Here is a 141,797-nt window from a genome sequence, read left to right as displayed (position 1 = left end):
GTAAATCCTTTTCTCTTAGTCCGTAGAGGATGCTGGGCACCCGTCCCAGTGTGTACTGTGTCTGCTGTTATTAAATGGCCCTTAACTCCAGAACATTTATGTGGAGACAACTTTCCTGACTTGACCATCTTCCTTGGACGTTTTCCCCCTGTGTGACTGCTCCCCACCTCGAAAGGGTTGCATCCGTGGTCCCTAGGATCCAGTCCTGGATCCCGAACCATCGCCCCTCTAGGAGGTGAGAACTGTGCAGCCACCAATGGAGTGAGATTCTGGTCTTGGAAGACAGGATTATCCTCCGGTGCATGTGTAAGTGGGATCCGGACCACTTGTCCAACAGGTCCCACTGGAACACTCTGGCATGGAACCTGCCAAACTGAATGGCCTCGTAGGCCAAAACCATTTTCCCCAGCAACCGAATGCATTGATGGATTAACACTCTTGCTGGTTTCAGAATTTGTTTGACCAGACTCTGGATCTCCATAGCCTTTCCACTGGAGGAAAACCTCTTCTGTGTCCAGTATCACTCCCAAAAACAACAACCGCGTCATTGGGACCAACTGCGATTTTGGCAAGTTTAGGAGCCAACCATGTTGTTGAAGAACTGTCAGGGAGAGTGCAATGTTTTGCACCAACTGGTCCCTGGATCTCGCCTTTATCAGGAGAACATCCAAGTACGGGATAATTGTGACTCCTTGCTTGCGAAGGAGAACCATCATTTCCGCCATCACCCTGGTGAAAATCCTCGGAGCCGTGGACAGACCAAATGGCAACGTCTGAAATTAGTAATGACAATCCTGAATTGCAAACCTCAGGTAGCTTGATGCAGTGGCTAAATGGGAACATGTAAGTAGGCATCCTTTAAGTTTACCAAAACCATGAAATCTCCTTCCTCCGGACTGGAGATCACTACCGTGAGAGATTCCATCTTGAAATTGAATTTCTTTAGGTAGAAATTGAGGGATTTCAGATTTCAGATTGGTCTGACTGAGCCGTCCGGCTACGGGACCACGAAGCGGCTTGAATAAAAACCTTCTCCCTGCTGACTAAGGCTGATTTGAACAATCGGTGAGGGGGAACGTCTTGAAACCCCAGTTTGTACCCTTGGGACACTATTTATAAAACCCACGAGTCCAGGTCCGAATGAATCCAGAACTGACTGAAGAGTTTTAGACGTGCCCCCACTGGTGCGGGCTCCTGCAAGAAAGCCCTAGCGTCATGCAGTGGATTTGGCAGAAGCAGAGGACAATCTCTGCTCCTGCAATCTTGAAGAGGCTACAGACCTCTTCCCTCTTCTCCTTCCTCTACCTGCAAAGAAAGGGGAATCTTAACTTCTTGCATATCTATTGGGCCGAAATGACTGCATCAGATAATGATGCGTCTTTATCCGTTGAGAGGGAACATAGTGCAAGAAGGTTGACTTACCTGCGGGAGCTGCCGAGATCAAATTAACTAGGCCGTCGCCAAACAAGGCTTCACCTTCATAGGGAAGAGACTCCCTTTCTTCTTGGAGTCAGTATCAGCATTTCCTTGGTGAATCCAGATATACAGGGAATGGGGGGAAGGGGATGTGTTCTGCACCAGCTATTAAATTCTAAATATTTGTATGAAGAGGCCCCAATAAATGTCCATCAGTTATATTAAATATTAATTGTAGGACGTTCGGGGGTGCTACCAGAGACAAGTAATGTTATGCAGGAAAGGAGAAGAGAAAAGAATGTCTCTTTTGCTGGCGCACAAATGATGATTTAAAAATTAACTTTTAATAAATTCGTTAAAATTGTCTAAACACGAAATAAAGTACAATAAGTTTGTATAATGTAATTACCATATATAATAAATGGAAATACATTTATTAATATCAAGGTTCGCTACCTGTGTTGTGTCTTTATTATTGATCCAAATTGACTATATCAATTAGTCTGATACTGAATTACTGGACACTATGTAATATTAGTTGAATGTATATTAGTAATTCACTTGACAAATGTCAGAACCTGGCAATAGTTCTACATATCATACACTTACAGCACTCTTTCCACAATATTTTCCCTTTATTCCAGATCAAATGGTATAATCCCCCACAGTAATTATTCCTGTTGTAGTATAGTACAGTATGGTTGCTGGGGACGTCTTTAATGAAAAGAGAGGGAACATCTAATGTGTCTCCTTATGGGTAAAATACTTGCAAGCTAAGTGCTATGAATAGCATCAGCATGTAGATAAATGCTGAGTGTTAGGTGAGTAATGCAGATAAATAGGGATATCTAATAATTCTATAGAATAGTGGGTGAATTATTAGATATCCCTATTTATCTGCACCTCTAAGCACACTATTTGACTGTCCACACCCTGCTGTGCCTATTACCCATCTCCTCCACCACCCTCAACACTGACCCACACATCATTCACCCACAAAGATACAATAAAGGTAGTTTGGATAAATTAGCTAAATGAAATGGATTTAACCAATTTATCTAAATGACCATTTTTGGATGTTTTCCAGTGTTTGGGAGCAAATGGTCAATTGTCATTTGCTGCCACATATTAGCATAATTTTGTTTCAACTAGAAAAAAAAATTGGACAGATAATCTAAGTGTGGATCCAGTTTAATGCTGATTTCAGAGCCAACTATAGACTTGATTGAGGTACTGTGTCCCCGGTACCAAATACCAATTAAAATAATATTGTGAGGTGTGAGGTGTTCAAAAAAGACTGAAAATGAGTGGAAATTATGGTTATTGAGGTTAATAATACTATGGGATCAAAATGACCCCCAAATTCTATGATTTAAGCTGTTTTTTAGGGTTTTTTGAAAAAAACACCCGAATCCAAAACACACCCGAATCCGACAAAAAAATTTCGGTGAGGTTTTGCCAAAACGCGTCCGAACCCAAAACACGGCCGCGGAACCGAACCCAAAACCAAAACCCGAAAAATTTCCGGTGCACATCACTACTTAATTAGAACTTCGGTCAATGTGAATTAATTATTGGACTCAACCATGGTTATCCTTAAAACCCAGGGGTCTATTTAAGATCGATCTTAATCGATGTTGGGCTTCCAGGTTGAAAAAAACACACATTTACTAACATTTTAAAATTTATATAAAAAATCATCTGTTCGTAAATGCAGTGCACATGGTTTTGCCCAACTGCTAACAAAATTCCTGCTGCGATCAACTTGGAATTACCCCCATCGATTGATGTTTTCACACTGCTCGTTCCAACCCCAAAAACTATGAAGAGGATGGGGGCATGTGCCTACATTTTCTCTGGGTGCCCCGCAGAAAATGCGAATGCCTCTGCCTGTCAATCAATAGAGGGCGTACCTTCGCAGGTATATCGCGATCATGAGCCATGTCTCCCATTTTTGTCATTATAGGTGCTCTGTGAGCTGCTGACCATGCCCCAGCCCCTCTGTCTCCCGTGAATAGACATTGGGGCTTATTCAGACCAGATCGCTTCAATTTATTTTCACCCAGCGGGCAATCAGGTCTGCACTGCACATGCGTATGCGCCACAATGCGTAGGTGCACAAGAAGATTGACAAGAAGAGGGTGTTTGTGTGGGTGGCAACTGAATGTTTCTAGGGAGTGTCCGGAAAAACACTGGAGGGACCCGGCGTTTTGTGGGAGGATTTGTGACGTCACCTCAATGGCTGAGTAAGTGCTGAGCTGTGCAGCTCTTGTGCACATGTGATCACACACCTGCACAGCAAATTTTCCCTTCCGCTGTAGGCGGCAACCACCTGATCACAGGGATGCAAAAAACACACCCTAGCGATCAGGTCTGAATTACCCACAATGTGCATATTTGCAGAGCAACAAGCTACAGGGAGCCTTCCACCCCCCCCCCTTCCCCATGACTATGGGACACTGGGGGGGGGGGTTATTTGGGTTAGCTGGACATTCCCAAAAAAAGTGACTGTCCTGCAAAAATTGGGTTAGTTGGGAAGTATGTGCAAATACATTTATTGTTTTGCATGCAGGGTAAATACTGGCTTCTTTGACATTTAGCCACAAATGCTGCACAGTTGAATTACAGTATTACACTGCAATTAACAGTTATGCTAGGACATTCCTTCTCCCAAAATCTACCTCTCTCTGCATGTTACATCTGTCCCACAGTGGCGTGCGGTGAGGTCAGTGGCTAGTGAGGCACTACAGCCATAATGTCCGCCGAATCCTGCCGATGACCCTTAGCCAATGCCCGCTACTGCCTCTGAGCCGATACCCACTGCCACCGCCAATGGCTTACAAACTCTCCCACAATCAACTGACCCAGCCCTCCACCACTAATTTCTATCTCAGTCCGATGCCGCCAATGCCCGCTGCCTGCCTGCTCATTGTTCTTGTGATATATTATAAATTTTTAAAGAAAAAAAATGAGTGTTTGGGACTGGGAAGGGTGAGGGAGGAGGACATGAATGCAATTTTGTTGTCCAGGGCTTCCATTAACTTAAAGGAGAAGGGTCTGAATGGGTTAAAAAAAATGTGTGAGGTCCCCCCTCCTTAGTATAACCAGCCTCTTTGAGCCGGTCCTGGTTATTTAAATACTGGGGGAAAAATTGGACAGAGGTTCCCCGTATTTAGACAACCAGCACCGGGCTCTTAGACGGGTCCTGGTTCCAAAAATACGTGGGACAAAATATGTAGGGGTCCCCCATATTTTTAAAACCAGCACCGGGCTCCACTAGCCAGAGAGATAATGCCACAGCCAGGGGACACTTTTATGTAGGTCCCTGCGGCCCTGGCATTACCCCTCCAACTAGTCACCCCTGGCCGGGGTTCCCTGGAGGAGTGGGGATCCCTTAAATCAAGAGGTTCCTCCCCTCGAGGCACCCAAGGGCCAGGGGTGAAGCCCGAGGCTGTCCCCAGCACCCCTGGGTGGTGGGTGCCGGGCTGATAGCCATATGTGTAAAAAAAGAATATTGTTTTTTTGTTGTGGAACTACAAGGCCCAGCAAGCCTCCCCCACTTGCTGGTACTTGGAGAACCTCAAGTACCAGCAGGCGGGGAAATAACGGGCTCGCTGGTACCTGTAGTTCTACAACAACAAAAAATACCCAAATAAAAACACAAACACACACACCGTGACAGTAAAATTATTGAGACAGGCTGTAGCATGTGGATGCATGTAACCCTATAAAAGTGATGGATTGGGTGACTATTACAATACCCACTGTTGCTGTCTGAAAAATGATGGATATATAGATTGCTCTGCCGAGATATGTTTTTTTTCTAAAATGCACCACAGGTATGGATGGATAGTATACTTGACGACACAGAGGTAGGTAGAGCAGTGGCCTACTGTACCGTACTGCTATATATTATATTATTTATTATTATTATCCTTTATTTATATGGCGCCACAAGGGTTCCGCAGCACCAAATTACAGAGTACATAAACAAATAATCAAACAGGAAAACAGCAACTTACAGTTGATGACAATATAGGACAAGTACAGGGTAAATAAACATAGCTACATCAGCAGATGACACTGGAATAAGTATCAGGTGGCAGAAGACTGCTGGATTTGGTGCAGCTGAAGATTATTAAAGTAAGAAAAGAGTAAGCACATGAGGGAAGAGGGCCCTGCTCATGAGTGCTTACATTTTAAAGGGGAGGGGTAGACAGACAGGGGTGAGACAGATGGGGTACATAGAGAGCGTGGAACAGAGGTTTAGGATGAGATTTGGCTGGGTTTGGTGAAGAAGTGGGTCTTGAGAGCCCATTTGAAGTTTTGTAGAGAGGTGGAGAGTCTGAGGGGGAGAGGTAGGGAATTCCAGAGAAGTGGTGCAGCACGTGAAAAATCTTGGAGGTAGGAGTGGGAGGAAGTAATCCGTAGGCAGGAGAGTCGGCGTGCATTAGCAGAGCGAAGAGGACGGGTGGGAGTGTAAAGCGAGATAAGATCAGAGATGTAGATGGGAGGAGTGGGTGAGGGTTTTGTAAGCAAGTGTGAGAAGCTTGAAATGGATTCTGAAAGGGAAGGGGAGCCAGTGAAGGACTAGTAAGAGAGGAGAGGTGGACGTAGTGCATTTGGTGAGGAAAATGAGCCGGGCAGCAGCATTGAGGATAGATTGGAGTGGAGAGAGGTATTTGTCAGGAATGCCAGTCAGGAGGAGATTACAGTAGTCCAGTCTGGAGATGACCAGTGAGTGGATAAGAGTCTTAGTAGCATCCTGGGTCAGAAAGGGTCTGATCCTGGAAATATTTTTTAGATGAAAACGGCAGGTTTGTGAGAGGTGCTGAATGTGTGGTTTGAAGGAGAGGGAGGAGTCAAGGATTACTCCAAGACAGCGCACTTGGGGGGTAGAGGAGATAGTAGTGCCATCAATAGATAATGAGATTGTAGTAGGTGAGGTTATGCGGGAGGGAGGGAAGATGATCAGCTCGGTCTTAGACATGTTAAGTTTAAGAAAGCGCTGGGACATCCAGGAAGAGATAGCAGAGAGACAGTTGGAGATACGAGTGAGGAGAGTAGGGGAGAGGTCTGCAGAGGAAAGATAGATTTGAGTGTCATCAGCATAGAGATGATATTGGAAACCAAAAGAACTAATGAGCTTACCTAGTGAGGACGTATAGAGAGAGAAGAGGACCAAGGACAGAACCTTGGGGTACCCCTACAGTTAGTGGAAGTGAGGGGGAGGTGGAGTCATGAGAGGAGACAGAGAATGAACGGTCAGAAAGGTAGGACGACAACCAAGAGAGGGCAGTGTTACGCAGACCAATGGAGTGAAGGATTTGCAGTAGGAGAGGATGGTCCACAGTGTCAAAAGCAGCAGAGAGATCAAGTAGAATAAGTAGAGAGTAGTGTCCCTTAGATTTAGCAGCATGGAGGTCATTGCATACTTTTGTAAGGGCAGTTTCAGTGGAGTGGAGAGGACGGAAGCCAGACTGGAATGGGTCAAGCAGTGAGTGTGAGGAAAGAAAGGAAGTAAGGCGGTTGTAGACAATACGCTCAAGGAGTTTGGAGGCAAAAGGGAGAAGAGAGATGGGTCGGTAGTTGGAGAGAGTGTTTGGATCAAGGGTAGGTTTTTTTAAGAATAGGAGAGATGAGAGCGTGCTTGAAGGCAGAGGGGACAGTGCCTGATGAGAGGGAGAGATTGAGAAGGTGGGAAAGATGGGAACAAGCAGAAGAAGAGATGTGGCAGAGGAGGCGGGAGGGGATAGGGTCAAGTGGGGAGGTGGTGAGGGGACAGGAACGAATGAGGGCCATGACTTCCTCTCCAGATGCATGGGAGAAAGATGACAGAGTTGGTGCGAGGGATGGGGAGGGTTGGTAAGGGATGGGAGAAGGCTGGTTACTGATAGTCTGGTGTGATGTGATGTCCTGACGTATGAAGTCAATTTTGGATGTGAAGTAAGTGGCAAAGTCAAGAGCAGAGAGTGAGGAAGGGAGACGAGGTGGAGGTGGGCAGAGGAGTGAGTTGAGAGTGGCAAAGAGGCGCCGGGGGTTGGAAGACTGGGAGGAGATGAGGTTCTTGAAGTATGACTGTTTAGCAAGAGAAAGGGCAGCACTGAAGGATGAGAGCATAAGTTTGAAATGGAGGAAGTCTGCCTTAGAGCGTGATTTCCTCCAGTGTCGCTCAGCAGTACGTGAGCATTTTTGCAGATATCTGGTGCATTTGGTGTGCCAGGGTTGAGGTGTTAATTTGCGAGGGTGAACAGTGGTTGGTGGAGCAACAGAGTCAAGAGCAGAAGTAAGGGAAGCATTGTATGTGGAAGTGGCTTGTTCAGGGCATGAGAGAGAGAGAGAGAATAGGAGAGAGAAGTGAGTCAAACAGGGAGGAAAGGAATGTGGTGTCAATAGCTTCAATGTTACGCTTAGTGATGGTAGCCTTAGGAGGTGGAGATGGGGAAGTCGAGAGAGATAGGTTGAAGGAGAGCAGGTGGTGGTCAGAGAGGGGAAATGGGGAGTTGGAAAAATCAGAAATATCACAGCGGTGAGTGAAGACCAGATCCAGTGAGCTCCCATTCACATGGGAGGGTGAGGAGGTCCACTGGGAGAGACCAAGTGAAGAGGTGAGGTTAAGGAGTTTAGAGGCAGGGGATTGTGTGGGGATGTCAATAGGGATGTTGAAATCGCCTAGGATAATGGTGGGAATGTCAGAAGAGAGGAAGTGAGGAAGCAAGGAAGCAAAGTTGTCGATGAATTTGGAAGCAGTGCCAGGGGGGCGGTAAATGACAGCTACTCTAAGATGGACTGGTTGGAAGAGGCATATGGCGTGGACCTCAAATGTAGAGAATATAAGGGATGGTTCTGGTGGTATGAGTTGGTAGGAGTAACTAGAAGGTAAAAGGACCCCAACACAACCCCCATGGCGACCCCCAGGTCGGGGTGTGTGTGTGAATGTAAGGCCTCCAGCAGAGAGAGCAGCAGCAGAAGTAGTGTCAGAGGGCGTAATCCAAGTTTCAGTAATGGCTAGTAGGTGTAGGGAGTTGGAAATGAAAAGGTCATGAGTGGGGACCAGTTTGTTATAAACAGATCTGGCATTCCAGAGGGCACAGGATAGGGGGTATGAGTTTGTGGGAGAGATGTGAATTAGATTTTCAGGGTTGCTGTAGCGATGAGGTGGGATTAACTTTGAGGGCAGGGATGATGAGAGAGTAGTGATGGTACGGGTGCCTGAGCTAGGAGGGGAAACTGCAGGAGGTGGGCAGGGAGGGAGGTCAGTGTGATGTGGATGGGGGTGTGGGGAGGTGACAGGGAAGGGAGAGAGGGAGCAGGGCTGAGTTGTGGGGTAGCAGGACCATGGGGCAGAGGTGAATGAAAGTGGGGTAACAGGAAAGGTGGGGGAAGGAAACAGAGGGATGGAGGGGAGACAGAGGAGGGGAGAGAGGAGGAGGTGGAGGAGACTAGGGGGGAAGGCTAAAGATACATTATTAGGTAGACACTGAGTGATGTGGGGAGTATAAGAAAACCTTGACATAGTGTTAAGTAGGTAAATAGGTTGTCAAAGTCAGAAAAATATCACGATGCACACTGCCATATTTGCACCTCATATGTGTCCCTGCTGCGCATGCGTGCGCTCTCCCGTGCGTGCGCATACTCGCTGTTGCGGGCACCCGCAGGCGCACGGTGTGCGCATTTACGGTAGAGATTGTATGCGTCTAGCGGGCGACTCGTTCATAACATATTTTAACTATATAATGTATTTTGTAGATTATGGTCCCTTTGATAGATTCTGAAAGTTTGGTTAATGTAGCATGTTCATGGACAGAGAAATCCCTCTTTGTTTGATACGAAGGGTCAGACAGGAGTAATACAGTGGTGTTTAGTATCCATCGGAAGAGTATTTAATTAGCAATATTCCGGTGTTGGTTTGAAACAGATTAATCGCTCGTGCGAATAGTTATGGACATAAGAAGTTTATGTCCATTTACTATTATTTGCACTTACTTATCCATGCGGCGGGAAACCTAGTTTCCCACCCACCTGAGCAGTTGGAAATCGTCACAGCCCACCTGTATGAATCAACCTATGACCTTTTGTTATAATGCGAAGAGGAATTCCTGTGTCCAATGAACAATGAGATTGTAGGGACCATTGAATTGTATTGTGTGTGGGGCATAAATAGACAAGCCGATCACATCCAGCTCACTCTTCAACGGTTCTCATTGCTGATAATCGGGAGCTGGATGTCCAGAGGCGCATGCGATCGTTCCCCTTTGTGCGTAAGTTTTCTCCGCAATCATATTGTCTTTCTTGTTATTGTGAGCCATATCTCTCTCTCTCTCTCTTCTCCTCTTTCTCTCGTATTCTCTTAAACGTAATAGTATTGTATTGTATTTCCTGTGTAGTTACCTGGTTAGTTAGTCTGTGTTATATTGTAGTGTATGACTTGTACTGTATTATTCTTTTTGCAAGTATAAACATTCATATAAGGCGTTAGACCCTAAGCCCGGTAGTTGTGTATTTATTATAGTGTTAAGTATTCACAGAGCGTCGGTGACGCTCAAACAGCTTTTAAGTTAATAAGGTTACACTGTGTTGCATCTACACCCTATCTCTACACTAAGGTTTTACTGCATATTACATTGTTTATGGTTTAGAGATAAAGGTTTAACATTGTGAGCGTCTGCGCCGCTGGTGATCTCCTCGTGGTCCCGAGCGTCCGCTACGCTATAGCGAACCATTACGTTAGTCAGCAGCCAATAGCGTGCCTGCCTGTGATCTCTTGGCCGTGAGCGAACGTGACGCTTGAGCGTCTCGACCTCGGCTAAGCGATTGCTACGCAACGTGCGTACCCTTACGGTACTCCATACGTCAATAGCGTACAGTGTTCTTAGGCCTCTTAAAGGGTTTTAAATAAGATAAATATTTAGCTTTATCAATTGGCGGCTCGTCCGTCCTTCACATATCTCTGCTAGGTAATTTCAGCAGACATTATCCAGCAGCAAAGGGCAGGAGGTCATATTCCTCGTAGTGCTGTTTGGATAAGCGTCTGCTTAGCTTAGTAAAGGGTGCTGAAGGAATCCGGAACCGGAGGTAAGAACAAAACGCTAGTGTCTTTTAAAACTGTTTATTTCTGTCTTGCGTACGCACGCACATATCTGCATTTCTTTTTCATTCGTGTATTTTCATATCACTCTCCTGTTTGCCATTTTATAATTGATAAAACGTGCTAAGAGAGATTTGTCGCTATTTCATAGTTAAAGTGTAAAAGTAATATATAAAGGGATAAAGTGTAAAGCCCACACGCAACTCTACCTAAGGTATAAGGAGAGATTGGTGTGTTGCGCGGTAGACGATCGAGGATCATCTACATTGATAAATGTGTTAGTTGTGTTACGGTGGATATTTGCTTTGCGTACACGTGTCTCTAACAAAGGGTGAGACTCGCGTACGCAACTCAAAGGCCGACGCACGCAGCGTAAATTACGCAACGGAGCGTCCGGGTACGCCCACGTAACTCAAATCACACGGTAGTATTATCGTAACAGGCGAAAAGGTGGCAACGCGATAAATAGCGCAAGTTTATTTTAGTGTCCGAAATTTAGACTAACAGATCCTTCTCCAAATTCACAACACATCTGGTTTAAAGAAAATTTCTGCGCAGAAATAGAAATAGAAACAAAAGTATATATGTGGTGAGTGAGTGTTTTGTATATATAAGTTTATACAATTTCCAGGTTGAACCACAAGAAGTCGAGTTCTCGCAGAGGTACATGCATGTAAGTGTCGTACATGGTGGCGAGGGAGGCATCCTTTGTTAAATATAAAATTTGAGCAGTAGAGTATAGTAGACCAGGAGGTCATACTACAGACCAGGAGGTCCAGGTACAGCAGACTAAGAAGTCTGCCATAAATAAGAGAAAAGGGCACAACCCAGGGGGTTGGTGCAAAACCCATATAGGCCAATAAAGCTCTGGCTGAAGGAATTCGCAGCCGAAATTTTCGATTCCACTGGTCGCTCAGTACATAAGATTAGTTGCTTATGTGCTGAACGATTGTACCGCACGTAATTGTGTGCATGAGTTAGTCTGACCAGTACCATTTGTGTACGAACCCGGTCATAAAACTATTTGTACATTCTGACGTGATTTGTGTAATTTTTTATTTTCTGAAGGGAAGTTCGCTGGTCACTCAGGAATTGTCCAACAACCAATAGTTACTGGAAAGAGTAAGTGTTCTGCGGATATCCCTCGCATGTTCCAGTAAATAGAGGTTCATAGGGGCCCTGGGTCGAGTACGCCAGCGCTAAGGCAGTGTGTAGGTCGTATTGGTCGGCGTGGGCGAGTGAGTGGGGTACTCGGTAAACCGCCACCGTCAGCCTATCGTGAACATTTTGGTTTTTGTAAGGGTTCGCTGAAGACCCTGATTGAAGGTCAGAGGTGGTGAAAGCAACGCCTGCAAGTTATGGGGGCCAATTGTTCAGGAAAGGGGCGATCAACCTCGGTTCGGGTTGATTCAGTAAACCGACCAGTCGGGTCGGCAAGGTACGTAATGTGTGAAAAATATGGTTCACACACAGAGGTTTTATGTGATGAATGGGAGAGAATGACAGTGCATGACGGGGAGAAATTCCCAAGAGTAGGTAGCTTTAGCCCAGAAGTGTTGCAAAATTTAAGGAGGAGGCTATGTCTCATTAAATCAACAAAGAGACGAATCCAACATTATGATTATTTGCAGTTATGGCAACAGGAGGGTGAAATACAGAGAGGATTGGCTCTGGCGGCGGGATCTAATCCTATCAAGAAATTGGTAGCCACGGCCCCGCCGCCACCATACATATCAGGAGAGAAATTGGTTGCGGAGAATGACGCATTAGGGTGTAACAAACAAAGACTTAGCAACTGTGTAAATGTTAATAAGTTAACAAATGCAAGTATTAACCCGTGCAAGTTGTACCCTGTTTTGAACTTTCCCCAGGAGTGTGATCAAGAGGACGAATCGGCAACAAAATCGGCGCTCTCTCTAGCAGCCACCATAGCAGAGACAACAGTAGGCACGGCTCCACCCACGAGATTAGTAACAAAAGCCCCTAGCGGAGGGATAGGTGAGGTCGTATCTACAGGTAAGTACGGCACCATACACTATGCTGAAACCATTTCACCACAGGCTGTAGAACCTACACAGAATGATGTTAGTAGACTGTTAGGGTAATAGCAGTGCCAAATGGGAAAACTGACACGACAGGAATAACACCTGTTAGGAACATTGCCATGTACAGCCCATTTTCCCGAATGGAATTAAGAACCATAGTGTCAGAATTCCCTGACCCTAGGAAAGACTTAGTTGCTAGCCAGAAATACATCAGAGACCTAGGAAACACTTTAGAGCCCAATAACAAAGACTGGCAGATATTGCTGAGGGCATGTTTACCCTCCAATGTCGACGCAGCTCAATTTTTAGCTGACTGTGGATTGGATCAGGATGTACCTCTTACAGATGTGTACAACAAAGATAACGTAAAAAGAATAAGTTTACAGTTAAAGGAGTATTTTCCAGCGATAGTTAAATGGAACAAGATTTTCTCCATTAAACAGAAAGAGTCAGAAACTGCTGCAGAATATTTTCACAGGGCATTACTAGAAATGGCAAAATACACAGGTATAGAGGACATTAAAACAAACATAAACCATCGAGAAGTAGCAGTATCTGTACTAATGGATGGTTTAAAAGAGACATTAAAGACAAGGGTACAGACCACGCAACCATGTTGGCGAGGTCTGTCGGTGGCTACTTTGAGAGAGGCTGCTATTGATCACGACCGGAATATCACCCGACACAAGGTGATAAGTTAATGGCCGTAAGTATACAGGCCGTGACCACAAGGCAGCCTTTGTATAAATCACCAAACCCTGTGGGTAAGTCAAATGTGGTAACTTGTTTTTCTTGTCATAGACAGGGACACATGGCACGAGACTGTAGAGTGAAAAATTCACAAAACTCATATCAACCCCCTAGACAACGACACGACACACGACATTGGGAGCAGGGTCCGCAGAAACGGAGTTATGAGCCACATGCAGGGGAAACAAAAAGATACCCCCCGAACAGAGACTGGCAAGCCTCTGGCAGTTCCCATTTAACCCCTTCACAAGTAGTTGCTGCCAGCGGGATTCAGGGAGGTCACCATACCCAATAGGGGTGTGGCCATACCTGTAATCTGCAGCCAGTAAAATTGATTGCAAGTCTTGGGAGTGAACCCGAAATTGCAATAAATGTAGCTGGTAAATCATTAAACTTTCTTGTAGATACGGGGGCGGCCAAATCAGTGATAAATTCGACAGTGGGCATGAGAACCACTGGTAAGACAATTCCAGCCATGGGAGTAACGGGAGTAGTCCAGCACTACCCTGTTAGCAAACCAGCCGAGATTACAGTAGGGCCTTTACATACCAAGCATTCCTTTTTGCTGGCTGCATCGGCACCGACTAATCTCCTGGGAAGAGACTTATTGTGTAAAATGGGGTGCGTCATTTATTGTACTCCTGAAGGTGTATTCTTGGACATACCTGAGAATCACGCTCAGGAAGTGCAAGACATGTTAGACTCCCCATCAAAATTAATGTCACATACCATTATGACAAATAGGACTCCATCCCAAGTAGAAGAAATGACATCCCAGATACCAGAGTCACTGTGGACTAAAGACGGACAAGACACTGGATTGATGGCAAACGTAGCTCCAGTAGTTGTGCAAGTAAAAGATGGTAGGATAGCTCCAAAAATCCCACAGTACCCTCTGAAGCCAGAGGTGGAGTTAGGAGTTTACCCAGTAATAGAGCGCTTGCTACAACAGGGCATACTGGTAAGAACATCCAGCACTGCCAATAGTCCCATCTTCCCTGTTAAAAAGAGTGGGGGGAGGGGTTACAGGCTAGTGCAGGATCTAAGGGGGATTAACAAAATAGTTGAGAGTCAGTTCCCCGTAGTGCCAAATCCAGCTGTCATCCTTATGCAAATCCCTCCCACTGCGAAATTTTTCACTGTTATTGACCTCTGCTCCGCTTTCTTTTCGGTACCTCTGCACCCTGACAGCCAATATTTGTTTGCATTTACATACAGAGGAGTCCAATACACATGGACTCGATTACCACCAGGTTATATAGACAGTCCAAGTATATTTTCCCAGGCTTTGCATGATTGTTTACAGTCTTTCCAACCAGAGAGTGGATCAGTATTAATACAGTACGTGGATGATCTACTACTGTGTTCTGATTCATTGGAAGCATCCCTGAAGGATACGAAACAGCTCCTGTTTCATCTTTCAGACACTGGACACAAGGTTTCCAAAGACAAGTTGCAATTATGCCAAACTAAGGTAAAATATTTGGGACACTGTCTAACACAAGGACTGAGACACCTGACCGCTGATAGAATTCAAGCAATTAGAGACATGACTCTGCCACAAACCCAGCAACAGATCAGAACGTTTTTAGGAATGTGTGGGTATTGCCGTAACTGGATCCCAGGATTTTCCATTCTAGCATTACCTTTGCAGGAGATGGTTTCCTCAAACAAGCCTGATCGGATTTCGCACACAGACGAGTCCGAGATGGCATTTGAGAGACTTAAACAGTGCCTAACGCAGGCACCAGCATTAGGTATGCCAGACTATGGGAAACCCTTTGAGCTGTACGGAACAGAAAGTGCTGGTTGCGCGGCAGGCGTCCTAACCCAAAAACACGGTGATGCCAGCAGGCCAGTAGCATACTATAGCGCTCAACTAGATACGGTAGCGCGATCCCTCCCCACATGCTTGCGAAGCGTTGCTGCGATAGCATTGCTAGTAACGAAAAGCGAAGATGTAGTGCTAGGTCACAACCTCACAATTCATACACCACATGCAGTGTCAGCCTTGCTAAATTCTGCCCAAACCAGACACGTCTCATCAGCGCGGTTTACAAGATGGGAATTGGCACTAATGGCCCCCGTAAACATCACCATAAGGAGATGCAGTGCATTAAATCCTGCAACATATCTCCCAGGTGTGCCTGGACAGGCACAAAGGGTGGAGGATGAGAGTGGTGGGGAAGGAGGATTTAATACAAAGGATGACACACATGATTGTATGGAATATTTAACCCAAAATTTTACCGCAAGGCCTGACATCAGTGACAACCCACTGGAAGATGTAGATCTAACTTTCTACACGGACGGTAGTTGTCACAGACAGTCAGACTCGGGAGACTTGTGTACTGGATACGCAGTCGTAGATGACCAAGGCACCATAGAAGCGGAACCGCTAGGCCCACCTCACTCAGCCCAGGTTGCTGAACTGGTCGCCCTAACCAGAGCATGTGAATTGGCTAAGGGCAAATCAGCCAATATCTACACCGACTCTAGATACGCATTCGGGGTAGTCCATGATTTCGGAGCCCTATGGCGCCTCAGAAATTTCATGACGGCAGCTGGTACACCGGTAGCGCATGCAGCTCACATCAAAAGGCTTCTAACAGCGATACAGGAACCCGACAGAGTGGCTGTTATCAAGTGTAAAGCACACACATATAGCCAGGACCCAGTATCACTTGGTAACAGCCGAGCAGACGAAGCTGCTAAGTTAGCAGCTGGTACCCCCAGACAGACAGACACCACACAACTGATGGTATTTAATACCATCAACACACAGAAGCTGTGTGAAATGCAAAATTTGTGTTCCACACAGGAAAAGGCAGTCTGGAAGGCAAAGGGATATGGCCAGGAGTCCTCAGGACTCTGGACGGATGGACAAGGTAAACCAGTGGCCCCCAGAGCATATCTCCCATGTTTAGCTGAGGCAGCTCACGGGCTGACTCATCTGGGCAAGGAAGGAATGTGCAAGTTGGTAAGAGCATATTGGTGCGCCCCAGGATTTTCATCTCATGCAAGTAAGAGAGCAATGTCATGCCTTACATGCTTGAGAAAGAATATCGGAAAGGCAATACCAACAGAACCATCTCATATCCCACCTACAGGCGGTCCTTTTCAGGTAATACAGATTGACTTTATTCAATTACCCCCTTGTCGAAATTTGAAATATGTACTTGTTTGTATAGATGTGTTCTCAAATTGGGTCGAAGCATTTCCTGCGGCCACAAATACCGCTATGTTCACTGCTAAGAAAATTGTGCAGGAATTTGTATGTAGATATGGTATCCCTAGAATAATTGAAAGTGATAGGGGTACCCATTTTACAGGTGATGTCTTTCAAGGAATGTGTAAGTTGATGGGAATTGATAGCAAGCTGCACACTCCATACCGTCCACAGGCGAGTGCGAAGGTGGAAAGAGTGAACAGCACTATTATAAAATAAACTGAGCAAAGTCATGGCAGAAACAGGATTGACATGGCCAGAAGCTTTACCCATTGTACTATACAGCATCAGAACCACTCCCAGGTCCCCTCTTAATCTGTCTCCCTTTGAAATCTTGTTTGGCCGACAACCGCATGTTATGATTAACCCTCAGGATGATTTGAAGTGTAACAATGAAGTGACTGTAAAGTACCTGGTTAATATGAGTAAACAGCTAAGGAATCAAAATGACAATCTGAAGCTAGTGATTCCTGATTTACCAGATAGTAATTGTCATGACATTGGACCTGGGGATTATGTAATGATACGGAATTTTCTACGCTCAGGTTGCCTTATTGACAGATGGGAAGGACCATACCAAGTCTTATTGACTAGCACTACAGCATTGAAAGTTGCCGAGAGAGAGACTTGGGTTCATTCGTCCCATTGTAAGAAGGTTGCTGATCCAGAGAGGTCCCGTGATAAGGAACAGACGGTAGAGGAAGTTGTATCACTGGAGTGTCTGTTCCAGGAGGACTGAGGCGGCACCTGAGCATCGAGAATCACAAGATCAAAAGCAGTTGTCGATTCCCTGTTCCCTTTTATTGTTTTCCTCCACTTCCCATCCCCTCTCCCTCAAATTATTTTTCCCCCTTCTCATTCTTCTTCGTTTCCTCCTATAAGATGGACTTGCCCCAAGAGACTGTGATCCGGATTTTCCTGTTAACCATGATGTTGACCAGAGCAGTCTGTTCCGGCGAGAGTACCATGGAGGTCGAGAGAGGTTCTGGAATGGGTTCTGATGGCAGAGATGGAGGCGTAGTTTCCCAAGAACAACATAATCAACAAGCAAAGGCGAGTATCAGAAAACGATCCGATAGCATTGACCATAGAAGGAATTGTGAAGGATTGTTAGCTGAAGAAAACTGTATCTGTAGGCTCTGTGACAATGTAGTTGAGGATGGGTGCATCAAGAAATGCCAATCCAGTTTTAATATCCACATGGACCGGCATCCCTTGAGTGACTATCACTCCTTAGTGGGTAGTGTGTTAAATCAAACAGATTGTTGGGTATGCTCTCAAGTACCTCAAGGTCATAGCAAATCAGGACTAGTACCATTTCCTTTAACGATAGGGGAGGTACTTGAGCTAAGTGGTGGGAGGCCGGTGGACAGGAGGTTTAATATCTCCAGTCCTCCTAGTTTGAAGCTCCACCAATATCATGTGGATAGATCCCTAATATGTTTTAACATGTCCAATCCCCGAAAGCCGGGAAATTGGGAAGTGTCATGGAGTAACCAAACCATGACCTTTTCATATAGAGCAGATAGAATGCCGACAGATACAGAGCTTATACGCCACATAGCCAGTAGAGGAAAATCTTTCCGATATAGGTATACCCTAGGAAATAGGATTACGAGAGTTGGAGAGGTATCACCAGGATACTGTGCACATATCGTACAAGCTGATACGTGTACTAGACAGATGGGAGAATTAGGGTTAGGAGATTTAACATGGAAGATGTGTAATATGGTTATGTCCTACTCCGTCCCATATGTTCTCCCCGATGATGCATATTTCATATGCGGGAGGAAGGCGTATAAGTGGCTTGCCCCAAACTCTGAAGGATTGTGTTATATTGGAAAAGTACTGCCTGAAGTAATGACTGTATCACATGCCAAAATGAAAGATATTCACCGTGTTGCCCAAGCTCCTTATACTCATACTCATTACGAGCACGTAGTTAAACGGCACCTGATAGAAAGAACAGAGCATCCGGCCTCTGACATGATCCATGAATCCACCGGGATTCAGTTTCTAATCGCGTTAGATATCACTCGCACCGCTAGAGGAGTGCTGAACTATAGATACATCTCTGCGCTTGCAAATTTGTTAGACAATATCACAGAAATGTATGATGACACGTTTAGGTATACTGGAAGAGAACTTCAAGCTTATAAAACAGAACTAGTTCAGCATAGAATGGTTCTTAATTATCTCACAGCAGTAACAGGTAGATATTGTGTCACACTGGCAACGCAGTACGGCGTGAAATGCTGCACATATATAACGAATAGTACCGAGGACCCGGTCGAGGTCATAGACCAAAAGATGGACGATATTCTCCAATTGAAGTGGGAATTTCGCAGGAGACACAATCTCACCCTTGCTGCTGTGAGTAATGAGCTGACTAGTTGGGTGTCATGGTTGAACCCGCGAAATTGGTTCTCTGGTTTAGGAGAATGGGCTCAAGGAGTCATAATGGATGTTGGGAAGTTTCTTCTATGTATCTTAGGTGTTGTCATAACGATTGGCTTGATATTTAGATGCGGTCAGGCTTTAATGAAGTGCAAACGTAGTACCAGGGTAATGAGTCTAAGGAGTGAGGAAATTGTAATTCCAATGGATTTGATTTATGACCCAACTGTAGAAACAATGATGTGATGAAAATGCGATTTCTACGGTCCGTTTCTTTCACCTGTTTTTTTCCGGTTTCTCCAAGGTAACAAGACCGACGTTTGACGAGGAATTTGATGATCCTGTATACAGACAACGGATGGATTAAAGAAGAAGTTTTGACAACCTTATACACAGAGATTTGATGAACTATGCCATAGACCCCCAGTTTCCCTAGAAATTTTAAAATTACGCTAGCCCAACACTTTTGTAAGTCTATGGACATTGACAAAGCTTTTTGCCCACACGCCTTTTGGCAAAAGCACAAAGAAGACTGCATTCAACAGACACCGAACAAGACTTCAACCGACAAATGTTCATTAACCTGACATAGAATACCACTGCATTTTACCATAAGTGTTCTTTATCTTCATCTCTACAACCTTCAGGTAATTACACACATAGTCGATAGGGAATACAGGCACAGATATCAGCAATCACATATTCCCCCATTCATGTATCATCAACTAAAATGTGCTCCCCATTTTGTTACAACCACAGCCGAAGAGAGCTCGGTAAAGTTTGACAGCCTATCCACAGACCCGTACCACGGGATAAGAAGGAATTCCAATGTATACTTCGCAATACCTCGAAGCTTGATTTAAAACACGTACGGCACGATGATACATGACCCCCAAACACGGATTCATACACACATGCTTCTGCTATCTCACTAGGTCATACCCTTTTCCTACCTTCTCCTCTCCTCCCCTACCCAACCATGGAAATGTATTTACACTTGACATATATTTTTCTCTTTTTGAAATGTTTTAGGAAGTGGCAGTTATTGTTGACTGCCAAAGGGTGGACTGTCAAAGTCAGAAAAATATCACGAGGCACACTGCCATATTTGCACCTCATATGTGTCCCTGCTGCGCATGCGTGCGCTCTCCCGTGCGTGCGCATACTCGCTGTTGCGGGCACCCGCAGGCGCACGGTGTGCGCATTTACGGTAGAGATTGTATGCGTCTAGCGGGCGACTCGTTCATAACATATTTTAACTATATAATGTATTTTGTAGATTATGGTCCCTTTGATAGATTCTGAAAGTTTGGTTAATGTAGCATGTTCATGGACAGAGAAATCCCTCTTTGTTTGATACGAAGGGTCAGACAGGAGTAATACAGTGGTGTTTAGTATCCATCGGAAGAGTATTTAATTAGCAATATTCCGGTGTTGGTTTGAAACAGATTAATCGCTCGTGCGAATAGTTATGGACATAAGAAGTTTATGTCCATTTACTATTATTTGCACTTACTTATCCATGCGGCGGGAAACCTAGTTTCCCACCCACCTGAGCAGTTGGAAATCGTCACAGCCCACCTGTATGAATCAACCTATGACCTTTTGTTATAATGCGAAGAGGAATTCCTGTGTCCAATGAACAATGAGATTGTAGGGACCATTGAATTGTATTGTGTGTGGGGCATAAATAGACAAGCCGATCACATCCAGCTCACTCTTCAACGGTTCTCATTGCTGATAATCGGGAGCTGGATGTCCAGAGGCGCATGCGATCGTTCCCCTTTGTGCGTAAGTTTTCTCCGCAATCATATTGTCTTTCTTGTTATTGTGAGCCATATCTCTCTCTCTCTCTCTTCTCCTCTTTCTCTCGTATTCTCTTAAACGTAATAGTATTGTATTGTATTTCCTGTGTAGTTACCTGGTTAGTTAGTCTGTGTTATATTGTAGTGTATGACTTGTACTGTATTATTCTTTTTGCAAGTATAAACATTCATATAAGGCGTTAGACCCTAAGCCCGGTAGTTGTGTATTTATTATAGTGTTAAGTATTCACAGAGCGTCGGTGACGCTCAAACAGCTTTTAAGTTAATAAGGTTACACTGTGTTGCATCTACACCCTATCTCTACACTAAGGTTTTACTGCATATTACATTGTTTATGGTTTAGAGATAAAGGTTTAACATTGTGAGCGTCTGCGCCGCTGGTGATCTCCTCGTGGTCCCGAGCGTCCGCTACGCTATAGCGAACCATTACGTTAGTCAGCAGCCAATAGCGTGCCTGCCTGTGATCTCTTGGCCGTGAGCGAACGTGACGCTTTAGAGTCTCGACCTCGGCTAAGCGATTGCTACGCAACGTGCGTACCCTTACGGTACTCCATACGTCAATAGCGTACAGTGTTCTTAGGCCTCTTAAAGGGTTTTAAATAAGATAAATATTTAGCTTTATCAAGGTTGAGGGAAAGTGGAAGTAGGAGAGGAGACTGTAAGGCAATCCGAGCAGAAGAATTGCAGAAATGCAGGTGAGAAAAGCAGTGTAGGCTCAAGGGGTGTAGATTTAGTATGAAATGAGTCAAAAGCGTAGATAAAGTGGGTGCAGAAAAGTATTTGGAGTGTAAGAAATGAAAGGATTGTGAGAGGTTTAAGAAGCAATGGTAATTATGTTAGATGTTTTAAGTGTTTGCAGGTAAAATTGCATTGGTGCAGCTGTGCTTAAAAAACAAAATTACAATAATACAGATACAGGCATTTGTAGGTGAAATGGATGGTTTATGAAATGTCCAAGTAAGGTAGTTCTGTGCTATGTAATCAGATGCAACAATCAGGAGGTGAGTGATCTGAGGAGTAAGTGACTCACATTTGTTATTAGTTCTTCAGTTTTCTTTGTTTTGTTAGATTGGTGTGTTTCTGTTTTCCTTCTTTTTCACTTCGATTGAACGCTGATTGAACACTGCTGTTATGTGTCAATTTTATCACGCTTTGATAAAAATGCACGCTTAGATCAATAAATGCACAGCCAAATGGCTTTGCACAGCCTACACCATTGGACTTAAGTAGAAGACTATTACAAGTGAAACCAATAATTGAAATCTGTAACCACACCCCACCCCCTCAAATGCCAGGCAATAAATTACCTTAAAAACAACAACCAGGCATTCCACAAAGATTAAACTGAGTCTATATCATTCAAAACTTTAAAAAAGTACTTCAAAATCACATACTATGCAATAATGTTTCAATTTGCATTACCCAGCAGAATTAGCTTTGCATATATAGATATAGTGCAGCAGAATATATTGGTGGTTGTAGTCAATTGTAATTACCTGTAGGTGACAAGAAGAGAAGAAACGTCAATTCACAATCGATATCAGCTGAAGATAAATTAATGCTGATTGAACACTGCTGTTATGTGTCAATTTTATCACGCTTTGATAAAAATGCACGCTTAGATCAATAAATGCACAGCCAAACGGCTTTGCACAGCCTACACCATTGGACTTAAGTAGAAGACTATTACAAGTGAAACCAATAATTGAAATCTGTAACCACACCCCACCCCCTCAAATGCCAGGCAATAAATTACCGTAAAAACAACAACCAGGCATTCCACAAAGATTAAACTGGGTCTATATCATTCAAAACTTTAAAAAAGTACTTCAAAATCACATACTATGCAATAATGTTTCAATTTGCATAACCCAGCAGAATTAGCTTTGCATATATAGATATAGTGCAGCATAATATATTGGTGGTTGTAGTCAATTGTAATCACCTGTAGGTGACAAGAAGAGAAGAAACGTCAATTCACAATCAATATCAGCTGAAGATAAATTAACGCTGATTGAACGCTGCTATGTGTCAATTTTATCACGCTTTGATAAAAATGCACGCTTAGATCAATAAATGCACAGCCAAACGGCTTTGCACAGCCTACACCATTGGACTTAAGTAGAAGACTATTACAAGTGAAACCAATAATTGAAATCTGTAACCACACCCCACCCCCTCAAATGCCAGGCAATAAATTACCTTAAAAACAACAACCAGGCATTCCACAAAGATTAAACTGGGTCTATATCATTCAAAACTTTAAAAAAGTACTTCAAAATCACATACTATGCAATAATGTTTCAATTTGCATTACCCAGCAGAATTAGCTTTGCATATATAGATATAGTGCAGCAGAATATATTGGTGGTTGTAGTCAATTGTAATTACTCAGCAGAATTAGCTTTGCATATATAGATATAGTGCAGCAGAATATATTGGTGGTTGTAGTCAATTGTAATTACCCAGCAGAATTAGCTTTGCAAATATAGATATAGTGCAGCAGAATATATTGGTGGTTGTAGTCAGTTGTAATTACCCAGCAGAATTAGCTTTGCATATATATAGTGCAGCAGAATATATTGGTGGTTGTAGTCAATTGTAATTACCCAGCAGCAGCTCTACTGCACTCAACATCACCAGTGCTCACAATATATATAATGCTATATACTATGCCATAGTGGTGCTTACTATATAACACCTCCTACTGCGTTCCCCCTGGCAATGAGCATGACACCCAGAGAGTGAAACCCCTGGCAATGAGCATGACACCCAGCACGTGAAACTCTTGGCATTGAGCAGTTTTTGTAAAAGTAATTAGAAGCTTTACTGTAGGGCATAGTGTATCACAGATATTGTGGTGAGTGACATAATATGTTCCAAAGGGCATTAATGTGTGGGGCTTAACATGGTGGAAATTACTGTACTTTTTTCCCTGTGGTGGCCGAGGTCTGTTGGTGCAGGGTCAAGAACTGGGGTGTAAGGTAGTCTTTGCCTGCAAGGCTACGCCCATTTTATGGAGACCATACCCATTTTTGCGAGGTCACGCCCCCCCATCCCGTCCGGAGCGCTCACGCAAATATAGTTTTTTTTATATATATATATATGGGGGAGGGGCACAATTTTTAATGCCAATGGTGGCGGGGGGCACGCATTTGAAGCCAAATTGTTTAGAAACACCCCTGCAAGAAAATATCTGCAAATCCAATGTTACCATAAGTGTGGCATATACCTGTGCTTGCTCGCGGGGTGAGAACATCTCCCTAATTGAATTCAGCGATATGAATAGAGGATGTGCAGCAGCCACAGAAAGGGTTAATCTCTGCAGCTTGTCACTAAATTACATTGTTGCAATTTTAGCTGGGAGCTGCAATAATTACTCTAATACATAACACAGCCAACACTTCTATATTCACACAATATACTGCATGGTGAATATAGAAGTGGTGCTTACTAAACAGCACCTCCTACTGCATTCCACATCACCGCTGGTCACACTCATATCAGGCCCATAATGCTGTATACTATGCCATAGTGGTGCTTACTATATAACACCAGGTGCTGTGCAGTGGTCAAAACACACTAACTGGTCCCATGCTGTTGTTGAACTAAAGGCCTATACACACGATGAGATTCGGTCTATGCTAATAGGTTTAAAAAGGTTACATAAAAGCTACTTTATGTATTTATTCCTTAAAGTTTTTAAGTTGTATTTTACAACCATACAATGATATGATATATAATGTATCGTATAATCATTACATAATGTTGATGGCATTGAATTGTCTCTGCCTTGACTAGTGGCAGCAGCTTCAGCACTAGGTGGAAGTGGATCTTGATCTTTCCCTATTTTACCCTCCACCTTTTTGTTCTCCATTTTTTAATGTGTGGAATTATATGCCAGTAATATATCTGGAATTAGACGGTGGTAATGTCTGGAATTAGATACCACTAGATAGATACCAGATATCACTGCATACCCTCCAACATTTTACACACAAAAATCGGTACAAATTAGAAAAAGGGGCGTGGTCACGGGTAAAGGGGGCGTGGCCACGCCCCTTTTCCTATACTTTCAATGGAAGTTTGGAGAGCCAAAAATAGGTACAGACCATGAAAAAAAGGTACAGTTGGAGGGTATGTCACTGTGACTGGAATGATGACATATGCACAGTGACAGGACACTACCACAGCACCCTACAGCAGCCATATGCGGCACAAGACACTGGAGTATTAGTAATGTACTGTAGTATACTGAGCACCACAAGACAATGAGCAGTGATACGGAGCACTGATGAGATTACTAGAACTGACACTGAGCAGCCAGATGCAGCACTGGACTATGAGCACCACAATGCAGCACAAAACAATGAGCAGTGATACTGAGCACTGATGAGGATACTAGAACTGACACTGAGCAGCAAGATGCAGCACTGGACTATTAGTAATGTACTCTAGTATACTGAGCACCACAATGCAGCACAAGACAATGAGCAGTGATACTGAGCACTGATGAGGATACTACTGAGAACTGACACTGAGCAGGAGAGACACACTACAATTTCATCTTGCGCCTCTTTTTTTATTTATCTTTGCATCATGTGCTGTTTGGGGCTATTTTTTTAAGTGCCATCCTGTCTGACACTGCAGTGCCACTCCTAGATGGGCCAGGTGTTTGTGCTGCCCACTTGGGTCGCTTAGCTTAGTCATCCAGGGACCTTGGTGCAAATTTTAGGACTAAAAATAATATTGGGAGGTGTGAGGTGTTCAGAATAGACTGGAAAGGAGTAGAAATTATGGTTATTGAGCTTAATACTATAGGATCAAAATTACCCCCAAATTCTATGATTTTAGCTGTTTGAGGTTTTAAAAAAAAATCACCCGAATCCAAAACCCGAAAGGGTGGTTTTGCCAAAACGCGTCCGTATCTAAAACACAACTGCGGATCCGAAACCAAAACCAAAACATGAAACACGAAAAATGCCCGCTGCACATCTCTAGTTAGGGGAGAAGCATGTAGCCTTGTAGACTATGCACAGCTATATCTAGAAAAATATACGATCTAATCTTTAACCAACCAATGCAAGAAAGTATTTAATGTGAAAATACGAAACACTAGACTAATTGGAGGTGCGCCCTAAAGCAAATTACAATGTTAGGATTAGGGGGTTCGGAAAGACCTCTAGTGTATACTAGAGATGAGCGGGTTCGGTTTCTCTGAATCCGAACCCGCCAGAACTTCATGTTTTTTTTCACGGGTCCGAGCGACTCGGATCTTCCCGCCTTGCTCGGTTAACCCGAGCGCGCCCGAACGTCATCATGACGCTGTCGGATTCTCGCGAGGCTCGGATTCTATCGCGAGACTCGGATTCTATATAAGGAGCCGCGCGTCGCCGCCATTTTCACACGTGCATTGAGATTGATAGGGAGAGGACGTGGCTGGCGTCCTCTCCGTTTAGAATTAGAATAGATTAGAGAGACACTTGATTTACTAATTTTGGGGAGCATTAGGAGTACTCAGTAGTGTACAGTGCAGAGTTTTGCTGATAGTGACCAGTGACCACCACTTTTATTTATAATCCGTTCTCTGCCTGAAAAAAGCGATACACAGCACACAGTGACTCAGTCACATACCATATCTGTGTGCACTGCTCAGGCTCAGGCCAGTGTGCTGCATCATCTATTATCTATATATAATATTATATATATCTGTCTGACTGCTCAGCTCACACAGCTTATAATTGTGGGGGAGACTGGGGAGCACTACTGCAGTGCCAGTTATAGGTTATAGCAGGAGCCAGGAGTACATAATATATTATATAGTGAGTGACCACCAGACACACAGTGCAGTTTATTTAATATATCCGTTCTCTGCCTGAAAAAAGCGATACACACAGTGACTCAGTCAGTCACATACCATATCTGTGTGCACTGCTCAGGCTCAGGCCAGTGTGCTGCATCATCTATATATATATTATATATCTGTCTGACTGCTCAGCTCACACAGCTTATAATTGTGGGGGAGACTGGCGAGCACTACTGCAGTGCCAGTTATAGGTTATAGCAGGAGCCAGGAGTACATAATATTATATTAAAATTAAACAGTGCACACTTTTGCTGCAGGAGTGCCACTGCCAGTGTGACTAGTGACCAGTGACCTGACCACCAGTATATAATATTAGTAGTATACTATCTCTTTATCAACCAGTCTATATTAGCAGCAGACACAGTACAGTGCGGTAGTTCACGGCTGTGGCTACCTCTGTGTCGGCACTCGGCAGCCCGTCCATAATTGTATATACCACCTAACCGTGGTTTTTTTTTCTTTCTTTATACATACATACTAGTTACGAGTATACTATCTCTTTATTAACCAGTCTATATATTAGCAGCAGACACAGTACAGTGCGGTAGTTCACGGCTGTGGCTACCTCTGTGTCGGCACTCGGCAGCCCGTCCATAATTGTATATACCACCTAACCGTGGTTTTTTTTTTCTTTCTTTATACATACATACTAGTTACGAGTATACTATCTCTTTATCAACCAGTCTATATTAGCAGCAGACACAGTACAGTGCGGTAGTTCACGGCTGTGGCTACCTCTGTGTCGGCACTCGGCAGCCCGTCCATAATTGTATATACCACCTAACCGTGGTTTTTTTTTCTTTCTTTATACATACATACTAGTTACGAGTATACTATCTCTTTATCAACCAGTCTATATATTAGCAGCAGACACAGTACAGTGCGGTAGTTCACGGCTGTGGCTACCTCTGTGTCGGCACTCGGCAGCCCGTCCATAATTGTATATACCACCTAACCGTGGTTTTTTTTTCTTTCTTTATACATACATACTAGTTACGAGTATACTATCTCTTTATCAACCAGTCTATATATTAGCAGCAGACACAGTACAGTGCGGTAGTTCACGGCTGTGGCTACCTCTGTGTCGGCACTCGGCAGCCCGTCCATAATTGTATATACCACCTAACCGTGGTTTTTTTTTTTTCTTTATACATACATACTAGTTACGAGTATACTATCTCTTTATCAACCAGTCTATATATTAGCAGCAGACACAGTACAGTGCGGTAGTTCACGGCTGTGGCTACCTCTGTGTCGGCACTCGGCAGCCCGTCCATAATTGTATACTAGTATCCAATCCATCCATCTCCATTGTTTACCTGAGGTGCCTTTTAGTTGTGCCTATTAAAATATGGAGAACAAAAATGCCACTCCTAGATGGGCCCGGTGTTTGTGTCGGCCACTAGGGTCGCTAATCTTACTCACACAGCTACCTCATTGCGCCTCTTTTTTTCTTTGCGTCATGTGCTGTTTGGGGAGGGTTTTTTGGAAGGGACATCCTGCGTGACACTGCAGTGCCACTCCTAGATGGGCCCGGTGTTTGTGTCGGCCACTAGGGTCGCTTATCTTACTCACACAGCGACCTCGGTGCAAATTTTAGGACTAAAAATAATATTGTGAGGTGTGAGGTATTCAGAATAGACTGAAAATGAGTGTAAATTATGGTTTTTGAGGTTAATAATACTTTGGGATCAAAATGACCCCCAAATTCTATGATTTAAGCTGTTTTTTAGTGTTTTTTGAAAAAAACACCCGAATCCAAAACACACCCGAATCCGACAAAAAAAATTCGGTGAGGTTTTGCCAAAACGCGGTCGAACCCAAAACACGGCCGCGGAACCGAACCCAAAACCAAAACACAAAACCCGAAAAATTTCAGGCGCTCATCTCTAGTGTATACACTACTATATACATTTTAAGATAGGAAGGTACAAATTACATATTCACATTGCATCTATGGGCTGGATTCAAATGTCCCTTTCCTCCCTCAATCGTGCCCGTCAGCAGCTATTCTAATGTTGCTGCCAACGGGTGCGACATGTTTATTTCAGCTCGCTACCCCCAGGGGAAACAAGCTGAAATGTGTGCAAAGAGACCCATTTGGGCAACCAAACGGTGTCTTTTCACGATCGCGCCCATTACTTTATTCAGGTTTAGGTGCTTTGTGCACCTAAACCAGAGTGTAATGGGCGCAATAATTGAGGGCATTTGAATTTCCCTTATATGTGTGTGTGTGATATACACACAGACACACATACTGTATTTCTTTATATAATGGACACCTCAGTTTCTATTCATTCATGTCCTGCCCCCTACTCTGTCAGACCCCTTCCCCTCTACTTTTCTGACCCCAAACGCCACTCATTCTTGTTGAGTGCTGGTGGGCCCATTCAGAATTTTGCTATGGGGCCCACAAAGGTCTAGTTACGCCACTGGGCAGGGTTATAGAGGAGGCGGTGCAAGGCATCCTGGGAACAGTCAAAGCTTTAGCCTGTTGGTGCCTTGGATCAACATCCAACTCTACACCCCGATGTTAGTGTAGTGCCTTTTGGGGTTAAGGTTTTACAGAAAGTTAAAGGTTTTTTTAATTTAGTAAAATATGCCCCATTTTAAAGATAGGGCATTTAAATTTGTTGCACCTGTGCAGTACATAGCAGCCTGCAGGGCATGTACAGTGGCTTCATTTGGGTGCACATACATTGCCGGCTCCTGGTCGCAAACTGAAATTATTGTGTGTAAGTGGAATTAGCGGTGTTTATGTCATACAGGGGGGTGGGGGAGGTTTGTGGTTGGCGGGGGGCACGCTGTGCGATTATTATCCTGCATCTATACATACATGCGCTAACACCTGGACATACACTGATGTACCCACACCTAATATCCATACATACACGCCCTGACACCTGGACATACACCAACATTCCCACACCTGCATCTATACATACACATGCTGACACCTGGACATACACCAACATACAAGCACCTGCATCTATATATACACGCGCTGACAAATGGACATACACCGACGTACCCACACTTGCATCTATACATACATGCACTGACATCTGGACATACAAGCACCTGCATCTATACATACACGCGCTGACACCTGAACCTACACTGACGTTCCCACACCTGCATCTATACATACACATTCTGACACCTGGACATACACAGACGTACCCACACCTGCATCTATACATACACGCGTTGACACCTGGACGTACACTGACGTACACACACCTACATCTATATATGCATGGATGCAAATGTGGGTACGTCTGTATACGTCCAGTTGTTAGCATGTGTATGTATAGATGTTAGGTGTGGGTACATCAGTGTATGTCCAGGTGTCAGCACATGTATGTATAGATTCACATGTGGGTACGTTGGTGTACGTTTAGGGGTCAGCGTGTTTATGTATAGATGTTGGTGTGTGTATGTCAGTGTACGTACAGATATAGGTGTGTGTATGTATGTATGTATGTATGTATGTATGTATGTATATGTATAGAGGAAGGTGTGATACATACATATAACACATACATGATAGATACATACATATATCACACACACGATAGATAGATAGATAGATAGATAGATAGATAGATAGATAGAACACATACATAGAAGATAGATACATACATACATGATAGATACATATATACACACACATACGATAGATAGATAGATAGATAGATAGATAGATATCACAAACATATATGATTCATACATATATCACACACACATACATGATACATACATGAGAAAGACCTGGGATGGTGATGAGGCCCGGGCCCCCTGCTGATGTTGCGTTGAGGAAGGCAGTGTTCCAGGGCGGATGCCAGTCGGGGAGAGCGCCGCGCAGCCCGGGAAAAATACTGCTGAGGAGCTACATCTGGAAGAGCCCCAGGGAGGGAGAGTGTCACATGCCCCATCCTGCGCGGCACACTCTGCAGGCCTGCACATGGGAAGGGAGGTCTCTGGCCACACATACTCACCCTGCTGCTGTCCTCATCAGCGCTCTCCAGCGGGGAGCGGGGCCAGGATGAACCTCAACCTGTGAGAACTATCTTCATGATCAAGAGATCTCATATGCAAGATAAGTATGTGTTGGGAAAGGGCTGGGGAGGGCGGCTGCTCGGGCACACCCTCGTCAAGTTAAGGAGATTTAACTGAGGAAGCACAAGGGAACTCTCGTCTGAGGACAACAACTGCAGGGAGACCACATCTTTTCAGATGAACATGGGAGGGCGGAAGGCTGCCTAATACTGAAGCACCCTCAGACATTAAACCATATGCAACAACTATTGCAAGCATTCCTGGGGGAAGGTCTGCAGCAGACGGATTTGCATTCAGTGATGTCATCCAAGCAGTGGGCCAAAGTTGGCTGGAACCCTCATCTGTATATGAAAAGAGAAAAGGGGCATGCGGGGCATGGCGGTCTTTTGCGGCGCTTGGATAACCCCAAGTTTGCATTAAACACCCCCACCCTCCTTCGGTGTGGGGCTCATGTTGGCCATGCCCAAGCCCCTGAAGCATTCAAGCTGATTTCTTGCAGCAGCTGGGCACTGTAACAGCTTCAGAGCTGCTCTACAAGACAAGTAAAGGGGTGTGGGCCCTGCAGCACCACCGGTAGTTTGCATACACACATATATAGGACAGCATCTCTTATATGCCCCAGGGTCAATAAAATAGTATCCTTGTCTAGGCTATCCATCCCCTCAGATAAGGCATTTGTCCATGCCGCTACAGCACTACACACCCAGGTCGACGCAATTGCCGGTCTGAGTAAGGTACCTGAATGTGTATAAATGGACTTCAGGGTAATCTCCTGTTTGCGGTCAGCACACTCTTTGAGGGTAGCCGTATCCTGGGACGGGAGGGCTACCTTCTTGGATAAGCGTGTTAATGCTTTGTCCACCCTAGGGGAGGATTCCCATCGTAACCTATCCGTTGATGGGAAAGGATACGCCATAAGAATCCTTTTGGAAATCTGCAGTCTTTTATCTGGAGATTTCCAAGCTTTTTTACATAACTCGTTCAGCTCGTGTGAGGGGGGAAAGGTTACCTCAGGCTTCTTTCCCTTGTACATATGTACCCTCTTGTCAGCGACAGGGGGTTACTCTGTGATGTGCAAAACATCTTTTATTGCCATAATCATAAATCGAATGGATTTTGCCAATTTTGGCTGTAACTTTGCATCATCGTAATCGACACTGGAGTCAGAATCCGTGTCGGTATCTGTGTCAACAAACTGGGATAGTGGGCGCTTATGAGACCCTGACAGTCCCTGCAACATAGGATCAGGCATGGGTTGAGACCCTGACTGTCCCAAAGCTTCTGCCTTGTATAATCTTTTGTGCAATGAGTTTACACTAGCATTTAAAACATTCCACATATCCATCCAATCAGCTGTCGGCGGAGACACCACATTCATTTGCTCCCGCTCCTCTCTAATATAGCCTTCTTCCTCAGACATGTCGACACACGTGTACCGACACACCACACACACAGGGAATGCTTTTTCTGAAGACAGTTTCCCCACAAGGCCCTTTGGAGAGACAGAGAGGGAGTATGCCAGCACACACCCCAGCGCTATATAACCCAGGAATAAAACAGTAACTTAATGTTTGCCCAGTAGTGCTGCTGTATGTAATTTGCGAATTATGTGCCCCCCCCCCTCTTTTCAACCCTCTTGTCTAACGTGGTATAAGCAGGGTAGAGTCCGGGGAGCTTCCTCTCAGCGGTGCTGTGGAGAAAAAATGGCGCTGGTGAGTGCTGAGGGAGAAGCCCCGCCCCCTTGGAGGCGGGCTTTTGTCCCGCTTAAACTGTAAAATTGGTGGGGGCTCATACATATATACAGTGCCCAGCTGTATATATGTTATATTTTTGCGAAAGAGGTTTATATTGCTGCCCAGGGCGCCCCCCCTGCGCCCTGCACCCTTACAGTGACCGGAGTATGTGAGGTGTATGGGAGCAAAGGCACACAGCTGCAGTGCTGTGCGTTACCTCAGTGAAGATCATGAAGTCTTCTGCCGCCTCTGAAGTCTTCTTTTCTTCTCATACTCACCCGGCTTCTATCTTCCGGCTCTGCGAGGGGGACGGAGGCGCGGCTCTGGGACGGACGGCGAGGGTGAGATCCTGCGTACCAATCCCTCTGGAGCTAATGGTGTCCAGTAGCCTAAGAAGCAGGACCTTGCAACTCAGAGAGTAGGGCTGCTTCTCTCCCCTCAGTCCCTCGATGAGGGAGTCTGTTGCCAGCAGCGCTCCCTGAAAATTAAAAACCTAACAAAATACTTTCTGTCAGAAAGCTCAGGAGAGCTCCTGAAAAGCACCCAGTCTCCACTGGGCACAGTATCAAACTGAGGTCTGGAGGAGGGGCATAGAGGGAGGAGCCAGTGCACACCCAGAACTAAAGTCTTTCTTAAAGTGCCCATGTCTCCTGCGGAGCCCGTCTATCCCCATGGTCCTTACGGAGTCCCCATCATCCTCTAGGACATTAGAGAAAATAGGATTTTAATACCTACTGGTAAATCCTTTTCTCTTAGTCCGTAGAGGATGCTGGGCACCCGTCCCAGTGCGTACTGTGTCTGCAGTTATTAAATGGCCCTTAACTCCAGAACATTTATGTGGAGACAACTTTCCTGACTTGACCATCTTCCTTGGATGTTTTCCCCCTGTGTGACTGCTCCCCAGCCTCGGAGGGTTGCATCCGTGGTCCCTAGGATCCCGTCCTGGATCCCAAACCATCACCCCTCTAGGTGGTGAGAACTGTGCAGCCACCAATGGAGTGAGATTCTGGTCTTGGAAGACAGGATTATCCTCCGGTGCATGTGTAGGTGGGATCCGGACCACTTGTCCAACAGGTCCCACTGGAACACTCTGGCATGGAGCCTGCCAAACTGAATGGCCTCGTAGGCCGCAACCATCTTCCCCAGCAACCGAATGCATTGATGGATTAACACTCTTGCTGGTTTCAGAATTTGTTTGACCAGACTCTGGATCTCCAGAGCCATTCCACTAGAAGAAAACCTCTTCTGTGTCCAGTATCACTCCCAAAAACAACAACCGCGTCATTAGGACCAACTGCGATTTTGGCAAGTTTAGGAGCCAACCATGTTGTTAAAGAACTGTCAGGGAGAGTAGATGTTTTGCACCAACTGGTACCTGGATCTCGCCTTTATCAGGAGATCATCCAAGTACGGGTAATTGTGACTCCTTGCTTGCGAAGGAGAACCATCATTTCCGCCATCACCCTGGTGAAAATCCTCGGAGCCGTGGACAGACCAAACGGCAACGTCTGAAATTGGTAATGACAATCCTGAATTGCAAACCTCAGGTAGCTTGATGCAGTGGCTAAATGGGAACATGTAAGTAGGCATCCTTTATGTCTACCAAAACCATGAAATCTCCTTTATCCCCCGGACTGGAGATCACTACCCTGAGAGATTCCATCTTGAAATTGAATTTCTTAAGGTAGAAATTAAGGGATTTCAGATTTAAGATTGGTCTGACTGAGCCGTCCGGCTTCGGGACCACGAAGAGGCTTGAATAAAAACCTTCTCCCTGCTGACTAAGGCTGATTTGAACAATCGGTGAGGGGGAACTTCTTGAAACCCCAGTTTGTACCCTTGGGACACTATTTGTAAAACCCACGAGTCCAGGTCCGAATGAATCCAGAACTGACTGAAGAGTTTTAGACGTGCCCCCCAGTGGCGGAACTAGCGAGCAGTGGGCCCATGTGCGACAAAATGGCTTGGGCCCCCCCCCCATCCCATCCCATCCAAGTCCACCCCCTCACCCCTGGAGAGGATCTGGTGAGGGGGGCCTGCTCAGGGAAGTGGATACCTAGCAACAGTGCCGTAACTAGACATTTTAGCAGTGTGTGCAAGAAACGGCATTGGAGCCCCACCCCTGCATGCAAAACAGGGGCAGTGCGCGCCGTAGGCGCGCGCAAAAAAACATAGTGGCGTGGCTTCGTGGTTAAGCGGTGTGGCCACAAAATAATACCAATTCATAACACGGTGCACAGTAGTCTCCATTATTCAAATTACGCCGCACAGTAGCACCACTACACCAGGTAGAGACCCTTTTACACCTTACGGCGGACAGATTCCTCTTTTTACACATTACAGCAGACAGCGTCCTCTTTTTACACATTACAGCAGACAGCGTCCCCTTTTTACACATTACGGCAGACAGCATCCCCCTATTTTACACAACGGCAGACAGCGTGCCCTTGTTACACATAGCGGCAGACAGCGTACATTTTTTTCACATAACGGCAGACAGCCTGCCCTTGTTAAACATAGCGGCAGACAGCGTACACTTTTTACACATAACGGCAGACAGCCTGCCCTTGTTAAACATAGCGGCAGACAGCGTACACTTTTTTCACATAACAGCAGTCAGCCTGCCCTTGTTACACATAATGGCAGACATCGTACACTTTTTACACATTACAGCAGACAGCTTGCCCTTGTTACACATTACAGCAGACAGCTTGCCCTTGTTACACATTATGGCAGACAGCGTGCCCTTGTTACACATTACGGCAGACAGCATCCCCCTTGTTACACATTACGGCAGGCAGATTCCCCCTTGTTACACATTGCGGCAAGCAGATTCCCCCTTTTTACACATTGCGGCAAGCAGATTCCCCCTTTTTACACATTGCGGCAAGCAGATTCCCCCTTTTTACACATTGCGGCAGGCAGATTCCCCCTTTTTACACACTGCGGCAGGCAGTCCCCCTTTTTACACATAGCTGTAGGCAGATTCCCCCTTTTTACACATAGCGGCAGGCAGATTCCCCCTTTTTACACATTGCGGCAGGCAGTCCCCCTTTTTACACATAGCTGCAGGCAGATTCCCCCTTTTAACACATAGCTGCAGGCAGATTCCCCCCTTTTACACATAGCTGCAGGCAGATTCCCCCTTTTTACACATAGCGGCAGGCAGATTCCCCCTTTTTACACATAGCGGCAGGCAGATTCCCCCTTTTTACACATAGCGGCAGGCAGTCCCAACAAAGAAAGAAAGAGAAGAAAGAAAGAAAGAAAGAAAGAAAGAAAGAAAGAAAGAAAGAAAGAAAGAAAGAAAGAAAGAAAGAAAGAAAGAAAGAAGAATTATACTTACCCTCTCCGCTGGCTCAAGCTCCTCGTGCAGCTTGACGATTCCCGGGCAGTAGAGAAGGAGGAGGAGGGAGGTGGAGGAGGGAGCCGCAGCAGCGCTGTGTTATTGGTGGAGGCGCTGCTGCTGCTGCCCCTCTGCTTCACTATAGGCTGTTCTCGGAAGACAGCCTATAGTGAAGCAGAGGGGCAGCAGCAGCAGCGCCTCCACCAGTAACAAAGCACTGCTGCGGCTCCTTCCTTCACCTCCCTCCTCCTACTCCTCCCCCCCGTGCCGCTGCTCCTCTCATCTCCAAGCGACCCTCCTCCCTCTTCGTGTGTTACAGAGGCGGCAGCGTGTCTGGTGCTGCGGCTGCTGCCCGTAGTGCCCTGGCCTGATCTGTTCGTTACGACGGGCGGGCGGCGGGAGTCGCAGGACGCAGACCCGACGGGAGCGCTGGTGTGCGGCTGCGGCATGATACAATGAGTCATTGTGACTCATTGTAATGCCGGCGGCTGTGGGCCCTTGAGTGCGGCGGGGCCCCAGTGCAATGCACTGCCTGCCCTGCCAGTAGTTCCGCCCCTGGTGCCCCCCACTGGTGTGGGCTCCTGCAAGAGAGCCCCAGCGTCATGCAGTGGATTTGGCAGAAGCAGAGGACTCTGCTCCTGCGATCTTGAAGAGGCTTCTTGGAGTCAGCATCAGCATTCCCTTGGTGAATCCACAATGCCCTCCTATCCGAGACTGCCATGAAATTGGCCCGTGAGCACTTGTGCCCGGTGTAGGATTTTTAAATATGTGTAGTTTACTGTATGCAAGGGTTTAAAACCTTTTAGGAACTGAGATCTAAGGTGTATTACATGTAGTTTAAAAAAAACAAAAAAGGTTTATTTTATGGCAGTAGTTTCCAAACTGGGGTTCTTGCACTGGTAGCATAGTTTGGTGGTCCAGGACCAATTAAAATTATTTATACTTTATTAAATTGCCAAAACCATTCCCTCACAACATAACTGAACCTGAGGATGACATGCTATAAACACAATTTACTTAATTTTATATTTTTTTCTGAATTTCTCAATAAAAAAAACTTTGGCCTAGGGGTGCCGTGAAACAAATTTTGATACTATTTATTTATATAGTGCTCTTTCTCCAACAGGACTCAAGGCGCTTGAGATATGGCTTCTGGAACTGAACACAGGATTCTAAATGTGGCTGTACCAAGGACCTATACAGTGGCATTACTGTATTACTTTTTTCTGCTACTGGTTCTTTACCTATGCAAACAAGCATCTGACTTGCCTTTCCTATTGCTTTGTTACATTGCTCACCTGAAATAGTAATACTTAGATAGCTTTCCTCTTGCCATTATAATGCCCTTAATATTATAGTTAGCCTTTGTATTTTTGAGACGTGTATGATTTTGCATTTTTTGGCATTAAATGTTGCCATGTTCTTGACCATTCCTCTAGTCCAGGGGCGGAACTGCCAGAGACAACGGAGTCAGTTGCCGCCGGGCTCCAGCCCTAAAGGGGCTTCCTCCATTGCCCTCTGGCTGTTACGTGCCCTTCCTATTAAATAGACAAAGGCGCTACCAGCAGGGTCTCGCAGTTTGTACATTCCATGCCGTAACACCCTTCTTTCCACCTTTTTCAAGACCCAGCCCAGCAGCCTCGCCACTGCCACCACCGCTAGCTGCAGCACTGCCAGCGGTGGGGTGCCCCTGCTTCTTCTCACACCACAGATAGCTGGGCAGCACTGCAACTGCCTGCCTGATTGCTCCGCCCCCTTCCGGCTCCCAAGCACCTCTGCTGCCCAGTGATCCAGGAGCCTGCTGCTAGGAAGAAGTGGCCGAGCTTCAGCAAGCGAGTCTGGACACTGGCGGAGGAAGCCATGATAACCAGATAATGGGGAGTGGAGAGCCAGTTCCAAGGTAATACTTTATACAGCTGGTTGAGATCCTGGTCGGTGGATATGGATTCCAAGAAAACCCTGGAGGTGCTTCCTTTCAAGGGAGACACTCTCTTTGGAGAAGACCTCAATAAGATTGTAGCTGATCTGGCTACTGCTAAAACAGCTTGCCTACCTAGTATGACTCCTACCACGCAGAAGGCTAAAAGTACTTTCCCTTGGCCCTTTCATCCTCAAGGTAAAGCGTACCCAAGGTCAGGCATACCCAAAGCAAGCTCATGCTTCCAGACCTGCCAAGCCCAGACTGAAGCAAGCCTGGGCTGCCCATCAGCCTGCTTCCAAAACGGACAAGCCTGCCGCATGACGGTGCAGGCCTCCCTCTGGGGGATCCCAGGGTGGGGGGCCCGACTTCTAGGTTTGGCATAATTCTAAGCTAGAGAATTCTGTTTGGAGCTCACCTTGTACTTTGTGAAGAAATAATCAGCATTGTGGCTGAGCAGATACATGTAGTGTGTGGCTGCAAACTGCATGGATCTGCTGCGTTGTAATGCTGATACTTTTTTTTTCAAAGTACCAATAGCTTCATATAATGTTCACAATTTTTATGCAGGATCAAATAGCTCAATAGGTAGGGTGTTTGATTAGAATTCAACAGGTTATAGGTTTGAATCCTGGGTATGGTAGTTTGAGATGTGTTATTTAATAAAGTATGTTGTTCTGACTGCCGGCATCCTATCACCTGGGATATCATACTAAATAAATGGAGTTGATCAATTTTTTTTATTTTTTTTTTAAACTAGGGACAATTTCCAGATACTTTTCTTTATAACTGAGATTGCCCCCTGGAACTTCACATCAGTTGACAACTATGCATGAGTGGGCAGTGCTTGCTCTGGATCTGCCCACCCATTTATGTGCCGTCATAAAAGAAAGCACAACTGACAGTTATCCTGGGCGTACACTACACAATTATCTGTCAGGCTATCTATCCAGTCTGGATGGATGGAATGAAAATCTGGTAATGTATCGGAGCAAATGTCAATTAACCATTTGCTCCCAAACACTAGAAAAGTGGTCAAAAATGGTCATTACACAAATTGGTTAAACCCAAAATTTAACCAATTTGTTTAGGGGACCATTTTTGTCCATTTTCTAGTGTTTGAGAGTAAATCGTTGATGGTCATTTGCTCACATAGATAACCGGATTTCTATTCCAACCAGCCAGTGTTGGAGATATGGTCTGCCAGATTACATAATGCATACCAGAGCCATAACTAGACTTTTTGGTGCCCTGTGACAGATAATTATATGCGCCCCCCCCTCCCCATTTTTGCAATATGGACAAAAGGCGCATGCCTTGTGGGGAAGGGACATAACAAGATTGGTCTCAGAGAAAGCACATGAGATATGAAGATATATCTAGTATACTTGACACTCAATGGTTTGTGGTATTGCCGGGGTGCCCTCCTTAAATGCATATACAGTCACACATGGCGTGTTTGTGCAAATGGCATATCAGCAGTCAGCACTAACTGGTGACATGCCATTTGTACAAGTAAGCCATGTGTGACTAATATATAAACATACTTTATTAAATAACACCTCAAACTATCATACCCAGGATTCAAACCTATAACCTTTTGAATTCTAATCAAATACCCTACCCATTGAGCTACTTGATCCTGCATCTATTCTAACCTCCAAAAACAGATTGAGTTGCATTTTCCAGCGTGTTTTGTTTGCGCCTTTGCAAATGTCTTACATCGACAAACTTATTTAGTACTATTTTGCAAATAGGGTTACATTGTCGCAACATTGTGTTCCCTAATTGCTTGATTTTTTTAAATGCAACAATTGATAAAGACACCTGATAATTGCTCTGTGGAGTCTTATTTTGTGTCTACTTCTTATCTACATTTAATTCCCTACCTCTAATCAAGGCATTTTTAAATGCTGGGGGCTGCCAGGACGTGAGGCCTACCTAGACTTTAGATCTGAATTTGAATGTACTTGTGAACTAACTTAATTTCCTACTTCTAAATTCATTCCTAAATTCACTACTTACATTAATCCTGTAGTTGGGCATTTTGAGCCTTCAATTGTGGGCATTGTTTTGTGTCCAGACCAGCAGCTGGTGGTGTGCATTTGCTGGAAAGGCATCGAAGACCTCCGATATGCTGCATCTCCTGATGTGTGTCTCCCTCAAGTGGCTGTCAGCAAATGCATGCTAGACACCCCATTCCAAGCTGATTGTGACATCACGGAACATGCATCATAGAACAGGCATGCTAGAATATGGGTCTTCAACCTGCGACCCTCCAGCTGCTGTGGAACTACATATACCAGCATGCCCTGCCTCAGTTTTAGCATACCTTAATAGCAAAACTGTGGCAGGGCATGCTGGGATGTGTAGTTTCACAGCAGCTGGAGGGCCACAGGATGAAGACCCATGTGCTAGAGCCAAGCCGCAGGTATATTGAATGCTAGCAAGCTGAATGTTTAAATCATTTTTGTTCCGCAGCATTCCAATGCGGAAGATTCCATGGAACCAGAGATTATTCCATTGAGAAGGACATGCTGCCTGGATGACTACACTGTGCAAATTAAATCACGGAGCCAGTTGGTTTGTGGGTGGCTCTGGTGACTGGGTGGTTGGGTGGGTGGTGTGTCGGAGGTGGAGCACATGCAAATGATTGTGTATCATCCAGCTAGTGAGAGAGAAAACTCATGCAGGAGTGTGCCTGCTTGTCAGTGGGTTATGCACCTTGCCAGACGTCAAATCTACATAGAGCAGCTGGAGGGGACAAGAGCAGGTTTGCAAAATATAGATAGAAGAGCATATATGCTGGCACATTCTCCATGATTGTGTCAGCTTATGTTTTGGTGCACTGCACTTTCCTCCACTAAGTTTTAGCCATTTTTGTTAAGCTCAAGTGTAGTTGCTTCTCGGCCTTTTGGCTGTGATCTTGTATCGTGGTTGAAGGGTCTGCTGGAGGGAGGGATTGTTTTCTTCATTGGCGAAAGACCAAAGATATTCCAGGATGGAAGGCTTGGGAACACTATCCGTTTTTCAGTTGTGGAAGAGCACAGAGGTCGGATTGGACTACATTCTATAGTAAAGGATACCTTTCTATTTATTGCCCCTCCCCTTATATGTGTCTGTGTTACAATAAAGCTTCGGTCTTGTGATTCCCTCACCCTCTTACACTCCACACACATAGCCTTATTAACTGTTGTATTATTGTATAGTTTAAATGTATAGTGCAGTTCATGATTTATAGTGTAGGCTGGCCTGTGCTGTAGTTCTTGAACTGTACTATACCGACAGCATTTGTATTGTGTTTTGGCTGTGCTGCAACACAGTACTTATGTGTGTAATGTTTATGTATGTTTTTTTGCTTCTTTATGTCAATAAAGACTGCTTTTTCAATCCAATATCTGAAAACAATCAATGTTTATCTTTGATGGCAATAGAAGTGGTATGATATTTGCTGCTTTTGAAAGGCAATATCTGATATGTCCCCTATCTGGGAACCATATATTAAATGGCTTTTCAGAAAAGGAAGATGGTAGAAGAGCTTTCAGTACTTGTTGGACCGATGCACATTTCCTATTCTAGCCTCCAAAAACAGATTCAGTTGCATTTTCCAGTGTGTTTTAAATGCGCCTTTGCAAATGTCTTACATCGACAAACTTATTTAGTACTATTTTGCAAATAGGGTTACATTGTTGCAACATTGTGTTCCCTAATTGCTTGATTTTTTAAATGCAACAATTGATAAAGACACCTGATAACTGCTCTGTGGAGTCTTATTTTGCGTCTACTTCTTATCTACATTTAATTCCCTACCTCTAATCAAGGCATTTTTAAATGCTGGGGGCTGCCAGGACGTGAGGCCTACCTAGACTTTAGATCTGAATTTGAATGTACTTGTGAACTAACTTAATTTCCTACTTCTAAATTCATTCCTAAATTCACTACTTACATGAATCCTGTAGTTGGGCATTTTGGGACTTCGATTGTGGGCATTGTTTTGTGTCCAGACCAGCAGCAGGTGGTGTGCATTTGCTGGAAAGGCATCGAAGACCTCCGATATGCTGCATCTCCTGATGTGTGTCTACCTCAAGTGGCTGTCAGCAAATGCTTGCTAGATACCCCATTCCAAGCTGATTGTGACATCACGGAACATGCATCATAGAACAGGCATGCTAGAACATGGGTCTTCAACCTGCGACCCTCCAGCTGCTGTGGAACTACACATCCCAGCATGCCCTGCCTCAGTTTTAGCATACCTTAATAGCAAAACTGTAGCAGGGCATGCTGGGATGTGTAGTTTCACAGCAGCTGGAGGGCCACAGGATGAAGACCCATGTGCTAGAGCCAAGCCGCAGGTACATTGAATGCTAGCAAGCTGAATGTTTAAATCCTTTTTGTTCCGCAGCATTCCAATGCGGAAGATTCCATGGAACCAGAGATTATTCCATTGAGAAGGACATGCTGCCTGGATGACTGCACTGTGCAAATTAAGTCACGGAGCCAGTTGGCTTGTGGGTGGCTCTGGTGACTGGGTGGTTGGGTGGGCGGTGTGTCGGAGGTGGAGCACATGCAAATGAATGTGTATCATCCATCTAGTGAGAGTGAAAACTCATGCAGGAGTGTGCCTGCTTGTCAGTGGGTTATGCACCTTGCCAGACGTCAAATCTACATGGAGCAGCTGTAGGGGACAAGAGCAGGTTTGCAAAATATAGATAGAAGAGCATATATGCTGGCACATTCTCCATGATTGTGTCAGCTTATGTTTTGGTGCACTGCACTTTCCTCCACTAAGTTTTAGCTATTTTGGTTAAACGCAAGTGTAGTTGCTTCTCGCCCTTTTGGCTGTGATCTTGTATCGTGGTTGAAGAGTCTGCAGGAGGGATTGTTTTCTTCATTGGCGAGAGACTGAAGATATTCCAGGATGGAAGGCTTGGGAACACTATCCGTTTTTAAGTTGTGGAAGAGTTGAAAGACTGGATTGAATTACATTCTATAGTAAAGGATATCTTTGTATTTATTAATCCTCCCTTTATATGTGTCTGTCTTTCAATAAAGCTTCGGGCTTGTGATTCCCTCACCCTCTTACACTCCACACCCATAGCCTTATTAACTGTTGTATTATTGTATTGTTTAAATGTATAGTGCAGTTCATGATTTATAGTGTAGGCTGGCCTGTGCTGTAGTTCTTGAACTGTACTATACCGACAGCATTTGTATTGTGTTTTATCTGTGCTGCAACACAGTACTTATGTGTGTAATGTTTATGTATGTTTTTTTGCTTCTTTATGTCAATAAAGACTGCTTTTTCAATCCAATATCTGAAAACAATCAATGTTTATCTTTGATGGCAATAGAAGTGGTATGATATTTGCTGATTTTGAAAGGCAATATCTGATATGTCCCCTATCTGGAAACCATATATTAAATGGCTTTTCAGAAAAGGGAGATGGTAGAAGAGCTTTCAGTACTTGTAGGACCGATGCACATTTCCTATTCTAGCCTCCAAAAACAGATTCAGTTGCATTTTCCAGCGTGTTTTGGATGCGCCTTTGCAAATGTCTTACATCGACAAACTTATTTAGTACTATTTTGCAAATAGGGTTACATTGTTGCAACATTGTGTTCCCTAATTGCTTGATTTTTTAAATGCAACAATTGATAAAGACACCTGATAACTGCTCTGTGGAGTCTTATTTTGTGTCTACTTTTTATCTACATTTAATTCTCTACCTCTAATCAAGGCATTTTTAAGTGCTGGGGGCTGCCAGGACGTGAGGCCTACCTAGACTTTAGATCTTAATTTGAATGTACTTGTGAACTAACTTAATTTCCTACTTCTAAATTCATTCCTAAATTCACTACTTACATGAATCCTGTAGTTGGGCATTTTGGGACTTCGATTGTGGGCATTGTTTTGTGTCCAGACCAGCAGCAGGTGGTGTGCATTTGCTGGAAAGGCATCGAAGACCTCCGATATGCTGCATCTCCCTCAAGTGGCTGTCGGCAAATGCCTGCTAGACACCCCATTTCAAGCTGATTGTGACATCACGGTACATGCATCATAGAACAGGCATGCTAGAACATGGGTCTTCAACCTGCGACCCTCCAGCTGCTGTGGAACTACACATCCCAGCATGCCCTGCCTCAGTTTTAGCATACCTTAATAGCAAAACTGTGGCAGGGCATGCTGGGATGTGTAGTTTCACAGCAGCTGGAGGGCCACAGGATGAAGACCCATGTGCTAAAGCCAAGCCGCAGGTACATTGAATGCTAGCAAGCTGTATATTTAAATCCTTTTTATTCCGCAGCATTCCAATGTGGAAGATTCCATGGAACCAGAGATCCTTCTATTGAGAAGGACATGCTGCCTGGATGACTACACTGTGCAAATTAAATCACGGAGCCAGTTGGCTTGTGGGTGGCTCTGGTCACTGGGTGGTTGGGTGGGTGGTGTGTCGGAGGTGGAGCACATGCAAATGATTGTGTATCATCCAGCTAGTGAGAGAGAAAACTCATGCAGGAGTGTGCCTGCTTGTCAGTGGTTTATGCACCTTTCCAGACGTCAAATCTACATGGAGCAGCTGGAGAGGACAAGAGCAGGTTTGCAAAATATAGACAGAAGAGCTCTCCAGCCTAGTTTGCTGTCTGTTTCCACTTCTCTTTTCTTGAGCCGCTCCCTTCTATGCCCTAGCGCACTATCCTGACTTCTCCCATCTGCTTACTTTGTGCCTTCCAACGCACAATGCGAACTACAGGTAGTGCTGCAGGGCCCACACCCTTTTACTTGCCATACAGAGCAGCTCTGGAGCTGTTACAGTGCCCAGCTTCTGCAAGAAATCAGCTTGAATGCTTCAGGGGCTGGGGCATAGCCAACATGAGCCCCACACCGAAGGAGGGTGGAGGTGTTTAATGCGAACTAGGGGTCATCCAAGCACCGCAAAAGGCCGCCATGCCCTGCACGCCCCTTTTCTCTTTTCATATGCAGACGAGGGTTGAAGCCAACTTTGACCCACTGCTTGGATGACATCACCATATGCAAATCCATCTGCTGCAGGCCTTCCCCCAGGAATGCTTGCACTAGTTGTTGCATTTGGTTTGTTGTTTGGGGGTGCTTCAGTATTAGGCAGCCTTCTGCCCTCCCATGTTCATCTGAAAATATGTGTTCTCCCTGCAGTTGTTGTCCCCAGATGAGAGTTCCCTTGTGCTGCCTCAGTTGAATCTTCTTTACTTGACAGAGATGTGCCTGAGCAGCGGCCCTCCCCAGCCCTATCCTAAATCATACTTATTTTGCATAGGAGATACCAATGGTCATGAAGATTGTTCTCCCAGGGTGAGGTTCATTCATTGCATTCTGGGTATGCTGACCCCTGTGATTTCCCCAAATGTGGGAAACTTGACTGCATTATTTGTGGTAGTGGGGGACTGTGTTTGTGCTTTCCTCTGGTCAGCTCTGGTAAAAGTCAGATTTATTTGTCTCAGATCTTCCTCTAGCCTTGTTCTTCTTTCGAGAGTTCCCTTGTGCTGACTCAGTTGGATCTCCTTCACTTGACAGGGAAGTGCCCGAGCAGCGACCCTACCCAGCTCTAGCCCAACTCCTACTTACCTGCCAGGTGAGATACTATGATCATGAAGGTGCTTCTCCCAGGGCAAGGCTCACCCATTGCACTCTGGGTGTGCTGCTCTTGCGATTTCCCCAAATGTGGGAAACTTGACTGCATAATTTGTGTTTCCCCTGGTCGGCTCTCGTATAATTCAGATCTCTTTGTCTCAGGTCTCTCTCCAGCCTAGTTTGCTGTCTGTTTCCACTTCTCTTTTCTTGAGCCGCTCCCTTCTATGCCCTTGCGCACTATTATGACCTCTCCTGTCTGCTTACTTTATGCCTTCCAACGTCAATGCAAACTACAGGTAGTGCTGCAGGGCCCACACCCTTTTACATGCTTTACAGAGCAGCTCTGGAGCTGTTACAGTGCCCAGCTGCTGCAAGAAATCAGCTTGAATGCTTCAGGGGCTGGGGCATAGCCAACATGAGCCCCACACCGAAGGAGGGTGGAGGTGTTTAATGTGAATTAGGGGTCATCCAAGCGCCGCAAAAGGCCGCCATGCCCTGCACATCCCTTTTTTCTTTTCATATGCAGACGAGGGTTGAAGCCAACTTTGACCCACTGCTTGGATGACATCACCATATGCAAATCCATCTGCTGCAGGCCTTCCCCCAGGAATGCTTGCACTAGTTGTTGCATTTGGTTTGTTGTTTGGGGGTGCTTCAGTATTAGGCAGCCTTCTGCCCTCCCATGTTCATCTGAAAATATGTGTTCTCCCTGCAGTTGTTGTCCCCAGATGAGAGTTCCCTTGTGCTGCCTCAGTTGAATCTCCTTTACTTGACAGAGATGTGCCTGAGCAGCGGCCCTCCCCAGCTCTATCCCAAATCATACTTATTTTGCATAGGAGATACCATGGTCATGAAGATTGTTCTCCCAGGTTGAGGTTCATTCATTGCATTCTGGGTATGCTGACCCCTGTGATTTCCCCAAATGTGGGAAACTTGGCTGCATTATTTGTGGTAGTGGGGGACTGTGTTTGTGCTTTCCTCTGGTCAGCTCTGGTAAAAGTCAGATTTCTTTGTCTCAGATCTTCCTCTAGCCTTGTTCTTCTTTCGAGAGTTCCCTTGTGCTGACTCAGTTGGATCTCCTTCACTTGACAGGGGGGTGCCCGAGCTGCGACCCTCCCCAGCTCTAGCCCAGCTCCTACTTACCTGCCAGGTGAGATACTATGATCATGTAGGTGCTTCTCCCAGGGCAAGGCTCACCCATTGCACTCTGGGTGTGCTGCCCCTGTGATTTCCCCAAATGTGGGAAACTTGACTGCATAATTTGTGTTTCCCCTGGTCGGCTCTCGTATAATTCAGATCTCTTTGTCTCAGGTCTCTCTCCAGCCTAGTTTGCTGTCTGTTTCCACTTCTCTTTTCTTGAGCCGCTCCCTTCTATGCCCTTGCGCACTATTCTGACCTCTCCTGTCTGCTTACTTTGTGCCTTCCATCGCACAATGCAAACTACAGGTAGTGCTGCAGGGCCCACACCCTTTTACATGCTTTACAGAGCAGCTCTGGAGCTGTTACAGTGCCCAGCTGCTGCAAGAAATCAGCTTGAATGCTTCAGGGGCTGGGGCATAGCCAACATGAGCCCCACACCGAAGGAGGGTGGAGATGTTTAATGCGAATTAGGGGTCATCCAAGCGCCGCAAAAGGCCGCCATTCCCTGCACATCCCTTTTTTCTTTTCATATGCAGACGAGGGTTGAAGCCAACTTTGACCCACTGCTTGGATGACATCACCATATGCAAATCCATCTGCTGCAGGCCTTCCCCCAGGAATGCTTGCACTAGTTGTTGCATTTGGTTTGTTGTTTGGGGGTGCTTCAGTATTAGGCAGCCTTCTGCCCTCCCATGTTCATCTGAAAATATGTGTTCTCCCTGCAGTTGTTGTCCCCAGATGAGAGTTCCCTTGTGCTGCCTCAGTTGAATCTCCTTTACTTGACAGAGATGTGCCTGAGCAGCGGCCCTCCCCAGCTCTATCCCAAATCATACTTATTTTGCATAGGAGATACCATGGTCATGAAGATTGTTTTCCCAGGGTGAGGTTCATTCATTGCATTCTGGGTATGCTGACCCCTGTGATTTCCCCAAATGTGGGAAACTGGACTGCATTATTTGTGGTAGTGAGAGACTGTGTTTGTGCTTTCCTCTGGTCAGCTCTGGTAAAAGTCAGATTTCTTTGTCTCAGATCTTCCTCTAGCCTTGTTCTTCTTTCGAGAGTTCCCTTGTGCTGCCTCAGTTGGATCTCCTTCACTTAACAGGGGGGTGCCCGAGCAGCGACCCTCCCCAGCTCTAGCCCAGCTCCTACTTACCTGCCAGGTGAGATACTATGATCATGAAGGTGCTTCTCCCAGGGCAAGGCTCACCGATTGCACTCTGGGTGTGCTACTCCTGCGGTTTCCCCAAATGTTGGACACTTGATTGCATAATTTGTGTTTCACCTGGTCGGCTCTCGTATAATTCAGATCTCTTTGTCTCAGGTCTCTCTCCAGCCTAATTTGCAGTCTGTTTCCACTTCTCTTTTCTTGAGTTGCTCCCTACTATGCCCTTGCGCACTATCCTGACTTCTCCCGTCTGCTTACTTTGTGCCTTCCAACGCACAATGCAAACTACAGGTAGTGCTGCAGGGCCCACACCCTTTTACTTGCCTTACAGAGCAGCTCTGGAGCTGTTACAGTGCCCAGCTGCTGCAAGAAATCAGCTTGAATGCTTCAGGGGCTGGGGCATAGCCATCATGAGCCCCACACCGAAGGAGGGTGGAGGTGTTTAATGCGAACTAGGGGTCATCCAAGCACCGCAAAAGGCCGCCATGCCCTGCATGCCAATTTTATCTTTTCATATGCAGACGAGGGTTGAAGCCAACTTTGACCCACTGCTTGGATGACATCACCATATGCAAATCCATCTGCTGCAGGCCTTCCCCCAGGAATGCTTGCACTAGTTGTTGCATTTGGTTTGTTGTTTGGGGGTGCTTCAGTATTAGGCAGCCTTCTGCCCTCCCATGTTCATCTGAAAATATGTGTACCTCCTGCAGTTGTTGTCCCCAGATGAGAGTTCCCTTGTGCTGCCTCAGTTGAATCTCCTTTACTTGACAGAGATGTGCCTGAGCAGCGGCCCTCTCCAGCCCTATCCCAAATCATACTTATTTTGCATAGGAGATACCATGGTCATGAAGATTGTTCTCCCAGGGTGAGGTTCATTCATTGCATTCTGGGTATGCTGACCCCTGTGATTTCCCCAAATGTGGTAAACTTGACAGCATTATTTGTGGTAGTGGGGGACTGTGTTTGTGCTTTCCTCTGGTCAGCTCTGGTAAAAGTCAGATTTCTTTGTCTCAGATCTTCCTCTAGCCTTGTTCTTCTTTCGAGAGTTCCCTTGTGCTGCCTCAGTTGGATCTCCTTCACTTGACAGGGGGGTGCCCGAGCAGCGACCCTCCCCAGCTCTAGCCCAACTCCTACTTACCTGCCAGGTGAGATACTATGATCATGAAGGTGCTTCTCCCAGGGCAAGGCTCACCAATTGCACTCTGGGTGTGCTGCTCCTGCGATATCCCCAAATGTGGGAAACTTGACTGCATAATTTGTGTTTCCCCTGGTCGGCTCTCGTATAATTCAGATCTCTTTGTCTCATGTCTCTCTCCAGCCTAGTTTGCTGTCTGTTTACACTTCTCTTTTCTTGAGCCACTACCTTCTATGCCCTTGCGCACTATCTTGACTTCTCCCGTCTGCTTACTTTGTGCCTTCCAACGCACAATGCGAACTACAGGTAGTGCTGCAGGGCCCACACCCTTTTAGTTGCCTTACAGAGCAGCTCTGGAGCTATTACAGTGCCCAGCTGCTGCAAGTAATCAGCTTGAATGCTTCAGGGGCTGGGGCATAGCCAACATGAGCCCCACACCGAAGTAGGGTGGAGGTGTTTAATGCGAACTAGGGGTCATCCAAGCGCCGCAAAAGGCCGCCATGCCCTGCACGCCCCTTTTCTCTTTTCATATGCAGACGAGGGTTGAAGCCAACTTTGACCCACTGCTTGGATGACATCACCATATGCAAATCCATCTGCTGCAGGCCTTCCCCCAGGAATGCTTGCACTAGTTGTTGCATTTGGTTTGTTGTTTGGGGGTGCTTCAGTATTAGGCAGCCTTCTGCCCTCCCATGTTCATCTGAAAATATGTGTTCTCCCTGCAGTTGTTGTCCCCAGATGAGAGTTCCCTTGTGCTGCCTCAGTTGAATCTCCTTTACTTGACAAGGGAGGCATTTTGGATTTTTTCTTTGGGTACCCTTACACCTGATGGTCTGAATGAGAGTATCGAACTGAACAACATTGGCAGTCTCTGAAGATTTTATCTATTGATTTACCTAATATATTATTTATTGAATATCCATTTATTGTATGTTTAATAAATAAACAAAATTATTAGAAGTAGCTATTTTGGAAACAGCTTTCCTCTTAGGATGAAACTGTATAATCCTGTTGTGTGTGTTCCTTTAAAGTTCTTTAGTAAAATCCACTAGTAATGATGAACATCAGATTTCTTCCTCCATCCTCTTTTTACACTTTCTCTTGGTTCTATATATATATTTTTTTTTTCTATTTTTTTTTCCCCTCCTTCTCCCAAAAGGCCCCCCTCCCCCCCCTCCCTGTTTTAAATTTTAAAATCTTTAAATATTTAAATCTTCGAATCCTTAAATTGTCTGTTTAATATTTATTTTTTCTTCATTTCTTTTTGTTGTTTAAACAGCAATGTAATTATTCCAGGGGTTAAAATAATGAAATATAGAAATAATATTAACAAAAATTAAAGGTAAAAATGAATTGATAGAATGATCCCATTAAAAGTAAATAAATAATATGGATGTTAAGCTGAGCGGGTTGGATTCGAACATGGGACTAGCTGCATAGAGTGCATTTGATGTTTCCCCTGCGCCACAAGAACTGCTTTAGTAGTGGCATGGATTTATGTTACCCTAAAAGGTTTTATATAAGTAAATGGGGATCCTTAGTGCTGAGTCTCTGAATTATGTATATGTGATTATAGATATGAGGTATTGATTGAAAGATTATAGGTTAATCTGTATATAGATTATATATTTTCTGTTATTTTTTAAACCACCTTGTTGCTTATTTTATTATTATTTTTAATCACCATGTTGCTTATTTTTATATTATGAAATGCCTTTATATGTGCAATTGCAATTAGAAAGTTGTTCCATATGTGGGTCATTACATGTATGCATCCAATTAGTACATGTATGTATCCAATCAACTAATTAGTAATGCTATTGGTCCGGTGCATTTTAAAAAGAGCCTGCTAGGCTGCTGATGTATCCTCTGACGAAACCGCTCTTGGATAACAGCGGAGAAACGCGTAAGAAAGGTGATTACCGGACACTCTGATTGCTGAGATATAAGCCCGTTCATGAACGAGCTACATCACGGCGGACGTCTGATGTAAAGACAGCGGTGAAGGGGAAAAAGCAATTTGAGACCGAGCAAAAGGAGGTCTCTACCCCACGGCAGGGAGAAATATCCCGACCGCGAGTGCCAATAAGATCCAGCCACGGTTAACGGGGGTCGTAGCATACCGCTGTGTTTCACCAACCATCACAGCGCTCTCCCCCTGTTTTCTTTCATTACTCACATGAGTTACATATGAACTTTAACTGCAGTAAATAAGAGGCGTTGGTTACAACTGTTGCTGTTCATCCACAAGAAGGAATTTAATGTATCAATTACAATTGGAAAGTAACGATTAAATTACAACAGCTGTATCCAGGAGGATTTTTTGGACACTTTAATAAACATTCCGTTGTCATCAAGGGCAATATGAAATAGATCCTGATTACATTTAGATATGGATAGTGGTGCCTATATATGTTGACTCCATTGTATTTTATTGAATGTGGGTTTCTTCTGTCTATATATATTTTTTAAAAATAAAGAGCTTGTACATTTTATTTTTTGCGCTCCCTTGATAACAAGTGTGATTATCTTTAAAATTTGGTTTATTATTGGTAGAACAGTACTACCTATGGGAGCAGCATTTTATAATATATGGTGAAAATTAATAGATGTATAAAGATTAAATAAGCAACAAATTGGTGAAATAGATACGTTTTGATAGGAGCGCTGGGTTCTATATATATATATTGACATTTGGTTATATATATGTATAGACTTTATAAATTCTTGACAGAGATGTGCCTGAGCAGCGGCCCTCCCCAGCCCTATCCCAAATCATACTTATTTTGCATAGGAAATACCATGGTCATGAAGATTGTTCTCCCAGGGTGAGGTTCATTCATTGCATTCTGGGTATGCTGACCCCTGTGATTTCCCCAAATGTGGGAAACTCGACTGCATTATTTGTGGTAGTGGGGGACTGTGTTTGTGCTTTCCTCTGGTCAGCTCTGGTAAAAGTCAGATTTATTTGTCTCAGATCTTCCTCTAGCCTTGTTCTTCTTTCGAGAGTTTCCATGTGCTGCCTCAGTTGGATCTCCTTCACTTGACAGGGGGGTGCCCGAGCAGCGACCCTCCCCAGCTCTAGCCCAACTCCTACTTACCTGCCAGGTGAGATACTATGATCATGAAGGTGCTTCTCCCAGGGCAAGGCTCACCCATTGCACTCTGGGTGTGCTGCTCCTGCGGTTTCCCCAAATGTTGGACACTTGACTGCATAATTTGTGTTTCCCCTGGTCGGCTCTCGTATAATTCAGATCTCTTTGTCTCAGGTCTCTCTCCAGCCTAGTTTGCTGTCTGTTTCCACTTCTCTTTTCTTGAGTTGCTCCCTTCTATGCCCTTGCGCACTATCCTGACTTCTCCCGTCTGCTTACTTTGTGCCTTCCAACGCACAATGCAAACTACAGGTAGTGCTGCAGGGCCCACACCCTTTTACTTGCCTTACAGAGCAGCTCTGGAGCTGTTACAGTGCCCAGCTGCTGCAAGAAATCAGCTTGAATGCTTCAGGGGCTGGGGCATAGCCCCACACCGAAGGAGGGTGGAGGTGTTTAATGCGAACTAGGGGTCATACAAGTGCCGCAAAAGGCCGCCATGCCCTGCACGCCCCTTTTCTCTTTTCATATGCAGACGAGGGTTGAAGCCAACTTTGACCCACTGCTTGGATGACATCACCATATGCAAATCCATCTGCTGCAGGCCTTCCCCCAGGAATGCTTGCACTAGTTGTTGCATTTGGTTTGTTGTTTGGGGGTGCTTCAGTATTAGGCAGCCTTCTGCCCTCCCATGTTCATCTGAAAATATGTGTTCTCCCTGCAGTTGTTGTCCCCAGATGAGAGTTCCCTTGTGCTGCCTCAGTTGAATCTCCTTTACTTGACAGAGATGTGCCTGAGCAGCGGCCCTCCCCAGCTCTATCCCAAGTCATACTTATTTTGCATAGGAGATACCATGCATCTATACATACATGCGCTAACACCTGGGCATACACTGATGTACCCACACCTAATATCCATACATACACGCCCTGACACCTGGACATACACCAACATTCCCACACCTGCATCTATACATACACATGCTGACACCTGGACATACACCAACATACAAGCACCTGCATCTATATATACACGCGCTGACAAATGGACATACACCGACGTACCCACACTTGCATCTATACATACATGCACTGACATCTGGACATACAAGCACCTGCATCTATACATACACGCGCTGACACCTGAACCTACACTGACGTTCCCACACCTGCATCTATACATACACATTCTGACACCTGGACATACACAGACGTACCCACACCTGCATCTATACACACACGCATTGACACCTGGACGTACACTGACGTACACACACCTACATCTATATATGCATGGATGCAAATGTGGGTACGTCTGTATACGTCCAGTTGTTAGCATGTGTATGTATAGATGTTAGGTGTGGGTACATCAGTGTATGTCCAGGTGTCAGCACATGTATGTATAGATTCACATGTGGGTACGTTGGTGTACGTTTAGGGGTCAGCGTGTTTATGCATAGATGTTGGTGTGTGTATGTCAGTGTACGTACAGATATAGGTGTGTGTATGTATGTATGTATGTATGTATGTATATGTATAGAGGAAGGTGTGATACATACATATAACACATACATGATAGATACATACATATATCACACACACGATAGATAGATAGATAGATAGATAGAACACATACATACAAGATAGATACATACATACATACATGATAGATACATATATACACACACATACGATAGATAGATAGATAGATAGATAGATAGATAGATATATATCACACTCACATACATGATACATACATGAGAAAGACCTGGGAAGGTGATGAGGCCCGGGCCCCCTGCTGATGTTGCGTTGAGGAAGGCAGTGTTCCAGGGCGGATGCCAGTCGGGGAGAGCGCCGCGCAGCCCGGGAAAAATACTGCTGAGGAGCTACATCTGGAAGAGCCCCAGGGAGGGAGAGTGTCACATGCCCCATCCTGCGCGGCACACTCTGCAGGCCTGCACATGGGAAGGGAGGTCTCTGGCCACACATACTCACCCTGCTGCTGAAGCCCCGCTGCTGTCCCCATCAGCGCTCTCCAGCGGGGAGCGGGGCCAGGATGAACCTCAACCTGTGAGAACTATCTTCATGATCAAGAGATCTCATATGCAAGATAAGTATGTGTTGGGAAAGGGCTGGGGAGGGCGGCTGCTCGGGCACACCCTCGTCAAGTTAAGGAGATTTAACTGAGGAAGCACAAGGGAACTCTCGTCTGGGGACAACAACTGCAGGGAGACCACATCTTTTCAGATGAACATGGGAGGGCGGAAGGCTGCCTAATACTGAAGCACCCTCAGACATTAAACCATATGCAACAACTATTGCAAGCATTCCTGGGGGAAGGTCTGCAGCAGACGGATTTGCATTCAGTGATGTCATCCAAGCAGTGGGCCAAAGTTGGCTGGAACCCTCATCTGTATATGAAAAGAGAAAAGGGGCATGCGGGGCATGGCGGTCTTTTGCGGCGCTTGGATAACCCCAAGTTTGCATTAAACACCCCCACCCTCCTTCGGTGTGGGGCTCATGTTGGCCATGCCCAAGCCCCTGAAGCATTCAAGCTGATTTCTTGCAGCAGCTGGGCTCTACAAGACAAGTAAAAGGGTGTGGGCCCTGCAGCACCACCGGTAGTTTGCATACACACATATATAGGACAGCATCTCTTATATGCCCCAGGGTCAATAAAATAGTATCCTTGTCTAGGCTATCCATCCCCTCAGATAAGGCATTTGTCCATGCCGCTACAGCACTACACACCCAGGTCGACGCAATTGCCGGTCTGAGTAAGGTACCTGAATGTGTATAAATGGACTTCAGGGTAATCTCCTGTTTGCGGTCAGCACACTCTTTGAGGGTAGCCGTATCCTGGGACGGGAGGGCTACCTTCTTGGATAAGCGTGTTAATGCTTTGTCCACCCTAGGGGAGGATTCCCATCGTAACCTATCCGTTGATGGGAAAGGATACGCCATAAGATTCCTTTTGGAAATCTGCAGTCTTTTATCTGGAGATTTCCAAGCTTTTTTACATAACTCGTTCAGCTCGTGTGAGGGGGGAAAGGTTACCTCAAGCTTCTTTCCCTTGTACATATGTACCCTCTTGTCAGCGACAGGGGGTTACTCTGTGATGTGCAAAACATCTTTTATTGCCATAATCATAAATCGAATGGATTTTGCCAATTTTGGCTGTAACTTTGCATCATCGTAATCGACACTGGAGTCAGAATCCGTGTCGGTATCTGTGTCAACAAACTGGGATAGTGGGCGCTTATGAGACCCTGACAGTCCCTGCAACATAGGATCAGGCATGGGTTGAGACCCTGACTGTCCCAAAGCTTCTGCCTTGTCTAATCTTTTGTGCAATGAGTTTACACTAGCATTTAAAACATTCCACATATCCATCCAATCAGCTGTCGGCAGAGAAACCACATTCATTTGCTCCCGCTCCTCTCTAATATAGCCTTCTTCCTCAGACATGTCGACACACGTGTACCGACACACCACACACACAGGGAATGCTTTTTCTGAAGACAGTTTCCCCACAAGGCCCTTTGGAGAGACAGAGAGGGAGTATGCCAGCACACACCCCAGCGCTATATAACCCAGGAATAAAACAGTAACTTAATGTTTGCCCAGTAGTGCTGCTGTATGTAATTTGCGAATTATGTGCCCCCCCCCCCCCTCTTTTCAACCCTCTTGTCTAACGTGGTATAAGCAGGGTAGAGTCCGGGGAGCTTCCTCTCAGCGGTGCTGTGGAGAAAAAATGGCGCTGGTGAGTGCTGAGGGAGAAGCCCCGCCCCCTCGGAGGCGGGCTTCTGTCCCGCTTAAACTGTAAAATTGGTGGGGGCTCATACATTTATACAGTGCCCAGCTGTATATATGTTATATTTTTGCGAAAGAGGTTTATATTGCTGCCCAGGGCGCCCCCCCTGCGCCCTGCACCCTTACAGTGACCGGAGTATGTGAGGTGTATGGGAGCAAAGGCACACAGCTGCAGTGCTGTGCGTTACCTCAGTGAAGATCATGAAGTCTTCTGCCGCCTCTGAAGTCTTCTTTTCTTCTCATACTCACCCGGCTTCTATCTTCCGGCTCTGCGAGGGGGACGGCGGCGCGGCTCTGGGACGGACGGCGAGGGTGAGATCCTGCGTACCAATCCCTCTGGAGCTAATGGTGTCCAGTAGCGTAAGAAGCAGGACCTTGCAACTCAGAGAGTAGGGCTGCTTCTCTCCCCTCAGTCCCTCGATGAGGGAGTCTGTTGCCAGCAGTGCTCCCTGAAAATTAAAAACCTAACAAAATACTTTCTGTCAGAAAGCTCAGGAGAGCTCCTGAAAAGCACCCAGTCTCCACTGGGCACAGTATCAAACTGAGGTCTGGAGGAGGGGCATAGAGGGAGGAGCCAGTGCACACCCAGAACTAAAGTCTTTCTTAAAGTGCCCATGTCTCCTGCGGAGCCCGTCTATCCCCATGGTCCTTACTGAGTCCCCAGCATCCTCTAGGACGTTAGAGAAAATAGGATTTTAATACCTACTGGTAAATCCTTTTCTCTTATTCCGTAGAGGATGCTGGGCACCCGTCCCAGTGCGTACTGTGTCTGCAGTTATTAAATGGCCCTTAACTCCAGAACATTTATGTGGAGACAACTTTCCTGACTTGACCATCTTCCTTGGATGTTTTCCCCCTGTGTGACTGCTCCCCAGCCTCGGAGGTTTGCATCCGTGGTCCCTAGGATCCCGTCCTGGATCCCAAACCATCGCCCCTCTAGGTGGTGAGAACTGTGCAGCCACCAATGGAGTGAGATTCTGGTCTTGGAAGACAGGATTATCCTCCGGTGCATGTGTAGGTGGGATCCGGACCACTTGTCCAACAGGTCCCACTGGAACACTCTGGCATGGAGCCTGCCAAACTGAATGGCCTCGTAGGCCGCAACCATCTTCCCCAGCAACCGAATGCATTGATGGATTAACACTCTTGCTGGTTTCAGAATTTGTTTGACCAGACTCTGGATCTCCAGAGCCATTCCACTAGAAGAAAACCTCTTCTGTGTCCAGTATCACTCCCAAAAACAACAACCGCGTCATTAGGACCAACTGCGATTTTGGCAAGTTTAGGAGCCAACCATGTTGTTAAAGAACTGTCAGGGAGAGTAGATGTTTTGCACCAACTGGTACCGGGATCTCGCCTTTATCAGGAGATCATCCAAGTACGGGATAATTGTGACTCCTTGCTTGCGAAGGAGAACCATCATTTCCGCCATCACCCTGGTGAAAATCCTCGGAGCCGTGGACAGACCAAACGGCAACGTCTGAAATTGGTAATGACAATCCTGAATTGCAAACCTCAGGTAGCTTGATGCAGTGGCTAAAAGGGAACATGTAAGTAGGCATCCTTTATGTCTACCAAAACCATGAAATCTCCTTTATCCCCCGGACTGGAGATCACTACCCTGAGAGATTCCATCTTGAAATTGAATTTCTTTAGGTAGAAATTAAGGGATTTCAGATTTAAGATTGGTCTGACTGAGCCGTCCGGCTTCGGGACCACGAAGAGGCTTGAATAAAAACCTTCTCCCTGCTGACTAAGGCTGATTTGAACAATCGGTGAGGGGGAACTTCTTGAAACCCCAGTTTGTACCCTTGGGACACTATTTGTAAAACCCACGAGTCCAGGTCCGAATGAATCCAGAACTGACTGAAGAGTTTTAGACGTGCCCCCCAGTGGCTGAACTAGCGAGCAGTGGGCCCATGTGCGACAAAATGGCTTGGGCCCCCCCCCCATCCCATCCCATCCAAGTCCACCCCCTCACCCCTGGAGAGGATCTGGTGAGGGGGGCCTGCTCAGGGAAGTGGATACCTAGCAACAGTGCCGTAACTAGACATTTTAGCAGTGTGTGCAAGAAACGGCATTGGAGCCCCACCCCTGCATGCAAAACAGGGGCAGTGCGCGCCGTAGGTGCGCGCAAAAAAACATAGTGGCGTGGCTTCGTGGTTAAGGGGTGTGGCCAAAAAATAATACCAATTCATAAAACGGTGCACAGTAGTCTCCATTATTCAAATTACGCCGCACAGTAGCACCACTACACCAGGTAGAGACCCTTTTACACCTTACGGCGGACAGATTCCTCTTTTTACACATTACAGCAGACAGCGTCCTCTTTTTACACATTACAGCAGACAGCGTCCCCTTTTTACACATTACGGCAGACAGCATCCCCCTTTTTTACACAACGGCAGACAGTGTGCCCTTGTTACACATAGCGGCAGACAGCGTACATTTTTTTCACATAACGGCAGACAGCCTGCCCTTGTTAAACATAGCGGCAGACAGCGTACACTTTTTACACATAACGGCAGACAGCCTGCCCTTGTTAAACATAGCGGCAGACAGCGTACACTTTTTTCACATAACAGCAGTCAGCCTGCCCTTGTTACACATAATGGCAGACATCGTACACTTTTTACACATTACAGCAGACAGCTTGCCCTTGTTACACATTACAGCAGACAGCTTGCCCTTGTTACACATTATGGCAGACAGCGTGCCCTTGTTACACATTACGGCAGACAGCATCCCCCTTGTTACACATTACGGCAGGCAGATTCCCCCTTGTTACACATTGCGGCAAGCAGATTCCCCCTTTTTACACATTGCGGCAAGCAGCTTCCCCCTTTTTACACATTGCGGCAGGCAGATTCCCCCTTTTTACACATTGCGGCAGGCAGTCCCCCTTTTTACACATAGCTGCAGGCAGATTCCCCCTTTTTACACATAGCGGCAGGCAGATTCCCCCTTTTTACACATTGCGGCAGGCAGTCCCCCTTTTTACACATAGCTGCAGGCAGATTCCCCCTTTTAACACATAGCTGCAGGCAGATTCCCCCCTTTTACACATAGCTGCAGGCAGATTCCCCCTTTTTACACATAGCGGCAGGCAGATTCCCCCTTTTTACACATAGCGGCAGGCAGATTCCCCCTTTTTACACATAGCGGCAGGCAGATTCCCCCTTTTTACACATAGCGGCAGGCAGTCCCAACAAAGAAAGAAAGAGAAGAAAGAAAGAAAGAAAGAAAGAAAGAAAGAAAGAAAGAAAGAAAGAAAGAAAGAAAGAAGAATTATACTTACCCTCTCCGCTGGCTCAGGCTCCTCGTGCAGCTTGACGATTCCCGGGCAGTAGAGAAGGAGGAGGAGGGAGGTGGAGGAGGGAGCCGCAGCAGCGCTGTGTTATTGGTGGAGGCGCTGCTGCTGCTGCCCCTCTGCTTCACTATAGGCTGTTCTCGGAAGACAGCCTATAGTGAAGCAGAGGGGCAGCAGCAGCGCCTCCACCAGTAACAAAGCGCTGCTGCGGCTCCTTCCTTCACCTCCCTCCTCCTCCTCCTCCCCCCCGTGCCGCTGCTCCTCTCATCTCCAAGCGACCCTCCTCCCTCTTCGTGTGTTACAGAGGTGGCAGCGTGTCTGGTGCTGCGGCTGCTGCCCGTAGTGCCCTGGCCTGATCTGTTCGTTACGACGGGCGGGCGGCGGGAGTCGCAGGACGCAGACCCGACGGGAGCGCTGGTGTGCGGCTGCGGCATGATACAATGAGTCATTGTGACTCATTGTAATGCCGGCGGCTGTGGGCCCTTGAGTGCGGCGGGGCCCCAGTGCAATGCACTGCCTGCCCTGCCAGTAGTTCCGCCCCTGGTGCCCCCCACTGGTGTGGGCTCCTGCAAGAGAGCCCCAGCGTCATGCAGTGGATTTGGCAGAAGCAGAGGACTCTGCTCCTGCGATCTTGAAGAGGCTTCTTGGAGTCAGCATCAGCATTCCCTTGGTGAATCCACAATGCCCTCCTATCCGAGACTGCCATGAAATTGGCCCGTGAGCACTTGTGCCCGGTGTAGGATTTTTAAATATGTGTAGTTTACTGTATGCAAGGGTTTAAAACCTTTTAGGAACTGATATCTAAGGTGTATTACATGTAGTTTAAAAAAAACAAAAAAGGTTTATTTTATGGCAGTAGTTTCCAAACTGGGGTTCTTGCACTGGTAGCATAGTTTGGTGGTCCAGGACCAATTAAAATTATTTATACTTTATTAAATTGGCAAAACCATTCCCTCACAACATAACTGAACCTGAGGATGACATGCTATAAACACAATTTACTTAATTTTATATTTTTTTCTGAATTTCTCAATAAAAAAAACTTTGGCCTAGGGGTGCCGTGAAACAAATTTTGATACTATTTATTTATATAGTGCTCTTTCTCCAACAGGACTCAAGGCGCTTGAGATATGGCTTCTGGAACTGAACACAGGATTCTAAATGTGGCTGTACCAAGGACCTATACAGTGGCATTACAGGTTGAGTATCCCTTATCCAAAATGCTTGGGACCAGAGGAATTTTGGATATCGGATTTTTCTGTATTTTGGAATAATTGCATACCATAACGAGATATTATGGTGATGGGACCTAAATCTAAGCACAGAATGCATTTATGTTTCATATATACCATATACACACAGCCTGAAGGTCATTTTAGCCAATATTTTTTATAACTTTGTGCATTAAACAAAGTGTGTGTACATTCACAGAATTCATTTATGTGTCATATACACCTTATACACACAGTCTGAAGTTCATTTAATACAATATTTTTAATAACTTTGAGTATTAAACAAAGTTTGTGTACACTGAGCCATCAAAAAACAAAGGTTTCACTATCTCAGTCTCACTCAAAAAAGTCCGTATTTCGGAATATTCCGTATTTCGGAATATTTGGATATGGGATACTCAACCTGTATTACTTTTTTCTGCTACTGGTTCTTTACCTATGCAAACAAGCATCTGACTTGCCTTTCCTATTGCTTTGTTACATTGCTCACCTGAAATAGTAATACTTAGATAGCTTTCCTCTTGCCATTATAATGCCCTTAATATTATAGTTAGCCTTTGTATTTTTGAGACGTGTATGATTTTGCATTTTTTGGCATTAAATGTTGCCATGTTCTTGACCATTCCTCTAGTCCAGGGGCGGAACTGCCAGAGACAACGGAGTCAGTTGCCGCCGGTCTCCAGCCCTAAAGGGGCTTCCTCCATTGCCCTCCGGCTGTTACGTGCCCTTCCTACTAAATAGACAAAGGCGCTACCAGCAGGGTCTCGCAGTTTGTACATTCCATGCCGTAACACCCTTCTTTCCACCTTTTTAAAGACCCAGCCCAGCAGCCTCGCCGCTGCCACCACCGCTAGCTGCAGCACTGCCAGCGGTGGGGTGCCCCTGCTTCTTCTCACACCACAGATAGCTGTGCAGCACTGCAACTGCCTGCCTGATTGCTCCGCCCCCTTCCGGCTCCCAAGCACCTCTGCTGCCCAGTGATCCAGGAGCCTGCTGCTAGGAAGAAGTGGCCGAGCTTCAGCAAGCGAGTCTGGACACTGGCGGAGGAAGCCATGATAACCAGATAATGGGGAGTGGAGAGCCAGTTCCAAGGTAATACTTTATACAGCTGGTTGAGATCCTGGTCGGTGGATATGGATTCCAAGAAAACCCTGGAGGTGCTTCCTTTCAAGGGAGACACTCTCTTTGGAGAAGACCTCAATAAGATTGTAGCTGATCTGGCTACTGCTAAAATAGCTTGCCTACCTAGTATGACTCCTACCATGCAGAAGGCTAAAAGTACTTTCCCTTGGCCCTTTCATCCTCAAGGTAAAGCGTACCCAAGGTCAGGCATACCCAAAGCAAGCTCATGCTTCCAGACCTGCCAAGCCCAGACTGAAGCAAGCCTGGGCTGCCCATCAGCCTGCTTCCAAAACGGACAAGCCTGCCGCATGACGGTGCAGGCCTCCCTCTGGGGGATCCCAGGGTGGGGGGCCCGACTTCTAGGTTTGGCATAATTCTAAGCTAGAGAATTCTGTTTGGAGCTCACCTTGTACTTTGTGAAGAAATAATCAGCATTGTGGCTGAGCAGATACATGTAGTGTGTGGCTGCAAACTGCATGGATCTGCTGCGTTGTAATGCTGATACTTTTTTTTTCAAAGTACCAATAGCTTCATATAATGTTCACAATTTTTATGCAGGATCAAATAGCTCAATAGGTAGGGTGTTTGATTAGAATTCAACAGGTTATAGGTTTGAATCCTGGGTATGGTAGTTTGAGATGTGTTATTTAATAAAGTATGTTGTTCTGACTGCCGGCATCCTATCACCTGGGATATCATACTAAATAAATGGAGTTGATCAATTTTTTTTAATTTTTTTTTTAAACTAGGGACAATTTCCAGATACTTTTCTTTATAACTGAGATTGCCCCCTGGAACTTCACATCAGTTGACAACTATGCATGAGTGGGCAGTGCTTGCTCTGGATCTGCCCACCCATTTATGTGCCGTCATAAAAGAAAGCACAACTGACAGTTATCCTGGGCGTACACTACACAATTATCTGTCAGGCTATCTATCCAGTCTGGATGGATGGAATGAAAATCTGGTAATGTATAGGAGCAAATGTCAATTAACCATTTGCTCCCAAACACTAGAAAAGTGGTCAAAAATGGTCATTACACAAATTGGTTAAACCCAAAATTTAACCAATTTGTTTAGGGGACCATTTTTGTCCATTTTCTAGTGTTTGAGAGTAAATCGTTGATGGTCATTTGCTCACATAGATAACCGGATTTCTATTCCAACCAGCCAGTGTTGGAGATATGGTCTGCCAGATTACATAATGCATACCAGAGCCATAACTAGACTTTTTGGTGCCCTGTGACAGATAATTATATGCCCCCCCCCCCCTCCCCATTTTTGCAATATGGACAAAAGGCGCATGCCTTGTGGGGAAGGGGCATAACAAGATTGGTTTCAGAGAAAGCACATGAGATATGAAGATATATCTAGTATACTTGACACTCAATGGTTTGTGGTATTGCCGGGGTGCCCTCCTTAAATGCATATACAGTCACACATGGCGTGTTTGTGCAAATGGCATATCAGCAGTCAGCACTAACTGGTGACATGCCATTTGTACAAGTAAGCCATGTGTGACTAGTATATAAACATACTTTATTAAATAACACCTCAAACTATCATACCCAGGATTCAAACCTATAACCTGTTGAATTCTAATCAAATACCCTACCCATTGAGCTACTTGATCCTGCATCTATTCTAACCTCCAAAAACAGATTCAGTTGCATTTTCCAGCGTGTTTTGTTTGCGCCTTTGCAAATGTCTTACATCGACAAACTTATTTAGTACTATTTTGCAAATAGGGTTACATTGTCGCAACATTGTGTTCCCTAATTGCTTGATTTTTTTAAATGCAACAATTGATAAAGACACCTGATAATTGCTCTGTGGAGTCTTATTTTGTGTCTACTTCTTATCTACATTTAATTCCCTACCTCTAATCAAGGCATTTTTAAATGCTGGGGGCTGCCAGGACGTGAGGCCTACCTAGACTTTAGATCTGAATTTGAATGTACTTGTGAACTAACTTAATTTCCTACTTCTAAATTCATTCCTAAATTCAATACTTACATTAATCCTGTAGTTGGGCATTTTGAGCCTTCAATTGTGGGCATTGTTTTGTGTCCAAACCAGCAGCTGGTGGTGTGCATTTGCTGGAAAGGCATCGAAGACCTCCGATATGCTGCATCTCCTGATGTGTGTCTCCCTCAAGTGGCTGTCAGCAAATGCATGCTAGACACCCCATTCCAAGCTGATTGTGACATCACGGAACATGCATCATAGAACAGGCATGCTAGAATATGGGTCTTCAACCTGCGACCCTCCAGCTGCTGTGGAACTACATATACCAGCATGCCCTGCCTCAGTTTTAGCATACCTTAATAGCAAAACTGTGGCAGGGCATGCTGGGATGTGTAGTTTCACAGCAGCTGGAGGGCCACAGGATGAAGACCCATGTGCTAGAGCCAAGCCGCAGGTACATTGAATGCTAGCAAGCTGAATGTTTAAATCATTTTTGTTCCGCAGCATTCCAATGCGGAAGATTCCATGGAACCAGAGATTATTCCATTGAGAAGGACATGCTGCCTGGATGACTGCACTGTGCAAATTAAATCACGGAGCCAGTTGGCTTGTGGGTGGCTCTGGTGACTGGGTGGTTGGGTGGGCGGTGTGTCGGAGGTGGAGCACATGCAAATGAATGTGTATCATCCAGCTAGTGAGAGTGAAAACTCATGCAGGAGTGTGCCTGCTTGTCAGTGGGTTATGCACCTTGCCAGGCGTCAAATCTACATGGAGCAGCTGGAGGGGACAAGAGCAGGTTTGCAAAATATAGATAGAAGAGCATATATGCTGGCGCATTCTCCATGATTGTGTCAGCTTATGTTTTGGTGCACTGCACTTTCCTTCACTAAGTTTTAGCCATTTTGGTTAAATGCAGGTGTAGTTGCTTCTCGCCCTTTTGGCTGTGATCTTGTATCGTGGTTGAAGAGTCTGCTGGAGGGATTGTTTTCTTCATTGGCGAGAGACTGAAGATATTCCAGGATGGAAGGCTTGGGAACACTATCCGTTTTTCAGTTGTGGAAGAGTTGAAAGACCGGATTGGACTACATTCTATAGTAAAGGATATCTTTGTATTTATTAATCCTCCCTTTATATGTGTCTGTCTTTCAATAAAGCTTCGGGCTTGTGATTCCCTCACCCTCTTACACTCCACACACATAGCCTTATTAACTGTTGTATTATTGTATTGTTTAAATGTATAGTGCAGTTCATGATTTATAGTGTAGGCTGGCCTGTGCTGTAGTTCTTGAACTGTACTATACCGACAGCATTTGTATTGTGTTTTGGCTGTGCTGCAAAACGGTACTTATGTGTGTAATGTTTATGTATGTTTTTTTGCTTCTTTATGTCAATAAAGACTGCTTTTTCAAACCAATATCTGAAAACAATCAATGTTTATCTTTGATGGCAATAGAAGTGGTATGATATTTGCTGCTTTTGAAAGGCAATATCTGATATGTCCCCTATCTGGGAACCATATATTAAATGGCTTTTCAGAAAAGGGAGATGGGAGAAGAGCTTCAAGTACTTGTAGGACCGATGCTCATTTCCTATTCTAGCCTCCAAAAACAGATTCAGTTGCATTTTCCAGCGTGTTTTGGATGCGCCTTTGCAAATGTCTTACATCGACAAACTTATTTAGTACTATTTTGCAAATAGGGTTACATTGTTGCAACATTGTGTTCCCTAATTGCTTGATTTTTTAAATGCAACAATTGATAAAGACACCTGATAACTGCTCTGTGGAGTCTTATTTTGCGTCTACTTCTTATCTCCATTATTCTGACTTCTCCTGTCTGCTTACTTTGTGCCTTCCAACGCACAATGCGAACTACAGGTAGTGCTGCAGGGCCCACACCCTTTTAGTTGCCTTACAGAGCAGCTCTGGAGCTATTACAGTGCCCAGCTGCTGCAAGTAATCAGCTTGAATGCTTCAGGGGCTGTGGCATAGCCAACATGAGCACCAAACCGAAGTAGGGTGGAGGTGTTTAATGCGAACTAGGGGTCATCCAAGCGCCGCAAAAGGCCGCCATGCCCTGCACGCCCCTTTTCTCTTTTCATATGCAGACGAGGGTTGAAGCCAACTTTGACCCACTGCTTGGATGACATCACCATATGCAAATCCATCTGCTGCAGGCCTTCCCCCAGGAATGCTTGCACTAGTTGTTGCATTTTGTTTGTTGTTTGGGGGTGCTTCAGTATTAGGTAGCCTTCTGCCCTCCCATGTTCATCTGAAAATATGTGTTCTCCCTGCAGTTGTTGTCCCCAGATGAGAGTTCCCTTGTGCTGCCTCAGTTGAATCTCCTTTACTTGACAGAGATGTGCCTGAGCAGCGGCCCTCCCCAGCCCTATCCCAAATCATACTTATTTTGCATAGGAGATACCATGGTCATGAAGATTGTTCTCCCAGGGTGAGGTTCATTCATTGCATTCTGGGTATGCTGACCCCTGTGATTTCCCCAAATGTGGGAAACTTGACAGCATTATTTGTGGTAGTGGGGGACTGTGTTTGTGCTTTCCTCTGGTCAGCTCTGGTAAAAGTCAGATTTCTTTGTCTCAGATCTTCCTCTAGCCTTGTTCTTCTTTCGAGAGTTTCCTTGTGCTGCCTCAGTTGGATCTCCTTCACTTGACAGGGGGGTGCCCGAGCAACGACCCTCCCCAGCTCTAGCCCAACTCCTACTTACCTGCCAGGTGAGATACTATGATCATGAAGGTGCTTCTCCCAGGGCAAGGCTCACCCATTGCACTCTGGGTGTGCTGCTCCTGCGATTTCCCCAAATGTGGGAAACTTGACTGCATAATTTGTGTTTCCCCTGGTCGGCTCTCGTATAATTCAGATCTCTTTGTCTCAGGTCTCTCTCCAGCCTAGTTTGCTGTCTGTTTCCACTTCTCTTTTCTTGAGCCGCTCCCTTCTATGCCCTTGCGCACTATCCCAGGATAATTATTGTAGCTGGTCTGCGGGTAACAGCTCTCAGATCCACTTCTAGAAAAAATGCAACAATGTAATTTGAGTGACAAACTGCAGAGATGAACGCTTTCTGTGACTGCTGCACAGGGATCACACAAACTCTATTCATAGGGCTGACTTCACTTAGGGGAGATGTTCTCGCCCCGCAAAGAAGTGCGAGTATATAACGCACTTACGGTACCATTGGATTTACAGATATTTTTTTGCAATACACTATGGGGGTCATTCTGAGTTGATTGCTCGCTATTTAAAACGATGGAGTTAACATATCTCACGTGGAAGGTGGTCATGTTATTAGCCTTGGCTTCGGCTAGGCGAGTGTCGGAATTAGCGGCTTTGTCACATAAAAGCCCATATTTGGTGTTCCATGTGGATAGAGCGGAATTGCGGACCCATCCTCAATTCCTACCAAAAGTGGTCTCATCTTTTCATATGAACCAACCTATTGTGGTGCCTTTGGCTACGCGTGACTTGGAGGATTCCGAGTTACTTGATGTGGTCAGGGCTTTGAAAATTTACGTGGCCAGGACGGCTAGAGTCAGGAAAACTGAAGCGCTGTTTGTCCTGTATGCAACCAACAAGATTGGTGCCCCTGCTTCAAAGCAGGCTATTGCTCGCTGGATTTGTAACACGATTCAGCAAGCGCATTCTATGGCTGGATTGCAGTTACCGAAATCGGTCTAGGCCCATTCCACGAGGAAAGTGGGCTCTTCTTGGGCGGCTGCCCGAGGGGTCTCGGCACTACAGCTGTGTCGAGCTGCTACTTGGTCAGGTTCAAACACCTTTTCAAAATACTATAAGTTTGATACCCTGGCTGAGGAGGAACTCATGTTTGCTCAATCGGTGCTGCAGAGTCATCCGCACTCTCCCGCCCGTTTTGGAGCTTTGGTATAATCCCCATGGTCCTTACGGAGTCCCCAGCATCCTCTAGGACGTTAGAGAAAATAAGATTTTAAACCTACCGGTAAATCTTTTTCTCGTAGTCCGTAGAGGATGCTGGGCGCCCGTCCCAAGTGCGGACTACTTCTGCAATACTTGTATATAGTTATTGCTTCAATAAGGGTTATGTTATAGTTGCATCGGTCCTGCACTGATGCTACAGTATGTTGTTTTTTCGTACTCATAACTGGGTAGTTTATCACAAGTTATACGGTGTGATTGGTGTGGCTGGTATGAATCTTGCCCTGGATTAACAAAATCCTTTCCTCATACTGTCAGTCTCCTCTGGGCACAGTTTCTCTAACTGTGGCATAGAGGCGCATAGAGGGAGGAGCCAGTGCACACCCAGAACTAAAGTCTTTCTTAAAGTGCCCATGTCTCCTGCGGAGCCCATCTATCCCCATGGTCCTTTCGGAGTCCCCAACACCCTCTACGGACTACGAGAAAAAGATTTACCGGTAGGTTTAAAATCTTATTTTCTACTTTATTCTTTTCTATCCTAGTTTATTACGACCAACTCTCATCCAAGGAGTTTGATATTCTACTACCTGCATGCAATTTAAATTGCTTAAATTGTTTATATGGTTGATTTGTCCTTCACAACCCATAATCTGCAACTTGGATGTACTTGTGTCATTGAAAATCTTATAATAAAAATGTTTATATATTGAAAAAAAAAGTTATAAGACATATGCATTCAATATTTGAAGAAACAAAATAAAATAAAGCTATGTATTGGGTTTCACTAACAAGCACATTGGAAGACTTGACTACTGTTAAAAGACATGCATTACATGGTATAGAGCCACAAACCACAATGTAGTAAAATAAAAACAAACTTACATGTGCTAGAGCTGGGGAGGGTCGCTGCTCGGGCAGCCCCCTGTCAAGTGAAGGAGATCCAACTGAGGCAGCACAAGGGAACTCTCGAAAGAAGAACAAGGCTAGAGGAAAATCTGAGACAAAGAAATCTGACTTTTACCAGAGCTGTCCAGAGGAAAGCACAAACACAGCCCCCCACTACCACAAATAATGCAGTCGAGTTTCCCACATTTGTGGAAATCACAGGGGTCAGCATACCCAGAATGCAATGAATGAACCTCACCCTGGGAGAACAATCTTCATGACCATGGTATCTCCTATACAAAATAAGTATGATTTGGGATAGGGCTGGGGAGGGCCGCTGCTCAGGCACATCTCTGTCAAGTAAAGGAGATTCAACTGAGGCAGCACAAGGGAACTCTCATCTGGGGACAACAACTGCAGGGAGAACACATATTTTCAGATGAACATGGGAGGGCAGAAGGCTACCTAATACTGAAGCACATCCAAACAACAAACAAAATGCAACAACTAGTACAAGCTTTCCTGGGGGAAGGTCTGCAGAAGACGGATTTGCATACGGTGATGTCATCCAAGCAGTGGGCCAAAGTTGGCTGGAACCCTCATCTGCATATGAAAAGAGAAAAGGGGTATGCAGGGCATGGCGGCCTTTTGCGGCGCTTGGATGACCCCTAGTTCGCATTAAATACCCCCACCCTCCTTCTGTGTGGGGCTCATGTTGGCCATGCCCCAGCCCCTGAAGCATTCAAGCTGATTTCTTGCAGCAGCTGGGCACTGTAACAGCTCCAGAGCTGCTCTGTAAGGCAAGTAAAAGGGTGTGGGCCCTGCAGCACTACCTGTAGTTTGCATTGTGCATTGTAAGGCACAAAGTAAGCAGACGGGAGGAGAAGTCAGAATAGTGCACAAGGGTATAGAAGGGAGGGGCTCAAGAAAAAAGAAGTGGAAACAGACAGTAAACTAGGCTGGAGAGAGACCTGAGACAAAGAGATCTGAATTATATGAGAGCCGACCAGGGGAAACACAAATTACGCAGTCAAGTTTCCCACATTTGGAGAAATCACAGGGGCAGCACACCCAGAGTGCAATGGGTGATCCTTGCCCAGGGAGAAGCAACTTCATGATCATAGTATCTCACCTGGCAGGTAAGTAGGAGTTGGGCTAGAGCTGGGGAGGGTCGCTGCTCGGGCACCCCCCTGTCAAGTGAAGGAGATCCAACTGAGGCAGCACAAGGGAACTCTCGAAAGAAGAACAAGGCTAGAGGAAAATCTAAAACAAAGAAATCTGACTTTTACCAGAGCTGACCAGAGGAAAGCACTACCACAAATAATGCAGTCGAGTTTCCCACATTTAGGGAAATCACAGGGGTCAGCATACCCAGAATGCAATGAATGAACCTCACCCTGAGAGAACAATCTTCATGACCATGGTATCGCCTATGCACAATAAGTATGATTTGGGATAGGGCTGGGGAGGGCCGCTGCTCAGGCACATCTCTGTCAAGTAAAGGAGATTAAACTGAGGCAGCACAAGGGAACTCTCATCTGGGGACAACAACTGCAGGGAGAACACATATTTTCAGATGAACCTGGGAGGGCAGAAGGCTGCTTAATACTGAAGCACCCTCAAACAACAAACCAAATGCAACAACTAGTGCAAGCATTCCTGGGGGAAGGCCTGCAGCAGATGGATTTGCATATGGTGATGTCATCCAAGCAGTGGGTCAAAGTTGGCTTCAACCCTCGTCTGCATATGAAAAGATAAAATTAGCATGCAGGGCATGGCGGCCTTTTGCGGTGCTTGGATGACCCCTAGTTCGCATTAAACACCTCCACCCTCCTTCGGTGTGGGGCTCATGATGGCTATGCCCCAGCCCCTGAAGCATTCAAGCTGATTTCTTGCAGCAGCTGGGCACTGTAACAGCTCCAGAGCTGCTCTGTAAGGCAAGTAAAAGGGTGTGGGCCCTGCAGCACTACCTGTAGTTTGCATTGTGCGTTGGAAGGCACAAAGTAAGCAGACGGGAGAAGTCAGGATAGTGCGCAAGGGCATAGAAGGGAGCAACTCAAGAAAAGAGAAGTGGAAACAGACTGAAAATTAGGCTGGAGAGAGACCTGAGACAAAGAGATCTGAATTATACGAGAGCCGACCAGGTGAAACACAAATTATGCAGTCAAGTGTCCAACATTTGGGGAAACCGCAGGAGTAGCACACCCAGAGTGCAATGGGTGAGCCTTGCCCTGGGAGAAGCACCTTCATGATCATAGTATCTCACCTGGCAGGTAAGTAGGAGCTGGGCTAGAGCTGGGGAGGATCGCTGCTCGGGCACCCCCCTGTCAAGTGAAGGAGATCCAACTGAGGCAGCACAAGGGAACTCTCGAAAGAAGAACAAGGCTAGAGGAAGATCTGAGACAAAGAAATCTGACTTTTACCAGAGCTGACCAGAGGAAAGCACAAACACAGTCCCTCACTACCACAAATAATGCAGTCCAGTTTCCCACATTTGGGGAAATCACAAGGGTCAGCATACCCAGAATGCAATGAATGAACCTCACCCTGGGAGAACAATCTTCATGACCATGGTATCTCCTATGCAAAATAAGTATGATTTGGGATAGAGCTGGGGAGGGCCGCTGCTCAGGCACATCTCTGTCAAGTAAAGGAGATTCAACTGAGGCAGCACAAGGGAACTCTCATCTGGGGACAACAACTGCAGGGAGAACACATATTTTCAGATGAACATGGGAGGGCAGAAGGCTGCCTAATACTGAAGCACCCCCAAACAACAAACCAAATGCAACAACTAGTGCAAGCATTCCTTGGGGAAGGCCTGCAGCAGATGGATTTGCATATGGTGATGTCATCCAAGCAGGGGGTCAAAGTTGGCTTCAACACTCATCTGCATATGAATAGAGAAGAGGGGCGTGCAGGGCATGGCGGCCTTTTGCGGCGCTTGGATGACCCCTAATTCGCATTAAACATCTCCACCCTCCTTCGGTGTGGGGCTCATGTTGGCTATGCCCCAGCCCCTGAAGCATTCAAGCTGATTTCTTGCAGCAGCTGGGCACTGTAACAGCTCCAGAGCTGCTCTGTAAAGCATGTAAAAGGGTGTGGGCCCTGCAGCACTACCTGTAGTTTGCATTGTGCGTTGGAAGGCACAAAGTAAGCAGACAGGAGAGGTCAGAATAGTGCGCAAGGGCATAGAAGGGAGCGGCTCAAGAAAAGAGAAGTGGAAACAGACAGCAAACTAGGCTGGAGAGAGACCTGAGACAAAGAGATCTGAATTATACGAGAGCCGACCAGGGGAAACACAAATTATGCAGTCAAGTTTCCCACATTTGGGGAAATCACAGGGGCAGCACACCCAGAGTGCAATGGGTGAGCCTTGCCCTGGGAGAAGCACCTACATGATCATAGTATCTCACCTGGCAGGTAAGTAGGAGTTGGGCTAGAGCTGGGGAGGGTCGCAGCTCGGGCACCCCCCTGTCAAGTGAAGGAGATCCAACTGAGGCAGCACAAGGGAACTCTCGAAAGAAGAACAAGGCTAGAGGAAGATCTGAGACAAAGACATCTGACTTTTACCAGAGCTGACCAGAGGAAAGCACAAACACAGTCCCCCACTACCACAAATAATGCAGTCAAGTTTCCCACATTTGGGGAAATCACAGGGGTCAGCATACCCAGAATGCAATGAATGATCCTCAACCTGGGAGAACAATCTTCATGACCATGGTATCTCCTATGCAAAATAAGTATGATTTGGGATAGAGCTGGGGAGGGCCTCTGCTCAGGCACATCTCTGTCAAGTAAAGGAGATTCAACTGAGGCAGCACAAGGGAACTCTCATCTGGGGACAACAACTGCAGGGAGAACACATATTTTCAGATGAACATGGGAGGGCAGAAGGCTGCCTAATACTGAAGCACCCCCAAACAACAAACCAAATGCAACAACTAGTGCAAGCATTCCTGGGGGAAGGCCTGCAGCAGATGGATTTGCATATGGTGATGTCATCCAAGCAGTGGGTCAAAGTTGGCTTCAACCCTCGTCTGCATATGAAAAGAAAAAAGGGATGTGCAGGGCATGGCGGCCTTTTGCGGCGCTTGGATGACCCCTAATTCACATTAAACACCTCCACCCTCCTTCGGTGTGGGGCTCATGTTGGCTATGCCCCAGCCCCTGAAGCATTCAAGCTGATTTCTTGCAGCAGCTGGGCACTGTAACAGCTCCAGAGCTGCTCTGTAAAGCATGTAAAAGGGCGTGGGCCCTGCAGCACTACCTGAAGTTTGCATTGTGCGTTGGAAGGCACAAAGTAAGCAGACGGGAGAAGTCAGGATAGTGCGCAAGGGCATAGAAGGGAGCGGCTCAAGAAAAGAGAAGTGGAAACAGACAGCAAACTAGGCTGGAGAGAGACCTGAGACAAAGAGATCTGAATTATACGAGAGCCGACCAGGGGAAACACAAATTATGCAGTCAAGTTTCCCACATTTGGGGAAATCGCAAGAGCAGCACACCAAGAGTGCAATGGGTGAGCCTTGCCCTGGGAGAAGCACCTTCATGATCATAGTATCTCACCTGGCAGGTAAGTAGGAGTTGGGCTAGAGCTGGGTAGGTTCGCTGCTCGGGCACTTCCCTGTCAAGTGAAGGAGATCCAACTGAGTCAGCACAAGGGAACTCTCGAAAGAAGAACAAGGCTAGAGGAAGATCTGAGACAAATAAATCTGACTTTTACCAGAGCTGACCAGAGGAAAGCACAAACACAGTCCCCCACTACCACAAATAATGAAGTCGAGTTTCCCACATTTGGGGAAATCACAGGGGTCAGCATACCCAGAATGCAATGAATGAACCTCACCCTGGGATAACAGTCTTCATTACCATGATATCTTCTATGCAAAATAAGTATGATTTGGGATAGGGCTGGGGAGGGCCGCTGCTCAGGCACATCTCTGTCAAGTTAAGGAGATTCAACTGAGGCAGCACAAGGGAACTCTCATCTGGGGACAACAACTGCAGGGAGAACACATATTTTCAGATGAACATGGGAGGGCAGAAGGCTGCCTAATACTGAAGCACCCCCAAACAACAAACCAAATGCAACAACTAGTACAAGCATTCCTGGGGGAAGGTCTGCAGAAGACGGATTTGCATACAGTGATGTCATCCAAGCAGTGGGCCAAAGTTGGCTGGAACCCTCATCTGCATATGAAAAGAGAAAAGGGGTATGCAGGGAATGGCGGCCTTTTGCGGCGCTTGGATGACCCTTAGTTCGCATTAAACACCCCACCCTCCTTCGGTGTGGGGCTCATGTTGGCAATGCCCCAGCCCCTGAAGCATTCAAGCTGATTTCTTGAAGCAGCTGGGCACTGTAACAGCTCCAGAGCTGCTCTGTAATGCAAGTAAAAGTTTGTGGGCCCTGCAGCACTACCTGTAGTTTGCATTGTGCATTGGAAGGCACAAAGTAAGCAGACAGGAGGAGAAATCAGGATAGTGCACAAGGGTATAGAAGGGAGGGGCTCAAAAAAAAAGAAGTGGAAACAGACTGCAAACTAGGCTGGAGAGAGACCTGAGACAAAGAGATCTGAATTATATGAAAGCCGACCAGTGGAAACACAAATTATGCAGTCAAGTTTCCCACATTTGGGGAAATCACAGGGGCAGCACACCCAGAGTGCAATGGGTGAGCCTTGCCCTGGGAGAAGCACCTTCATGATCATAGTATCTCACCTGGCAGGTAAGTAGGAGTTGGGCTAGAGCTGGGGAGGGTCGCTGCTTGGGCACCCCCCTGTCAAGTGAAGGAGATCCAACTGAGGCAGCACAAGGGAACTCTCGAAAGAAGAACAAGGCTAGAGGAAGATCTGAGACAAAGAAATCTGATTTTTACCAGAGCTGACCAGAGGAAAGCACAAACACAGTCCCCCACTACCACAAATAATGCAGTCAAGTTTCCCACATTTGGGGAAATCACAGGGGTCAGCATACCCAGAATGCAATGAATGAACCTCACCCTGGGAGAACAATCTTCATGACCATGGTATCTCCTATGCAAAATAAGTATGATTTGGGATAGGGCTGGGGAGGGCCGCTGCTCAGGCACATCTCTGTCAAGTTAAGAAGATTCAACTGAGGCAGCACAAGGGAACTCTCATCTGGGGACAACAACTGCAGGGAGAACACATATTTTCAGATGAACATGGGAGGGCAGAAGGCTGCCTAATACTGAAGCACCCCCAAACAACAAACCAAATGCAACAACTAGTGCAAGCATTCCTGGGGGAAGGCCTGCAGCAGATGGATTTGCATATGGTGATGTCATCCAAGCAGTGGGTCAAAGTTGGCTTCAACCCTCGTCTGCATATGAAAAGAGAAAAGGGGCGTGCAGGGCATGGCGGCCTTTTGCGGCGCTTGGATGACCCCTAGTTCGCATTAAACACCTCCACCCTCCTTCGGTGTGGGGCTCATGTTGGCTATGCCCCAGCCCCTGAAGCATTCAAGCTGATTTCTTGCAGAAGCTGGGCACTGTAACAGCTCCAGAGCTGCTCTGTATGGCAAGTAAAAGGGTGTGGGCCCTGCAGCACTACCTGTAGTTCGCATTGTGCGTTGGAAGGCACAAAGTAAGCAGATGGGAGAAGTCAGGATAGTGCGCAAGGGCATAGAAGGGAGCGGCTCAAGAAAAGAGAAGTGGAAACAGACAGCAAACTAGGCTGGAGAGCTCTTCTGTCTATATTTTGCAAACCTGCTCTTGTCCTCTCCAGCTACTCCATGTAGATTTGACGTCTGGAAAGGTGCATAACCCACTGACAAGCAGGCACACTCCTGCATGAGTTTTCTCTCTCACTAGCTGGATGATACACAATCATTTGCATGTGCTCCACCTCCGACACACCACCCACCCAACCACCCAGTGACCAGAGCCACCCACAAGCCAACTGGCTCTGTGATTTAATTTGCACAGTGTAGTCATCCAGGCAGCATGTCCTTCTCAATGGAAGGATCTCTGGTTCCATGGAATCTTCCACATTGGAATGCTGCGGAATAAAAAGGATTTAAATATTCAGCTTGCTAGCATTCAATGTACCTGCGGCTTGGCTTTAGCACATGGGTCTTCATCCTGTGGCCCTCCAGCTGCTGTGAAACTACACATCCCAGCATGCCCTGCCACAGTTTTGCTATTAAGGTATGCTAAAACTGAGGCAGGGCATGCTGGGATGTGTAGTTCCACAGCAGCTGGAGGGTCGCAGGTTGAAGACCCATGTTCTAGCATGCCTGTTCTATGATGCATGTACCGTGATGTCACAATCAGCTTGGAATGGGGTGTCTAGCAGGCATTTGCTGACAGACACTTGAGGGAGACACACATCAGGAGATGCAGCATATCGGAGGTCTTCGATGCCTTTTCAGCAAATGCACACCACCTGCTGCTGGTCTGGACACAAAACAATGCCCACAATCGAAGTCCCAAAATGCCCAACTACAGGATTCATGTAAGTAGTGAATTTAGGAATGAATTTAGAAGTAGGAAATTAAGTTAGTTCACAAGTACATTCAAATTCAGATCTAAAGTCTAGGTAGGCCTCACGTCCTGGCAGCCCCCAGCACTTAAAAATGCCTTGATTAGAGGTAGAGAATTAAATGTAGATAAAAAGTAGACACAAAATAAGACTCCACAGAGCAGTTATCAGGTGTCTTTATCAATTGTTGCATTTAAAAAATCAAGCAATTAGGGAACACAATGTTGCAACAATGTAACCCTATTTGCAAAATAGTACTAAATAAGTTTGTCGATGTAAGACATTTGCAAAGGCGCATCCAAAACACGCTGGAAAATGCAACTGAATCTGTTTTTGGAGGCTAGAATAGGAAATGTGCATCGGTCCTACAAGTACTGAAAGCTCTTCTACCATCTCCCTTTGTACATTCAAATTCAGATCTAAAGTCTAGGTAGGCCTCACGTCCTGGCAGCCCCCAGCATTTAAAAATGCCTTGATTAGAGGTAGAGAATTAAATGTAGATAAGAAGTAGACACAAAATAAGACTCCACAGAGCAGTTATCAGGTGTCTTTATCAATTGTTGCATTTAAAAAATCAAGCAATTAGGGAACACAATGTTGCAACAATGTAACCCTATTTGCAAAATAGTACTAAATAAGTTTGTCGATGTAAGACATTTGCAAAGGCGCATCCAAAACACGCTGGAAAATGCAACTGAATCTGTTTTTGGAGGCTAGAATAGGAAATGAGCATTGGTCCTACAAGTACTGAAAGCTCTTCTCCCATCTCCCTTTTCTGAAAAGCCATTTAATATATGGTTCCCAGATAGGGGACATATCAGATATTGCCTTTCAAAAGCAGCAAATATCATACCACTTCTATTGCCATCAAAGATAAACATTGATTGTTTTCAGATATTGGATTGAAAAAGCAGTCTTTATTGACATAAAGAAGCAAAAAAACATTCATAAACATTACACACATAAGTACCGTGTTGCAGCACAGCCAAAACACAATACAAATGCTGTCGGTATAGTACAGTTCAAGAACTACAGCATAGGCCAGCCTACACTATAAATCATGAACTGCACTATACATTTAAACAATACAATAATACAACAGTTAATAAGGCTATGGGTGTGGTGTGTAAGAGGGTGAAGGAATCACAAGCCAGAAGCTTTATTGAAAGACAGACACATATAAAGGGAGGATTAATAAATACAAAGATATCCTTTACTATAGAATGTAGTCCAATCCGGTCTTTCAACTCTTCCACAACTGAAAAACGGATAGTGTTCCCAAGCCTTCCATCCTGGAATATCTTCAGTCTCTCGCCAATGAAGAAAACAATCCCTCCAGCAGACTCTTCAACCACGATACAAGATCACAGCCAAAAGGGCGAGAAGCAACTACACTTGCGTTTAACCAAAATGGCTAAAACTTAGTGAAGGAAAGTGCAGTGCACCAAAACATAAGCTGACACAATCATGGAGAATGCGCCAGCATATATGCTCTTCTATCTATATTTTGCAAACCTGCTCTTGTCCCCTCCAGCTGCTCCATGTAGATTTGACGCCTGGCAAGGTGCATAACCCACTGACAAGCAGGCACACTCCTGCATGAGTTTTCACTCTCACTAGCTGGATGATACACATTCATTTGCATGTGCTCCACCTCCGACACACCGCCCACCCAACCACCCAGTCACCAGAGCCACCCACAAGCCAACTGGCTCCGTGATTTAATTTGCACAGTGCAGTCATCCAGGCAGCATGTCCTTCTCAATGGAATAATCTCTGGTTCCATGGAATCTTCCGCATTGGAATGCTGCGGAACAAAAATGATTTAAACATTCAGCTTGCTAGCATTCAATGTACCTGCGGCTTGGCTCTAGCACATGGGTCTTCATCCTGTGGCCCTCCAGCTGCTGTGAAACTACACATCCCAGCATGCCCTGCCACAGTTTTGCTATTAAGGTATGCTAAAACTGAGGCAGGGCATGCTGGTATATGTAGTTCCACAGCAGCTGGAGGGTCGCAGGTTGAAGACCCATATTCTAGCATGCCTGTTCTATGATGCATGTTCCGTGATGTCACAATCAGCTTGGAATGGGGTGTCTAGCATGCATTTGCTGACAGCCACTTGAGGGAGACACACATCAGGAGATGCAGCATATCGGAGGTCTTCGATGCCTTTCCAGCAAAATTCACACCACCAGCTGCTGGTCTGGACACAAAACAATGCCCACAATTGAAGGCTCAAAATGCCCAACTACAGGATTAATATAAGTAGTGAATTTAGGAATGAATTTAGAAGTAGGAAATTAAGTTAGTTCACAAGTACATTCAAATTCAGATCTAAAGTCTAGGTAGGCCTCACGTCCTGGCAGCCCCCAGCATTTAAAAATGCCTTGATTAGAGGTAGGGAATTAAATGTAGATAAGAAGTAGACACAAAATAAGACTCCACAGAGCAATTATCAGGTGTCTTTATCAATTGTTGCATTTAAAAAAATCAAGCAATTAGGGAACACAATGTTGCGACAATGTAACCCTATTTGCAAAATAGTACTAAATAAGTTTGTCGATGTAAGACATTTGCAAAGGCGCAAACAAAACACGCTGGAAAATGCAACTGAATCTGTTTTTGGAGGTTAGAATAGATGCAGGATCAAGTAGCTCAATGGGTAGGGTATTTGATTAGAATTCAACAGGTTATAGGTTTGAATCCTGGGTATGATAGTTTGAGGTGTTATTTAATAAAGTATGTTTATATATTAGTCACACATGGTTTACTTGTACAAATGGCATGTCACCAGTTAGTGCTGACTGCTGATATGCCATTTGCACAAACACGCCATGTGTGACTGTATATGCATTTAAGGAGGGCACCCCGGCAATACCACAAACCATTGAGTGTCAAGTATACTAGATATATCTTCATATCTCATGTGCTTTCTCTGAGACCAATCTTGTTATGCCCCTTCCCCACAAGGCATGCGCCTTTTGTCCATATTGCAAAAATGGGGAGGGGGGGGGGCATATAATTATCTGTCACAGGGCACCAAAAAGTCTAGTTATGGCTCTGGTATGCATTATGCATTCTGGCAGACCATATCTCCAACACTGGCTGGTTGGAATAGAAATCCGGTTATCTATGTGAGCAAATGACCATCAACGATTTACTCTCAAACACTAGAAAATGGACAAAAATGGTCCCCTAAACAAATTGGTTAAATTTTGGGTTTAACCAATTTGTGTAATGACCATTTTTGACCACTTTTCTAGTGTTTGGGAGCAAATGGTTAATTGACATTTGCTCCTATACATTACCAGATTTTCATTCCATCCATCCAGACTGGATAGATAGCCTGACAGATAATTGTGTAGTGTACGCCCAGGATAACTGTCAGTTGTGCTTTCTTTTATGACGGCACATAAATGGGTGGGCAGATCCAGAGCAAGCACTGCCCACTCATGCATAGTTGTCAACTGATGTGAAGTTCCAGTGGGCAATCTCAGTTATAAAGAAAAGTATCTGGAAATTGTCCCTAGTTTAAAAAAAAAATAAAAAAAAATTGATCAACTCCATTTATTTAGTATGATATCCCAGGTGACAGGATGCCGGCAGTCAGAACAACATACTTTATTAAATAACACATCTCAAACTACCATACCCAGGATTCAAACCTATAACCTGTTGAATTCTAATCAAACACCCTACCTATTGAGCTATTTGATCCTGCATAAAAATTGTGAACATTATATGAAGCTATTGGTACTTTGAAAAAAAAAGTATCAGCATTACAACGCAGCAGATCCATGCAGTTTGCAGCCACACACTACATGTATCTGCTCAGCCACAATGCTGATTATTTCTTCACAAAGTACAAGGTGAGCTCCAAACAGAATTCTCTAGCTTAGAATTATGCCAAACCTAGAAGTCGGGCCCCCCACCCTGGGATCCCCCAGAGGGAGGCCTGCACCGTCATGCGGCAGGCTTGTCCGTTTTGGAAGCAGGCTGATGGGCAGCCCAGGCTTGCTTCAGTCTGGGCTTGGCAGGTCTGGAAGCATGAGCTTGCTTTGGGTATGCCTGACCTTGGGTACGCTTTACCTTGAGGATGAAAGGGCCAAGGGAAAGTACTTTTAGCCTTCTGCGTGGTAGGAGTCATACTAGGTAGGCAAGCTGTTTTAGCAGTAGCCAGATCAGCTACAATCTTATTGAGGTCTTCTCCAAAGAGAGTGTCTCCCTTGAAAGGAAGCACCTCCAGGGTTTTCTTGGAATCCATATCCACCGACCAGGATCTCAACCAGCTGTATAAAGTATTACCTTGGAACTGGCTCTCCACTCCCCATTATCTGGTTATCATGGCTTCCTCCGCCAGTGTCCAGACTCGCTTGCTGAAGCTCGGCCACTTCTTCCTAGCAGCAGGCTCCTGGATCACTGGGCAGCAGAGGTGCTTGGGAGCCAGAAGGGGGCGGAGCAATCAGGCAGGCAGTTGCAGTGCTGCCCAGCTATCTGTGGTGTGAGAAGAAGCAGGGGCACCCCACCGCTTGCAGTGCTGCAGCTAGCGGTGGTGGCAGCGGCGAGGCTGCTGGGCTGGGTCTTGAAAAAGGTGGAAAGAAGGGTGTTACGGCATGGAATGTACAAACTGCGAGACCCTGCTGGTAGCGCCTTTGTCTATTTAGTAGGAAGGGCACGTAACAGCCGGAGGGCAATGGAGGAAGCCCCTTTAGGGCTGGAGCCCGGCGGCTACTGACTCCGTTGTCTCTGGCAGTTCCGCCCCTGGACTAGAGGAATGGTCAAGAACATGGCAACATTTAATGCCAAAAAATGCAAAATCATACACGTCTCAAAAATACAAAGGCTAACTATAATATTAAGGGCATTATAATGGCAAGAGGAAGCTATCTAAGTATTACTATTTCAGGTGAGCAATGTAACAAAGCAATAGGAAAGGCAAGTCAGATGCTTGTTTGCATAGGTAAAGAACCAGTAGCAGAAAAAAGTAATACAGGTTGAGTATCCCATATCCAAATATTCCGAAATACGGAATATTCCGAAATACGGACTTTTTTGAGTGAGACTGAGATAGTGAAACCTTTGTTTTTTGATGGCTCAGTGTACACAAACTTTGTTTAATACTCAAAGTTATTAAAAATATTGTATTAAATGAACTTCAGACTGTGTGTATAAGGTGTATATGACACATAAATGAATTCTGTGAATGTACACACACTTTGTTTAATGCACAAAGTTATAAAAAATATTGGCTAAAATGACCTTCAGGCTGTGTGTATATGGTATATATGAAACATAAATGCATTCTGTGCTTAGATTTAGGTCCCATCACCATAATATCTCGTTATGGTATGCAATTATTCCAAAATACAGAAAAATCCGATATCCAAAATTCCTCTGGTCCCAAGCATTTTGGATAAGGGATACTCAACCTGTAATGCCACTGTATAGGTCCTTGGTACAGCCACATTTAGAATCCTGTGTTCAGTTCCAGAAGCCATATTTCAAGCGCCTTGAGTCCTGTTGGAGAAAGAGCACTATATAAATAAATAGTATCAAAATTTGTTTCACGGCACCCCTAGGCCAAAGTTTTTTTTATTGAGAAATTCAGAAAAAAATATAAAATTAAGTAAATTGTGTTTATAGCATGTCATCCTCAGGTTCAGTTATGTTGTGAGGGAATGGTTTTGCCAATTTAATAAAGTATAAATAATTTTAATTGGTCCTGGACCACCAAACTTTGCTACCAGTGCAAGAACCCCAGTTTGGAAACTACTGCCATAAAATAAACCTTTTTTGTTTTTTTTAAACTACATGTAATACACCTTAGATCTCAGTTCCTAAAAGGTTTTAAACCCTTGCATACAGTAAACTACACATATTTAAAAATCCTACACCGGGCACAAGTGCTCACGGGCCAATTTCATGGCAGTCTCGGATAGGAGGGCATTGTGGATTCATCAAGGGAATGCTGATGCTGACTCCAAGAAGCCTCTTCAAGATCGCAGGAGCAGAGTCCTCTGCTTCTGCCAAATCCACTGCATGACGCTGGGGCTCTCTTGCAGGAGCCCACACCAGTGGGGGGCACCAGGGGTGGAACTACTGGCAGGGCAGGCAGTGCATTGCACTGGGGCCCCGCCGCACTCAAGGGCCCACAGCCGCCGGCATTACAATGAGTCACAATGACTCATTGTATCATGCCGCAGCCGCACACCAGTGCTCCCGTCGGGTCTGCGTCCTGCGACTCCCGCCGCCCGTCGTAACGAACAGATCAGGCCAGGGCACTACGGGCAGCAGCCGCAGCACCAGACACGCTGCCGCCTCTGTAACACACGAAGAGGGAGGAGGGTCGCTTGGAGATGAGAGGAGCAGCGGCACGGGGGGGAGGAGTAGGAGGAGGGAGGTGAAGGAAGGAGCCGCAGCAGCGCTTTGTTACTGGTGGAGGCGCTGCTGCTGCTGCCCCTCTGCTTCACTATAGGCTGTCTTCCGAGAACAGCCTATAGTGAAGCAGAGGGGCAGCAGCAGCAGCGCCTCCACCAATAACACAGCGCTGCTGCGGCTCCCTCCTCCACCTCCCTCCTCCTCCTTCTCTACTGCCCGGGAATCGTCAAGCTGCACGAGGAGCCTGAGCCAGCGGAGAGGGTAAGTATAATTCTTCTTTCTTTCTTTCTTTCTTTCTTTCTTTCTTTCTTTCTTTCTTTCTTTCTTTTTTTCGTCTCTTTCTTTCTTTGTTGGGACTGCCTGCCGCTATGTGTAAAAAGGGGGAATCTGCCTGCCGCTATGTGTAAAAAGGGGGAATCTGCCTGCCGCTATGTGTATAAAGGGGGAATCTGCCTGCCGCTATGTGTAAAAAGGGGGAATCTGCCTGCAGCTATGTGTAAAAGGGGGGAATCTGCCTGCAGCTATGTGTTAAAAGGGGGAATCTGCCTGCAGCTATGTGTAAAAAGGGGGAAGCTGCTTGCCGCAATGTGTAAAAAGGGGGAATCTGCTTGCCGCAATGTGTAACAAGGGGGAATCTGCCTGCCGTAATGTGTAACAAGGGGGATGCTGTCTGCCGTAATGTGTAACAAGGGCACGCTGTCTGCCATAATGTGTAACAAGGGCAAGCTGTCTGCTGTAATGTGTAACAAGGGCAAGCTGTCTGCTGTAATGTGTAAAAAGTGTACGATGTCTGCCATTATGTGTAACAAGGGCAGGCTGACTGCTGTTATGTGAAAAAAGTGTACGCTGTCTGCCGCTATGTTTAACAAGGGCAGGCTGTCTGCCGTTATGTGTAAAAAGTGTACGCTGTCTGCCGCTATGTTTAACAAGGGCAGGCTGTCTGCCGTTATGTGAAAAAAATGTACGCTGTCTGCCGCTATGTGTAACAAGGGCACGCTGTCTGCCGTTGTGTAAAAAAGGGGGATGCTGTCTGCCGTAATGTGTAAAAAGGGGACGCTGTCTGCTGTAATGTGTAAAAAGAGGACGCTGTCTGCTGTAATGTGTAAAAAGAGGAATCTGTCCGCCGTAAGGTGTAAAAGGGTCTCTTGAAAGGAAGGCTGCGCTTGAGAGGAAATTAGCAATATCCACTAAATGTACTCAATTAATAACAATTTATTAAAAACATATATTTACTTAAAAAACAGTGATATTATGTGCAATTACATTATACCATATGCATGCTATGGAGTTGTAAATTTTACCCAGGTGTTATTCCGGACATGTATCATAAGACTCTGGAGGATCTGTTTCAAATATTGCCCAAAGACGGTTTATAACCAGTAATTTTCCACTATATAAGTCCCATTCAAATGGTACCAGAAGAGTCCTTTGTAAATTCCTTTGAAAAAGCTGCAAGGCATATGCAGCGAAACGCGTCAGGTTATCTGGATACTGCATGCTTTGAGCACGACTATCTTCAACCGGATCTGAACCAGCCCACAACAATTTCCAGCTACCCAGAGGAACTCCAGAGAGGCACCATCCAAACACCGCATTGCATGAGGTACCCACAAACTTTGGGACATTTACATCTTTTAAAATCCTCTAGCGGTCCATGGAATTTACAAAGGACTCTTCTGGTACCATTTTTGCATGCAGGGGTGGGGCTCCAATGCCGTTTCTTGCACACACTGCTAAAATGTCTAGTTACGGCACTGTTGCTAGGTATCCACTTTCCTGAGCAGGCCCCCCTCACCAGATCCTCTCCAGGGGTGAGGGGGTGGACTTGGATGGGAAGGGATGGGGGGGGGGCCCAAGCCATTTTGTCGCACATGGGCCCACTGCTCGCTAGTTCCGCCACTGGGGGGCACGTCTAAAACTCTTCAGTCAGTTCTGGATTCATTCGGACCTGGACTCGTGGGTTTTACAAATAGTGTTCCAAGGGTACAAACTGGGGTTTCAAGAAGTTCCCCCTCACCGATTGTTCAAATCAGCCTTAGTCAGCAGGGAGAAGGTTTTTATTCAAGCCTCTTAGTGGTCCCGAAGCCGGACGGCTCAGTCAGACCAATCTTAAATCTGAAATCCCTTAATTTCTACCTAAAGAAATTCAATTTCAAGATGGAATCTCTCAGGGTAGTGATCTGCAGTCCGGGGGATAAAGGAGATTTCCTGGTTTTGGTAGACATAAAGGATGCCTACTTACATGTTCCCATTTAGCCACTGCATCAAGCTACCTGAGGTTTGCAATTCAGGATTGTCATTACCAATTTCAGACGTTGCCGTTTGGTCTGTCCACGGCTCCGAGGATTTTCACCAGGGTGATGGCGGAAATGATGGTTCTCCTTCGCAAGCAAGGAGTCACAATTATCCCGTACTTGGATGATCTCCTGATAAAGGCGAGATCCAGGTACCAGTTGGTGCAAAACATCTGCTCTCCCTGACAGTTCTTTAACAACATGGTTGGCTCCTAAACTTGCCAAAATCGCAGTTGGTCCTAATGACGCGGTTGTTGTTTTTGGGAGTGATACTGGACACAGAAGAGGTTTTCTTCTAGTGGAATGGCTCTGGAGATCCAGAGTCTGGTCAAACAAATTCTGAAACCAGCAAGAGTGTTAATCCATCAATGCATTCGGTTGCTGGGGAAGATGGTTGCGGCCTACGAGGCCATTCAGTTTGGCAGACTCCATGCCAGAGTGTTCCAGTGGGACCTGTTGGACAAGTGGTCCGGATCCCACCTACACATGCACCGGAGGATAATCCTGTCTTCCAAGACCAGAATCTCACTCCATTGGTGGCTGCACAGTTCTCACCACCTAGAGGGGCGATGGTTTGGGATCCAGGACGGGATCCTAGGGACCACGGATGCAACCCTCCGAGGCTGGGGAGCAGTCACACAGGGGGAAAACATCCAAGGAAGATGGTCAAGTCAGGAAAGTTGTCTCCACATAAATGTTCTGGAGTTAAGGGCCATTTAATAACTGCAGACACAGTACGCACTGGGACGGGTGCCCAGCATCCTCTACGGACTAAGAGAAAAGGATTTACCAGTAGGTATTAAAATCCTATTTTCTCTAAAGTCCTAGAGGATGCTGGGGACTCCGTAAGGACCATGGGGATAGACTGGCTCCACAGTAGACATGGGCACTTTAAGAAAGACTTTAGTTCTGGGTGTGCACTGGCTCCTCCCTCTATGCCCCTCCTCCAGACCTCAGTTTGATACTGTGCCCAGTGGAGACTGGGTGCTTTTCAGGAGCTCTCCTGAGCTTTCTGACAGAAAGTATTTTGTTAGGTTTTTAATTTTCAGGGAGCACTGCTGGCAACAGACTCCCTCATCGAGGGACTGAGGGGAGAGAAGCAGCCCTACTCTCTGAGTTGCAAGGTCCTGCTTCTTAGGCTACTGGACACCATTAGCTCCAGAGGGATTGGTACGCAGGATCTCACCCTCGCCGTCCGTCCCAGAGCCGCGCCTCCGTCCCCCTCGCAGAGCCGGAAGATAGAAGCCGGGTGAGTATGAGAAGAAAAGAAGACTTCAGAGGCGGCAGAAGACTTCATGATCTTCACTGAGGTAACGCACAGCACTGCAGCTGTGTGCCTTTGCTCCCATACACCTCACATACTCCGGTCACTGTAAGGGTGCAGGGCGCAGGGGGGGCGCCCTGGGCAGCAATATAAACCTCTTTCGCAAAAATATAACATATATACAGCTGGGCACTGTATATATGTATGAGCCCCCACCAATTTTACAGTTTAAGCGGGACAGAAGCCCGCCTCCAAGGGGGCGGGGCTTCTCCCTCAGCACTCACCAGCGCCATTTTTTCTCCACAGCACCGCTGAGAGGAAGCTCCCCGGACTCTACCCTGCTTATACCACGTTAGACAAGAGGGTTGAAAAGAGGGGGGGGGGGGGGGCACATAATTCGCAAATTACATACAGCAGCACTACTGGGCAAACATTAAGTTACTGTTTTATTCCTGGGTTATATAGCGCTGGGGTGTGTGCTGGCATACTCCCTCTCTGTCTCTCCAAAGGGCCTTGTGGGGAAACTGTCTTCAGAAAAAGCATTCCCTGTGTGTGTGGTGTGTCGGTACACGTGTGTCGACATGTCTGAGGAAGAAGGCTATATTAGAGAGGAGCGGGAGCAAATGAATATGGTGTCTCCGCCGACAGCTGATTGGATGGATATGTGGAATGTTTTAAATGCTAGTGTAAACTCATTGCACAAAAGATTAGACAAGGCAGAAGCTTTGGGACAGTCAGGGTCTCAACCCATGCCTGATCCTATGTTGCAGGGACTGTCAGAGTCTCATAAGCGCCCACTATCCCAGTTTGTTGACACAGATACCGACACGGATTCTGACTCCAGTGTCGATTACGATGATGCAAAGTTACAGCCAAAATTGGCAAAATCCATTCGATTTATGATTATGGCAATAAAAAATGTTTTGCACATAACAGAGTAACCCCCTGTCGCTGACAAGAGGGTACATATGTACAAGGGAAAGAAGCCTGAGGTAACCTTTCCCCCCTCACACGAGCTGAACGAGTTATGTGAAAAAGCTTGGAAATCTCCAGATAAAAGACTGCAGATTTCCAAAAGGATTCTTATGGCGTATCCTTTCCCATCAACGGATAGGTTACGATGGGAATCCTCCCCTAGGGTGGACAAAGCATTAACACGCTTATCCAAGAAGGTAGCCCTCCCGTCCCAGGATACGGCTACCCTCAAAGAGTGTGCTGACCGCAAACAGGAGATTACCCTGAAGTCCATTTATACATATTCAGGTACCTTACTCAGACCGGCAATTGCGTCGACCTGGGTGTGTAGTGCTGTAGCGGCATGGACAAATGCCTTATCTGAGGGGATGGATAGCCTAGACAAGGATACTATTTTATTGACCCTGGGGCATATAAGAGATGCTGTCCTATATATGTGTGTATGCAAACTACCGGTGGTGCTGCAGGGCCCACACCCTTTTACTTGTCTTGTAGAGCAGCTCTGAAGCTGTTACAGTGCCCAGCTGCTGCAAGAAATCAGCTTGAATGCTTCAGGGGCTTGGGCATGGCCAACATGAGCCCCACACCGAAGGAGGGTGGGGGTGTTTAATGCAAACTTGGGGTTATCCAAGCACCGCAAAAGACCGCCATGCCCCGCATGCCCCTTTTCTCTTTTCATATACAGATGAGGGTTCCAGCCAACTTTGGCCCACTGCTTGGATGACATCACCGAATGCAAATCCGTCTGCTGCAGACCTTCCCCCAGGAATGCTTGCAATAGTTGTTGCATATGGTTTAATGTCTGAGGGTGCTTCAGTATTAGGCAGCCTTCCGCCCTCCCATGTTCATCTGAAAAGATGTGGTCTCCCTGCAGTTGTTGTCCCCAGACGAGAGTTCCCTTGTGCTTCCTCAGTTAAATCTCCTTAACTTGACGAGGGTGTGCCCGAGCAGCCGCCCTCCCCAGCCCTTTCCCAACACATACTTATCTTGCATATGAGATCTCTTGATCATGAAGATAGTTCTCACAAGTTGAGGTTCATCCTGGCCCCGCTCCCCGCTGGAGAGCGCTGATGGGGACAGCAGCGGGGCTTCAGCAGCAGGGTGAGTATGTGTGGCCAGAGACCTCCCTTCCCATGTGCAGGCCTGCAGAGTGTGCCGCGCAGGATGGGGCATGTGACACTCTCCCTCCCTGGGGCTCTTCCAGATGTAGCTCCTCAGCAGTATTTTTCCCGGGCTGCGCGGCGCTCTCCCCGACTGGCATCCACCCTGGAACACTGTCTTCCTCAACGCAACATCAGCAGGGGGCCCGGGCCTCATCACCATCCCAGGTCTTTCTCATGTATGTATCATGTATGTGTGTGTGATATATGTATGAATCATATATGTTTGTGATATATATATATATATATATATATATCTATCGTATGTGTGTGTATATATGTATCTATCATGTATGTATGTATGTATGTATCTATCTTGTATGTATGTGTTCTATCTATCTATCTATCTATCGTGTGTGTGATATATGTATGTATCTATCATGTATGTGTTATATGTATGTATCACACCTTCCTCTATACATATACATACATACATACATACACACACCTATATCTGTACGTACACTGACATACACACACCAACATCTATACATAAATACGCTGACCCCTAAACGTACACCAACGTACCCACATGTGAATCTATACATACATGTGCTGACACCTGGACATACACTGATGTACCCACACCTAACATCTATACATACACATGCTAACAACTGGACGTATACAGACGTACCCACATTTGCATCCATGCATATATAGATGTAGGTGTGTGTACGTCAGTGTACGTCCAGGTGTCAACGCGTGTATGTATAGATGCAGGTGTGGGTACGTCTGTGTATGTCCAGGTGTCAGAATGTGTATGTATAGATGCAGGTGTGGGAACGTCAGTGTAGGTTCAGGTGTCAGCGCGTGTATGTATAGATGCAGGTGCTTGTATGTCCAGATGTCAGTGCATGTATGTATAGATGCAAGTGTGGGTACGTCGGTGTATGTCCATTTGTCAGCGCGTGTATATATAGATGCAGGTGCTTGTATGTTGGTGTATGTCCAGGTGTCAGCATGTGTATGTATAGATGCAGGTGTGGGAATGTTGGTGTATGTCCAGGTGTCAGGGCGTGTATGTATGGATATTAGGTGTGGGTACATCAGTGTATGCCCAGGTGTTAGCGCATGTATGTATAGATGCATGGTATCTCCTATGCAAAATAAGTATGACTTGGGATAGAGCTGGGGAGGGCCGCTGCTCAGGCACATCTCTGTCAAGTAAAGGAGATTCAACTGAGGCAGCACAAGGGAACTCTCATCTGGGGACAACAACTGCAGGGAGAACACATATTTTCAGATGAACATGGGAGGGCAGAAGGCTGCCTAATACTGAAGCACCCCCAAACAACAAACCAAATGCAACAACTAGTGCAAGCATTCCTGGGGGAAGGCCTGCAGCAGATGGATTTGCATATGGTGATGTCATCCAAGCAGTGGGTCAAAGTTGGCTTCAACCCTCGTCTGCATATGAAAAGAGAAAAGGGGCGTGCAGGGCATGGCGGCCTTTTGCGGCGCTTGTATGACCCCTAGTTCGCATTAAACACCTCCACCCTCCTTCGGTGTGGGGCTATGCCCCAGCCCCTGAATCATTCAAGCTGATTTCTTGCAGCAGCTGGGCACTGTAACAGCTCCAGAGCTGCTCTGTAAGGCAAGTAAAAGGGTGTGGGCCCTGCAGCACTACCTGTAGTTTGCATTGTGCGTTGGAAGGCACAAAGTAAGCAGACGGGAGAAGTCAGGATAGTGCGCAGGGGCATAGAAGGGAGCAACTCAAGAAAAGAGAAGTGGAAACAGACAGCAAACTAGGCTGGAGAGAGACCTGAGACAAAGAGATCTGAATTATACGAGAGCCGACCAGGGGAAACACAAATTATGCAGTCAAGTGTCCAACATTTGGGGAAACCGCAGGAGCAGCACACCCAGAGTGCAATGGGTGAGCCTTGCCCTGGGAGAAGCACCTTCATGATCATAGTATCTCACCTGGCAGGTAAGTAGGAGTTGGGCTAGAGCTGGGGAGGGTCGCTGCTCGGGCACCCCCCTGTCAAGTGAAGGAGATCCAACTGAGGCAGCACATGGAAACTCTCGAAAGAAGAACAAGGCTAGAGGAAGATCTGAGACAAATAAATCTGACTTTTACCAGAGCTGACCAGAGGAAAGCACAAACACAGTCCCCCACTACCACAAATAATGCAGTCGAGTTTCCCACATTTGGGGAAATCACAGGGGACAGCATACCCAGAATGCAATGAATGAACCTCACCCTGGGAGAACAATCTTCATGACCATGGTATCTCCTATGCAAAATAAGTATGATTTGGGATAGGGCTGGGGAGGGCCGCTGCTCAGGCACATCTCTGTCAAGAATTTATAAAGTCTATACATATATATAACCAAATGTCAATATATATATATAGAACCCAGCGCTCCTATCAAAACGTATCTATTTCACCAATTTGTTGCTTATTTAATCTTTATACATCTATTAATTTTCACCATATATTATAAAATGCTGCTCCCATAGGTAGTACTGTTCTACCAATAATAAACCAAATTTTAAAGATAATCACACTTGTTATCAAGGGAGCGCAAAAAATAAAATATACAAGCTCTTTATTTTTAAAAAATATATATAGACAGAAGAAACCCACATTCAATAAAATACAATGGAGTCAACATATATAGGCACCACTATCCATATCTAAATGTAATCAGGATCTATTTCATATTGCCCTTGATGACAACGGAATGTTTATTAAAGTGTCCAAAAAATCCTCCTGGATACAGCTGTTGTAATTTAATCGTTACTTTCCAATTGTAATTGATACATTAAATTCCTTCTTGTGGATGAACAGCAACAGTTGTAACCAACGCCTCTTATTTACTGCAGTTAAAGTTCATATGTAACTCACGTGAGTAATGAAAGAAAACAGGGGGAGAGCGCTGTGATGGTTGGTGAAACACAGCGGTATGCTACGACCCCCGTTAACCGTGGCTGGATCTTATTGGCACTCGCGGTCGGGATATTTCTCCCTGCCGTGGGGTAGAGACCTCCTTTTGCTTGGTCTCAAATTGCTTTTTCCCCTTCACCGCTGTCTTTACATCAGACGTCCGCCGTGATGTAGCTCGTTCATGAACGGGCTTATATCTCAGCAATCAGAGTGTCCGGTAATCACTTTCTCCGCTGTTATCCAAGAGCGGTTTCGTCAGAGGATACATCAGCAGCCTAGCAGGCTCTTTTTAAAATGCACCGGACCAATAGCATTACTAATTAGTTGATTGGATACATACATGTACTAATTGGATGCATACATGTAATGACCCACATATGGAACAACTTTCTAATTGCAATTGCACATATAAAGGCATTTCATAATATAAAAATAAGCAACATGGTGATTAAAAATAATAATAAAATAAGCAACAAGGTGGTTTAAAAAATAACAGAAAATATATAATCTATATACAGATTAACCTATAATCTTTCAATCAATACCTCATATCTATAATCACATATACATAATTCAGAGACTCAGCACTAAGGATCCCCATTTACTTATATAAAACCTTTTAGGGTAACATAAATCCATGCCACTACTAAAGCAGTTCTTGTGGCGCAGGGGAAACATCAAATGCACTCTATGCAGCTAGTCCCAAATTCGAATCCAACCCGCTCAGCTTAACATCCATATTATTTATTTACTTTTAATGGGATCATTCTATCAATTCATTTTTACCTTTAATTTTTGTTAATATTATTTCTATATTTCATTATTTTAACCCCTGGAATAATTACATTGCTGTTTAAACAACAAAAAGAAATGAAGAAAAAATAAATATTAAACAGACAATTTAAGGATTCGAAGATTTAAATATTTAAAGATTTTAAAATTTAAAACAGGGAGGGGGGGGGGGGGAGGGGGGCCTTTTGGGAGAAGGAGGGAAAAAAAAATAGAAAAAAAAAATATATATATAGAACCAAGAGAAAGTGTAAAAAGAGGATGGAGGAAGAAATCTGATGTTCATCATTACTAGTGGATTTTACTAAAGAACTTTAAAGGAACACACACAACAGGATTATACAGTTTCATCCTAAGAGGAAAGCTGTTTCCAAAATAGCTACTTCTAATAATTTTGTTTATTTATTAAACATACAATAAATGGATATTCAATAAATAATATATTAGGTAAATCAATAGATAAAATCTTCAGAGACTGCCAATGTTGTTCAGTTCGATGCTCTCATTCAGACCATCAGGTGTAAGGGTACCCAAAGAAAAAATCCAAAATGCCTCCCTTGTCAAGTAAAGGAGATTCAACTGAGGCAGCACAAGGGAACTCTCATCTGGGGACAACAACTGCAGGGAGAACACATATTTTCAGATGAACATGGGAGGGCAGAAGGCTGCCTAATACTGAAGCACCCCCAAACAACAAACCAAATGCAACAACTAGTACAAGCATTCCTGGGGGAAGGCCTGCAGCAGATGGATTTGCATATGGTGATGTCATCCAAGCAGTGGGTCAAAGTTGGCTTCAACCCTCGTCTGCATATGAAGAGAGAAAAGGGGCGTGCAGGGCATGGCGGCCTTTTGCGGCGCTTGGATGACCCCTAGTTCGCATTAAACACCTCCACCCTACTTCGGTGTGGGGCTCATGTTGGCTATGCCCCAGCCCCTGAAGCATTCAAGCTGATTACTTGCAGAAGCTGGGCACTGTAATAGCTCCAGAGCTGCTCTGTAAGGCAACTAAAAGGGTGTGGGCCCTTCAGCACTACCTGTAGTTCGCATTGTGCGTTGGAAGGCACAAAGTAAGCAGACGGGAGAAGTCAAGATAGTGCGCAAGGGCATAGAAGGTAGTGGCTCAAGAAAAGAGAAGTGTAAACAGACAGCAAACTAGGCTGGAGAGAGACATGAGACAAAGAGATCTGAATTATACGAGAGCCGACCAGGGGAAACACAAATTATGCAGTCAAGTTTCCCACATTTGGGGATATCGCAGAAGCAGCACACCGAGAGTGCAATTGGTGAGCCTTGCCCTGGGAGAAGCACCTTCATGATCATAGTATCTCAAATGGCAGGTAAGTAGGAGTTGGGCTAGAGCTGGGGAGGGTCGCTGCTCGGGCACCCCCCTGTCAAGTGAAGGAGATCCAACTGAGGCAGCACAAGGGAACTCTCGAAAGAAGAACAAGGCTAGAGGAAGATCTGAGACAAAGAAATCTGACTTTTACCAGAGCTGACCAGAGGAAAGCACAAACACAGTCCCCCACTACCACAAATAATGCTGTCAAGTTTACCACATTTGGGGAAATAACAGGGGTCAGCATACCCAGAATGCAATGAATGAACCTCACCCTGGGAGAACAATCTTCATGACCATGGTATCTCCTATGCAAAATAAGTATGATTTGGGATAGGGCTGGAGAGGGCCGCTGCTCAGGCACATCTCTGTCAAGTAAAGGAGATTCAACTGAGGCAGCACAAGGGAACTCTCATCTGGGGACAACAACTGCAGGAGGTACACATATTTTCAGATGAACATGGGAGGGCAGAAGGCTGCCTAATACTGAAGCACCCCCAAACAACAAACCAAATGCAACAACTAGTGCAAGCATTCCTGGGGGAAGGCCTGCAGCAGATGGATTTGCATATGGTGATGTCATCCAAACAGTGGGTCAAAGTTGGCTTCAACCCTCGTCTGCATATGAAAAGATAAAATTGTCATGCAGGGCATGGCGGCCTTTTGCGGCGCTTGGATGACCCTTAGTTCGCATTAAACACCTCCACCCTCCTTCGGTGTGGGGCTCATGATGGCTATGCCCCAGCCCCTGAAGCATTCAAGCTGATTTCTTGCAGCAGCTGGGCACTGTAACATCTCCAGAGCTGCTCTGTAAGGCAAGTAAAAGGGTGTGGGCCCTGCAGCACTACCTGTAGTTTGCATTGTGCGTTGGAAGGCACAAAGTAAGCAGACGGGAGAAGTCAGGATAGTGCGCAAGGGCATAGAAGGGAGCAACTCAAGAAAAGAGAAGTGGAAACAGACTGCAAATTAGGCTGGAGAGAGACCTGAGACAAAGAGATCTGAATTATACGAGAGCCGACCAGGTGAAACACAAATTATGCAGTCAAGTGTCCAACATTTGGGGAAACCGCAGGAGTAGCACACCCAGAGTGCAATGGGTGAGCCTTGCCCTGGGAGAAGCACCTTCATGATCATAGTATCTCACCTGGCAGGTAAGTAGGAGCTGGGCTAGAGCTGGGGAGGGTCGCTGCTCGGGCACCCCCCTGTTAAGTGAAGGAGATCCAACTGAGGCAGCACAAGGGAACTCTCGAAAGAAGAACAAGGCTAGAGGAAGATCTGAGACAAAGAAATCTGACTTTTACCAGAGCTGACCAGAGGAAAGCACAAACACAGTCTCTCACTACCACAAATAATGCAGTCCAGTTTCCCACATTTGGGGAAATCACAGGGGTCAGCATACCCAGAATGCAATGAATGAACCTCACCCTGGGAAAACAATCTTCATGACCATGGTATCTCCTATGCAAAATAAGTATGATTTGGGATAGAGCTGGGGAGGGCCGCTGCTCAGGCACATCTCTGTCAAGTAAAGGAGATTCAACTGAGGCAGCACAAGGGAACTCTCATCTGGGGACAACAACTGCAGGGAGAACACATATTTTCAGATGAACATGGGAGGGCAGAAGGCTGCCTAATACTGAAGCACCCCCAAACAACAAACCAAATGCAACAACTAGTGCAAGCATTCCTGGGGGAAGGCCTGCAGCAGATGGATTTGCATATGGTGATGTCATCCAAGCAGTGGGTCAAAGTTGGCTTCAACACTCATCTGCATATGAATAGAGAAGAGGGGCGTGCAGGGCATGGCGGCCTTTTGCGGCGCTTGGATGACCCCTAGTTCGCATTAAACACCTCCACCCTCCTTCGGTGTGGGGCTCATGTTGGCTATGCCCCAGCCTCTGAAGCATTCAAGCTGATTTCTTGCAGCAGCTGGGCACTGTAACAGCTCCAGAGCTGCTCTGTAAGGCAAGTAAAAGGGTGTGGGCCCTGCAGCACTACCTGTAGTTCGCATTGTGCGTTGGATAGAGATGAGCGGGTTCGGTTCCTCGGAATCCGAACCCGCCCGAACTTCAGCTTTTTTTACACGGATCCGAGCGACTCGGATCTTCCCGTCTTGCTCGGTTAACCCGAGCGCGCCCGAACGTCATCATGACACTGTCGGATTCTCGCGAGGCTCGGATTCTATCGCGAGACTCGGATTCTATATAAGGAGCCGCGCGTCGCCGCCATTTTACACGTGCATTGAGATTGATAGTGAGAGGACGTGGCTGGCGTCCTCTCCGTTTAGAGAAGAAATAGATAGGAGAGTGAGAGTGAGACAGTGACACTTCATTTACTGGAGCTTAGGAGGAGTACTCAGACAGAGAGTGCAGAATTTTGCTGATAGTATTAGTTAGTTATACTAGTGACAGAGTGAGACAGTGACACTTCATTTACTGGAGCTTAGGAGGAGTACTCAGACAGAGAGTGCAGAATTTTGCTGATAGTATTAGTTAGTTATACTAGTGACTGACCAGTGACCACCAGTGCAGTTTTATATTATTTAATATAATCCGTTCTCTGCCTGAAAAAACGATACACAGTGACTCAGTCACATACCATATCTGTGCTCAGCCCAGTGTGCTGCTGCATCATCTATGTATAATATCTGACTGTGCTCACACAGCTTAATTGTGGGGGAGACTGGGGAGCAGTTAGGTTATAGCAGGAGCCAGGAGTACATATTAAAATTAAACAGTGCACACTTTTTTTCTGCAGGAGTGCCACTGCCAGTGTGACTGACCAGTGACCTGACCACCAGTATATAGTATACTATATTGTATTGTGAATGTCTGCCTGTAAAAGTTAAACACACGTCGTGTGACTTGTGTGGTGTTTTTTTATTCTATAAAATAAAAAACTCATTCTGCTGACAGACAGTGTCCAGCAGGTCCGTCATTATATAATATATACCTGTCCGGCTGCAGTAGTGATATATATATATATTTTTTATATCATTATTTATCATCCAGTCGCAGCAGACACAGTACGGTAGTTCACGGCTGTAGCTACCTCTGTGTCGGCACTCGGCAGTCCATCCATAATTGTATACCACCTACCCGTGTTTTTTTTTTTCTTTCTTCTTTATACATACTACATCTCATTATCATCCAGTCTATATTAGCAGCAGACACAGTACAGTACGGTAGTCCACGGCTGTAGCTACCTCTGTGTCGGCACTCGGCAGTCCGTCCATAATTGTATACCACCTACCCGTGGTTTTTTTTTTCTTTCTTCTTTATACATACTACATCTCATTATCAACCAGTCTATATTAGCAGCAGACACAGTACGGTAGTCCACGGCTGTAGCTACCTCTGTGTCGGCACTCGGCAGTCCATCCATAATTGTATACCACCTACCCGTGGTTTTTTTTTCTTTCTTCTTTATACATACTACATCTCATTATCATCCAGTCTATATTAGCAGCAGACACAGTACAGTACGGTAGTCCACGGCTGTAGCTACCTCTGTGTCGGCACTCGGCAGTCCGTCCATAATTGTATACCACCTACCCGTGGTTTTTTTTTTCTTTCTTCTTTATACATACTACATCTCATTATCAACCAGTCTATATTAGCAGCAGACACAGTACGGTAGTCCACGGCTGTAGCTACCTCTGTGTCGGCACTCGGCAGTCCATCCATAATTGTATACCACCTACCCGTGGTTTTTTTTTCTTTCTTCTTTATACATACTACATCTCATTATCATCCAGTCTATATTAGCAGCAGACACAGTACAGTACGGTAGTCCACGGCTGTAGCTACCTCTGTGTCGGCACTCGGCAGTCCGTCCATAATTGTATACCACCTACCCGTGGTTTTTTTTTCTTTCTTCTTTATACATACTACATCTCATTATCATCCAGTCTATATTAGCAGCAGACACAGTACAGTACGGTAGTCCACGGCTGTAGCTACCTCTGTGTCGGCACTCGGCAGTCCGTCCATAATTGTATACCACCTACCCGTGGTTTTTTTTTTCTTTCTTCTTTATACATACTACATCTCATTATCATCCAGTCTATATTAGCAGCAGACACAGTACAGTACGGTAGTCCACGGCTGTAGCTACCTCTGTGTCGGCACTCGGCAGTCCGTCCATAATTGTATACCACCTACCCTTGGTTTTTTTTTCTTTCTTCTTTATACATACTACATCTCATTATCATCCAGTCTATATTAGCAGCAGACACAGTACAGTACGGTAGTCCACGGCTGTAGCTACCTCTGTGTCGGCACTCGGCAGTCCGTCCATAATTGTATACCACCTACCCGTGGTTTTTTTTTTCTTTCTTCTTAATACATACTACATCTCATTATCAACCAGTCTATATTAGCAGCAGACACAGTACGGTAGTCCACGGCTGTAGCTACCTCTGTGTCGGCACTCGGCAGTCCATCCATAATTGTATACTAGTATCCATCCATCTCCATTGTTTACCTGAGGTGCCTTTTAGTTGTGCCTATTAAAATATGGAGAACAAAAATGTTGAGGTTCCAAAATTAGGGAAAGATCAAGATCCACTTCCACCTCGTGCTGAAGCTGCTGCCACTAGTCATGGCCGAGACGATGAAATGCCAGCAACGTCGTCTGCCAAGGCCAATGCCCAATGTCATAGTACAGAGCATGTCAAATCCAAAACACCAAATATCAGTAAAAAAAGGACTCCAAAACCTAAAATAAAATTGTCGGAGGAGAAGCGTAAACTTGCCAATATGCCATTTACCACACGGAGTGGCAAGGAACGGCTGAGGCCCTGGCCTATGTTCATGGCTAGTGGTTCAGCTTCACATGAGGATGGAAGCACTCAGCCTCTCGCTAGAAAACTGAAAAGACTCAAGCTGGCAAAAGCACCGCAAAGAACTGTGCGTTCTTCGAAATCCCAAATCCACAAGGAGAGTCCAATTGTGTCGGTTGCGATGCCTGACCTTCCCAACACTGGACGTGAAGAGCATGCGCCTTCCACCATTTGCACGCCCCCTGCAAGTGCTGGAAGGAGCACCCGCAGTCCAGTTCCTAATAGTCAGATTGAAGATGTCAGTGTTGAAGTACACCAGGATGAGGAGGATATGGGTGTTGCTGGCGCTGGGGAGGAAATTGACCAGGAGGATTCTGATGGTGAGGTGGTTTGTTTAAGTCAGGCACCAGGGGAGACACCTGTTGTCCGTGGGAGGAATATGGCCACTGACATGCCTGGTGAAAATACCAAAAAAATCAGCTCTTCGGTGTGGAAGTATTTCAACAGAAATGCGGACAACAGGTGTCAAGCCGTGTGTTGCCTTTGTCAAGCTGTAATAAGTAGGGGTAAGGACGTTAACCACCTCGGAACATCCTCCCTTATACGTCACCTGCAGCGCATTCATAATAAGTCAGTGACAAGTTCAAAAATTTTGGGGCGACAGCGGAAGCAGTCCACTGACCAGTAAATCCCTTCCTCTTGTAACCAAGCTCACGCAAACCACCCCACCAACTCCCTCAGTGTCAATTTCCTCCTTCCCCAGGAATGCCAATAGTCCTGCAGGCCATGTCACTGGCAATTCTGACGAGTCCTCTCCTGCCTGGGATTCCTCCGATGCATCCTTGCGTGTAACGCCTACTGCTGCTGGCGCTGCTGTTGTTGCTGCTGGGAGTCGATGGTCATCCCAGAGGGGAAGTCGTAAGCCCACTTGTACTACTTCCAGTAAGCAATTGACTGTTCAACAGTCCTTTGCGAGGAAGATGAAATATCACAGCAGTCATCCTGCTGCAAAGCGGATAACTGAGGCCTTGACAACTATGTTGGTGTTAGACGTGCGTCCAGTATCCGCCGTTAGTTCACAGGGAACTAGACAATTTATTGAGGCAGTGTGCCCCCGTTACCAAATACCATCTAGGTTCCACTTCTCTAGGCAGGCGATACCGAGAATGTACACGGACGTCAGAAAAAGACTCACCAGTGTCCTAAAAAATGCAGTTGTACCCAATGTCCACTTAACCACGGACATGTGGACAAGTGGAGCAGGGCAGGGTCAGGACTATATGACTGTGACAGCCCACTGGGTAGATGTATGGACTCCCGCCGCAAGAACAGCAGCGGCGGCACCAGTAGCAGCATCTCGCAAACGCCAACTCTTTCCTAGGCAGGCTACGCTTTGTATCACCGCTTTCCAGAATACGCACACAGCTGAAAACCTCTTACGGCAACTGAGGAAGATCATCGCGGAATGGCTTACCCCAATTGGACTCTCCTGTGGATTTGTGGCATCGGACAACGCCAGCAATATTGTGTGTGCATTAAATATGGGCAAATTCCAGCACGTCCCATGTTTTACACATACCTTGAATTTGGTGGTGCAGAATTTTTTAAAAAACGACAGGGGCGTGCAAGAGATGCTGTCGGTGGCCAGAAGAATTGCGGGACACTTTCGGCGTACAGGCACCACGTACAGAAGACTGGAGCACCACCAAAAACTACTGAACCTGCCCTGCCATCATCTGAAGCAAGAAGTGGTAACGAGGTGGAATTCAACCCTCTATATGCTTCAGAGGTTGGAGGAGCAGCAAAAGGCCATTCAAGCCTATACAATTGAGCACGATATAGGAGGTGGAATGCACCTGTCTCAAGCGCAGTGGAGAATGATTTCAACGTTGTGCAAGGTTCTGATGCCCTTTGAACTTGCCACACGTGAAGTCAGTTCAGACACTGCCAGCCTGAGTCAGGTCATTCCCCTCATCAGGCTTTTGCAGAAGAAGCTGGAGACATTGAAGGAGGAGCTAACACGGAGCGATTCCGCTAGGCATGTGGGACTTGTGGATGGAGCCCTTAATTCGCTTAACAAGGATTCACGGGTGGTCAATCTGTTGAAATCAGAGCACTACATTTTGGCCACCGTGCTCGATCCTAGATTTAAAGCCTACCTTGGATCTCTCTTTCCGGCAGACACAAGTCTGCTGGGGTTGAAAGACCTGCTGGTGAGAAAATTGTCAAGTCAAGCGGAACGCGACCTGTCAACATCTCCTCCTTCACATTCTCCCGCAACTGGGGGTGCGAGGAAAAGGCTCAGAATTCCGAGCCCACCCGCTGGCGGTGATGCAGGGCAGTCTGGAGCGACTGCTGATGCTGACATCTGGTCCGGACTGAAGGACCTGACAACGATTACGGACATGTCGTCTACTGTCACTGCATATGATTCTCTCAACATTGAAAGAATGGTGGAGGATTATATGAGTGACCGCATCCAAGTAGGCACGTCACACAGTCCGTACTTATACTGGCAGGAAAAAGAGGCAATTTGGAGGCCCTTGCACAAACTGGCTTTATTCTACCTAAGTTGCCCTTCCACAAGTGTGTACTCCGAAAGAGTGTTTAGTGCCGCCGCTCACCTTGTCAGCAATCGGCGTACGAGGTTACATCCAGAAAATGTGGAGAAGATGATGTTCATTAAAATGAATTATAATCAATTCCTCCGCGGAGACATTGACCAGCAGCAATTGCCTCCACAAAGTACACAGGGAGCTGAGATGGTGGATTCCAGTGGGGACGAATTGATTATCTGTGAGGAGGGGGATGTACACGGTGATATATCGGAGGATGATGATGAGGTGGACATCTTGCCTCTGTAGAGCCAGTTTGTGCAAGGAGAGATTAATTGCTTCTTTTTGGGGGGGGTCCAAACCAACCCGTCATATCAGTCACAGTCGTGTGGCAGACCCTGTCACTGAAATGATGGGTTGGTTAAAGTGTGCATGTCCTGTTTATACAACATAAGGGTGGGTGGGAGGGCCCAAGGACAATTCCATCTTGCACCTCTTTTTTCTTTTATTTTTCTTTGCATCATGTGCTGTTTGGGGAGGGTTTTTTGGAAGGGCCATCCTGCGTGACACTGCAGTGCCACTCCTAGATGGGCCCGGTGTTTGTGTCGGCCACTAGGGTCGCTTATCTTACTCACACAGTCAGCTACCTCATTGCGCCTCTTTTTTTCTTTGCGTCATGTGCTGTTTGGGGAGGGTTTTTTGGAAGGGCCATCCTGCGTGACACTGCAGTGCCACTCCTAGATGGGCCCGGTGTTTGTGTCGGCCACTAGGGTCGCTTATCTTACTCACACAGCGACCTCGGTGCAAATTTTAGGACTAAAAATAATATTGTGAGGTGTGAGGTATTCAGAATAGACTGAAAATGAGTATTATGGTTTTTGAGGTTAATAATACTTTGGGATCAAAATGACCCCCAAATTCTATGATTTAAGCTGTTTTTTAGGGTTTTTTGAAAAAAACACCCGAATCCAAAACACACCCGAATCCGACAAAAAAAATTCGGTGAGGTTTTGCCAAAACGCGGTCGAACCCAAAACACGGCCGCGGAACCGAACCCAAAACCAAAACACAAAACCCGAAAAATTTCCGGCGCTCATCTCTAGCGTTGGAAGGCACAAAGTAAGCAGACGGGAGAAGTCAGGATAGTGCGCAAGGGCATAGAAGGGAGCGGCTCAAGAAAAGAAAAGTGGAAACAGACAGCAAACTAGGCTGGAGAGAGACCTGAGACAAATACATCTGAATTATACGAGAGCCGACCAGGGGAAACACAAATTATGCAGTCAAGTTTCCCACATTTGGGGAAATCACAGGGGCAGCACACCCAGAGTGCGATGGGTGAGCCTTGCCCTGGGAGAAGCACCTACATGATCATAGTATCTCACCTGGCAGGTAAGTAGGAGTTGGGCTAGAGCTGGGGAGGGTCGCTGCTCGGGCACCCCCCTGTCAAGTGAAGGAGATCCAACTGAGGCAGCACAAGGGAACTCTCGAAAGAAGAACAAGGCTAGAGGAAGATCTGAGACAAAGAAATCTGACTTTTACCAGAGCTGACCAGAGGAAAGCACAAACACAGTCCCCCACTACCACAAATAATGCAGTCGAGTTTCCAACATTTGGGGAAATCACAGGGGTCAGCATACCCAGAATGCAATGAATGAACCTCACCCTGGGAGAACAATCGTCATGACCATGGTATCTCCTATGCAAAATAAGTATGATTTGGGATAGGGCTGGGGAGGGCCGCTGCTCAGGCACATCTCTGTCAAGTAAAGGCGATTCAACTGAGGCAGCACAAGGGAACTCTCATCTTGGGACAACAACTGCAGGGAGAACACATATTTTCAGATGAACATGGGAGGGCAGAAGGCTGCCTAATACTGAAGCACCCCCAAACAACAAACCAAATGCAACAACTAGTGCAAGCATTCCTGGGGAAGGCCTGCAGCAGATGGATTTGCATATGGTGATGTCATCCAAGCAGTTGGTCAAAGTTGGCTTCAACCCTCGTCTGCATATGAAAAGAAAAAAGGGATGTGCAGGGAATGGCGGCTTTTGCGGCGCTTGGATGACCCCTAATTCGCATTAAACATCTTCACCCTCCTTCGGTGTGGGGCTCATGTTGGCTATGCCCCAGCCCCTGAAGCATTCAAGCTGATTTCTTGCAGCAGCTGGGCACTGTAACAGCTCCAGAGCTGCTCTGTAAAGCATGTAAAAGGGTGTGGGCCCTGCAGCACTACCTGTAGTTTGCATTGTGCGTTGGAAGGCACAAAGTAAGCAGACAGGAGAGGTCAGAATAGTGCACAAGAGCATAGAAGGGAGCGGCTCAAGAAAAGAGAAGTGGAAACAGACAGAAAACTAGGCTGGAGAGAGACCTGAGACAAAGAGATCTGAATTATACGAGAGCCGACCAGGGGAAACACAAATTATGCAGTCAAGTTTCCCACATTTGGGGAAATCACAGGGGCAGCACACCCAGAGTGCAATGGGTGAGCCTTGCCCTGGGAGAAGCACCTACATGATCATAGTATCTCACCTGGCAGGTAAGTAGGAGTTGGGCTAGAGCTGGGGAGGGTCGCAGCTCGGGCACCCCCCTGTCAAGTGAAGGAGATCCAACTGAGGCAGCACAAGGGAACTCTCGAAAGAAGAACAAGGCTAGAGGAAGATCTGAGACAAAGAAATCTGACTTTTACCAGAGCTGACCAGAGGAAAGCACAAACACAGTCCCCCACTACCACAAATAATGCAGCCAAGTTTCCCACATTTGGGGAAATCACAGGGGTCAGCATACCCAGAATGCAATGAATGAACCTCAACCTGGGAGAACAATCTTCATGACCATGGTATCTCCTATGCAAAATAAGTATGATTTGGGATAGAGCTGGGGAGGGCCGCTGCTCAGGCACATCTCTGTCAAGTAAAGGAGATTCAACTGAGGCAGCACAAGGGAACTCTCATCTGGGGACAACAACTGCAGGGAGAACACATATTTTCAGATGAACATGGGAGGGCAGAAGGCTGCCTAATACTGAAGCACCCCCAAACAACAAACCAAATGCAACAACTAGTACAAGCATTCCTGGGGGAAGGCCTGCAGCAGATGGATTTGCATATGGTGATGTCATCCAAGCAGTGGGTCAAAGTTGGCTTCAACCCTCGTCTGCATATGAAAAGAGAAAAGGGGCGTGCAGGGCATGGCGGCCTTTTGCGGCGCTTGGATGACCCCTAGTTCGCATTAAACACCTCCACCCTACTTCGGTGTGGGGCTCATGTTGGCTATGCCCCAGCCCCTGAAGCATTCAAGCTGATTTCTTGCAGCAGCTGGGCACTGTAACAGCTCCAGAGCTGCTCTGTAAAGCATGTAAAAGGGTGTGGGCCCTGCAGCACTACCTGTAGTTTGCATTGTGCGTTGGAAGGCACAAAGTAAGCAGACAGGAGAGGTCAGAATAGTGCGCAAGGGCATAGAAGGGAGCGGCTCAAGAAAAGAGAAGTGGAAACAGACAGCAAACTAGGCTGGAGAGAGACCTGAGACAAAGAGATCTGAATTATACGAGAGCCGACCAGGGGAAACACAAATTATGCAGTCAAGTTTCCCACATTTGGGGAAATCACAGGGGCAGCACACCCAGAGTGCAATGGGTGAGCCTTGCCCTGGGAGAAGCACCTACATGATCATAGTATCTCACCTGGCAGGTAAGTAGGAGTTGGGCTAGAGCTGGGGAGGGTCGCAGCTCGGGCACCCCCCTGTCAAGTGAAGGAGATCCAACTGAGGCAGCACAAGGGAACTCTCGAAAGAAGAACAAGGCTAGAGGAAGATCTGAGACAAAGAAATCTGACTTTTACCAGAGCTGACCAGAGGAAAGCACAAACACAGTCCCCCACTACCACAAATAATGCAGCCAAGTTTCCCACATTTGGGGAAATCACAGGGGTCAGCATACCCAGAATGCAATGAATGAACCTCAACCTGGGAGAACAATCTTCATGACCATGGTATCTCCTATGCAAAATAAGTATGATTTGGGATAGAGCTGGGGAGGGCCGCTGCTCAGGCACATCTCTGTCAAGTAAAGGAGATTCAACTGAGGCAGCACAAGGGAACTCTCATCTGGGGACAACAACTGCAGGGAGAACACATATTTTCAGATGAACATGGGAGGGCAGAAGGCTGCCTAATACTGAAGCACCCCCAAACAACAAACCAAATGCAACAACTAGTGCAAGCATTCCTGGGGGAAGGCCTGCAGCAGATGGATTTGCATATGGTGATGTCATCCAAGCAGTGGGTCAAAGTTGGCTTCAACCCTCGTCTGCATATGAAAAGAAAAAAGGGATGTGCAGGGCATGGCGGCCTTTTGCGGCGCTTGGATGACCCCTAATTCACATTAAACACCTCCACCCTCCTTCGGTGTGGGGCTCATGTTGGCTATGCCCCAGCCCCTGAAGCATTCAAGCTGATTTTTTACAGCAGCTGGGCACTGTAACAGCTCCAGAGCTGCTCTGTAAAGCATGTAAAAGGGTGTGGGCCCTGCAGCACTACCTGTAGTTTGCATTGACGTTGGAAGGCACAAAGTAAGCAGACAGGAGAGGTCATAATAGTGCGCAAGGGCATAGAAGGGAGCGGCTCAAGAAAAGAGAAGTGGAAACAGACAGCAAACTAGGCTGGAGAGAGACCTGAGACAAAGAGATCTGAATTATACGAGAGCCGACCAGGGGAAACACAAATTATGCAGTCAAGTTTCCCACATTTGGGGAAATCGCAAGAGCAGCACACCCAGAGTGCAATGGGTGAGCCTTGCCCTGGGAGAAGCACCTTCATGATCATAGTATCTCACCTGGCAGGTAAGTAGGAGTTGGGCTAGAGCTGGGTAGGGTCGCTGCTCGGGCACTTCTCTGTCAAGTGAAGGAGATCCAACTGAGTCAGCACAAAGGAACTCTTGAAAGAAGAACAAGGCTAGAGGAAGATCTGAGACAAATAAATCTGACTTTTACCAGAGCTGACCAGAGGAAAGCACAAACACAGTCCCCCACTACCACAAATAATGAAGTCGAGTTTCCCACATTTGGGGAAATCACAGGGGTCAGCATACCCAGAATGCAATGAATGAACCTCACCCTGGGATAACAGTCTTCATTACCATGATATCTCCTATGCAAAATAAGTATGATTTGGGATAGGGCTGGGGAGGGCCGCTGCTCAGGCACATCTCTGTCAAGTAAGGGAGATTCAACTGAGGCAGCACAAGGGAACTCTCATCTGGGGACAACAACTGCAGGGAGAACACATATTTTCAGATGAACATGGGAGGGCAGAAGGCTGCCTAATACTGAAGCACCCCCAAACAACAAACCAAATGCAACAACTAGTACAAGCATTCCTGGGGGAAGGCCTGCAGCAGATGGATTTGCATATGGTGATGTCATCCAAGCAGTGGGTCAAAGTTGGCTTCAACCCTCGTCTGCATATGAAAAGAGAAAAGGGGCGTGCAGGGCATGGCGGCCTTTTGCGGCGCTTGGATGACCCCTAGTTCGCATTAAACACCTCCACCCTACTTCGGTGTGGGGCTCATGTTGGCTATGCCCCAGCCCCTGAAGCATTCAAGCTGATTTCTTGCAGCAGCTGGGCACTGTAACAGCTCCAGAGCTGCTCTGTAAAGCATGTAAAAGGGTGTGGGCCCTGCAGCACTACCTGTAGTTTGCATTGTGCGTTGGAAGGCACAAAGTAAGCAGACAGGAGAGGTCAGAATAGTGCGCAAGGGCATAGAAGGGAGCGGCTCAAGAAAAGAGAAGTGGAAACAGACAGCAAACTAGGCTGGAGAGAGACCTGAGACAAAGAGATCTGAATTATACGAGAGCCGACCAGGGGAAACACAAATTATGCAGTCAAGTTTCCCACATTTGGGGAAATCACAGGGGCAGCACACCCAGAGTGCAATGGGTGAGCCTTGCCCTGGGAGAAGCACCTACATGATCATAGTATCTCACCTGGCAGGTAAGTAGGAGTTGGGCTAGAGCTGGGGAGGGTCGCAGCTCGGGCATCCCCCTGTCAAGTGAAGGAGATCCAACTGAGGCAGCACAAGGGAACTCTCGAAAGAAGAACAAGGCTAGAGGAAGATCTGAGACAAAGAAATCTGACTTTTACCAGAGCTGACCAGAGGAAAGCACAAACACAGTCCCCCACTACCACAAATAATGCAGCCAAGTTTCCCACATTTGGGGAAATCACAGGGGTCAGCATACCCAGAATGCAATGAATGAACCTCAACCTGGGAGAACAATCTTCATGACCATGGTATCTCCTATGCAAAATAAGTATGATTTGGGATAGAGCTGGGGAGGGCCGCTGCTCAGGCACATCTCTGTCAAGTAAAGGAGATTCAACTGAGGCAGCACAAGGGAACTCTCATCTGGGGACAACAACTGCAGGGAGAACACATATTTTCAGATGAACATGGGAGGGCAGAAGGCTGCCTAATACTGAAGCACCCCCAAACAACAAACCAAATGCAACAACTAGTGCAAGCATTCCTGGGGGAAGGCCTGCAGCAGATGGATTTGCATATGGTGATGTCATCCAAGCAGTGGGTCAAAGTTGGCTTCAACCCTCGTCTGCATATGAAAAGAGAAAAGGGGTATGCAGGGAATGGCGGCCTTTTGCGGCGCTTGGATGACCCCTAATTCACATTAAACACCTCCACCCTCCTTCGGTGTGGGGCTCATGTTGGCTATGCCCCAGCCCCTGAAGCATTCAAGCTGATTTCTTGCAGCAGCTGGGCACTGTAACAGCTCCAGAGCTGCTCTGTAAAGCATGTAAAAGGGTGTGGGCCCTGCAGCACTACCTGTAGTTTGCATTGACGTTGGAAGGCACAAAGTAAGCAGACAGGAGAGGTCATAATAGTGCGCAAGGGCATAGAAGGGAGCGGCTCAAGAAAAGAGAAGTGGAAACAGACAGCAAACTAGGCTGGAGAGAGACCTGAGACAAAGAGATCTGAATTATACGAGAGCCGACCAGGGGAAACACAAATTATGCAGTCAAGTTTCCCACATTTGGGGAAATCGCAAGAGCAGCACACCCAGAGTGCAATGGGTGAGCCTTGCCCTGGGAGAAGCACTTTCATGATCATAGTATCTCACACCTGGCAGGTAAGTAGGAGTTGGGCTAGAGCTGGGTAGGGTCGCTGCTCGGGCACTTCTCTGTCAAGTGAAGGAGATCCAACTGAGTCAGCACAAGGGAACTCTCGAAAGAAGAACAAGGCTAGAGGAAGATCTGAGACAAATAAATCTGACTTTTACCAGAGCTGACCAGAGGAAAGCACAAACACAGTCCCCCACTACCACAAATAATGAAGTCTAGTTTCCCACATTTGGGGAAATCACAGGGGTCAGCATACCCAGAATGCAATGAATGAACCTCACCCTGGGATAACAGTCTTCATTACCATGATATCTCCTATGCAAAATAAGTATGATTTGGGATAGGGCTGGGGAGGGCCGCTGCTCAGGCACATCTCTGTCAAGTAAGGGAGATTCAACTGAGGCAGCACAAGGGAACTCTCATCTGGGGACAACAACTGCAGGGAGAACACATATTTTCAGATGAACATGGGAGGGCAGAAGGCTGCCTAATACTGAAGCACCCCCAAACAACAAACCAAATGCAACAACTAGTACAAGCATTCCTGGGGGAAGGTCTGCAGAAGACGGATTTGCATACAGTGATGTCATCCAAGCAGTGGGCCAAAGTTGGCTGGAACCCTCATCTGCATATGAAAAGAGAAAAGGGGTATGCAGGGAATGGCGGCCTTTTGCGGCGCTTGGATGACCCTTAGTTCGCATTAAACACCCCCACCCTCCTTCGGTGTGGGGCTCATGTTGGCAATGCCCCAGCCCCTGAAGCATTCAAGCTGATTTCTTGCAGCAGCTTGGCACTGTAACAGCTCCAGAGCTGCTCTGTAATGCAAGTAAAAGTTTGTGGGCCCTGCAGCACTACCTGTAGTTTGCATTGTGCATTGGAAGGCACAAAGTAAGCAGACAGGAGGAGAAGTCAGGATAGTGCACAAGGGTATAGAAGGGAGGGGCTTAAAAAAAAAGAAGTGGAAACAGACTGCAAACTAGGCTGGAGAAAGACCTGAGACAAAGAGATCTGAATTATATGAAAGCCGACCAGTGGAAACACAAATTATGCAGTCAAGTTTCCCACATTTGGGGAAATCACAGGGGCAGCACACCCAGAGTGCAATGGGTGAGCCTTGCCCTGGGAGAAGCACCTTCATGATCATAGTATCTCACCTGGCAGGTAAGTAGGAGTTGGGCTAGAGCTGGGGAGGGTCGCTGCTTGGGCACCCCCCTGTCAAGTAAAGGAGATCCAACTGAGGCAGCACAAGGGAACTCTCGAAAGAAGAACAAGGCTAGAGGAAGATCTGAGACAAAGAAATCTGACTTTTACCAGAGCTGACCAGAGGAAAGCACAAACACAGTCCCCCACTACCACAAATAATGCAGTCAAGTTTCCCACATTTGGGGAAATCACAGGGGTCAGCATACCCAGAATGCAATGAATGAACCTCACCCTGGGAGAACAATCTTCATGACCATGGTATCTCCTATGCAAAATAAGTATGATTTAGGATAGGGCTGGGGAGGGCCGCTGCTCAGGCACATCTCTGTCAAGTAAAGAAGATTCAACTGAGGCAGCACAAGGGAACTCTCATCTGGGGACAACAACTGCAGGGAGAACACATATTTTCAGATGAACATGGGAGGGCAGAAGGCTGCCTAATACTGAAGCACCCCCAAACAACAAACCAAATGCAACAACTAGTGCAAGCATTCCTGGGGGAAGGCCTGCAGCAGATGGATTTGCATATGGTGATGTCATCCAAGCAGTGGGTCAAAGTTGGCTTCAACCCTCGTCTGCATATGAAAAGAGAAAAGGGGCGTGCAGGGCATGGCGGCCTTTTGCGGTGCTTGGATGACCCCTAGTTCGCATTAAACACCTCCACCCTCCTTCGGTGTGGGGCTCATGTTGGCTATGCCCCAGCCCCTGAAGCATTCAAGCTGATTTCTTGCAGAAGCTGGGCACTGTAACAGCTCCAGAGCTGCTCTGTATGGCAAGTAAAAGGGTGTGGGCCCTGCAGCACTACCTGTAGTTCGCATTGTGCGTTGGAAGGCACAAAGTAAGCAGATGGGATAAGTCAGGATAGTGCGCTAGTGCATAGAAGGGAGCGGCTCAAGAAAAGAGAAGTGGAAACAGACAGCAAACTAGGCTGGAGAGCTCTTCTGTCTATATTTTGCAAACCTGCTCTTGTCCTCTCCAGCTGCTCCATGTAGATTTGACGTCTGGAAAGGTGCATAACCCACTGACAAGCAGGCACACTCCTGCATGAGTTTTCTCTCTCACTAGCTGGATGATACACAATCATTTGCATGTGCTCCACCTCCGACACACCACCCACCCAACCACCCAGTGACCAGAGCCACCCACAAGCCAACTGGCTCCGTGATTTAATTTGCACAGTGTAGTCATCCAGGCAGCATGTCCTTCTCAATGGAAGGATCTCTGGTTCCATGGAATCTTCCACATTGGAATGCTGCGGAATAAAAAGGATTTAAATATTCAGCTTGCTAGCATTCAATGTACCTGCGGCTTGGCTTTAGCACATGGGTCTTCATCCTGTGGCCCTCCAGCTGCTGTGAAACTACACATCCCAGCATGCCCTGCCACAGTTTTGCTATTAAGGTATGCTAAAACTGAGGCAGGGCATGCTGGGATGTGTAGTTCCACAGCAGCTGAAGGGTCGCAGGTTGAAGACCCATGTTCTAGCATGCCTGTTCTATGATGCATGTACCGTGATGTCACAATCAGCTTGAAATGGGGTGTCTAGCAGGCATTTGCCGACAGCCACTTGAGGGAGATGCAGCATATCGGAGGTCTTCGATGCCTTTCCAGCAAATGCACACCACCTGTTGCTGGTCTGGACACAAAACAATGCCCACAATCGAAGTCCCAAAATGCCCAACTACAGGATTCATGTAAGTAGTGAATTTAGGAATGAATTTAGAAGTAGGAAATTAAGTTAGTTCACAAGTACATTCAAATTCAGATCTAAAGTCTAGGTAGGCCTCACGTCCTGGCAGCCCCCAGCACTTAAAAATGCCTTGATTAGAGGTAGAGAATTAAATGTAGATAAAAAGTAGACACAAAATAAGACTCCACAGAGCAGTTATCAAGTGTCTTTATCAATTGTTGCATTTAAAAAATCAAGCAATTAGGGAACACAATGTTGCAACAATGTAACCCTATTTGCAAAATAGTACTAAATAAGTTTGTCGATGTAAGACATTTGCAAAGGCGCATTTAAAACACACTGGAAAATGCAACTGAATCTGTTTTTGGAGGCTAGAATAGGAAATGTGCATCGGTCCAACAAGTACTGAAAGCTCTTCTACCATCTTCCTTTTCTGAAAAGCCATTTAATATATGGTTCCCAGATAGGGGACATATCAGATATTGCCTTTCAAAAGCAGCAAATATCATACCACTTCTATTGCCATCAAAGATAAACATTGATTGTTTTCAGATATTGGATTGAAAAAGCAGTCTTTATTGACATAAAGAAGCAAAAAAACATACATAAACATTACACACATAAGTACTGTGTTGCAGCACAGCCAAAACACAATACAAATGCTGTCGGTACAGTACAGTTCAAGAACTACAGCACAGGCCAGCCTACACTATAAATCATGAACTGCACTATACATTTAAACTATACAATAATACAACAGTTAATAAGGCTATGTGTGTGGAGTGTAAGAGGGTGAGGGAATCACAAGACCGAAGCTTTATTGTAACACAGACACATATAAGGGGAGGGGCAATAAATAGAAAGGTATCCTTTACTATAGAATGTAGTCCAATCCAACCTCTGTGCTCTTCCACAACTGAAAAACGGATAGTGTTCCCAAGCCTTCCATCCTGGAATATCTTTGGTCTTTCGCCAATGAAGAAAACAATCCCTCCCTCCAGCAGACCCTTCAACCACGATACAAGATCACAGCCAAAAGGCCGAGAAGCAACTACACTTGAGCTTAACAAAAATGGCTAAAACTTATTGGAGGAAAGTGCAGTGCACCAAAACATAAGCTGACACAATCATGGAGAATGTGCCAGCATATATGCTCTTCTATCTATATTTTGCAAACCTGCTCTTGTCCCCTCCAGCTGCTCTATGTAGATTTGACGTCTGGCAAGGTGCATAACCCACTGACAGGCAGGCACACTCCTGCATGAGTTTTCTCTCTCACTAGCTGGATGATACACATTCATTTGCATGTGCTCCACCTCCGACACACCACCCACCCAACCACCCAGTCACCAGAGCCACCCACAAACCAACTGGCTCCGTGATTTAATTTGCACAGTGTAGTCATCCAGGCAGCATGTCCTTCTCAATGGAAGGATCTCTGGTTCCATGGAATCTTCCACATTGGAATGCTGCGGAACAAAAAGGATTTAAATATTCAGCTTGCTAGCATTCAATGTACCTGCGGCTTGGCTCTAGCACATGGGTCTTCATCCTGTGGCCCTCCAGCTGCTGTGAAACTATACATCCCAGCATGCCCTGCCACAGTTTTGCTATTAAGGTATGCTAAAACTGAGGCAGGGCATGCTGGGATGTGTAGTTCCACAGCAGCTGGAGGGTCGCAGGTTGAAGACCCATGTTCTAGCATGCCTGTTCTATGATGCATGTACCGTGATGTCACAATCAGCTTGGAATGGGGTGTCTAGCAGGCATTTGCTGACAGACACTTGAGGGAGACACACATCAGGAGATGCAGCATATCGGAGGTCTTCGATGCCTTTCCAGCAAATGCACACCACCTGCTGCTGGTCTGGACACAAAACAATGCCCACAATCGAAGTCCCAAAATGCCCAACTACAGGATTCATGTAAGTAGTGAATTTAGGAATGAATTTAGAAGTAGGAAATTAAGTTAGTTCACAAGTACATTCAAATTCAGATCTAAAGTCTAGGTAGGCCTCACGTCCTGGCAGCCCCCAGCATTTAAAAATGCCTTGATTAGAGGTAGAGAATTAAATGTAGATAAGAAGTAGACACAAAATAAGACTCCACAGAGCAGTTATCAGGTGTCTTTATCAATTGTTGCATTTAAAAAATCAAGCAATTAGGGAACACAATGTTGCAACAATGTAACCCTATTTGCAAAATAGTACTAAATAAGTTTGTCGATGTAAGACATTTGCAAAGGCGCATCCAAAACACGCTGGAAAATGCAACTGAATCTGTTTTTGGAGGCTAGAATAGGAAATGAGCATCGGTCCTACAAGTACTGAAAGCTCTTCTCCCATCTCCCTTTTCTGAAAAGCCATTGAATATATGGTTCCCAGATAGGGGACATATCAGATATTGCCTTTCAAAAGCAGCAAATATCATACCACTTCTATTGCCATCAAAGATAAACATTGATTGTTTTCAGATATTGGATTGAAAAAGCAGTCTTTATTGACATAAAGAAGCAAAAAAACATACATAAACATTACACACATAAGTACCGTGTTGCAGCACAGCCAAAACACAATACAAATGCTGTCGGTATAGTACAGTTCAAGAACTACAGCACAGGCCAGCCTACACTATAAATCATGAACTGCACTATACATTTAAACAATACAATAATACAACAGTTAATAAGGCTATGGGTGTGGAGTGTAAGAGGGTGAGGGAATCACAAGCCCGAAGCTTTATTGAAAGACAGACACATATAAAGGGAGGATTAATAAATACAAAGATATCCTTTACTATAGAATGTAATTCAATCCGGTCTTTCAACTCTTCCACAACTTAAAAACGGATAGTGTTCCCAAGCCTTCCATCCTGGAATATCTTCAGTCTCTCGCCAATGAAGAAAACAATCCCTCCAGCAGACTCTTCAACCACGATACAAGATCACAGCCAAAAGGGCGAGAAGCAACTACACTTGCGTTTAACCAAAATAGCTAAAACTTAGTGGAGGAAAGTGCAGTGCACTAAAACATAAGCTGACACAATCATGGAGAAAGTGCCAGCATATATGCTCTTCTATCTATATTTTGCAAACCTGCTCTTGTCCCCTACAGCTGCTCCATGTAGATTTGACGTCTGGCAAGGTGCATAACCCACTGACAAGCAGGCACACTCCTGCATGAGTTTTCACTCTCACTAGATGGATAATACACATTCATTTGCATGTGCTCCACCTCCGACACACCGCCCACCCAACCACCCAGTCACCAGAGCCACCCACAAGCCAACTGGCTCCGTGACTTAATTTGCACAGTGCAGTCATCCAGGCAGCATGTCCTTCTCAATGGAATAATCTCTGGTTCCATGGAATCTTCCGCATTGGAATGCTGCGGAACAAAAAGGATTTAAACATTCAGCTTGCTAGCATTCAATGTACCTGCGGCTTGGCTCTAGCACATGGGTCTTCATCCTGTGGCCCTCCAGCTGCTGTGAAACTACACATCCCAGCATGCCCTGCCACAGTTTTGCTATTAAGGTATGCTAAAACTGAGGCAGGGCATGCTGGGATGTGTAGTTCCACAGCAGCTGGAGGGTCGCAGGTTGAAGACCCATGTTCTAGCATGCCTGTTCTATGATGCATGTTCCGTGATGTCACAATCAGCTTGGAATGGGGTATCTAGCAGGCATTTGCTGACAGCCACTTGAGGTAGACACACATCAGGAGATGCAGCATATCGGAGGTCTTCGATGCCTTTCCAGCAAATGCATACCACCTGCTGCTGGTCTGGACACAAAACAATGCCCACAATCGAAGTCCCAAAATGCCCAACTACAGGATTCATGTAAGTAGTGAATTTAGGAATGAATTTAGAAGTAGGAAATTAAGTTAGTTCACAAGTACATTCAAATTCAGATCTAAAGTCTAGGTAGGCCTCACGTCCTGGCAGCCCCCAGCATTTAAAAATGCCTTGATTAGAGGTAGGGAATTAAATGTAGATAAGAAGTAGACGCAAAATAAGACTCCACAGAGCAGTTATCAGGTGTCTTTATCAATTGTTGCATTTAAAAAATCAAGCAATTAGGGAACACAATGTTGCAACAATGTAACCCTATTTGCAAAATAGTACTAAATAAGTTTGTCGATGTAAGACATTTGCAAAGGCGCATTTAAAACACACTGGAAAATGCAACTGAATCTGTTTTTGGAGGCTAGAATAGGAAATGTGCATCGGTCCAACAAGTACTGAAAGCTCTTCTACCATCTTCCTTTTCTGAAAAGCCATTTAATATATGGTTCCCAGATAGAGACATATCAGATATTGCCTTTCAAAAGCAGCAAATATCATACCACTTCTATTGCCATCAAAGATAAACATTGATTGTTTTCAGATATTGGATTGAAAAAGCAGTCTTTATTGACATAAAGAAGCAAAAAAACATACATAAACATTACACACATAAGTACTGTGTTGCAGCACAGCCAAAACACAATACAAATGCTGTCGGTATAGTACAGTTCAAGAACTACAGCACAGGCCAGCCTACACTATAAATCATGAACTGCACTATACATTTAAACTATACAATAATACAACAGTTAATAAGGCTATGTGTGTGGAGTGTAAGAGGGTGAGGGAATCACAAGACCAAAGCTTTATTGTAACACAGACACATATAAGGGGAGGGGCAATAAATAGAAAGGTATCCTTTACTATAGAATGTAGTCCAATCCGACCTCTGTGCTCTTCCACAACTGAAAAACGGATAGTGTTCCCAAGCCTTCCATCCTGGAATATCTTTGGTCTTTCGCCAATGAAGAAAACAATCCCTCCCTCCAGCAGACCCTTCTTCAACCACGATACAAGATCAGAGCCAAAAGGCCGAGAAGCAACTACACTTGAGCTTAACAAAAATGGCTAAAACTTAGTGGAGGAAAGTGCAGTGCACCAAAACATAAGCTGACACAATCATGGAGAATGTGCCAGCATATATGCTCTTCTATCTATATTTTGCAAACCTGCTCTTGTCCCCTCCAGCTGCTCCATGTAGATTTGACGCCTGGCAAGGTGCATAACCCACTGACAAGCAGGCACACTCCTGCATGAGTTTTCACTCTCACTAGCTGGATGATACACATTCATTTGCATGTGCTCCACCTCCGACACACCGCCCACCCAACCACCCAGTCACCAGAGCCACCCACAAGCCAACTGGCTCCGTGATTTAATTTGCACAGTGCAGTCATCCAGGCAGCATGTCCTTCTCAATGGAATAATCTCTGGTTCCATGGAATCTTCCGCATTGGAATGCTGCGGAACAAAAATGATTTAAACATTCAGCTTGCTAGCATTCAATATACCTGCGGCTTGGCTCTAGCACATGGGTCTTCATCCTGTGGCCCTCCAGCTGCTGTGAAACTACACATCCCAGCATGCCCTGCCACAGTTTTGCTATTAAGGTATGCTAAAACTGAGGCAGGGCATGCTGGTATATGTAGTTCCACAGCAGCTGGAGGGTCGCAGGTTGAAGACCCATATTCTAGCATGCCTGTTCTATGATGCATGTTCCGTGATGTCACAATCAGCTTGGAATGGGGTGTCTAGCATGCATTTGCTGACAGCCACTTGAGGGAGACACACATCAGGAGATGCAGCATATCGGAGGTCTTCGATGCCTTTCCAGCAAATGCACACCACCAGCTGCTGGTCTGGACACAAAACAATGCCCACAATTGAAGGCTCAAAATGCCCAACTACAGGATTAATGTAAGTAGTGAATTTAGGAATGAATTTAGAAGTAGGAAATTAAGTTAGTTCACAAGTACATTCAAATTCAGATCTAAAGTCTAGGTAGGCCTCACGTCCTGGCAGCCCCCAGCATTTAAAAATGCATTGATTAGAGGTAGGGAATTAAATGTAGATAAGAAGTAGACACAAAATAAGACTCCACAGAGCAATTATCAGGTGTCTTTATCAATTGTTGCATTTAAAAAAATCAAGCAATTAGGGAACACAATGTTGCGACAATGTAACCCTATTTGCAAAATAGTACTAAATAAGTTTGTCGATGTAAGACATTTGCAAAGGCGCAAACAAAACACGCTGGAAAATGCAACTGAATCTGTTTTTGGAGGTTAGAATAGATGCAGGATCAAGTAGCTCAATGGGTAGGGTATTTGATTAGAATTCAACAGGTTATAGGTTTGAATCCTGGGTATGATAGTTTGAGGTGTTATTTAATAAAGTATGTTTATATATTAGTCACACATGGCTTACTTGTACAAATGGCATGTCACCAGTTAGTGCTGACTGCTGATATGCCATTTGCACAAACACGCCATGTGTGACTGTATATGCATTTAAGGAGGGCACCCCGGCAATACCACAAACCATTGAGTGTCAAGTATACTAGATATATCTTCATATCTCATGTGCTTTCTCTGAGACCAATCTTGTTATGTCCCTTCCCCACAAGGCATGCGCCTTTTGTCCATATTGCAAAAATGGGGAGGGGGGGGCGCATATAATTATCTGTCACAGGGCACCAAAAAGTCTAGTTATGGCTCTGGTATGCATTATGTAATCTGGCAGACCATATCTCCAACACTGGCTGGTTGGAATAGAAATCCGGTTATCTATGTGAGCAAATGACCATCAACGATTTACTCTCAAACACTAGAAAATGGACAAAAATGGTCCCCTAAACAAATTGGTTAAATTTTGGGTTTAACCAATTTGTGTAATGACCATTTTTGACCACTTTTCTAGTGTTTGGGAGCAAATGGTTAATTGACATTTGCTCCGATACATTACCAGATTTTCATTCCATCCATCCAGACTGGATAGATAGCCTGACAGATAATTGTGTAGTGTACGCCCAGGATAACTGTCAGTTGTGCTTTCTTTTATGACGGCACATAAATGGGTGGGCAGATCCAGAGCAAGCACTGCCCACTCATGCATAGTTGTCAACTGATGTGAAGTTCCAGGGGGCAATCTCAGTTATAAAGAAAAGTATCTGGAAATTGTCCCTAGTTTAAAAAAAAAATAAAAAAAATTGATCAACTCCATTTATTTAGTATGATATCCCAGGTGATAGGATGCCGGCAGTCAGAACAACATACTTTATTAAATAACACATCTCAAACTACCATACCCAGGATTCAAACCTATAACCTGTTGAATTCTAATCAAACACCCTACCTATTGAGCTATTTGATCCTGCATAAAAATTGTGAACATTATATGAAGCTATTGGTACTTTGAAAAAAAAAGTATCAGCATTACAACGCAGCAGATCCATGCAGTTTGCAGCCACACACTACATGTATCTGCTCAGCCACAATGCTGATTATTTCTTCACAAAGTACAAGGTGAGCTCCAAACAGAATTCTCTAGCTTAGAATTATGCCAAACCTAGAAGTCGGGCCCCCCACCCTGGGATCCCCCAGAGGGAGGCCTGCACCGTCATGCGGCAGGCTTGTCCGTTTTGGAAGCAGGCTGATGGGCAGCCCAGGCTTGCTTCAGTCTGGGCTTGGCAGGTCTGGAAGCATGAGCTTGCTTTGGGTATGCCTGACCTTGGGTACACTTTACCTTGAGGATGAAAGGGCCAAGGGAAAGTACTTTTAGCCTTCTGCGTGGTAGGAGTCATACTAGGTAGGCAAGCTGTTTTAGCAGTAGCCAGATCAGCTACAATCTTATTGAGGTCTTCTCCAAAGAGAGTGTCTCCCTTGAAAGGAAGCACCTCCAGGGTTTTCTTGGAATCCATATCCACCGACCAGGATCTCAAACAGCTGTATAAAGTATTACCTTGGAACTGGCTCTCCACTCCCCATTATCTGGTTATCATGGCTTCCTCCGCCAGTGTCCAGACTGGCTTGCTGAAGCTCGGCCACTTCTTCCTAGCAGCAGGCTCCTGGATCACTGGGCAGCAGAGGTGCTTGGGAGCCGGAAGGGGGCGGAGCAATCAGGCAGGCAGTTGCAGTGCTGCCCAGCTATCTGTGGTGTGAGAAGAAGCAGGGGCACCCCACCGCTGGCAGTGCTGCAGCTAGCGGTGGTGGCAGCGGCGAGGCTGCTGGGCTGGGTCTTGAAAAAGGTGGAAAGAAGGGTGTTACGGCATGGAATGTACAAACTGCGAGACCCTGCTGGTAGCGCCTTTGTCTATTTAGTAGGAAGGGCACGTAACAGCCGGAGGGCAATGGAGGAAGCCCCTTTAGGGCTGGAGCCCGGCGGCAACTGACTCCGTTGTCTCTGGCAGTTCCGCCCCTGGACTAGAGGAATGGTCAAGAACATGGCAACATTTAATGCCAAAAAATGCAAAATCATACACGTCTCAAAAATACAAAGGCTAACTATAATATTAAGGGCATTATAATGGCAAGAGGAAAGCTATCTAAGTATTACTATTTCAGGTGAGCAATGTAACAAAGCAATAGGAAAGGCAAGTCAGATGCTTGTTTGCATAGGTAAAGAACCAGTAGCAGAAAAAGGTAATACAGGTTAAGTATCCCATATCCAAATATTCCGAAATACGGAATATTCCGAAATACGGACTTTTTTGAGTGAGACTGAGATAGTGAAACCTTTGTTTTTTGATGGCTCAGTGTACACAAACTTTGTTTAATACTCAAAGTTATTAAAAATATTGGGGGTAATTCTGAGTTGATCGCAGCAGCAAGAAAGTTAGCAATTGGGCAAAACCATGTGCACTGCAGGTGTGGCAGATATAACATATGCAGAGAGAGTTAGATTTGGGTGGGTTATATTGTTTCTGTGCAGGGTAAATACTGGCTACTTTATTTTTACACTGCAAATTAGATTGCAGATTGAACACACCACACCCAAATCTAATTCTCTCTGCACATGTTATATCTGCCTCCCCTGCAGTGCACATGGCTTTGCCCAATTGCTAAAAAATTTCCTGCTGCGATCAACTTGGAATTACCCCCATTGTATTAAATGAACTTCAGACTGTGTGTATAAGGTGTATATGACACATAAATGAATTCTGTGAATGTACACACACTTTGTTTAATGCACAAAGTTATAAAAAATATTGGCTAAAATGACCTTCAGACTGTGTGTATATGGTATATATGAAACATAAATGCATTCTGTGCTTAGATTTAGGTCCCATCACCATAATATCTCGTTATGGTATGCAATTATTCCAAAATACAGAAAAATCCGATATCCAAAATTCCTCTGGTCCCAAGCATTTTGGATAAGGGATACTCAACCTGTAATGCCACTGTATAGGTCCTTGGTACAGCCACATTTAGAATCCTGTGTTCAGTTCAAGAAGCCATATCTCAAGCGCCTTGAGTCCTGTTGGAGAAAGAGCACTATATAAATAAATAGTATCAAAATTTGTTTCACGGCACCCCTAGGCCAAAGTTTTTTTTATTGAGAAATTCAGAAAAAAATATAAAATTAAGGCCCTCATTCCGAGTTGTTCGCTCGGTATTTTTCATTGCATCGCAGTGAAAATCCGCTTAGTACGCATGCGCAAAGTTCGCACTGCGACTGCGCCAAGTAACTTTACTATGAAGAAAATATTTTTACTCACGGCTTTTTCTTCGCTCCGGCGATCGTAATGTGATTGACAGGAAATGGGTGTTACTGGGCGGAAACACGGCGTTTCAGGGGCGTGTGGCTGAAAACGCTACCGTTTCCGGAAAAAACGCAGGAGTGGCTGGAGAAACGGTGGGAGTGCCTGGGCGAACGCTGGGTGTGTTTGTGACGTCAACCAGGAACGACAAGCACTGAACTGATCGCACAGGCAGAGTAAGTCTGAAGCTACTCTGAAACTGCTAAGTAGTTAGTAATCGCAATATTGCGCATACATCGGTCGCAATTTTAAGAAGCTAAGATTCACTCCCAGTAGGCGGCGGCTTAGCGTGTGTAACTCTGCTAAATTCGCCTTGCGACCGATCAACTCGGAATGAGGGCCTAAGTAAATTGTGTTTATAGCATGTCATCCTCAGGTTCAGTTATGTTGTGAGGGAATGGTTTTGGCAATTTAATAAAGTATAAATAATTTTAATTGGTCCTGGACCACCAAACTATGCTACCAGTGCAAGAACCCCAGTTTGGAAACTACTGCCATAAAATAAACCTTTTTTGTTTTTTTTAAACTACATGTAATACACCTTAGATCTCAGTTCCTAAAAGGTTTTAAACCCTTGCATACAGTAAACTACACATATTTAAAAATCCTACACCGGGCACAAGTGCTCACGGGCCAATTTCATGGCAGTCTCGGATAGGAGGGCATTGTGGATTCACCAAGGGAATGCTGATGCTGACTCCAAGAAGCCTCTTCAAGATCGCAGGAGCAGAGTCCTCTGCTTCTGCCAAATCCACTGATCAGGCCAGGGCACTACGGGCAGCAGCCGCAGCACCAGACACGCTGCCGCCTCTGTAACACACGAAGAGGGAGGAGGGTCGCTTGGAGATGAGAGGAGCAGCGGCACGGGGGGGAGGAGTAGGAGGAGGGAGGTGAAGGAAGGAGCCGCAGCAGCGCTTTGTTACTGGTGGAGGCGCTGCTGCTGCTGCCCCTCTGCTTCACTATAGGCTGTCTTCCGAGAACAGCCTATAGTGAAGCAGAGGGGCAGCAGCAGCAGCGCCTCCACCAATAACACAGCGCTGCTGCGGCTCCCTCCTCCACCTCCCTCCTCATCCTTCTCTACTGCCCGGGAATCGTCAAGCTGCACGAGGAGCCTGAGCCAGCTGAGAGGGTAAGTATAATTCTTCTTTCTTTCTTTCTTTCTTTCTTTCTTTCTTTCTTTCTTTCTTTCTTTCTTTCTTTCTTTCTTTCTTTCTTTCTTTCTTTCTTTCGTCTCTTTCTTTCTTTGTTGGGACTGCCTGCCGCTATGTGTAAAAAGGGGGAATCTGCCTGCCGCTATGTGTAAAAAGGGGGAATCTGCCTGCCGCTATGTGTAAAAAGGGGGAATCTGCCTGCCGCTATGTGTAAAAAGGGGGAATCTGCCTGCAGCTATGTGTAAAAGGGGGGAATCTGCCTGCAGCTATGTGTTAAAAGGGGGAATCTGCCTGCAGCTATGTGTAAAAAGGGGGACTGCCTGCCGCAATGTGTAAAAAGGGGGAATCTGCCTGCCGCTATGTGTAAAAAGGGGGAATCTGCCTACAGCTATGTGTAAAAAGGGGGACTGCCTGCCGCAGTGTGTAAAAAGGGGGAATCTGCCTGCCGCAATGTGTAAAAAGGGGGAATCTGCTTGCCGCAATGTGTAAAAAGGGGGAATCTGCTTGCCGCAATGTGTAACAAGGGGGAATCTGCCTGCCGTAATGTGTAACAAGGGGGATGCTGTCTGCCGTAATGTGTAACAAGGGCACGCTGTCTGCCATAATGTGTAACAAGGGCAAGCTGTCTGCTGTAATGTGTAACAAGGGCAAGCTGTCTGCTGTAATGTGTAAAAAGTGTACGATGTCTGCCATTATGTGTAACAAGGGCAGGCTGACTGCTGTTATGTGAAAAAAGTGTACGCTGTCTGCCGCTATGTTTAACAAGGGCAGGCTGTCTGCCGTTATGTGTAAAAAGTGTACGCTGTCTGCCGCTATGTTTAACAAGGGCAGGCTGTCTGCCGTTATGTGAAAAAAATGTACGCTGTCTGCCGCTATGTGTAACAAGGGCACGCTGTCTGCCGTTGTGTAAAATAGGGGGATGCTGTCTGCCGTAATGTGTAAAAAGGGGACGCTGTCTGCTGTAATGTGTAAAAAGAGGACGCTGTCTGCTGTAATGTGTAAAAAGAGGAATCTGTCCGCCGTAAGGTGTAAAAGGGTCTCTACCTGGTGTAGTGGTGCTACTGTGCGGCGTAATTTGAATAATGGAGACTACTGTGCACCGTGTTATGAATTGGTATTATTTTGTGGCCACACCGCTTAACCACGAAGCCACGCCACTATGTTTTTTTGCGCGCGCCTGCGGCGCGCACTGCCCCTGTTTTGCATGCAGGGGTGGGGCTCCAATGCCGTTTCTTGCACACACTGCTAAAATGTCTAGTTACGGCACTGTTGCTAGGTATCCACTTCCCTGAGCAGGCCCCCCTCACCAGATCCTCTCCAGGGGTGAGGGGGTGGACTTGGATGGGATGGGATGGGGGGGGGGGCCCCAAGCCATTTTGTCGCACATGGGCCCACTGCTCGCTAGTTCCGCCACTGGGGGGCACGTCTAAAACTTTTCAGTCAGTTCAGGATTCATTCGGACCTGGACTCGTGGGTTTTACAAATAGTGTCCCAAGGGTACAAACTGGGGTTTCAAGAAGTTCCCCCTCACCGATTGTTCAAATCAGCCTTAGTCAGCAGGGAGAAGGTTTTTATTCAAGCCTCTTCGTGGTCCCGAAGCCGGACGGCTCAGTCAGACCAATCTTAAATCTGAAATCCCTTAATTTCTACCTAAAGAAATTCAATTTCAAGATGGAATCTCTCAGGGTAGTGATCTCCAGTCCGGGGGATAAAGGAGATTTCATGGTTTTGGTAGACATAAAGGATGCCTACTTACATGTTCCCATTTAGCCACTGCATCAAGCTACCTGAGGTTTGCAATTCAGGATTGTCATTACCAATTTCAGACGTTGCCGTTTGGTCTGTCCACGGCTCCGAGGATTTTCACCAGGGTGATGGCGGAAATGATGGTTCTCCTTCGCAAGCAAGGAGTCACAATTATCCCGTACTTGGATGATCTCCTGATAAAGGCGAGATCCAGGTACCAGTTGCTGCAAAACATCTACTCTCCCTGACAGTTCTTTAACAACATGGTTGGCTCCTAAACTTGCCAAAATCGCAGTTGGTCCTAATGACGCGGTTGTTGTTTTTGGGAGTGATACTGGACACAGAAGAGGTTTTCTTCTAGTGGAATGGCTCTGGAGATCCAGAGTCTGGTCAAACAAATTCTGAAACCAGCAAGAGTGTTAATCCATCAATGCATTCGGTTGCTGGGGAAGATGGTTGCGGCCTACGGGGCCATTCAGTTTGGCAGGCTCCATGCCAGAGTGTTCCAGTGGGACCTGTTGGACAAGTGGTCCGGATCCCACCTACACATGCACCGGAGGATAATCCTGTCTTCCAAGACCAGAATCACACTCCATTGGTGGCTGCACAGTTCTCACCACCTAGAGGGGTGATGGTTTGGGATCCAGGACGGGATCCTAGGGACCACGGATGCAACCCTCCGAGGCTGGGGAGCAGTCACACAGGGGGAAAACATCCAAGGAAGATGGTCAAGTCAGGAAAGTTGTCTCCACATAAATGTTCTGGAGTTAAGGGCCATTTAATAACTGCAGACACAGTACGCACTGGGACGGGTGCCCAGCATCCTCTACGGACTAAGAGAAAAGGATTTACCAGTAGGTATTAAAATCCTATTTTCTCTAAAGTCCTAGAGGATGCTGGGGACTCCGTAAGGACCATGGGGATAGACGGGCTCCGCAGGAGACATGGGCACTTTAAGAAAGACTTTAGTTCTGGGTGTGCACTGGCTCCTCCCTCTATGCCCCTCCTCCAGACCTCAGTTTGATACTGTGCCCAGTGGAGACTGGGTGCTTTTCAGGAGCTCTCCTGAGCTTTCTGACAGAAAGTATTTTGTTAGGTTTTTAATTTTCAGGGAGCACTGCTGGCAACAGACTCCCTCATCGAGGGACTGAGGGGAGAGAAGCAGCCCTACTCTCTGAGTTGCAAGGTCCTGCTTCTTAGGCTACTGGACACCATTAGCTCCAGAGGGATTGGTACGCAGGATCTCACCCTCGCCGTCCGTCCCAGAGCCGCGCCGCCGTCCCCCTCGCAGAGCCGGAAGATAGAAGCCGGGTGAGTATGAGAAGAAAAGAAGACTTCAGAGGCGGCAGAAGACTTCATGATCTTCACTGAGGTAACGCACAGCACTGCAGCTGTGTGCCTTTGCTCCCATACACCTCACATACTCCGGTCACTGTAAGGGTGCAGGGCGCAGGGGGGGCGCCCCGGGCAGCAATATAAACCTCTTTCGCAAAAATATAACATATATACAGCTGGGCACTGTATATATGTATGAGCCCCCACCAATTTTACAGTTTAAGCGGGACAGAAGCCCGCCTCCGAGGGGGCGGGGCTTCTCCCTCAGCACTCACCAGCGCCATTTTTTCTCCACAGCACCGCTGAGAGGAAGCTCCCCGGACTCTACCCTGCTTATACCACGGTAGACAAGAGGGTTGAAAAGAGGGGGGGGGGGCACATAATTCGCAAATTACATACAGCAGCACTACTGGGCAAACATTAAGTTACTGTTTTATTCCTGGGTTATATAGCGCTGGGGTGTGTGCTGGCATACTCCCTCTCTGTCTCTCCAAAGGGCCTTGTGGGGAAACTGTCTTCAGAAAAAGCATTCCCTGTGTGTGTGGTGTGTCGGTACACGTGTGTCGACATGTCTGAGGAAGAAGGCTATATTAGAGAGGAGCGGGAGCAAATGAATGTGGTGTCTCCGCCGACAGCTGATTGGATGGATATGTGGAATGTTTTAAATGCTAGTGTAAACTCATTGCACAAAAGATTAGACAAGGCAGAAGCTTTGGGACAGTCAGGGTCTCAACCCATGCCTGATCCTATGTTGCAGGGACTGTCAGGGTCTCATAAGCGCCCACTATCCCAGTTTGTTGACACAGATACCGACACGGATTCTGACTCCAGTGTCGATTACGATGATGCAAAGTTACAGCCAAAATTGGCAAAATCCATTCGATTTATGATTATGGCAATAAAAGATGTTTTGCACATCACAGAGTAACCCCCTGTCGCTGACAAGAGGGTACATATGTACAAGGGAAAGAAGCCTGAGGTAACCTTTCCCCCCTCACACGAGCTGAACGAGTTATGTAAAAAAGCTTGGAAATCTCCAGATAAAAGACTGCAGATTTCCAAAAGGATTCTTATGGCGTATCCTTTCCCATCAACGGATAGGTTACGATGGGAATCCTCCCCTAGGGTGGACAAAGCATTAACACGCTTATCCAAGAAGGTAGCCCTCCCGTCCCAGGATACGGCTACCCTCAAAGAGTGTGCTGACCGCAAACAGGAGATTACCCTGAAGTCCATTTATACACATTCAGGTACCTTACTCAGACCGGCAATTGCGTCGACCTGGGTGTGTAGTGCTGTAGCGGCATGGACAAATGCCTTATCTGAGGGGATGGATAGCCTAGACAAGGATACTATTTTATTGACCCTGGGGCATATAAGAGATGCTGTCCTATATATGTGTGTATGCAAACTACCGGTGGTGCTGCAGGGCCCACACCCCTTTACTTGTCTTGTAGAGCAGCTCTGAAGCTGTTACAGTGCCCAGCTGCTGCAAGAAATCAGCTTGAATGCTTCAGGGGCTTGGGCATGGCCAACATGAGCCCCACACCGAAGGAGGGTGGGGGTGTTTAATGCAAACTTGGGGTTATCCAAGCGCCGCAAAAGACCGCCATGCCCCGCATGCCCCTTTTCTCTTTTCATATACAGATGAGGGTTCCAGCCAACTTTGGCCCACTGCTTGGATGACATCACCGAATGCAAATCCGTCTGCTGCAGACCTTCCCCCAGGAATGCTTGCAATAGTTGTTGCATATGGTTTAATGTCTGAGGGTGCTTCAGTATTCGGCAGCCTTCCGCCCTCCCATGTTCATCTGAAAAGATGTGGTCTCCCTGCAGTTGTTGTCCCCAGACGAGAGTTCCCTTGTGCTTCCTCAGTTAAATCTCCTTAACTTGACGAGGGTGTGCCCGAGCAGCCGCCCTCCCCAGCCCTTTCCCAACACATACTTATCTTGCATATGAGATCTCTTGATCATGAAGATAGTTCTCACAGGTTGAGGTTCATCCTGGCCCCGCTCCCCGCTGGAGAGCGCTGATGAGGACAGCAGCGGGGCTTCAGCAGCAGGGTGAGTATGTGTGGCCAGAGACCTCCCTTCCCATGTGCAGGCCTGCAGAGTGTGCCGCGAAGTATGGGGCATGTGACACTCTCCCTCCCTGGGGCTCTTCCAGATGTAGCTCCTCAGCAGTATTTTTCCCGGGCTGCGCGGCGCTCTCCCCGACTGGCATCCGCCCTGGAACACTGCCTTCCTCAACGCAACATCAGCAGGGGGCCCGGGCCTCATCACCATCCCAGGTCTTTCTCATGTATGTATCATGTATGTGTGTGTGATATATGTATGAATCATATATGTTTGTGATATCTATCTATCTATCTATCTATCTATCTATCTATCTATCTATCTATCTATCTATCTATCGTATGTGTGTGTGTATATATGTATCTATCATGTATGTATGTATGTATGTATGTATGTATGTATCTATCTTGTATGTATGTGTTCTATCTATCTATCTATCTATCTATCTATCTATCTATCTATCTATCGTGTGTGTGATATATGTATGTATCTATCATGTATGTGTTATATGTATGTATCACACCTTCCTCTATACATATACATACATACATACATACATACATACACACACCTATATCTGTACGTACACTGACATACACACACCAACATCTATACATAAACACGCTGACCCCTAAACGTACACCAACGTACCCACATGTGAATCTATACATACATGTGCTGACACCTGGACATACACTGATGTACCCACACCTAACATCTATACATACACATGCTAACAACTGGACGTATACAGACGTACCCACATTTGCATCCATGCATATATAGATGTAGGTGTGTGTACGTCAGTGTACGTCCAGGTGTCAACGCGTGTATGTATAGATGCAGGTGTGGGTACGTCTGTGTATGTCCAGGTGTCAGAATGTGTATGTATAGATGCAGGTGTGGGAACGTCAGTGTAGGTTCAGGTGTCAGCGCGTGTATGTATAGATGCAGGTGCTTGTATGTCCAGATGTCAGTGCATGTATGTATAGATGCAAGTGTGGGTACGTCGGTGTATGTCCATTTGTCAGCGCGTGTATATATAGATGCAGGTGCTTGTATGTTGGTGTATGTCCAGGTGTCAGCATGTGTATGTATAGATGCAGGTGTGGGAATGTTGGTGTATGTCCAGGTGTCAGGGCGTGTATGTATGGATATTAGGTGTGGGTACATCAGTGTATGTCCAGGTGTTAGCGCATGTATGTATAGATGCAGGATAATAATCGCACAGCGTGCCCCCCGCCAACCACAAACCTCCCCCACCCCCCTGTATGACATAAACACCGCTAATTCCACTTACACACTATAATTTCAGTTTGCGACCAGGAGCCGGCAATGTATGTGCACCCAAATGAAGCCACTGTACATGCCCTGCAGGCTGCTATGTACTGCACAGGTGCAACAAATTTAAATGCCCTATCTTTAAAATGGGGCATATTTTACTAAATTAAAAAAACCTGTAACTTTCTGTAAAACCTTAACCCCAAAAGGCACTACACTAACATCGGGGTGTAGAGTTGGATGTTGATCCAAGGCACCAACAGGCTAAAGCTTTGACTGTTCCCAGGATGCCTTGCACCGCCTCCTCTATAACCCTGCCCAGTGGCGTAACCAGACCTTTGTGGGCCCCATAGCAAAATTCTGAATGGGCCCACCACCCCTCAATAAGAATGAGTGGCGTTTGGGGTCAGAAAAGTAGAGGGGAAGGGGTCTGACAGAGTAGGGGGCAGGACATGAATGAATAGAAACTGAGGTCTCCATTATATAAAGAAATACAGTATGTGTGTCTGTGTGTATATCACACACACACATATAAGGGAAATTCAAATGCCCTCAATTATTGCGCCCATTACACTCTGGTTTAGGTGCACAAAGCACCTAAACCTGAATAAAGTAATGGGCGCGATCGTGAAAAGACACCGTTTGGTTGCCCAAATGGGTCTCTTTGCACACATTTCAGCTTGTTTCCCCTGGGGGTAGCGAGCTGAAATAAACATGTCGCACCCGTTGGCAGCAACATTAGAATAGCTGCTGACGGGCACGATTGAGGGAGGAAAGGGACATTTGAATCCAGCCCATAGATGCAATGTGAATATGTAATTCGTACCTTCCTATCTTAAAATGTATATAGTAGTGTATACACTAGAGGTCTTTCCGAACCCCCTAATCCTAACATTGTAATTTGCTTTAGGGCGCACCTCCAATTAGTCTAGTGTTTCGTATTTTCACATTAAATACTTTCTTGCATTGGTTGGTTAAAGATTAGATCGTATATTTTTCTAGATATAGCTGTGCATAGTCTACAAGGCTACATGCTTCTCCCCTAACTAGAGATGTGCAGCGGGCATTTTTCGTGTTTCATGTTTTGGTTTTGGTTTCGGATCCGCAGTTGTGTTTTAGATACGGACGCGTTTTGGCAAAACCACCCTTTCGGGTTTTGGATTCGGGTGATTTTTTTTTAAAACCTCAAACAGCTAAAATCATAGAATTTGGGGGTAATTTTGATCCTATAGTATTAAGCTCAATAACCATAATTTCTACTCCTTTCCAGTCTATTCTGAACACCTCACACCTCCCAATATTATTTTTAGTCCTAAAATTTGCACCAAGGTCCCTGGATGACTAAGCTAAGCGACCAAAGTGGGCAGCACAAACACCTGGCCCATCTAGGAGTGGCACTGCAGTGTCAGACAGGATGGCACTTAAAAAAATAGCCCCAAACAGCACATGATGCAAAGATAAATAAAAAAAGAGGCGCAAGATGAAATTGTAGTGTGTCTCTCCTGCTCAGTGTCAGTTCTCAGTAGTATCCTCATCAGTGCTCAGTATCACTGCTCATTGTCTTGTGCTGCATTGTGGTGCTCAGTATACTAGAGTACATTACTAATAGTCCAGTGCTGCATCTTGCTGCTCAGTGTCAGTTCTAGTATCCTCATCAGTGCTCAGTATCACTGCTCATTGTTTTGTGCTGCATTGTGGTGCTCAGTATACTACAGAACATTACTAATAGTCCAGTGCTGCATCTGGCTGCTCAGTGTCAGTTCTAGTAATCTCATCAGTGCTCCGTATCACTGCTCATTGTCTTGTGGTGCTCAGTATACTACAGTACATTACTAATACTCCAGTGTCTTGTGCCGCATATGGCTGCTGTAGGGTGCTGTGGTAGTGTCCTGTCACTGTGCATATGTCATCATTCCAGTCACAGTGACATACCCTCCAACTGTACCTTTTTAATAGGTACAGTACCTTTTTTTCATGGTCTGTACCTATTTTTGGCTCTCCAAACTTCCATTGAAAGAATAGGAAAAGGGGCGTGACCACGCCCCCTTTACCCGTGACCACGCCCCTTTTCCTAATTTGTACCGATTTTTGTGTGTAAAATGTTGGAGGGTATGCAGTGATATCTGGTATCTATCTAGTGGTATCTAATTCCAGACATTACCACCGTCTAATTCCAGATATATTACTGGCATATAATTCCACACATTAAAAAATGGAGAACAAAAAGGTGGAGGGTAAAATAGGGAAAGATCAAGATCCACTTCTACCTAGTGCTGAAGCTGCTGCCACTAGTCAAGGCAGAGACAATTCAATGCCATCAACATTATGTAATGATTATACGATACATTATATATCATATCATTGTATGGTTGTAAAATACAACTTAAAAACTTTAATGAATAAATACATAAAGTAGCTTTTATGTAACCTTTTTAAACCTATTAGCATAGACCGAATCTCATCGTGTGTATAGGCCTTTAGTTCAACAACAGCATGGGACCAGTTAGTGTGTTTTGACCACTGCACAGCACCTGGTGTTATATAGTAAGCACCACTATGGCATAGTATACAGCATTATGGGCCTGATATGAGTGTGACCAGCGGTGATGTGGAATGCAGTAGAGATGAGCGCCTGAAATTTTTCGGGTTTTGTGTTTTGGTTTTGGGTTCGGTTCCGCGGCCGTGTTTTGGGTTCGAACGCGTTTTGGCAAAACCTCACCGAATTATTTTTGTCGGATTCGGGTGTGTTTTGGATTCGGGTGTTTTTTTCCAAAAACACTAAAAAACAGCTTAAATCATAGAATTTGGGGGTCATTTTGATCCCAAAGTATTATTAACCTCAAAAACCATAATTTACACTCATTTTCAGTCTATTCTGAATACCTCACACCTCACAATATTATTTTTAGTCCTAAAATTTGCACCGAGGTCGCTGTGTGAGTAAGATAAGCGACCCTAGTGGCCGACACAAACACCGGGCCCATCTAGGAGTGGCACTGCAGTGTCACGCAGGATGTCCCTTCCAAAAAACCCTCCCCAAACAGCACATGACGCAAAGAAAAAAAGAGGCGCAATGAGGTAGCTGTGTGAGTAAGATTAGCGACCCTAGTGGCCGACACAAACACCGGGCCCATCTAGGAGTGGCACTGCAGTGTCACGCAGGATGGCCCTTCCAAAAAACCCTCCCCAAACAGCACATGACGCAAAGAAAAAAAGAGGCGCAATGAGGTAGCTGACTGTGTGAGTAAGATTAGCGACCCTAGTGGCCGACACAAACACCGGGCCCATCTAGGAGTGGCACTGCAGTGTCACGCAGGATGTCCCTTCCAAAAAACCCTCCCCAAACAGCACATGACGCAAAGAAAAAAAGAGGCGCAATGAGGTAGCTGACTGTGTGAGTAAGATTAGCGACCCTAGTGGCCGACACAAACACCGGGCCCATCTAGGAGTGGCACTGCAGTGTCACGCAGGATGTCCCTTCCAAAAAACCCTCCCCAAACAGCACATGACGCAAAGAAAAAAAGAGGCGCAATGAGGTAGCTGTGTGAGTAAGATTAGCGACCCTAGTGGCCGACACAAACACCGGGCCCATCTAGGAGTGGCACTGCAGTGTCACGCAGGATGTCCCTTCCAAAAAACCCTCCCCAAACAGCACATGACGCAAAGAAAAAAAGAGGCGCAATGAGGTAGCTGACTGTGTGAGTAAGATTAGCGACCCTAGTGGCCGATACAAACACCGGGCCCATTTAGGAGTGGCACTGCAGTGTCACGCAGGATGTCCCTTCCAAAAAACCCTCCCCAATCAGCACATGATGCAAAGAAAAAGAAAAGAAAAAAGAGGTGCAAGATGGAATTATCCTTGGGCCCTCCCACCCACCCTTATGTTGTATAAACAAAACAGGACATGCACACTTTAACCAACCCATCATTTCAGTGACAGGGTCTGCCACACGACTGTGACTGATATGACGGGTTGGTTTGGACCCCCCCCAAAAAAGAAGCAATTAATCTCTCCTTGCACAAACTGGCTCTACAGAGGCAAGATGTCCACCTCATCTTCACCCTCCGATATATCACCGTGTACATCCCCCTCCTCACAGATTATCAATTCGTCCCCACTGGAATCCACCATCTCAGCTCCCTGTGTACTTTGTGGAGGCAATTGCTGCTGGTCAATGTCTCCGCGGAGGAATTGATTATAATTCATTTTAATGAACATCATCTTCTCCACATTTTCTGGATGTAACCTCGTACGCCGATTGCTGACAAGGTGAGCGGCGGCACTAAACACTCTTTCGGAGTACACACTTGTGGGAGGGCAACTTAGGTAGAATAAAGCCAGTTTGTGCAAGGGCCTCCAAATTGCCTCTTTTTCCTGCCAGTATAAGTACGGACTGTGTGACGTGCCTACTTGGATGCGGTCACTCATATAATCCTCCACCATTCTATCAATGTTGAGAGAATCATATGCAGTGACAGTAGACGACATGTCCGTAATCGTTGTCAGGTCCTTCAGTCCGGACCAGATGTCAGCATCAGCAGTCGCTCCAGACTGCCCTGCATCACCGCCAGCGGGTGGGCTCGGAATTCTGAGCCTTTTCCTCGCACCCCCAGTTGCGGGAGAATGTGAAGGAGGAGATGTTGACAGGTCGCGTTCCGCTTGACTTGACAATTTTGTCACCAGCAGGTCTTTCAACCCCAGCAGACCTGTGTCTGCCGGAAAGAGAGATCCAAGGTAGGCTTTAAATCTAGGATCGAGCACGGTGGCCAAAATGTAGTGCTCTGATTTCAACAGATTGACCACCCGTGAATCCTTGTTAAGCGAATTAAGGGCTGCATCCACAAGTCCCACATGCCTAGCGGAATCGCTCCCTTTTAGCTCCTTCTTCAATGCCTCCAGCTTCTTCTGCAAAAGCCTGATGAGGGGAATGACCTGACTCAGGCTGGCAGTGTCTGAACTGACTTCACGTGTGGCAAGTTCAAAGGGCATCAGAACCTTGCACAACGTTGAAATCATTCTCCACTGCACTTGAGACAGGTGCATTCCATCTCCTATATCGTGCTCAATTGTATAGGCTTGAATGGCCTTTTGCTGCTCCTCCAACCTCTGAAGCATATAGAGGGTTGAATTCCACCTCGTTACCACTTCTTGCTTCAGATGATGGCAGGGCAGGTTCAGTAGTTTTTGGTGGTGCTCCAGTCTTCTGTACGTGGTGCCTGTACGCCGAAAGTGTCCTGCAATTTTTCTGGCCACCGACAGCATCTCTTGCACGCCCCTGTCGTTTTTTAAAAAATTCTGCACCACCAAATTCAAGGTATGTGCAAAACATGGGACGTGCTGGAATTTGCCCATATTTAATGCACACACAATATTGCTGGCGTTGTCCGATGCCACAAATCCACAGGAGAGTCCAATTGGGGTAAGCCATTCCGCGATGATCTTCCTCAGTTGCCGTAAGAGGTTTTCAGCTGTGTGCGTATTCTGGAAAGCGGTGATACAAAGCGTAGCCTGCCTAGGAAAGAGTTGGCGTTTGCGAGATGCTGCTACTGGTGCCGCCGCTGCTGTTCTTGCGGCGGGAGTCCATACATCTACCCAGTGGGCTGTCACAGTCATATAGTCCTGACCCTGCCCTGCTCCACTTGTCCACATGTCCGTGGTTAAGTGGACATTGGGTACAACTGCATTTTTTAGGAGACTGGTGAGTCTTTTTCTGACGTCCGTGTACATTCTCGGTATCGCCTGCCTAGAGAAGTGGAACCTAGATGGTATTTGGTAACGGGGGCACACTGCCTCAATAAATTGTCTAGTTCCCTGTGAACTAACGGCGGATACCGGACGCACGTCTAACACCAACATAGTTGTCAAGGACTCAGTTATCCGCTTTGCAGTAGGATGACTGCTGTGATATTTCATCTTCCTCGCAAAGGACTGTTGAACAGTCAATTGCTTACTGGAAGTAGTACAAGTGGGCTTACGACTTCCCCTCTGGGATGACCATCGACTCCCAGCGGCAACAACAGCAGCGCCAGCAGCAGTAGGCGTTACACGCAAGGATGCATCGGAGGAATCCCAGGCAGGAGAGGACTCGTCAGACTTGCCAGTGACATGGCCTGCAGGACTATTGGCATTCCTGGGGAAGGAGGAAATTGACACTGAGGGAGTTGGTGGGGTGGTTTGCGTGAGCTTGGTTACAAGAGGAAGGGATTTACTGGTCAGTGGACTGCTTCCGCTGTCACCCAAAGTTTTTGAACTTGTCACTGACTTATTATGAATGCGCTGCAGGTGACGTATAAGGGAGGATGTTCCGAGGTGGTTAACGTCCTTACCCCTACTTATTACAGCTTGACAAAGGGAACACACGGCTTGACACCTGTTGTCCGCATTTCTGGTGAAATACCTCCACACCGAAGAGCTGATTTTTTTGGTATTTTCACCTGGCATGTCAACGGCCATATTCCTCCCACGGACAACAGGTGTCTCCCCGGGTGCCTGACTTAAACAAACCACCTCACCATCAGAATCCTCCTGGTCAATTTCCTCCCCAGCGCCAGCAACACCCATATCCTCCTCATCCTGGTGTACTTCAACACTGACATCTTCAATCTGACTATCAGGAACTGGACTGCGGGTGCTCCTTCCAGCACTTGCAGGGGGCGTGCAAATGGTGGAAGGCGCATGCTCTTCACGTCCAGTGTTGGGAAGGTCAGGCATCGCAACCGACACAATTGGACTCTCCTTGTGGATTTGGGATTTCAAAGAACGCACAGTTCTTTGCGGTGCTTTTGCCAGCTTGAGTCTTTTCAGTTTTCTAGCGAGAGGCTGAGTGCTTCCATCCTCATGTGAAGCTGAACCACTAGCCATGAACATAGGCCAGGGCCTCAGCCGTTCCTTGCCACTCCGTGTGGTAAATGGCATATTGGCAAGTTTACGCTTCTCCTCCGACAATTTTATTTTAGGTTTTGGAGTCCTTTTTTTACTGATATTTGGTGTTTTGGTTTTGACATGCTCTGTACTATGCCATTGGGCATCGGCCTTGGCAGACGACGTTGCTGGCATTTCATCGTCTCGGCCATGACTAGTGGCAGCAGCTTCAGCACGAGGTGGAAGTGGATCTTGATCTTTCCCTAATTTTGGAACCTCAACATTTTTGTTCTCCATATTTTAATAGGCACAACTAAAAGGCACCTCAGGTAAACAATGCAGATGGATGGATTGGATACTAGTATACAATTATGGACGGGCTGCCAAGTGCCGACACAGAGGTAGCCACAGCCGTGAACTACCGCACTGTACTGTGTCTGCTGCTAATATATAGACTGGTTGATAAAGAGATAGTATACTCGTAACTAGTATGTATGTATAAAGAAAGAAAAAAAAAACACGGTTAGGTCACTGGTATATACAATTATGGACGGGCTGCCGAGTGCCGACACAGAGGTAGCCACAGCCGTGAACTACCGCACTGTACTGTGTCTGCTGCTAATATATAGACTGGTTGATAAAGAGATAGTATACTCGTAACTAGTATGTATGTATAAAGAAAGAAAAAAAAACCACGGTTAGGTCACTGGTATATACAATTATGGACGGGCTGCCGAGTGCCGACACAGAGGTAGCCACAGCCGTGAACTACCGCACTGTACTGTGTCTGCTGCTAATATATAGACTGGTTGATAAAGAGATAGTATACTCGTAACTAGTATGTATGTATAAAGAAAGAAAAAAAAACCACGGTTAGGTCACTGGTATATACAATTATGGACGGGCTGCGGAGTGCCGACACAGAGGTAGCCACAGCCATGAACTACCGCACTGTACTGTGTCTGCTGCTAATATATAGACTGGTTGATAAAGAGATAGTATACTCGTAACTAGTATGTATGTATAAAGAAAGAAAAAAAAACCACGGTTAGGTGGTATATACAATTATGGACGGGCTGCCGAGTGCCGACACAGAGGTAGCCACAGCCGTGAACTACCGCACTGTACTGTGTCTGCTGCTAATATATAGACTGGTTGATAAAGAGATAGTATACTCGTAACTAGTATGTATGTATAAAGAAAGAAAAAAAAAACACGGTTAGGTCACTGGTATATACAATTATGGACGGGCTGCCGAGTGCCGACACAGAGGTAGCCACAGCCGTGAACTACCGCACTGTACACTGGTTGATAAAGAGATAGTAGTATACTCGTAACAACTAGTATGACGACGGTATAAAGAATGAAAAAAAAACCACGGTTAGGTGGTATATAATACAATTATGGTTGGACGGACTGCCTGCCGAGTGCCGACACAGAGGTAGCCACAGCCGTGAACTACCGCACTGTACACTGGTTGATAAAGAGATAGTAGTATACTCGTAACAACTAGTATGACGACGGTATAAAGAATGAAAAAAAAACCACGGTTAGGTGGTATATAATACAATTATGGTTGGACGGACTGCCTGCCGAGTGCCGACACAGAGGTAGCCACAGCCGTGAACTACCGCACTGTACACTGGTTGATAAAGAGATAGTAGTATACTCGTAACAACTAGTAGGACGACGGTATAAAGAACGAAAAAAAAACCACGGTTAGGTGGTATATAATACAATTATGGTTGGACGGACTGCCTGCCGAGTTCCGACACAGAGGTAGCCACAGCCGTGAACTACCGCACTGTACACTGGTTGATAAAGAGATAGTAGTATACTCGTAACAACTAGTATGACGACGGTATAAAGAACGAAAAAAAAACCACGGTTAGGTGGTATATATTATAATACAATTATGGATGGACGGACTGCCTGCCGAGTTCCGACACAGAGGTAGCCACAGCCGTGAACTACCGCACTGTACACTGGTTGATAAAGAGATAGTAGTATACTCGTAACAACTAGTATGACTATGACGACGGTATAAAGAAAGAAAAAAAAACCACGGTTAGGTGGTATATAATACAATTATGGATGGACGGACTACCTGCCGAGTGCCGACACAGAGGTAGCCACAGCCGTGAACTACCGCACTGTACTGTGTCTGCTGCTAATATAGACTGGTTGATAAAGAGATAGTATACAATACTACTAATATACTGGTGGTCAGGCACTGGTCACCACTAGTCACACTGGCAGTGGCACTCCTGCAGCAAAAGTGTGCACTGTTTAATTTTAATATAATATTATTTATCATGTACTCCTGGCTCCTGCTATAACAACCTGCAGTGCTCCCCAGTCTCCCCCACAATTATAAGCTTTATATACAATACATTGATGTGCAGCACACTGGGCTGAGCAGTGCACACAGACTGAGTCACTGTGTGACTGTGTATCGTTTTTTTCAGGCAGAGAACGGATATATTAAATAAAACAAACAACTGCACTGTCTCTGGTGGTCACTGGTCACTGTGGTCGTCAGTCACTAAACTCTGTCTGCACTCTGCACTCTCTTCTAATCTACAGTATCACAGCAATCTCTCTCTCTCTCTCTCTTCTAAATCTAATCTAAATGGAGAGGACGCCAGCCACGTCCTCTCCCTATCAATCTCAATGCACGTGTGAAAATGGCGGCGACGCGCGGCTCCTTATATAGAATCCGAGTCTCGCGAGAATCCGACAGCGTCATGATGACGTTCGGGCGCGCTCGGGTTAACCGAGCAAGGCGGGAAGATCCGAGTCGCTCGGACCCGTGAAAAAAAAAGTGAAGTTCGTGCGGGTTCGGATTCAAAGAAACCGAACCCGCTCATCTCTAGAATGCAGTAGGAGGTGCTGTTTAGTAAGCACCACTTCTATATTCACCATGCAGTATATTGTGTGAATATAGAAGTGTTGGCTGTGTTATGTATTAGAGTAATTATTGCAGCTCCCAGCTAAAATTGCAACAATGTAATTTAGTGACAAGCTGCAGAGATTAACCCTTTCTGTGGCTGCTGCACATCCTCTATTCATATCGCTGAATTCAATTAGGGAGATGTTCTCACCCCGCGAGCAAGCGCAGGTATATGCCACACTTATGGTAACATTGGATTTGCAGATATTTTCTTGCAGGGGTGTTTCTAAACAATTTGGCTTCAAATGCGTGCCCCCCGCCACCATTGGCATTAAAAATTGTGCCCCTCCCCCATATATATATATATAAAAAAAACTATATTTGCGTGAGCGCTCCGGACGGGATGGGGGGGCGTGACCTCGCAAAAATGGGTATGGTCTCCATAAAATGGGCGTAGCCTTGCAGGCAAAGACTACCTTACACCCCAGTTCTTGACCCTGCACCAACAGACCTCGGCCACCACAGGGAAAAAAGTACAGTAATTTCCACCATGTTAAGCCCCACACATTAATGCCCTTTGGAACATATTATGTCACTCACCACAATATCTGTGATACACTATGCCCTACAGTAAAGCTTCTAATTACTTTTACAAAAACTGCTCAATGCCAAGAGTTTCACGTGCTGGGTGTCATGCTCATTGCCAGGGGTTTCACTCTCTGGGTGTCATGCTCATTGCCAGGGGGAACGCAGTAGGAGGTGTTATATAGTAAGCACCACTATGGCATAGTATATAGCATTATATATATTGTGAGCACTGGTGATGTTGAGTGCAGTAGAGCTGCTGCTGGGTAATTACAATTGACTACAACCACCAATATATTCTGCTGCACTATATATATGCAAAGCTAATTCTGCTGGGTAATTACAACTGACTACAACCACCAATATATTCTGCTGCACTATATCTATATTTGCAAAGCTAATTCTGCTGGGTAATTACAATTGACTACAACCACCAATATATTCTGCTGCACTATATCTATATATGCAAAGCTAATTCTGCTGAGTAATTACAATTGACTACAACCACCAATATATTCTGCTGCACTATATCTATATATGCAAAGCTAATTCTGCTGGGTAATGCAAATTGAAACATTATTGCATAGTATGTGATTTTGAAGTACTTTTTTAAAGTTTTGAATGATATAGACCCAGTTTGATCTTTGTGGAATGCCTGGTTGTTGTTTTTAAGGTAATTTATTGCCTGGCATTTGAGGGGGTGGGGTGTGGTTACAGATTTCAATTATTGGTTTCACTTGTAATAGTCTTCTACTTAAGTCCAATGGTGTAGGCTGTGCAAAGCCGTTTGGCTGTGCATTTATTGATCTAAGCGTGCATTTTTATCAAAGCGTGATAAAATTGACACATAACAGCAGCGTTCAATCAGCGTTAATTTATCTTCAGCTGATATTGATTGTGAATTGACGTTTCTTCTCTTCTTGTCACCTACAGGTAATTACAATTGACTACAACCACCAATATATTATGCTGGACTATATCTATATATGCAAAGCTAATTCTGCTGGGTTATGCAAATTGAAACATTATTGCATAGTATGTGATTTTGAAGTACTTTTTTAAAGTTTTGAATGATATAGACCCAGTTTAATCTTTGTGGAATGCCTGGTTGTTGTTTTTACGGTAATTTATTGCCTGGCATTTGAGGGGGTGGGGTGTGGTTACAGATTTCAATTATTGGTTTCACTTGTAATAGTCTTCTACTTAAGTCCAATGGTGTAGGCTGTGCAAAGCCGTTTGGCTGTGCATTTATTGATCTAAGCGTGCATTTTTATCAAAGCGTGATAAAATTGACACATAACAGCAGTGTTCAATCAGCATTAATTTATCTTCAGCTGATATCGATTGTGAATTGACGTTTCTTCTCTTCTTGTCACCTACAGGTAATTACAATTGACTACAACCACCAATATATTCTGCTGCACTATATCTATATATGCAAAGCTAATTCTGCTGGGTAATGCAAATTGAAACATTATTGCATAGTATGTGATTTTGAAGTACTTTTTTAAAGTTTTGAATGATATAGACCATGGGTCTTCATCCTGTGGCCCTCCAGCTGCTGTGAAACTATACATCCCAGCATGCCCTGCCACAGTTTTGCTATTAAGGTATGCTAAAACTGAGGCAGGGCATGCTGGGATGTGTAGTTCCACAGCAGCTGGAGGGTCGCAGGTTGAAGACCCATGATATAGACTCAGTTTAATCTTTGTGGAATGCCTGGTTGTTGTTTTTAAGGTAATTTATTGCCTGGCATTTGAGGGGGTGGGGTGTGGTTACAGATTTCAATTATTGGTTTCACTTGTAATAGTCTTCTACTTAAGTCCAAAGGTGTAGGCTGTGCAAAGCCATTTGGCTGTGCATTTATTGATCTAAGCGTGCATTTTTATCAAAGCGTGATAAAATTGACACATAACAGCAGTGTTCAATCAGCGTTCAATCGAAGTGAAAAAGAAGGAAAACAGAAACACACCAATCTAACAAAACAAAGAAAACTGAAGAACTAATAACAAATGTGAGTCACTTACTCCTCAGATCACTCACCTCCTGATTGTTGCATCTGATTACATAGCACAGAACTACCTTACTTGGACATTTCATAAACCATCCATTTCACCTACAAATGCCTGTATCTGTATTATTGTAATTTTGTTTTTTAAGCACAGCTGCACCAATGCAATTTTACCTGCAAACACTTAAAACATCTAACATAATTACCATTGCTTCTTAAACCTCTCACAATCCTTTCATTTCTTACACTCCAAATACTTTTCTGCACCCACTTTATCTACGCTTTTGACTCATTTCATACTAAATCTACACCCCTTGAGCCTACACTGCTTTTCTCACCTGCATTTCTGCAATTCTTCTGCTCGGATTGCCTTACAGTCTCCTCTCCTACTTCCACTTTCCCTCAACCTTGATAAAGCTAAATATTTATCTTATTTAAAACCCTTTAAGAGGCCTAAGAACACTGTACGCTATTGACGTATGGAGTACCGTAAGGGTACGCACGTTGCGTAGCAATCGCTTAGCCGAGGTCGAGACGCTCAAGCGTCACGTTCGCTCACGGCCAAGAGATCACAGGCAGGCACGCTATTGGCTGCTGACTAACGTAATGGTTCGCTATAGCATAGCGGACGCTCGGGACCACGAGGAGATCACCAGCGGCGCAGACGCTCACAATGTTAAACCTTTATCTCTAAACCATAAACAATGTAATATGCAGTAAAACCTTAGTGTAGAGATAGGGTGTAGATGCAACACAGTGTAACCTTATTAACTTAAAAGCTGTTTGAGCGTCACCGACGCTCTGTGAATACTTAACACTATAATAAATACACAACTACCGGGCTTAGGGTCTAACGCCTTATATGAATGTTTATACTTGCAAAAAGAATAATACAGTACAAGTCATACACTACAATATAACACAGACTAACTAACCAGGTAACTACACAGGAAATACAATACAATACTATTACGTTTAAGAGAATACGAGAGAAAGAGGAGAAGAGAGAGAGAGAGAGATATGGCTCACAATAACAAGAAAGACAATATGATTGCGGAGAAAACTTACGCACAAAGGGGAACGATCGCATGCGCCTCTGGACATCCAGCTCCCGATTATCAGCAATGAGAACCGTTGAAGAGTGAGCTGGATGTGATCGGCTTGTCTATTTATGCCCCACACACAATACAATTCAATGGTCCCTACAATCTCATTGTTCATTGGACACAGGAATTCCTCTTCGCATTATAACAAAAGGTCATAGGTTGATTCATACAGGTGGGCTGTGACGATTTCCAACTGCTCAGGTGGGTGGGAAACTAGGTTTCCCGCCGCATGGATAAGTAAGTGCAAATAATAGTAAATGGACATAAACTTCTTATGTCCATAACTATTCGCACGAGCGATTAATCTGTTTCAAACCAACACCGGAATATTGCTAATTAAATACTCTTCCGATGGATACTAAACACCACTGTATTACTCCTGTCTGACCCTTTGTATCAAACAAAGAGGGATTTCTCTGTCCATGAACATGCTACATTAACTAAACTTTCAGAATCTATCAAAGGGACCATAATCTACAAAATACATTATATAGTTAAAATATGTTATGAACGAGTCGCCCGCTAGACGCATACAATCTCTACCGTAAATGCGCACACCGTGCGCCTGCGGGTGCCCGCAACAGCGAGTATGTGCACGCACGGGAGAGCGCACGCATGCGCAGCAGGGACACATATGAGGTGCAAATATGGCAGTGTGCATCGTGATATTTTTCTGACTTTGACAGTCCACCCTTTGGCAGTCAACAATAACTGCCACTTCCTAAAACATTTCAAAAAGAGAAAAATATATGTCAAGTGTAAATACATTTCCATTGTTGGGTAGGGGAGGAGAGGAGAAGGTAGGAAAAGGGTATGACCTAGTGAGATAGTAGAAGCATGTGTGTATGAATCCGTGTTTGGGGGTCATGTATCATCGTGCCGTACGTGTTTTAAATCAAGCTTCGAGGTATTGCGAAGTATACATTGGAATTCCTTCTTATCCCGTGGTATGGGTCTGTGGAAAGGCTGTCAAACTTTACCGAGCTCTCTTCGGCTGTGGTTGTAACAAAATGGGGAGCACATTTTAGTTGATGATACATGAATGGGGGAATATGTGATTGCTGATATCTGTGCCTGTATTCCCTATCGACTATGTGTGTAATTACCTGAAGGTTGTAGAGATGAAGATAAAGAACAC

At 45.8% G+C, this 141,797-nt stretch overlaps 41 non-coding genes and 2 pseudogenes across 41 annotated transcripts; 12 read left to right on the top strand and 31 right to left on the bottom strand.

The window, feature by feature from the left end:
- Positions 1 to 44,951: 44,951 nt before the first annotated feature.
- LOC134950838 (U1 spliceosomal RNA) lies at positions 44,952 to 45,116 on the top strand. The gene has a single exon (XR_010183687.1). It is a non-coding gene; the product is annotated as a U1 spliceosomal RNA (small nuclear RNA).
- A 152-nt stretch (positions 45,117 to 45,268) lies between these two features.
- On the top strand, positions 45,269 to 45,431 carry LOC134952305 (U1 spliceosomal RNA). The gene has a single exon (XR_010184860.1). It is a non-coding gene; the product is annotated as a U1 spliceosomal RNA (small nuclear RNA).
- Positions 45,432 to 46,101: 670 nt separating this feature from the next.
- On the top strand, positions 46,102 to 46,265 carry LOC134951443 (U1 spliceosomal RNA). The gene has a single exon (XR_010184182.1). It is a non-coding gene; the product is annotated as a U1 spliceosomal RNA (small nuclear RNA).
- A 152-nt stretch (positions 46,266 to 46,417) lies between these two features.
- LOC134952573 (U1 spliceosomal RNA) lies at positions 46,418 to 46,580 on the top strand. The gene has a single exon (XR_010185067.1). It is a non-coding gene; the product is annotated as a U1 spliceosomal RNA (small nuclear RNA).
- Positions 46,581 to 47,251: 671 nt separating this feature from the next.
- On the top strand, positions 47,252 to 47,415 carry LOC134951793 (U1 spliceosomal RNA). The gene has a single exon (XR_010184467.1). It is a non-coding gene; the product is annotated as a U1 spliceosomal RNA (small nuclear RNA).
- Positions 47,416 to 47,567: 152 nt separating this feature from the next.
- On the top strand, positions 47,568 to 47,730 carry LOC134953629 (U1 spliceosomal RNA). The gene has a single exon (XR_010185690.1). It is a non-coding gene; the product is annotated as a U1 spliceosomal RNA (small nuclear RNA).
- Positions 47,731 to 48,401: 671 nt separating this feature from the next.
- Positions 48,402 to 48,565, top strand: LOC134951004 (U1 spliceosomal RNA). The gene has a single exon (XR_010183822.1). It is a non-coding gene; the product is annotated as a U1 spliceosomal RNA (small nuclear RNA).
- Positions 48,566 to 48,717: 152 nt separating this feature from the next.
- On the top strand, positions 48,718 to 48,880 carry LOC134952955 (U1 spliceosomal RNA). The gene has a single exon (XR_010185319.1). It is a non-coding gene; the product is annotated as a U1 spliceosomal RNA (small nuclear RNA).
- A 2,619-nt stretch (positions 48,881 to 51,499) lies between these two features.
- LOC134950600 (U1 spliceosomal RNA) lies at positions 51,500 to 51,663 on the top strand. Its single transcript, XR_010183491.1, has one exon. It is a non-coding gene; the product is annotated as a U1 spliceosomal RNA (small nuclear RNA).
- Positions 51,664 to 51,815: 152 nt separating this feature from the next.
- On the top strand, positions 51,816 to 51,978 carry LOC134952933 (U1 spliceosomal RNA). The gene has a single exon (XR_010185305.1). It is a non-coding gene; the product is annotated as a U1 spliceosomal RNA (small nuclear RNA).
- Positions 51,979 to 65,654: 13,676 nt separating this feature from the next.
- Positions 65,655 to 65,818, top strand: LOC134950965 (U1 spliceosomal RNA). The gene has a single exon (XR_010183791.1). It is a non-coding gene; the product is annotated as a U1 spliceosomal RNA (small nuclear RNA).
- A 152-nt stretch (positions 65,819 to 65,970) lies between these two features.
- On the top strand, positions 65,971 to 66,133 carry LOC134952085 (U1 spliceosomal RNA). Its single transcript, XR_010184697.1, has one exon. It is a non-coding gene; the product is annotated as a U1 spliceosomal RNA (small nuclear RNA).
- Positions 66,134 to 68,193: 2,060 nt separating this feature from the next.
- Positions 68,194 to 68,357, bottom strand: LOC134951202 (U1 spliceosomal RNA). The gene has a single exon (XR_010183986.1). It is a non-coding gene; the product is annotated as a U1 spliceosomal RNA (small nuclear RNA).
- Positions 68,358 to 69,052: 695 nt separating this feature from the next.
- LOC134953492 (U1 spliceosomal RNA) lies at positions 69,053 to 69,194 on the bottom strand (annotated as a pseudogene).
- Positions 69,195 to 69,339: 145 nt separating this feature from the next.
- Positions 69,340 to 69,494, bottom strand: LOC134953174 (U1 spliceosomal RNA; annotated as a pseudogene).
- A 671-nt stretch (positions 69,495 to 70,165) lies between these two features.
- On the bottom strand, positions 70,166 to 70,328 carry LOC134953056 (U1 spliceosomal RNA). Its single transcript, XR_010185396.1, has one exon. It is a non-coding gene; the product is annotated as a U1 spliceosomal RNA (small nuclear RNA).
- A 152-nt stretch (positions 70,329 to 70,480) lies between these two features.
- On the bottom strand, positions 70,481 to 70,644 carry LOC134951615 (U1 spliceosomal RNA). The gene has a single exon (XR_010184322.1). It is a non-coding gene; the product is annotated as a U1 spliceosomal RNA (small nuclear RNA).
- A 671-nt stretch (positions 70,645 to 71,315) lies between these two features.
- Positions 71,316 to 71,478, bottom strand: LOC134952572 (U1 spliceosomal RNA). The gene has a single exon (XR_010185066.1). It is a non-coding gene; the product is annotated as a U1 spliceosomal RNA (small nuclear RNA).
- Positions 71,479 to 71,630: 152 nt separating this feature from the next.
- On the bottom strand, positions 71,631 to 71,794 carry LOC134951533 (U1 spliceosomal RNA). Its single transcript, XR_010184256.1, has one exon. It is a non-coding gene; the product is annotated as a U1 spliceosomal RNA (small nuclear RNA).
- A 671-nt stretch (positions 71,795 to 72,465) lies between these two features.
- LOC134952845 (U1 spliceosomal RNA) lies at positions 72,466 to 72,628 on the bottom strand. The gene has a single exon (XR_010185233.1). It is a non-coding gene; the product is annotated as a U1 spliceosomal RNA (small nuclear RNA).
- Positions 72,629 to 72,780: 152 nt separating this feature from the next.
- LOC134951981 (U1 spliceosomal RNA) lies at positions 72,781 to 72,944 on the bottom strand. Its single transcript, XR_010184612.1, has one exon. It is a non-coding gene; the product is annotated as a U1 spliceosomal RNA (small nuclear RNA).
- Positions 72,945 to 73,617: 673 nt separating this feature from the next.
- LOC134952253 (U1 spliceosomal RNA) lies at positions 73,618 to 73,780 on the bottom strand. Its single transcript, XR_010184818.1, has one exon. It is a non-coding gene; the product is annotated as a U1 spliceosomal RNA (small nuclear RNA).
- Positions 73,781 to 73,932: 152 nt separating this feature from the next.
- LOC134950586 (U1 spliceosomal RNA) lies at positions 73,933 to 74,096 on the bottom strand. The gene has a single exon (XR_010183480.1). It is a non-coding gene; the product is annotated as a U1 spliceosomal RNA (small nuclear RNA).
- Positions 74,097 to 89,401: 15,305 nt separating this feature from the next.
- Positions 89,402 to 89,564, bottom strand: LOC134952932 (U1 spliceosomal RNA). Its single transcript, XR_010185304.1, has one exon. It is a non-coding gene; the product is annotated as a U1 spliceosomal RNA (small nuclear RNA).
- A 152-nt stretch (positions 89,565 to 89,716) lies between these two features.
- On the bottom strand, positions 89,717 to 89,880 carry LOC134950384 (U1 spliceosomal RNA). Its single transcript, XR_010183312.1, has one exon. It is a non-coding gene; the product is annotated as a U1 spliceosomal RNA (small nuclear RNA).
- Positions 89,881 to 92,491: 2,611 nt separating this feature from the next.
- On the bottom strand, positions 92,492 to 92,654 carry LOC134953646 (U1 spliceosomal RNA). The gene has a single exon (XR_010185698.1). It is a non-coding gene; the product is annotated as a U1 spliceosomal RNA (small nuclear RNA).
- A 152-nt stretch (positions 92,655 to 92,806) lies between these two features.
- Positions 92,807 to 92,970, bottom strand: LOC134951324 (U1 spliceosomal RNA). Its single transcript, XR_010184086.1, has one exon. It is a non-coding gene; the product is annotated as a U1 spliceosomal RNA (small nuclear RNA).
- A 671-nt stretch (positions 92,971 to 93,641) lies between these two features.
- On the bottom strand, positions 93,642 to 93,804 carry LOC134953055 (U1 spliceosomal RNA). The gene has a single exon (XR_010185395.1). It is a non-coding gene; the product is annotated as a U1 spliceosomal RNA (small nuclear RNA).
- Positions 93,805 to 93,956: 152 nt separating this feature from the next.
- Positions 93,957 to 94,120, bottom strand: LOC134951791 (U1 spliceosomal RNA). Its single transcript, XR_010184466.1, has one exon. It is a non-coding gene; the product is annotated as a U1 spliceosomal RNA (small nuclear RNA).
- Positions 94,121 to 101,217: 7,097 nt separating this feature from the next.
- On the bottom strand, positions 101,218 to 101,380 carry LOC134952839 (U1 spliceosomal RNA). Its single transcript, XR_010185229.1, has one exon. It is a non-coding gene; the product is annotated as a U1 spliceosomal RNA (small nuclear RNA).
- Positions 101,381 to 101,532: 152 nt separating this feature from the next.
- LOC134951023 (U1 spliceosomal RNA) lies at positions 101,533 to 101,696 on the bottom strand. The gene has a single exon (XR_010183837.1). It is a non-coding gene; the product is annotated as a U1 spliceosomal RNA (small nuclear RNA).
- Positions 101,697 to 102,365: 669 nt separating this feature from the next.
- Positions 102,366 to 102,528, bottom strand: LOC134952570 (U1 spliceosomal RNA). The gene has a single exon (XR_010185065.1). It is a non-coding gene; the product is annotated as a U1 spliceosomal RNA (small nuclear RNA).
- Positions 102,529 to 102,680: 152 nt separating this feature from the next.
- Positions 102,681 to 102,844, bottom strand: LOC134951441 (U1 spliceosomal RNA). The gene has a single exon (XR_010184181.1). It is a non-coding gene; the product is annotated as a U1 spliceosomal RNA (small nuclear RNA).
- A 671-nt stretch (positions 102,845 to 103,515) lies between these two features.
- LOC134952569 (U1 spliceosomal RNA) lies at positions 103,516 to 103,678 on the bottom strand. Its single transcript, XR_010185064.1, has one exon. It is a non-coding gene; the product is annotated as a U1 spliceosomal RNA (small nuclear RNA).
- Positions 103,679 to 103,830: 152 nt separating this feature from the next.
- LOC134951440 (U1 spliceosomal RNA) lies at positions 103,831 to 103,994 on the bottom strand. The gene has a single exon (XR_010184180.1). It is a non-coding gene; the product is annotated as a U1 spliceosomal RNA (small nuclear RNA).
- Positions 103,995 to 104,664: 670 nt separating this feature from the next.
- Positions 104,665 to 104,827, bottom strand: LOC134952303 (U1 spliceosomal RNA). The gene has a single exon (XR_010184859.1). It is a non-coding gene; the product is annotated as a U1 spliceosomal RNA (small nuclear RNA).
- Positions 104,828 to 104,979: 152 nt separating this feature from the next.
- On the bottom strand, positions 104,980 to 105,143 carry LOC134951907 (U1 spliceosomal RNA). Its single transcript, XR_010184559.1, has one exon. It is a non-coding gene; the product is annotated as a U1 spliceosomal RNA (small nuclear RNA).
- A 671-nt stretch (positions 105,144 to 105,814) lies between these two features.
- On the bottom strand, positions 105,815 to 105,977 carry LOC134952567 (U1 spliceosomal RNA). Its single transcript, XR_010185063.1, has one exon. It is a non-coding gene; the product is annotated as a U1 spliceosomal RNA (small nuclear RNA).
- Positions 105,978 to 106,129: 152 nt separating this feature from the next.
- Positions 106,130 to 106,293, bottom strand: LOC134951439 (U1 spliceosomal RNA). Its single transcript, XR_010184179.1, has one exon. It is a non-coding gene; the product is annotated as a U1 spliceosomal RNA (small nuclear RNA).
- A 670-nt stretch (positions 106,294 to 106,963) lies between these two features.
- On the bottom strand, positions 106,964 to 107,128 carry LOC134953100 (U1 spliceosomal RNA). The gene has a single exon (XR_010185429.1). It is a non-coding gene; the product is annotated as a U1 spliceosomal RNA (small nuclear RNA).
- Positions 107,129 to 107,280: 152 nt separating this feature from the next.
- LOC134952137 (U1 spliceosomal RNA) lies at positions 107,281 to 107,444 on the bottom strand. Its single transcript, XR_010184728.1, has one exon. It is a non-coding gene; the product is annotated as a U1 spliceosomal RNA (small nuclear RNA).
- A 674-nt stretch (positions 107,445 to 108,118) lies between these two features.
- LOC134952252 (U1 spliceosomal RNA) lies at positions 108,119 to 108,281 on the bottom strand. Its single transcript, XR_010184817.1, has one exon. It is a non-coding gene; the product is annotated as a U1 spliceosomal RNA (small nuclear RNA).
- Positions 108,282 to 108,433: 152 nt separating this feature from the next.
- LOC134950584 (U1 spliceosomal RNA) lies at positions 108,434 to 108,597 on the bottom strand. The gene has a single exon (XR_010183479.1). It is a non-coding gene; the product is annotated as a U1 spliceosomal RNA (small nuclear RNA).
- Positions 108,598 to 141,797: the final 33,200 nt, after the last annotated feature.

Source organism: Pseudophryne corroboree, chromosome 8 (genome assembly GCF_028390025.1).
Source record: "Pseudophryne corroboree isolate aPseCor3 chromosome 8, aPseCor3.hap2, whole genome shotgun sequence".
Classification (NCBI taxonomy): Eukaryota; Metazoa; Chordata; class Amphibia; order Anura; family Myobatrachidae; genus Pseudophryne; species Pseudophryne corroboree.
The sequence above is the reverse complement of the archived record's forward strand: the minus strand, read 5'-3'. Positions and strand labels throughout refer to the sequence as shown.